At 39.2% G+C, this 144,179-nt stretch overlaps 2 protein-coding genes and 1 non-coding gene across 6 annotated transcripts; 2 read left to right on the top strand and 1 right to left on the bottom strand.

Moving 5' to 3' along the window:
* Positions 1–65,134: 65,134 nt before the first annotated feature.
* Positions 65,135–116,417, bottom strand: OSTF1 (osteoclast stimulating factor 1). The gene is made up of 10 exons (XM_072959602.1): positions 115,963–116,417; positions 94,913–94,959; positions 85,578–85,628; positions 82,970–83,033; positions 81,288–81,341; positions 79,609–79,716; positions 78,595–78,644; positions 74,645–74,723; positions 71,136–71,234; positions 65,135–65,714 (listed from the first exon to the last, which is right to left on the bottom strand). Exons 1-10 carry the CDS (start codon positions 115,997–115,999, stop codon positions 65,656–65,658), a joined length of 648 nt encoding a protein of 215 aa, XP_072815703.1. The 5' UTR covers positions 116,000–116,417; the 3' UTR covers positions 65,135–65,655.
* A 61-nt stretch (positions 116,418–116,478) lies between these two features.
* On the top strand, positions 116,479–143,898 carry NMRK1 (nicotinamide riboside kinase 1). Of its 4 annotated transcripts, none has more exons than XM_072959603.1 (9): positions 116,479–116,702; positions 118,238–118,366; positions 125,904–125,994; positions 126,291–126,339; positions 131,088–131,235; positions 131,313–131,384; positions 132,136–132,242; positions 134,419–134,502; positions 138,432–143,898. In XM_072959603.1, the coding sequence occupies exons 2-9, from the start codon at positions 118,311–118,313 to the stop codon at positions 138,449–138,451; spliced, it is 627 nt and encodes a 208-aa protein (XP_072815704.1). In that variant the 5' UTR covers positions 116,479–116,702; positions 118,238–118,310; the 3' UTR covers positions 138,452–143,898. The 4 variants fall into 4 exon arrangements, with proteins under 4 accessions (XP_072815704.1, XP_072815706.1, XP_072815705.1 ...); XM_072959605.1 differs by lacking the exon at positions 118,238–118,366 and adding an exon at positions 121,637–121,690 and having other exon boundaries at positions 116,486–116,702; XM_072959604.1 differs by lacking the exon at positions 116,479–116,702 and adding an exon at positions 116,731–117,350.
* Positions 117,583–117,689, top strand: LOC116280402 (U6 spliceosomal RNA). The gene has a single exon (XR_004189791.2). It is a non-coding gene; the product is annotated as a U6 spliceosomal RNA (small nuclear RNA).
* Positions 143,899–144,179: the final 281 nt, after the last annotated feature.

Below are 144,179 nucleotides of genomic sequence, written 5' to 3'. Positions count from 1 at the left end.
GTGCTTTGCAGAATCTCAGCCCCAGCCTCATAAAGCAGGGTGTAGAAGGCTGAGAGACAATAACTTAATAACCAACACAACATGTAAATGTTTTATATATTCAAAAATAATTAAATTAAATTAAAAGGAGAAAAGCAAACCATAAAATTGAACACCTACAGAAACAAATGAACCTAGCAATATAAAAGCAATAACCACACAGATAAAGAATTATTTAAGTACAGTAAACTGTTTGTTCTTGCTGTGATACATTCCAAGGACACAAAGAATTGCAAAGATATGTAAAACTTCACTCAGTATGTTTATTACTGGTAGTAATACTGTACTTTAGAAATTATTTTATGCATATTATAGGATAAAGCAGATGAGCATGTGAATGGTATTAACAAGGCTTCTCAGTGTTACAGAAAGAGTGCACCAATTATAAAATAAGCTTCTAAAAAACCCTGAAGTGTTACATTTGAACTGAAACAGTATGAATTTTTTAAAAGATTTTTCCTAGTTCTATTTACAGGTATGACCTAGAACCAATGATACCTAGTAGCAATAAATGAATCTAGCATCCAGATCTTGGTTTCTAAACATCATACTCCATTAAAAGGAACCAGGGAATCCTTGGAGAAATGGTTGATTCTACTTCTGAGGTATAGAAAGTCCTAGGCAATGTGGGACATGTGATGACAAAAGTTAGAAAGTGCCCAAAGACCAACTGAGTCATGAGAAAAGGACACAGGAAGCTAGCTTGATTCAGCTCCCAGTGGTCAAATTCAGGACAATATGGCCATTGAAAAGAATAGTAATTACAATTGATTATAACATTTTAAATAAAAGGTCCTTGAGTCCACAGTGAGACTCAAAATGAGAAAGGAGATAAAAACAAAGCTCTTCTCTGTAAAAGAATGTCTATTAATAAATACATAGATTTTCACACCAGGAATTCTGGTCAGAAGTGCTGGGTGTGAGCCATCTGCACACAGTATCCTTGAGCAAGTGAAACTCGACTAAGCACAAAGGAAACAGCCTCAGACGATTATGAGAAAGGTGGTTTATAAGCCAAGCAAAGGTTGTATACACAAATAAAATAGTTGTATATGACCTGCTTTAAAAAAAAAAGCACAATTAAGAAAATAAAAAAAATCCACAGATTGTTTTCTATGAAGATATAAAAATATGAAAGAAGATATAAAAATGTCTTCAAATCATATATCATGAAAAATTTGCATCTAGGATACATTAAAAACTCTTACAACTTAATTATAAGAAAATAAAAGACTCGATTTTAAAATGGGCAAAAGGTTTGAATAGATATTTCACCAAAGAAGGTATACAAATAGCTAGTAAGATGAAAAGATACTCAACACCACTAATCATTAGGAATATGCAAATTACAACCATAATGCAACATCACTGCATGCCCAACTAGAATTGCTTTAATCCAAAAGAATTACAATAACAAGTATTGTTAAAGATATGGAGAAACTGCATCTCTCATGCATGACTAGTGGGAATGTAAAATGGTACTGCCACTTTGGAAAACAGGTTGTTTCTTTCAAAAGTTAAATATACACTGTTTGGGGAAAGCATCATAGGCACCTGTTTGGAAAACCTGGGGAATTTTTGAAGAAAGCTCTTAACCATTCTGTCTCTAGACTGCTGTTCTAATCTGCAGATCCTAGACTTCAGCTGCAACATTTCCTGCCCCCAGCCAGCACTCCCGAATGGTCCACACAATCCATGAAAGCAAGAGCCAATTCCTTAATACACTGTTGCTACTTTTTTTGAATTCAGTAGTTTTTATGTTTTGTTTTGTTTTTTGTATACTGACTCCTTGGTTTGTCTGAAGTCAAGGGGAGATTCTGTCAGCAACCAAGGACCTCTCTGTCTTCAATGGGCTTTTCTTCAGACTGCAGGGCTTGTCCCTATACTTACTTACTAAATGTATAAAGGTATATGTAGTTATACCACTTCCTAGGTTTTTCCCAATTGTTGATTATATGTGCACTGTTGAACACACTGGACCTTTAAAGCTGTGCATTTATCTCCATTTCAAAAATCTGAACCCAGGTCCAGCATATACTGAGCTCAGTGTTTGGAATTTAAATGTGAATGGTATGCCCGTGTGTGTGTATTTGTGTATTTTTTCCAGTAATTTACCTATTCCAATGAATCAGTTTATGCAAGTAGGGGGTTCGGGTGAGGGTGGTGGGGAAGCAGGCAGGGTTCTGTGCCTCCCGAACATTTGCTTTTCTTGCTCACCCTTAAGCAGGACAGGAAGAGCTTGTTTCTCTTAGAATATTGAGGTCCTTTACTAGGATTGGCTAAATGCTTAGGTTTGGGCTTAGGGAAATAAGGTCTACCTTTATAAGGACACTGCCATATTCTCCATGTACCTAACTCACTGCCTTTGCAGTTTCTTTTTCCAGGTTCTGGTTATTAGCACTTAGGGCATAAGTCCTTTCCTGTACCAGGAGGACTGTCCCTACGACTGCATTTGGAGATGCTGCTTGTGGGCATGAGTGACCACTATTAAAAAGCCATTTTGCATCAATATTGGTCTTTTTTTCTTCCAGCTAATTGATCCCTTTTAATAAATTCACTTTAATGTCTAAAAAAAAAGTTAAATATATGCTTACCATATGACCCAGTCATTCTACTGTAATTTTATACCCAAAAGAAATGAAAACATGTCCACGCAAAGCCTTGTCTGCAGGTGTTACAGCCGTGTTACTCATGACAGCCAAAACCTGGAAATGGTTCAAATGCCCCTTAACTGGTGGTGAATGGATAAACAAAATATGGTGTATCTACACAATGGAATACAGTACTACTCAGCAATAAAAATGTTAGAACTATAACATGGGTAAACCTCAAAATTATACTGAATGAAAGAAGTTAGACACAAAGAGAACATTGTATGTGATTTCATTTATATGAAAAGAAAAGGCAAATTTATAGAGACAGAAAGTAAATTAATGCTTGCCTAGAGCTGGGGATGGGAAGAGGAACTGACTACAGAGAAACACAGAGAAATACTCAAAATCTAGATATGGTGATGGTCTCACAACTCTGTAAATTTGTTAAAATATCATGAAATGTACACTTATAATAGATGAGTTTTATGGTATATATGTTATATCTGAATAAGGCTATGTTAAAAAAAAAAACTCCAGGAAAAACAAAATTCCATATGAGGAGGTCACGGACCAAATGTAAAGTAACTAAAATGATGCATGATTTTGATTCATTGATGGAGTGTTTGAAAGGAGATTCTTTACCTTAAGTGGAACAGGATTTATAATATTGAAATATCGAAAAGAACTATAATCAGACCTTTTGTTCAGCAGTTGACAAATTTTACATATCATAAAAATGCGAACATTTTTGTATATTAGTTTTCAGCTTTTAGAATCAACTTGTAGACACAGCATGGAAGACTTGAATCAGTTATAAAAAAATATATTAAAAGTATCTCCTTTATGATGTTAAACTATATAATAGCTGACCACAATTGGTCTCTTCAAACAGAGAAGGATGTTGAAATTTTAGAGATACACTTGAAAGCTGTAACTAATAGAGAAACTAAAAATAGTGACTTCACCATCAAAAACTAGGAGAAAAGGGTATGCTGGGATGATGTGAGTAAACTCTACTCTCCTATGTTATTATGAAACCCCAGAGAGTGACCAATCCCTGGAGTTGCCTCAATTCCTGCCCTTTATGAGCTAAAACAGTTGAGGTTTTCCTGGATTTCTGTGGACTCTTCTAAGTCTTTGCTATAACCATCCTCTCTGTCGTTGTCTAGCTATACTAGCTTTTAAATTTTGTATTCCATTCAATCAAAGGGAAACTCAGTAAAATACTATGTGAAGATGGACATGTTATATTAAAGGATCTAATTATTTATATTCATTCGATATAATAAGTCGTCTCAGAATTAGGAAGTCCTCCTGACTGCAGCCATAAAACACCCTCCAATCTTAAGATTTCATCAGTAATTAATGTGATATTTTGACCTCTGTTTGCATTAAACTTTTGTTGCTAATTCTCAATCAATTCAAATATGATGGGGGATCAGGGTGCTATTTATTTAGGGCCAATAAAGATCATATACCACCTACACTATGTTCCCACTTTTGAAAAATATGTGTGTGAGAGCACACACAGACAAAAAAGACTGGAAACAGACATGCTAACATACAACAGTAATTATTGCTGAGTGGTAGTACAATGGGCAAGATTTATTTTCTTTCTTTATTCTCATAGGCTTAAATTACTTCCCCCCACCAAAATATCTGCATTAATTAAAAATGAGAAAAAAATTACTTCCACTTTGGAAATTTGAAAAGCTTGGGTCTCATATCAGGAAAAGGCATAATGGGGGAAAGGGGGTGGGAAGAGTTAAATTTAAGAGTTTGAGATTTGCAAATTTTTTTTGCTAATATATATACAAAAATAGATTTTTAAAAAATTTCTTCTGTATAGCACTGGAAACTGTATTCAATATCTTTCATGAAAAAGAATATGAAAATGATATATGTATATATATGCACGATTGGGACATTGTGCTGTACACCAGAAATTGACACATTGTAATTGACTACAGTTCAATTAAAAAAAACTTTTTTCATTAAAAAAAATTTTTTTAAACAGGAAAAGCATGATGGTCAAAGGAAGGACAGAGATGAGGTGCATCTGCTCATCAGTAACCAACTTAATCACAAGTCTAAAACATTCTTGTATTGGTAAACCTTGCCTTGGGGTTAGCCAAAACCATCTTTTATGTTCAAAATACTTATACCCAGGAACCCCTTTGCCTAGATTAGTTTCACACACTTCTCTGGCCACAGTTAGAAACTTTCTGATAACATTTTAGTAGTAAAATCATGAAAAACTTTAGAGAGGATCATCACACTTCAATTTATTATCTGGAGATCAATAAACAGAGCTAGGAATAGCACATAATATAATTCTAGGTTAGTCTACCCTGCTGCCAAGCAGAGTTGCTTTCTCTTTTTCACTGGCCAACAGCATGGTTTGCACCCAACCAGTCACTGCTTGGGGCCAGCATTAGAAAATATTCTCCTTCTAATTTACGTTCCATTGACTTTTTATGATGGCAGGTATTGATCTTGCTTTGTGCCATCAGATCAGATGCTGCAACCCAATTCAGGGCTAGGATTGTGACTGTAGGTGATTAGACTTTAATGTGCAGGAGAAATGGAGGTGGAAAGATGATTCATTTTGCTTTTGTAGGGTCTTTTATTACAGACACAGATGTTGGGGGCTTTCCCAGCTAGAATCAGCCATAGAGTAGGGCAGGTGAGCTGCCCTGCTTTCCCAGAGTGCCACAACCATAAAACAAACTGAACGTTCCAAGAATGACTCATTTGATCAGAGAAGCCAAAAACAGCACTGAGAGCAAAAAAAGAAAAGAACAAGGATAATTTTTCAATAGAGTTACTGAAGGACTCTAGGCATGGACAAGAAAGAATGGAGGAATGATTGTCTGCTTATTATATAAAATTAGATACACTCAAACATTCTTGATATCTTTGTTCCAGAGCTGATAGCAAGAGTGGCTTGACTTGGCTTGGCTTAGGCAATGTTCTTCTGTTATATATACTCCTTTATTGTTTTCTCTGAGTATTTTCTAAAGAGACTGACTTCATTGTTAGAGCACAGCCATGTAAGTCAAATCCCACACAGTGTGTTCCAAGACACTGACATTATTCTGTTGGACTGGAATGCTATTGCATCAGATATGCTGGCTATAGGAATTATGTGGACCACCTGAGCCCTGGAGAGCTTAGAGTTATAGATAACTTCTTGAGGTAGTGGGATTTTTAGAGCAAACTCCCGTTGTCTTGTTATAAAAATGTGGGAGCTAAAAGAGAGAATGTGACATTTTAGAAACTGTGCATCCCTGAAGAACAGGAGTAAACAAGGGGAAATTTAGGCTTCTTTGATTTCCATCTGAAACAGGAAAAAAGAGAAATATGGAGGACACAATAATGTTGAGTTAGCAATATGTGTCTCTTTGTCTGTCTTAAAAGCTGTAAATGACTCCCCAGGTGATTACAGTGTGCAGCCAAAGCCGGTAACCATGGCTCTAGGTCCATCCCCTCCCAAGTGTTCTAAATTGAGCAGAGCAGCTGCTTCAAAGACAATGGTCATTGACATGTCAAACACTTAAATAGGAATATTTTGTTTCTCTACAGAGAAAGGAAGTTCTTAGAGAGCAGGGACTGTTTTGTCTTCCCTTTGACTAATTTACCAGCACGTGGCTAAGCAAATAATAGGTCCTCCAGAAATATATGTTGAAGTAAATCAGTATTCTTTGCCTGAGAATGGGATCACTCTGTGACTTAAAATGTAACCAAGATTTTCTCAAATCACCAGTCCCCATCCTGTGGAAGGTCCAATGCCTTTACTAATACTGGTGCAAATGTCCAGGAGATTCACACCCCCAAAGTTCTTTCTGGTGTTTATTTCATGCCCCTGCTGAATTTTTATTTCCCCAGTCCTAAAGCATCAACAACCATAAGACTTTCTGCAGGAAGGAATTTCATTCTAAATCACACAAGAAGCATTAAATCCCACTTTAGACTTCCCTGTTTTTCAAGCCCTTTCTGTCATCCTGACACCAGAGACTTCTCACTTGTTTTGCCACCACAGGTAACCTGTCTTATCATTTTGATGGCTGACGGCTCCTCCCCTTCCCACCTCTCCCAACTCCCATCCTCAACCTCCACCTACTTTCAACTACTGGGTCTTTCCACCCATACGACAGATCTCCTCTCCCAGCCATACTGTTAAATCACTTCAGGCCCAATTTTGCACCTCCCATTTAAGCATGCCACTTAATGTGGTGGGTATCTGAATCCTTGTCAGCAACAAAACCAAGTGGGAGAGACCCTGCAATTAGTTTTCATCAGTAGTTCTTAACTGGGGGCAATGCTGTCCTCTTGCAGGAGGAGGCAGAAGGCTGGAGATGGGTAATGGAACTGTGATTTCCCCAATATTACTCCTTCAGATTTCAAATATATTTAAAATACATAAGACCCAAAACTTGGTTGGAAAATTAAATACTATTCCACCTTTAATTCAGGACTTTACATGGATTGCTAAGGCGCTTCTAAAGGTTGAGGGCAGTGCCCATTAGATAAAAAAGAAACATTGGTCCTGTGCTAATGCCGGCTGTGTGGTAATTTACTTTAAAATAGACTGTGTCTAGAGGCATCTGTTTAGTATTTGAAATATGCTTATCAGGAATACCAACCTCCAGAGGACTTCAGTGAGAACTTCAAATATGGTTATCAAAATCAACACCAGGCGGTTTGTTTATCAGCATAATGATTGCTAGAAATCATTTTTCTCTGGCAAAATCAATGGAATTAGGGATATGTCATGGGCTTGAAAGACTGTTAGGGACTCACCAACCCTTCTTGAACCAGAAGAATAAAATCTGCAACCCCAGTATCCTAATCTTTGGGACAATGTAGAGCTCTATTTGGTCCTATGTTCTTCCACATCACAGAGGACTGTCATCTGACCCAGAGAAAGTTAGCATCTGGTCATCACAGTGGTACTGAATCAGCATCATGGAGAATCTCTTGTTCAAGATGCTTACAGAAATGCCACAAAAAATTCAGAGAAATAAGGGCCTTTCTATGTTTACAACAGGTAGTATGACTATTCTGGTGTTTCCTTACTGATGAAAGTGGGAAGGCTTGGCAGAATTTGGTCCAAGGCTGTTTTCAATATAAAATACCATCTAGTAGAAATAGTGTGAGGGAGATGGACATCTAAGGATATTGCGGCATTTTAACAAATGGACCCAAATATTGCTGAATAAACTGAGCTGTTCCGGTTCTAAACAGAAAAACTTTGGCAGCGTTCTTCAGGACAGCACTGGCTCCCAGGTTGAAGAATCATTGGCTCTTTGGGCCAAGCCCACAACCTCAGCGGGTTCAGACACTCGCCCAGGCTCATGCAGCTAGTTAGGGGTTGAACTGGGCTGAAAGCTTATGACCTTCTGAGCCTCCACTTCACAGAATTTCTGAGCTCTTGAGCACTTCTTTCTCACCACTCCACAGGAGTCATTCTGCTTTGTTTTGTTTTGGAGAAAGAGCACAGTGTCCCACATTATTATAGCAGCTTCTTTAAGCTCTGACCCTTAGCTTTCAGTAGCATAAGAATCAGTCCAATGCACACACAATTTCCAATTTTTTCTGCCTATATTTCACAATACTTGAGGTGGAGCCCAGAAATCTGCATTTTTCACTTGCGTGTTCAGGGGACTAAGACGTGAATGACCTAGAACTATGGTTGAATAAATATATTTAGAATTTCACTTGGGCTTCATTAGCGGTAAGGAGTGACATTCCAGTGGAGAAGTCTAATGAGAATGCTTCTGAGCACCCACTCGTGAAAGTTTAGGTATCAATTTTCAGAGACTGAAGTGACCATTCAATGCATAAAGCCCTTAGAAGCATTTATTAAGTCTGGAGTATATTATTTATCGATTATGATACTTATCTGGTTTCCTCCCAGTAGCTTATCTATTTATTCTTGTATCATTGTACTGCTTAGGGTGTTGTTTTTCTAAATCCAAACACTAAAATCTATACATTCTTTCCTTACAGGTATTTGGTTAGGAGATTTCACAAAAGTTTAAATCTAATTCTGATGTTCCTTTCAAGAAATGGTTCTCAAATATTAGCATACAAAAAAATCACCTAGGAAAAAGAGGGATGCTTCCAGAGGTGATGCTTCTGGAAGCCTCTACGAAGGCTATAAAAATAACTTGCCTGAGAGAACCATGAATGCAATCCATGCCCCAGGACAGAGGGAGGAAACTGAATCATATGGGGATTATACAGTGCCAGGCCCTGGCCACACAGCACTACATCCTACCCAAGGAGCCGTTAAGTGACACCCTACAGCAAAAGTACTCCCTTGCCTCAGAATCGCCTGGGATTGCTGATAGAAATACAGATTTCTGGGACACACCTCAGAGCTACTGAATCAGAAACCCTGGGAAATAGGCCCCAAATATGTATTTTAACAAACATCTTTTGTGATTTTTATTGAGACTAAAATTTGAATACAACACCTGGAGAAGACTTCAGCAATTAGATTCGTGCCATTTACAAAAATCTCTCAACTGAGTGCCTGGCAACTATACCTATGCGCCTTTTTAAAAGAGTTTCGGTACAGAAAAGTGACACTTGAACCGAAAGAAATGAAACAATAGTACATAGATGTGATACTGGTGAGAAATGCAGATATTACAGGAGGTTCTGAGTCAGGAAGATTTGAAGATAAACAAGTGATCTGTATTTAAGATAAGGTACTGTTGATAAAAGCACTACATTCTAACTGTATTTAAGATAAGGTACTGTTGATAAAAGCACTACATCTAAACAGATAATTATGGTGTTAAAAAGTGACAAATGCAGTTTATCTTATCATAATGTGAATTTTTGACAATACAAATGATGCCATAAAAATATATGTTTGTGACAAGCAAAAAGAGTCAATAAGCTGTCTGATGTGCAGAAACTAACCATGTAACAGGAACACGACTGCTAATCACCAAGTATGAAAACAGAAGGATAAACGCTCTGCCCTGCGGAGGGCCGTGAACCAGAGCCAGAAACCTTCTTTTGAAAGATTTCCCATGAGGGAGGAGTTTGTGAAGCACAATTTAGGCTGGTATGACTAGAAGGAGTCCAGTGATCAGCACTGGAAGTGCAGGAGCACGAATCACAGGCTGGACTCTCCAGCTGAGCTCACCCACATGTATCACATGCATTAGCACAGTCAACAACAGCATAGATCGCAGACAACGGAAAAATGCTCCAGTCTGAAAAGGAGCTTAGATCATTGAGTTGAACCTTGTTGTAGTATAGATAAGAAATGCAGGCCAATAATTTAGCTTCTCTGGGCTCTGCTGCCATACCAACTCATTTGTGCCAAGGCAAGACCGCAGCCCAGATGATGAGACTTATTCAGTGCCCTTCCCTCTGCTGAGTTTCCCAAAATGTGGCTGTTCCACTAAGTCATGACAAAAAATAAGATCTTATATAACACCTGCCTCAAAATCTTAAAGTCAGAATATTATATAAATCTTTCTTAATTTAAGTCTCAATTATTTATTGAATAACTCCTATGTGTGAAGTACTTGTTAGATGTTAGAATTATTCCTTTCCTCTAAAACACCTCGCAAAGGTGTTTCATGAGACCGTGGTTATTATGGCATGTCTTCTGTTTTGTGCATATGGATTCTTACTGCATATTAGGATGATAACAGGCTCTCATACCACTACATTCACACTTTGCACCTGCTGTCTACTGAGATTTTCACAAGACCCGGAAACACAGTCTTGAGGCTCTCCCCTAGCAACAGCACTAAAGACGAAAGAAGTAAAATGTTTTCAATTTGGGCTGATCTGTCAGCTACTACCATTGCTATTGAATAGAATGAAGAGGATTCAGGGACAGAGGAAGTGACTGAAAGCTTACCCAGGTGTCTTTTCAGGGAGGAAATGGGAGTCCATTTTCACTCCAGAGAATTCTTCTATAAACTCTATTCAATGGGGCAATAGTTTTCAAAATGTGTAGAGCCCAAGAGTTCCAGAAAGGTGCTTCTGAATGGATAGTGTCTGGGGACAGAGGCCTACAAAGTCAGGGTGGGGGAAGAGCAAACTCTGGATCAACTGAAATAGTTCTTCTTTTAAGTATCTCCTATGTTGGAATCTCCTGAAAGCTTTCATTCCTCCTCTCAAAAAAAAAATGTTTCTGCTGCTGCTAAAAAATATTTGAAAACATCACACTAAGTCACCATATATATCAAAAATTCTAATTTCATAAAATGGCATATATAACATTTTGCAATAACCAAAAGCCTTGGTTTACAACTATATTTATTTCATAGATATTTGTCTTCCTTCTCCATATATGAGTATATCTTAGATCAGGAGGATTTATAGAAATCTTTCAAAAAGGCCAAGACAAAAAGAACACTCAATTTAAACAATCAGCTTTTGTGAGGTATATATGTAAACATGAAAGTCCCAGACACCTGTCAGTCATCTTTTATTTTTCATGTTAAAAGACTCAATAATTTCCTGGAGGCTGGCCCCTTAAAACCTATCTCACTGGTAAGTTTTCTACACAATGGTAATCACAGACATATATAATACTTGTCTAGTGAAAATGTCAAAGGAAACTCCGTGTGAGCTCTATTAGCACCACATAATTAAAGGTCCTGATATATTCTGGGAGGGTCTCTGTGGGGATTTTAACAAGAGGCTCATTGGGCACGCAGCTAGCTGGATAGACTGGCCCCTGCTAAAACTGAATACAACTCCGTCACTGCTGAACGGATTCATGGAACAATAATCAGCAATGAAATGCTGTGGGGATCTGAGAAGTTAAATACATGGTAATAGACATCCCAATAAAACTGTTCTGGCAATGACTAATGAATCACCTCAACTTAACAGTGTCTCTGTCATGCTAGGAAAGCAACATGGTTGGGGCCAAGCCGCACATTAGAAGCTACTTGAAGTCCTTGTGAATCGGTGCCTTTTGCGTTATCTTTGATAAGTTCACCCAACAAATATCTACTGTATGTCTGCCAAGTGCCAGACACCGAGGGAGGTGAGGCCCTCTCTAGGGCTCTGCTCATGAAATGAAGGGTTTTATTTCTTTGCTTTGGTTCGATCAGTTCCCCTACCTCAGAGCCCATATTTTAGATCTTTCAAGGGTTACTGAGGTCAGGAAAGGGATAGAGCTTGGCTCAACAGTCCTCCCCTCAACTCCCCAGCTGTGCTGACCACTGGCCTTAAGAAACTTCAAAGAAAGATGAGCTCAAGTCTCTTCCACCACCTCACCCATTGTCTACAGAGATCTCATTTAAACTTTACATCTAAGAACGCAGGGAGGAGGTGCTTTCAACATCCAAATCAAGAAGATAGGAAAGAGAGCAGAAGGGCCTTTTCAGTCATTTAACTATTAAAAAAAAACAAATTCTGTGAGCATCAGCTATACAGAGGTGCTGTGTTAGGTACAAAACCAAAGCAGTGAGTGAGCAGGACTCTTGCCTGAAAGAACTTAACAGTCTAAGACGGGAGAAGAAGTGCTATAAATAAGACATTGCCTAAAAGATGCAACAGAGCACTCGGGAAGGAGAAAAAGAAGACAAAGCTTAACTCAGCTGACAAGAAGGGCAGGGATTCACGACAGAGGGGCAGCCTGCACAGAGGAGACATGAGGTGCTGAAGGCATGGCTGGGCCAAGGCTTGCCAGCCCCCAGTCTCCACTGGCATTTTGCACACTAGGCAGACAGAAAGTCAGAGGAAGTGTCTGTGGGAATTTTTTCCCCTTTCTGTTTGGCCCCATGTTTTCCCACAGTACCTTCCAAATGGGAATCTTAAGCATCATATTTCCATTTTTTCATATCCAGGAAAATTGGGACTGACTGAATCCTGGCGCACTGTCTGTGACCTTCATGAAAGGCAGAAAAGCCACTCTGAGAAGTCTAAGCTCTGGAGGCTGGGAGGATCGTGTCAGAATCCCACCAGAGAGTCAAAATCAAAGCACAGAACGTCTTACCTCCTAAGATCCTTCCTGACCTACCGCCTCTTCTTCTCTACAGCCTCTCTCTACTAAGAGGGTTTGGTTTCTTACTTGACTGCAACATGATCATTTTTATTGAAACCCAAAATGTGCAATGGTCCGCAGCCCAGGAGGCCAGTGTGGATAGGCCTTGAACTCTTACAGCCATTCTCACAACCCCGGAAGAACTACCCAAAGGGCTTCTCAGCAGGGGCCTTGCTGTCGTCCCTGACTCTAAATTCCTGGGATGGGGGGCAGGGAGCACAGAGACCCATTATTTCCAAACAGAACTGAAGGAGCCTAAGAGCAATGAGCAGAATGACAGCACAGCCACCTGCTGATGGAACACTGAATAACTTCCCTCTGACCACAGGTGGACAGTAAAGGCACCTTTCCATGCTGGGCCAGAGGACCAGCACATGATCACTCCACCAAGCGTGTGCAGGTGAGGTGCCCAGCACCCCGGAGTCCTCAATGCTTCTCCAACTCCTGGCTCACCTGGGAACTTTTTAAGACTGCCAAAGCCCAAGCCCCACACCTGATTAATTAAATAAGAATATCTGAGAGATGGTCCTGAGCTGTCAATGTTGTTTGAAAGCTTCCCAGGTTATTCAGACTGACCCACCACGAGCAGTGATCCAATGGGAACAGACACATAGCATCTGAGAGGGTCTGAGACTTAAGATGCTCCATCCTCCTTTCTCATTAGTTTCTAACACCCCACCCAAGAAATAACATCACTGAAATGAAAGCCAGGAAGAGATCATTTGCAGCTGAAATCAAGAAGTCTCCTCCTTGTTAAGGGCTCACAACACCTAACTGTGGCAGTGGTTGTGCAGCCGAGCAGGCATAACTTTGGAAGTCAAGACGCACTCATCAAGAGAGAATGAAAGAGGAGGGATCCCATCCAAAGATACTCCCTCCTCTATTCTCTTTTAATTTTCTTTCCAGAGATTCCAATTTGATTGTGTTGGGGTGGGGCTTCAGGTGAACATACTTTTTCAAAACCCCTCTGGTGATTTTTAATGTGTGCCAGGGTTGATATTCCAACCTTAATGCACAATTCTCTATGCATGTTAAAAGGCCAGTTTTCTCCATCCGGTGTTGCCTCCCACAGCTATGTCTATATCTACAGCTCTCTCGGCTGTTGAAAAGAGGTGGTCAGCTGCCTCAAGGATTAACAATCCTGAGCACTGTCTCCAAAGCAGGAGGGTCTGAGGCTTCCCAGTTCTTCCCTTCCTCTCAGTCAGACTGAAGATGTAATACAACCATGGTCCTGTGCAGAGTAATCAGTCTGACCAACAGTCACAGTCTAGAATGTGACCTGGGTTTGGCTGCCACACAGGTAGAAAGAGCTGCACTTGATTAATTTGTAGTTTTACTTCTTCTCCTGGAGCCCAGAGCATCAGGCACACACTCCCTGTTAATCTAGACATACATCACTAGCTGGGAGTCACCGTGAGCAACACACATCCACACCAGGGTCCTCAGGACTTGAAACACTCTGCCCACATTGCTCATTTATTTCTAATACAAGCCCTCAGACAACATCACTAAAATGAAAGCTGGGGAGAAGATTATTACCAATCAAAGAATCTAGCTCTCTCCTGATGACCTCCATGGGCAGCGTCATGGTGCAGGCGTTACTGAGGTTGTCAGAAGACCAGGGCTCAAGCCCAGCTCTCCCATATGCTGACTGTGACTCTCTGCTAATGAGGCCCTCAGTCTCCTCGTCTCTAAAAGAGTCCAAAGGGCAAGACTGGATGTAGCAACGTAAGGGAGAACATTTTGCAAAACATTATTTCTCTACCTTTTTTTCCCTTGGACTCCTTTCTTTCACAACACATAAAAATTCATTTTTACAGATATAAATTATTTCCTGTTGTGATATAATTCCCCTACAGATGTGTCCCGTTTGATATCCCAGACATCAAGTTGCTGTAATCTAACACATATGAAGGAAGCGGGCTACATGGAGAGGCTACCAATTAACACAGGATTTAGGGAAAGGCAATAATGCAATTAATAAGGAAACAATCATCACTCTCATTTCCAGTTCGGCATGAGTGTTAGATTTTATCACAAGGGAAAGTGAAATCATGCAACCAGGCAGAATCTAAACATAAGACAGAAAAGAGAAAGGACCTGGGGTGTTGAAAAAAGTGAGACTGTTCCGTGAAGCAAAGGCAACAACAGGATGATAGAACAGTGTTGTCCAGTGGGAAATGAAAAGGACTTAACGTAACAGGAGAGGCATGGTTCTTAGCTTCTTTGTTACAGCCCTTCCAAGACCAGGAAGGGCAAATACATTCAGCTGTTGAATGAATTCAGCTGCTAGTCTATAAACCATCAGATTACAGGGAAAGAATCTTCATATTACAAAAGAGACCTATTTCTTCATGTTAAGTTCAGACTACTGAAAAATGATACAGAGGATAAAAATGATGAAAATAGTGGCGGGGGGGAAGATTTCTCCAAAATTACAGATGAAGAAACCAAGATGGAGAAGTTAGCCCTTCACTAAGCCAGGACTTCTATCCCAGACTCAGCTCTCCTCATCACACCACAAAGATGCTATGGAAGATGTATTTTCAAACAAGTAAAACTATTGGCACCATTTATCTGAAAGTCAGACTACTATCAGCCTCAATACAGTCCAAATATAGAAGTAAAACAGTAATAGTTAATCATGTGCTGAGTGCATTCTATACCCTAGGCTCTCCTTAAAATAACAGTCACATATTGACTCATTTAACTCCCAACAACTCTCTGGGTAGCACCATTATTCTACCATTTTACAGATGAGAAAAAAGAAGCACAGAGATGGTAAGTATCTGCCTGAGATCACAAAGCTAAGAACTGTCAGAACCAAGATTCAGCCCCAGGCCACTGGCTCCAGATCCCACACATACACCCGTTATTTGATTGTATACCACTATTTGATAACAAAAGTGAACCAAAGACTGAGCATTAATAATAACTACCTCAAAACTCTGATCAACATCTATGCCATGATTTCTCTTTTTTATTGTTAGTTGATTTACAATACTGTATCAGTTTCAGGTATACAGCATAGTGATTCAGTATTTTCATAGAATATACTCCATTAAAAATTATTACAAAATAATAGCCGTATGTTATCTTTTCATGTGCCTATTCTGTATGTCTTCTTTGGAAAAATGTCTATTCAGATATTCTGCCCATTTTTTGATTGGGTTGTCTGGGTTTTGTTTTTTTCTTTTTTGATACTGCATTGTATGAGATTTTATATATTTTGGATATTAACTCCTTGTGGATCATATCATTCACAAATATTTTCCCCCATTTACAGTAAGTTGTCTTTCTGTTTTGTTGATGGTTTCCTTTGCTGTGCAAAAGTTTTTAAGTTTAATTAGGTCCCATTTGTTCATTTTTGCTTTTATTTCTTTTCCCTTAGGAAACAGATTGCTATGATTTACGTCAAAGAGTGTTCTGCCTGTGTTCTCTTCCAGGAGTTCTATGTTTTCAGGTCTTACATTTAGGTCTTTAATCCATTTTTGAGTTTATTTTTATATACGGCGTATGCCATGATTTCTTAAGCCTCACTTGAAACCTCACTGGCTTTTATTTAACATCTAAAAATCCTTAACAAGGTCCTGGGTTCAATTCCCAGTACCTCCATTAACAAAAATAAAATTAAAAAATAACGAGACATGTAAACCAATCAGGAAGGCCAGTTGGCTCAATAGTAGAGCGCATGCTTAGCATGTGCAAGGTCCTGGGTTCAATTCCCAGAACCTCCATTAACAAAAACAAAATTTTTAAAGTAATGAGACCTGTAAAATCCTTAACAAGCTTACAAAGCAGTCTCAGGTGCAAGGCCAGCAAAATCTGGCCCCTGCCTACAGCTCTACCTTCATCTTCTGCCATTCTCACTACACTCCAGCCTCCCCAGCCTATTTTAGTGCTCTCCTTTGCACCTGCCATTCCCTTTGCCTAGAATGCTCTTCCCACAACCCTAGGCCCGATGACCTCCTACTCACCCTTCAGACCTCAGTTTAAATGTTACTTTCTCAAGGGGGCTTACCACCATTCTACTTCTCCACAGTGCTCTTCTATCAGAACACTCAACCACAACTATAGATTGATGTATGTGATTACTGGCTTTACAAAGGCAAGAGTAGAGATAACTCTGCTCGCCCCTGTACTGGCTGTGCCTAATATGCTCCAGAACACAACAGATGAGGAATAAATATTTGTTGGATACATTAATTAATGAAATTCTTTCACATAATTGCATAGTAACTCTAGGAGGTGAGGAGTCAAAGATATACTAAACTCATTTTACAGCTAAGGGTATTTAAAACCAAAGAGGCTCAGGGTGATTTCTATAATCATTCAATGCTGTCTTTCATACAGTCCATGAGAGGAGTTGATCTTGGAGCTGTCCTCCATCTTCAACAGCAAATAAGCTGCATACTCAGAGAATCAGGCAAGGATGCTGTCAAAACCAGCCCTATACCCATTTGCCCAGCACTGGAAAACATTAATGTTCTGTTGTTGTTTCATAGTCATGAGAAGTCCACAGTGTCCTAGGCACTGTATAGAACAAGCCATTGGTTCCAAACATAACCTAACAAAATTAAAAAGTCAGATTAAAGCTATTTTGAGTTTCCCTTAGAATTTAGTCCAAAAGACTGGATGAGACTGATTCAGCGTTTGTTCGGAGTCAACAGAAATAGTAACCGAATGCATGGAAAAGATTGTTCATGTGGTCTTCATCAGGTCATTGACCTTGTAGGCCTCTGGATTCCTCATGTGAAAAGTGAAAATTCTAGACCTGGTGTCCTCTACAATTTCTTCTCTGAATGCATGGTCTTCTATACACATTTGTTGATTCAACTGCTTACAGTTTGACAGAATAACTTTCTGAGATACTAATAATGATTTTCTTATGTTTTCCTCCTTCCCATTCAAGAAAGCAGAAGTCAATGGATCCATTCTTTAGAGGAAATGTGGGGCAAACTAGAAACCAGAAGTTGTCTATGTGCGATTCCTCTCCTCGCTTTTATTTCCAAAAGAACCAAGACCACATAGGAGAAAAGAATTTGAGAGATGAAGGCTGAAGAGAAAGATGTCTACAAATGTAGAGAGCAGATGGCTTGTAGACTGCTCCCTGGCAAAACTCAGGAGGTAACAAGACTGCCAGGAAAGAACCCAGTGGGACATGATAAAGGATAATCTTCTAGGCTAGAGCTCCCAGACTCACCAAAGTTCACCACACACCAAGCACAACCCAAAGCACCAGGTCAGCCAGATCTGAAGAGATCATGTGGTCTGGGACAATGGTGTTCTCATAGGAGACCACTTGTACAGAAGACAAATGACCCCCAAAGGCTTGCAGATACCCTGACACTTGCCTAAGATTGCAGAATGGCGGGTGGGAGGGCCAAGCAGTAATTGAGTTGATTTCCAGGGAAAAAACAATTAATGTAGTATTTCCTGGACTTCTGAATTAGCTGCAATTCCTGCTACTTTCATATGATTACCTGTACCAAGACCAAAGGATCTGGTTGCAATGGAAGCCTTGCAGAGGAGAAAATGTCACAGACAAAGCAACCTGCATCCTCAGAACTGGATGAGAACAGCAGAAAAGGAAGGTCCCCCCAATTTTGTGGGGGAGGGTATGAAAGGCTTTTATCATTAACAACTTCCAACTTTTTCTTCTAACAGAATATACAATTCAGTCACTTTTTTCTGTTTTCTCAAAGCCTAGCACTTATTAATCATATTTTAAATGATTCATTCATTCACTCTAATTTATAGTTACTGGTATAATTGCTCATTTAACTTATATTACTATATTAAGAACTATCTCAGGAATAAATTTTCTATGCTCATATAACCATAGTTACTTTGGCCAGACTGTTTTTTGGCATCCTGTATTTCTCATTGTCAACTGAAAAAACGCATTTCATAATTAAAGAAAAGCTCCAACTAACATCCCCAGTAAAGATAAATAACTAGAAAATGCATGAATAAAATTTCTCTATATTTTCATTATAAAAAATGACTTGAGAGGTGAATACTTTATATATATTAAGAACGGTAAATATTTCCATTCTATGCTTTAAAATTAACCCCCAAAACATCAACATGACAAGAAACAGAAGCACAGTCTCCACTTTATAAAACCAGAAGACTTATATAACCCAGAGCCACAATATATTAAGATAGAAAAATCATGGAAGAATGGTTACAACCATTCAACCAAGAAAGCTAACATAATACAAAAACAAAAAACAAAACAAAACAAAACCTCAAGAATTAGAGATATCTGATAAAGCAGAAAACACAGGTGAGGCAACAGGCTGAAAAGAAAAAGATTATTTGGAATTGTGTCTGAGAGGCACTGGGGCCCCAGCCTAACAGATGAACACCCTCCCAGTCCCTGCAGGGGATGAGCAGTACATGCTGGGGAAAATGAACAAGAGAGACTGCAGAAGTGAGGACACCAGACACAAAAAAGGTACTGAACCAAAATCAGGAGCTGTGTAATTGGAAAGTCTGTACACTGAACAGAGAGACCACCCCCAAACCCTCTTTTTTTGGCCAGTTCCAGAATCCCAGCAGTCCAGTCTTTACTCTCCAAATAATAGATTGGAGAATATTTTCCTGATGAAGTTGAACCACCGCAGAATAAAGACCTACCGAGACTGACATGTGAGGGTTTCCAACCAAAATGCTGGATAATCATCTGTCCTAGGAGGCCCATCAGTCAACAATACCAATGCACAGTAGCTTTCAATTAGCTCCAAGCCACCATGAAGAAAAGTGAATGATGAGCTACGGATCATTTGAGGCAAATAAACAATGCCTCCAATAGGAAAGGTAGAGAGAAAATAAAGAAATAAAAGACAGAATTTGGAGAAAAGCAGCAATGCAAGAAACGGGGTGGGGGGGTTAAAACTTAAAAATAAAAATAGTTATATTATCAGAGGGAAAAATAGAAGATATTGCATTCATTAAAAAAACAAGATTTTTAAGTAAATAATCAAAGAAAGGAAATAAATTTCAATTTTTAAAAATATGACAACCAAAATAGAAATTTCTAAGAAATTATAAGTGAGAAGGTAAAGGAACTCTTCTAGAAAGTAAAAACAAAAAGGGATGGAAAAAAGAACAAAAGAAAATTAGAACATCAGTGCAGGAGATCCTTCATATCTATATAGAGTAAGTTGCAAAAAAGGACAATGCAAGAAAATTTCCAAGTGAAACTTGATGAAAAGGGTCCACCAAGTGTCCAGATCAATACATGGAAAAAATTACTGCCAAGGCATGTATTCTGAAATTTGAGAATACCAGGAATAAGGAAAATTCTAAAAATTTCTGGGGGCTGAGGAGGGGGGAGTTCAAAAAAGTTCAGGAATCTACACTGCACTGCATGTCCCACCAACACCTTTGGAAGCTATAAAACTATAGAGCAATTCTGAAGAGAAAATTAGTTTCCACCAAAAACTATACCCAGGTAAACTATCAATTAAGTATGAGAGAAGAATTTTTTAAAATTATCAGGTATACTAAGTTTCAAAACTGTGTCTTCCTTTTAAACTTTTCCCTTTTCTAAAAAATCTACAGAAGGATACGCTCCAGGTAAACCAAGGAATTAGCAAGAAAAAAGGAAAGCAAATGACTCGGAGAAATAGGGAATCCAATACAGAATAAAGCAAAGAGAGCTTCCAGGAAGATGGTAAAAGGAAATGCAAAGATAACAGTTGTGAATTAGGTCAAGCAAGCAACAGCCCAGAAGGACAAGATGGAGCAGAAGGTGACGAGACTTGAGAAAAGATATCTACAAGCTAAGGCAAAACTGAAATTTTATCTGACATGTTTGTGTAGAAATTGAAGTAAGAGGCATTTATAATAGTATTGGAGGGTGAGGGAAACTAACCTATGGTTTTAAATATATATAAGCAAATGAACAAAGAGGAAGAGAGAGAGAGAATCATTATCTCCAGGAAAAACAAAAGGTTGAGGTAGAAAGAAAATGTAATCTGTTGACTCAATAGAATATAGACTTACCCAAACTATATGAAACAGTGGGTAAATAAAAAGAGTAAGTTGATAATGAGCTGAAAACTTTATCTTCCCTAATACAAAGTCAATAAATGTCCAAGATTGGAGACAAAAGAGATAGAGGTAAACTACATTATTTGGAAATATGGATATAAATACAGAGGATATAGCTTCAAAAGTTAAAGATGGATGCCTCTGGGAAGTAGATTAGCAATGGTCAGTAGGAATGGAAATAAAGTAAAGACATAAAAATAAAAATAATAGATAAAATAGAAGTCCTTGTTGGATTTTATAAGCTTTTACCATTATTTGATATTTTAATTATATGTGTCCATTATTTTCATAAGAATACAAAATTTTTAAAGACAGCTAATTCTAGGACTTCAGGCTAGGTCAATCATAAGAAACATATTAATATGGATAAACTCCAAACTCAGAGTACTTGGAAAACTTAAATACATGTCCCTTTAATTATGAGACTACTTACTTTCTTTGACTTGAAAGACAGTTAGTAATTCCTCTTGAATGAGGGCGGTCATGAAATTGCAGTCTCTTCAATGCTGTAATAAACATCAGCCAGCCTAATGATCAACAAAGTACTTTCTTAAAGTTCTTTGTTATTTTAAATAGAGAACCATCTTTCAGGGAGCTTCCAAACGTTTTGGAAGACCTTTGGAGCTATGCTATGTTTGGGAAAACTACTAGGATATATTCTTTAGTTACATCAGTGTAAGGTAATTATCCAATCATTGCTTTTGGAGGAAAAATGGCCCCCTTTTGGGAGGCCACCTTACATCTGAAGGCAGAAAGTACTGATTGAGATGTTAATTGAATTTAATCATGTAAACTAACAGTCTGTTTAACTGGACTGTGCCCTTGAGGAGGGAAAAGAAAAAGATGTCCTAGAGGAGAGATTACTGTTCTTCTTCTTCTTTTTTTTTTTTTATTTATAGTCAGTTTACAATGTTGTGTCAATTTCCAGTGTAGAGTACAATTTTGCAGTCATACATGAACATACATATATTCACTGTCACATTCTTTTTCACCGTGAGCTACCACAAGATCTTGTATATATTTCCCTGTGCTATACAGTATAAACTTGTTTATCTATTCTATATATACCTGTTGGTATCTACAAATTTCGAACTTCCAGTCTGTCCCTTCCCACTCCTCTCCCTCCTAGCAACCACAAGTTTGTATTCTATGTCTATAAGTCTGTTTCTGTTTTGTATTTAAGTTCATTTGTCTTCTTCTCTCTCTTTTTTTTTTAGATTCCACATATCAGCAATATCATATGGTATTTTTCTCTCTTTCTGGCTTACTTCACTTAGAATGACATTCTCCAGGGACATCTATGTTGCTGTAAATGCAATGATGTTGTTGTTTTTTATGGCTGAATAGTATTCCATTGTGTGAATATACCACATCTTCTTTATCCAGTCATCTGTCAATAGATATTTAGGCTATTTCTATGTCTTGGCTATTGTAAATAATGCTCCTATGAACATTGGGGTGCAGGTGGATTTTTGAAGTAGGGTTCCTTCTGGATATATGCCCAGGAGTGGGATTATTGGGCCATATGGTAAGTCTATTCCTAGTCTTTTGAGGAATCTCTATACTGTTTTCCACAGTGGCTGCACCAAACTGCATTCCCACCAGCAGTGTAGGAGGGTTCCCCTTTCTCCACAGCCTCTCCAGCATTTGTCATTTGTGGACTTTTGAATGATGGCCATTCTGACTGGTGTGAGGTGATACCTCATTGTAGTTTTGATTTGCATGTCTCTGGTAATTAGTGATATTGAGCATTGTTTCATGTGCCTATTGATCATTCGTATGTCTTCATTGGAGAATTGCTTGTTTAGGTCTTCTGCGCATTTTTGGATTGGGTTGTTTGTTTTTTTCTTATTAAGTCATATAAGCTGCTTATAGAGATTACTGTTCTTATATGTAAGGCTGTCCACGCTCCCCTCCCCGCCCCATGAGACATGCATACAAACACATCGGGTTATTTATGCTGGATGACCCACACTTTGAAAACTGCGCTGTATTGTGATGCTCAGGCTGGACTAGAAAGTCTACACTGGACCATGATTTGAGGCAGCTAAAGAAGATAGCTGTGTCTGAATTTGGAGCAAATTGGAAGAAAAAGGGTAAGCCTGGACACAAAAACGGTTCTTAATCTAGCACCCTGAGGAATGACAGCAGGGCCAAAGTCATGGCAAGTGAGGCCTCAACCACCATGGTGATTCCTGCCAAGAACACAGTCTTGCACAGTACCCTGGATCACCTAATCTTGGTGGTTACCCTGTGTCCCAGCAGAAGGAGAAATTGCAGCAAAGGAGCTGAACTCTTCAGCAGCCTGAACATTATATTGATGGTATCCTTAACTGACCCCTTTGGACTTGGTAAGTAAACCTGAGGGTCCCAGGTAATATCAGGGAGGAGAACTTCTGTAGAAAAATGGCCTTTTCATATGTTGGGATGGGGATACAAAGCCATATTCATTTGAATATATCAAATATGCTGTGGCCTAATTATATCCTTAGCTGATGAGATGAACGTATATAGCAGTTTGTTTTGTATTGATCCTGTTATAGATTGAGGGACAAGAGAGTATTTTTTTAAGAACACCTTTAATCCAGCAGTGCAGAATCAAGCACCATTAGTATTTTGGGATATATATTTTTGGAAATGTTTCTCATGTAAATGTACAAACTCAGACAGAGGCAGAGTTAATCCCCCTAAATGAGATAATACTATACAAGATGTTTAAAATTGTTTTTCACTTGAAAAAATAACGTGATAACTTCCCATATCAAATACAGATCTTCATCATTTATAATAATTGAATTATTCTCCATTAAATGAATGTATGATAGCTTTTTAATCAGTTCCATGTTAATGAGTAACTGAACACCTTCAATAGCATTATAGAGAATATCCATTATGTCCACTCTATGTGCCACTACCCTCATTAGCTCCTTCAGAACTGTTGCAATGGATTCTTACATAGTATCATTTTATCTGGTCTTGGCTCTTTCAAAATGATTCTCTACTAAACAACAGACTCTTCTAAACCAGTTTCAGTATGAAATAATCTCCAAATTACAAACAAGACATAGAACTCTTCATGAGCTAGACTCTGCTGACATTGTTTATAATTTGATTTGGAGTGCAGTGTTCTTTTTATAACCTGAAATGAAGATCAGTCTCTGTTTGGAGAGGACTACCCTCTCCATCATCTGAGAAACTATAATCTACAGTTATAGAAAGCATCCACTAGTTCATACAAGCCCACAGCACTGTTCATTAGGGCCACACTCTAGGGCATGCAGTGCCCTGGGAAATATTTGATTTTAAAATGCATTGCAAAATTCAGGGCTCCATGTGTAGCATAGGGAATAATGGATAGAGAAAGTACTTAGAATTAACATTGTCTAATCGGTGCATGTGAAGATTCTTTAGAGCATCCAGACACAAGTTCTTCCTGTTCAGGTCCATACTCTCTTCTTTAATTGTCAAATATGTCATGACTAGAAAATGTCCTATCTCCCACCATGAAAAAAAGTAGCCACACAGTGATTCACAATGCTCTAGCTCTTCAGAAACTCTTTGCACTGAAACAGTATAAATCATCTTGCCTTTGCAGTTTCCGAATACCATTTATTTAGTGCTGATTATCTCATTACTCTTAACACTGCATCATCCATCGCACTGTCCATGAAGCTGGATTCTAGGGATTCTCTTGAAAGTTGTTACTGCAGTCATTGATGAAGATCATAAACACAAGATTTAGCCAAAGTAAAAGGGGAGGATGTGGACAAAAATTTGTTTTCTGGCCACATTAAATTTACCATTCAACACATCTTCTAACCATATCTTCCTTGAAATCATTGCCTTCTTAGAATGTGAACTCTTTCCACATCAGCCACATACCTGCCTTCCACACACTGCCACCTATAAGGAGGAGAGGCGGGGGTCCTTGTGTGCTGTGAGAGGATCTGACATACACACAAGGAATGTTCATCCCTAATGATCCGCCTGAGAGAGCACAGTGTCACCATACCGATTAGAGGCAAGAAAGAGAACATGGACTGGCAGGATCCACTGGTGTTACAGAACAAAGGTCTTGAAAGCCACTGGGGAATACAGGCACATCATGCCTGGAGACTATCTGACAAGTGGCACAGAGCCTGCAAAAAGGTGGAGTGACCACCGGCGGGTGCTAATGGAGGAGGGCACCTAAGGTAAAGGACAGCTGGCCCCACCCCTGCCATGATTACGTGCTGTAAACTGGAGGTAACACTATGATCAAGACACATGGATGAGCAACATCAGACACACAAGCCCATACATATGGCTCAAGTCCGAGGTGGACCACTGGAAGCCCAGACCAGAACTCTTCCTGAGTCTCCTGTGATTAAAGTCACCCAAAATCAGCATGTCAGCATCGTTCTGGTGGCACAATCTCATGTGATCTTGCCAAAAAAAATACTGCAACAGGACCAATCTGCTGCCCTCCTGGAACCAGACAGGCACGGGGCACCAGGACAACCCCATAGGCATGAGTTCACTGGGGCATCTAGTCAACCTCTGGCAGGCCCCAGGCCCAGGAGGGTCTTACAAATTCTTGATGAAGAAGTTCCAAAGATGGGGACCTCTGAGGCCTGGGATTTAGATAGACACACTATTTACCCCAGTCTAAGATGAGTGTTATTGTTCACATTTTATTACATATCTCATTCATTTCAGTCTTCAGCTGAGCACCTTTTTTGAGCTTGCCTAGTAAGTCAACAGGTGAATCGAGCACATCTAGTTATCTAACAAGCATTACTGATGTAAATATCTGCCCCAAATTTGAAACAAAAAATTCTGATACTCAAAAACGAAACAGAGAATTACCATATAACCCAGCAATTCCACTTTAAGTTATATACCCAAAAGAATTAAAAAGAACTACTCAAATAAGCACATATACATCCTCCTCGTTTCAGCACTATTCACATTCACAACAGCCAAAAGGTGGAGACAGCCCACACGTACATCAGTGGATGAAAGGATAAGCAAATTGTGGTATATATATATGCAGTGGAATGTTACTCAGTCTTAAAAAGGAATGAAGTACTGATTCATGCTACAATGTGAATGAACCTCAAAAACATCATGCTAAGTGAGTGAATAAACAAAATATGAAAGGACAAATACTATGACTCCACTTATATGAAATACCCAGGATAGGTAAATCCACAGACACAGAACGCAGACTGGTGGTTGCCAGGGGCAAAAGGGAGAAGGAAATTGAATATAACTGCTTAATAGGTAGGGGTTTCCTTTTGGGGTGATGAAAATATTTTGGAACTAGATAGAGGTGGTGGGTGTTGCATAACATTGTGAATGTATTAAATGCCACAATGAATTACTTGCTTTAAAACGGCTAATTTTATGTTATATGAATTTCACCTCAACTTTAAAAAAAAACTCAATCGTAAAAGATATTTATTCACAACACAGTTGATATTAAGTTGTTATATTTAAACATAGAGTAAAATCAATCGTGACAATTTGTGGTCATATTTATGATTATTATTTCTCATAGAACGAAATATCACTGAGAATATAACCCAAAGTGCATCCAGTTAGGCTGGTTTTCAGAGAAAGGAAATAATGATCAGGGGAAACGTTGCTGAAAAGAAGAAAATCTATAGAAAAAAAAATCCTGAAAAAAAGAAGAATTGCATTTGTGTACTTAAGAAAGTGCTCTTTTTATTGAGAATTTTTTATATATCACAGAAAAGAAACACACTCCATCAGCTGGCCTTGGAAATTATAGAATAATCAGAAATCCATTTTATAACCAAAACCTTAAAAATATTACTTTAGCATGATGGTCGTCGATAAAGATAATTGCTATCTGTTCAACAACAAATATATTACAACCAAAGATTTAAAGCAAGCACAACCTACAAATTTTCTGTGTTCTTTTGTACACTGTTCAAGAGATTTTCACTGGAAAGATGAAGCAGCAACATGATTAATTCGTATACGAGTTTAATCTTATTACAGCCATTACCTTCTAAGTGGAGATATAATTCAAACAATGCTGTCTTTCTTTTCAGACTGCTCTTATCAATTCCAGATATTACAATAATTATTTTAAGCTGTTGTAGCCCACAGGCAAAATGAAATAGCATATAGAACTATAAAGCTTTGTAAAACAAAACATATAAGTAGTCAAACTGGGCTTATCACACCCTTGCCAGATAAAGAGGCTAATCATCAGTCAAGAAATAAGCACATTAATCCTGAAGGAAGAAGCATTTGCATCTCTATAATGCAAAATTACTTCCGCACTAAAAGATCATGTTGTGGAAGAAAATATATTTCTCCCCAAAACAATTTTTTTTTAAGTATTTCAATTCTTGGGTTCTTTTGCACAAAAATGAAACAAAAATCATCTACTTTCAGAGTATAATAAATTTTTAGGAGTAATTGTTCTTCAACAGAGATAAAAAGCTCCACTATTAAATGTGCATGATTTTCTAGATAATATTAAAAGCAATGAAATTACAGTTATGGTAATTGATATGGTTCCTACCTGATAATGATCAGGGTCAAGAGTTTAAAACTCTTATAGCAGAACACGCTTTGCACTTTTTAAGGTCAACTAAATGATTTGAAGGTTGGCTTTGCGATTGCAGACCCTGGACTCTCGCTGCCCTAACAGAGGTAGGAATGGGAGCAAGCGTTGCTAAGAAACTCCATGCCCCTGCTTCTTTCATTAAATGCTCTTATCTCCCCCAAACCAGAACTGTTCTTTCCTTAGGAAACGAGTGTAATTCTCAGTTATCTGGGCAAATAAGAGGCATGCATAACAAGGATAAATTAATTTCACAGTTAATCTCAAACCCCAGTTTCAGCCCCATTTTATTAGCATCCTATATGCTTAACAGATTGACTAAATGGAATCCATAAATTAAGATTAAATAAACAAATAATCTTCTAATTCATTCGGAGTGATGGCAACTCATACAATTGTGGAGCCCTCTCCCGGTCCCACGATGCAGCTATGAGCCTCCCACTTTTTGTCCCTGCTGCTAATGGACCCCCGACCTGCAGCCTGTGCTGTGCTTTCTGCCAGGGGAAGCTGAATGCAGCACAATTTAATTAGACCATTTGGGTGTTCATTTGTTTGTGTATGTATGAACCAAATTCCGTGGAGCCAGAGGATTTACTGAGGTGTTAGAAATAAGAAGAAAGATCGTTACCTTTAATGTGACAGATAACAGGAAACTCTTAGGAAAAAAAAAAAGCTCAAAGGGAAGTCAATTTTTCGATAACCTGGCGATCACAGTTGACTGTGTTTATGATAGTACCCCAGAATGATTCTGAGCCTTTAATGACATGATGTGATTCTTTCTAAGAACCAGAAAAAAAAATCTATAGCATTACCATATTAAAACACTGGCATATTTAAAAATCAGTGCATATACAGGAAAATGTTAACAGTACTGTTAATCACAGTTATCTTGGCTGCTGAGATTATGGTACTTTCTTTACTTATCTGTATTTTTAATTTTCCCCAAATAAAACATATTGCCTTCACAATTTTTAAAAAATCAATGATAATTTGTGTTTTAATTTTAAAAATCAGAAATTCTAGCTCAGCAGGAGTATATGCTACTATTCAGCTCCCAACCTGTCTTTGCCAGGAAAAGAAGCAGAGTATGCAGATACTGAGGTTCCTTGTCCAAACTTCAATTGTATTTTGTTCAACTAAGTTTCACTTAAGAATTTTTTTTAATGGTTCCACCAATTTTTTAAAAAATTGATTGGCAGCCAGTAATCTGTTTGTTTCTTGGAATTTACCGTAGACAAAGGTCTATGTTGAGAAAACAGTCACACAGAGGTTGTGATTTTTCTGTTGCTCTCCTACTCATCCTCACGCCCCTCTATGCATCCACTTTTCCTTTAATCCTTATTCTTTTTCCTCCCATGTGTATACTTCAGCCCTAGCCTGGTTTTTCCAGTTCATACTCACCTTGACTCAGCATCACAAAGCCAAGAAGTTAAGCAAGCAAACAAAGAACTGTCCTTAAGAGAATGGGAGAGGAGGAAACACTATATATATATATTTACACACTAATCAACTATTTGTCTCCATTGTGTCCTTGGGTATTTGGGGTGGGGGGTGGAGAATAGCTGAAGTCAATGGAAAGGTTTTTGGTGACTGAAAGATGAGGGGGAGAAAGGATTTTAAGAAGAATGACTGTGGGTTATAAGAAAGGTTTATTTTTTGATGTATTTTGAGAAACTCTTAAGATTTGCTGGTAATCAATTACACTCTGGTCAGACTGCTATTTCTTTGAATATGTATTTAATAAAGACATGGTGCTGCTGTTATACACAGGCTCCAGCCCATATAGGTGGTGGGAGGCAAGAATAAAAGCAAATCTAGATGGATCTGGACATCAAACTATCTTGGTCCTCAGCATGAATCTTAATGGCAATGACAACTGGTGAGGTTTCCAACTAAGGAGACTCAGTGTGCCTCTGAATCTATGATGGTAGCATCAATATATATCAATATCAACTTCCCATGTTCCTTTTAAGACACTGACTCTCTTTCTCATACAGATACACACACATGGACACACACACAAACTTTTTCTCCAGGGGACCAGGCAATGTTTATCTCTGTGTGTAGCTAGTTTCAAGGGGACAAACAATTGAGCTAATCACTCATGAGACAAGGCATGGAAAAGTTGGACAGTCTGTGTTTGGCACTGTCAGCAGCTTCAGGCCAAAGGAGGAGCTTCAGTGTCTGGCCTCGTCACAGGTGAACAAAGGAGTCATCTGTGAGTCTTACAGGAGTCATGAGAAAGAATGAAGAGTGGACAGTGACATCTAAGTCATATGGGGAAATGTGGCTCTTCGCAGCAGCCTGCTCCTAGAAGACAAAAAGGTGAGGGGATAACTTAACTGCAGTGTTTTCAGGGCTCAGGTGAAGTTCAACATTGTGAACTTCTGATAGGGAAAAAAACTGAGTACCTGAGACTCTCCCATGAAAAACACAATTTCATTACATCACTGGTTACAGAGGCCAGTGTGAATAGCGAATCTCTAGAAGTAAACCTCATCTGAGTAACACTTGAGCATTTTACCACTTGCAGAAGTTGAAAAAATTTTAGATGAATTCCTTTCCACTGCTCCACAACAGAATGAATGTGATGAAACTGGAGGGTATCTAACAGGCAAAAAGGTATGTTGGTGACCAAACTGCACTATAAATGTCATGCAGTTAAAAAGGAATGTTTTTAGTGATGCAGCATGGCACAGAGGAAAGAACGCAGATGGACTTGGTGGTCACATCCAAGGTCCATCATTTATTAGCAGTGCAACCTTAGGTGACTTAACCTCTCTAAGTCTGATATGGAAATGAGGAATAATAAGACTTGCAAGAGTCTCATGAGTAGAGATCATGTCTGTGAAAGTGTGCCTAGAATGTGGTAGGTACGCAGTGCTGGAATCTCACTCCGGCCAAGGCTGAGGCATCTCACACTCAGTCTATGAATGCCTGCACGGTTATGTGTATGTGAGTGTTTCATAACTGCTTAAGTCTATGCACGTTAAGTCAAACTCTCTCCAGTGAATGAAATCAGGGATGTAAATCTTGGGAACTATCAATGATCGTATCTCCTGCCATATGGAGAAAGTCTGCGCTAATACCCAGAGGAAAGGCAAAGGGAGGGAGTAAGAGAACCTTGACGTTGTTCAAGCCCCTGGTTCTAATTATCCTTCTGTCCAGCTCCACCCTTCCTATAGCGTGGCTGTGCTGAAGGTCAGGCTTCTGTCACTTATATTCCCCAGAGTTCTAATTAATACAGGCAGCAATTGTTCTTCTAATAATAAGCAAGGTGTCATGAGTAAAAGAGAGACAGCTGAGAATAAACATTCTCTTCACAACTTTATCTCCTCCTGAATAATTTATCCCATCACTAATTCTCTGCTTTAGACTGTCTAACAGAAATCAAAGAATATTAAATACAGTCTACACTTTTTCAGAAGACGCTTTTTTCCCACATATTTGACTTTATCTTGTTGGAATTCTTCTTCAAAGAATGAATCTCATCCAGACTCTCATTCTCATCTTCCCAATGGAGTTTTTAAAGTAAGCTGATGGTTTTGATGTACATCCTACTCAAGCTGCATAATATACTATTACCTAGCCTGTTCCATCTGGGAAACACTTAGAGATAAAGGAAATAATCTGATTATTTGCCACATACAAATTGCTCCTCTGAAAATTAGGTTTTTAATGTAGAAAATTAGATCATATTTAATGCTTTCTTATCTGGCTTAGGCTTTTTAGATATTCAAGGGACTCCAACTGAATACTGACATGCAGCAAAACATTGCAGTACATGTAATAGAGAAACTTCAGACTATGCAAATAAGAATACATTTATGCTGCTATCCTGCATCTAGAGTTATTCTTAAGAGTCTTTTTTAGGGACTTTAGAACCAAATAATCAGAGGTAAGAGTAAGATACCTTAGTACTCACTAGGAAATACTAAATTCACTCTGATTGCACATACTCTGGGTAGCACTAAGCAGGCAAGGCCAAACACACCTTTAACAGTAATGTGATTTGTGGACAGTATGTACTGTGAACTAAACCACTGTAAAAGAAAATGTAGCCTACATATAGGATCCCCCCCCAACAAAAAAAACAACAAAAACACAGATTTATACTACTGCACACCCTGTCGTGCTAATAAGATGCTTCTGAAATGAGAACCCTGTTATCAACAATGGTACCTGTTTTTAAGAGTTTAAAGTTGTCTGGGTTTGTAATTTTGGTTACCTTTAGAAAATATCTATGCAAAATATTCCACAATTTTCAGAAAACTTATTAGAATGCCAGTCTGTTTCTTAATTAAAATTAAATGTGCAAAGCCAATAAAACTTTGCCTTCTTTATCAAAAAGTAGTTTCTGTTTATAAAACCATAACTCAAAAAAATGCACTCCAATGTTCATAGCAACACTATTTACAATAGCTGAGACATGGAAGCAATCTAAATGTCCATCAACAGATGACTGGATAAAGAAGAAGTGGTATATTTATACAATGGAATACTATTCAGCCATAAAAACTGACAGCATAATGCCATTTGCAGCAACATGGATGCTCCTGGAGAATGTCATTCAAAGTGAAGTAAGCCAGAAAGAGAAAGAAAAATATCATATGAGAATGCTCATATGTGGAATCTAAAACAAAAAACAAACAAACAAAGCATAAATACAAAACAGAAATAGACTCACAGACATAGAATACAAACTTTGGTTGCCAAGGGGGGTTGGAAGAGATAGACTGGGGTTTCAAAATTGTAGAATAGATAAACAAGATTATACTGTATAGCGCAGGGAAATATATACAAGATCTTATTGTAGCTCACAGAGAAAACAATGTGACAATGAGTGTGTATATGTTCATGTATAACTGAAAAATTGTGCTCTGCACTGGAATTTGACACAACATTGTAAAATGATTATAAATCAATTAAAAAAAAGAAGTTATGGTATATACACACAATGGAATATTACTCAGCCATAAAAAAGAATGAAATAATGCCATTTGCAGCAACATGGATGGAACTAGAGATTACCATATTAAGTGAAGTAAGTCAGGCAGAGAAAGACAAATATCATATGATATCACTTATATGTGGAATCTAGAGAAATGACACAAGTGAACTTATTTACAAACCAGAAACAGACTCACAGACATAGAAAACAAATTATGGTTACCAAAGGGGAAAGGGGTTGGAGGGAGGGATAAATTAGGAGTTTGAGATGAACACATACATACTACTATATATGAAATACATAAATAACAAGGACCTAGTGTATAGCACAGGGAACTATATTCAATATCTTGTAATAACCTATAATGGCAAAGCATCTGAAGAAGAATATATGTGTGTGTATATATATATATATATATATATAAAACTGAATCACTGTTGTACATCTGAAACTAACACAACATTGCAAATCAACTATATTTCAATTTTTTTAAATTTTTAAAAGAAGTAACTTTAAAAAAAGCAGTTTTTGCTTTTATCCCTAACCAGAAGACATCAAGCATATGCATACACACATGATCTCAAAGCCCTGTCCATATCCCCTCCACCTATCCAGAGGTCACTTGCAGAGAGTTCCCTTTTACCACCACGGCTTCCTGCAGCATCTCCTTACTTGAGGGCATCCTCTGACCACACAAGGGAGGTCAGGCACAGACTGGAAGTTCAGGAAGTGAGTACTCCAGAAGTGACTCATAACTAATGAGGGTAGAGATTGGTGTTCAAAGAGGAATCTCAGATTCCTCACCACTCAGGGTGACCTGCAGAAGCTCGTTCCACCCCATCCTGAAGGGTAGGACTGATCTTTCCTCCCTTCCCTGTCTCATTTCCCCGCTCCCTCACAGTGCCTCCTGGGGCCACTTCCCATAGAAACTACCTGCACCCAAGTCCTAGTCTCAACATGTGCTCTGGGGAGAACCTAAACAAAGACCATCTCCAAGCAGCTGCCTTCACTCTGCATTGCTCCCTCCCTTCTTACTACCACCTCCCTCCTTTAAACCCCCAATGTGTATAAAGTTTACCTCCATAGATCATTTTTTAAAGATTGTTGATCTATATTATACTGAGAAAAGAAACCCAGGAAAAATGGACTCTCCCCTTTGCTATCCAAGAACTTCGCTCTTAGCAATGCACCCACACAAACCTGGGAGTCACATTATAAGACAGCAAGTAGATTCTTTTCATAAATATATGAAGACCACCCAGTTGCATCTGTAAATTAATGATAAAAACATTCCTAGACAGAGACACTCAATCAATACTTATTCAAGGATGAACAGATAAGAGAATGAATGAATGACTACCTTCCAGTTGTAGAACTGAGCACATGGGCCATGAAAGCAAGATAAAAATTGGAAAGGAACCTAAAGATGAACATAAGGGTCCAAGTAGAAAAGCCTAGCTCCAGCTCCGTCACTGACAACGTAACACACACAACATGACATCACATACGAGCTTCAGCCTGAGCCAAGAGTGTAAGACAAGCCAGCATTAACAGCTTTGGCCCCCGATTCAGGACAGCAGGGCCGGAGATCAAGCTCACTAGTAACTGACACCTGACATCTGGCAAATCACAATCTCTACTAGAATAAGTGCTGGAGTGATACTTGTACCTTACAGGTTATCATTAGAATTAAATGAAAACTTGGCCTTGAAAATGTAGCTAATTAGGTTCTATACTGAATGTAATTATCTGAGGGTCTTTGTTTTCTGAACTCTATTTGTTTTCCTTAAAGAAAGAGGATAATGCAAATTCATGGTCAGGGAACTTTTGGGGGTTTTTTTTACCAGTAGAAAGTTTTTTTCAAAAGTGAACTCTTAGGTAGAAACCCAATTTATATATGTTCATTTATTTAATCAACAAATATTTCCTGTGCACTGGGTACTGTTCAAAGTACAGGGGACACAGCAGTGAACACAACAGACAAAAAAACCCAGACTTTGTGGAATTTATAACTCAGAAGAAGCACTCTGGTTGAAGGGTATATATGAGCCGGGAGAGGTGAAGGGAGCAGCCCCGGGGGCTCTTAAGTACACATAAGAACCAACGGGAGAACTTGTGTAATGTGGGGTCCCCCACCTTCCCTCCATTCCTGCAGCATCTGATTCTCGAGGTCTCAAGAAAGGAAATCAGAACATTCAACTAGCACACCAAAGTATTTGATGTGGGTGATGCAGACCACACTGTGAGAAACTTGGCCCTAGAGTTTCCTATAGCCCAGTTTACAAACTATGTGCCTAGATGATCTCTCCAGGAGCCAGCCTTTCTGTCCTGATTCTCAGATGGTTGTCAATAAACATATTTGATGGATGCTCCCAGTAAACTAGAACCTGGGAAATTCATGAAGTTTAACTAGAGGTATGCTTTGTGCCAGAGTCACAGTTAAATAAAAACAAAATACTAAACCTCATATCTTAGGCCCTAAAGGTATTCATAACACTAAACCGGACAAATGAATCCTTGTTAGTTGCTCCTCAACCGGGTTCCCCCAGAGCTTGGCACACACGTCTACACACTTGCCCTAAGTACCATCCTATCTATTTCTGTCAGTGTGTCCTACTCTTGAGTGGTGGGTTGTTCATCAAATAGGAGAACTGTGATTTACGTTCATCTTTGTGTCCATGGTGCTACCACAGAACTCGTCACATGGTAGACACTAAATGCTTGTGAAATCCATAAATAAATGAATGAACAAATTAATTAACAAGGAAATAAACCAGCCTATCTTGCATCAGTTTTCTCATCTGGCAAATGATCTCTTTCTACATGATGTCCAATTTCCCTTCCAAATCTCTGATCCTAATATTGAAAGAAGAAAAGGCAGGAATAAAGAGAAAAGCAGCCAGATATTAACTGTTACTTCCAAAAATTTGCCCCTCAAAATTACAGAATGCTCTTTACCATGTGGCTTGTACATCCTGGATTTGATTTCAAATCAAACCTGCAAAATGTGCCTATCAAAAAGAAAGCTTGATGTTAACAATGCAGTTTATAGGAGTTGGTTGGTCCTCCAAAATAAGTTAAATAAAGTTTCCATAGCATATCCTCTTTCCACTGCAAAAACTTTTAACCTATAAAGTAATTTCAAGAATTTGATAATGATGACGACAGTGATGAAATTTTTTAAAAGCTTCCAACTGTTTTCTTAGGTATCACTGCCCTCTAATGGACAAAATTAGAAATTTCCATATGAACGTACATAATTTTCCAGACTCCGGCTAGGAAGGGACTTCTAAAGTTCCAAACTAGTCAAATTCAGGGCTGAGACTAAGGATTTGATTTTCCCTTTTGTCTAAGGCTCCATTCAGCTTGGCATAGCGTTGTGACTGATCCTGTCTTTATTCAAAATTGTGATACTTTGTTCACTATGGATTATTCTGCATTAATTTCAGTTTTTTTAAATACTGCATTAAAATATTGTTTTTCTTGAGTATTGAGTCCATTTTGTGTCCCCTTAAATTTTGCACAGATGAGTGCCTCACTGGCTTCGCCCCAGTTCCAGCCTGATTAAACCACCCCCTAAAGTGCTTCCTCCAGGTGGCTGGCCAGACTGGCCACTTCAGGAACACCTTCCCTCACTAGGTCAAGGTTCCCTAAGCCAGGCTCCCACACGGTCACTCACCTCTTCTTGCATAACTGCTGAACAAACAAACATCCACGTCCCGCTCTAGACTCAGGGCTCTCTGAAGGCAGGAACCATAGACGGTATTTGTTCTAAGTATGGGATTTCCAGCCCCTGGCACAGACCTGGCACATCATAAATCTCGTAAGTATAAGCTGAATGAAAGGGTAAATACCACCAGGGAAAGAAGGAAGAACTGGGTAGCTGACTTTTCCATCTTTAGAAGACCTTACTATGGAGCAAGGTAGTAGTAACAACAACAACAATTGATTGCTTGCTACTCAACAGACATTGTGCTAAGTAATATACAATCTCACTTAATCCACACAACCTTTATGACACATGCAACTTTACCATTCACATTACAACAGAGGAGGTATCTAAGGCTTAGAGAAATACAGAAGCCAGAAACACTTCTTCCTGCAGCTTTCACATTGGTTCTAGAACATTTCCTCGATAACATTTTTATATTATCACATAAAAATAATTCCAACTCCCATCAAAGAAGTGTTATATATCTGTTGTGTGAAAGGTACTATATACTAAGATCTTGAAGGAATAAAAAGAAAAGGCAGAACATATTTCTCTCTGGGATCTTCAGTGTAGGAAAATCAAGAGGATTTTTTTTAAGTATGTAAATGATAATTTAAAAATACATGGCTCAGTAGGGCCAAGGTCATAAGAGAAGGCTAGAATGGTTACAGTCTGTCTGGGTGGATCAAAAGCCCCTTCATGGGAGGTGGCAGCATGTCAAGTATGCCTGGAAGGAGGGATAAAATATTAACAGGTAGAATGAAGGGAGAGAGAGGAGGAGAGCAACCCAGGGCACATGTAGAAAACAAAAGGACACAGGGCGGTGAGGCTGACTGGCAGCCCTACCAAGGACGCCTCTGCTAGGCTGAGGGACCTGTGTTTAAGTATTTCCCAACAGAAAGAAAGGAGAGTCTTGGGCAGCACTTTCCTTCCCCGCGGAAAGCTCAAGCCCTCCTCTGGCAACGGAAGCCAGCGATTCGGGCTGCTGGTACAGTTCCTTGGGCCAACAAGGGTGCCTCACCCACCCAAGCCGCTACTGCTTCCGGGCTGTGCTGCCTGCTGGGACCACGGAGGCAGGTGGAAGGGCCTGGAAGCACTGGTAGGGCCGGTGAGGGCGGCCCCTCCGTGGCTGCTCAGCCGACCAAGGCAACGGTGGTGGCGGCAGCACCTCCCCTCCCGGCGTTGCTCCACTTGGGCCTGGGATGGAACAACAGAGTAAGTGGTGGGCAGGCCCCCGGGCGGTGGCACTGGGGGTGGGGCCGGGACACGGGCCCTCTAGATTGCACCACATGGGAGGTGCTAACATCTAGATACACGCCCCACCCATGAACCTCTGGCTACAACAAAGCTGATGAGAAAGTCCTTGGAAGACTTCGATGCAGTTCCCGGTGTAGAACCATGGCTCAGAAAGGAACATGATTTAGTCAGTGACAACCACAAGAATATTGTTTTCTAAAATCAAAAAGTAATTTAGAAGTGATTAGAACTCAATGAATGATTTACTTGAGAATTTATAGCACTTGCTTTATGACATAAAATTTAGTTTAGTTAGAGAATACGAAGTACAATTCTCATTTTCTAATTCACTTATTTATGTGTGTAAGCAGAGCAGCTGTTGACTGTTTCAAATATCACTCAGGTTTACAGGCATTCATTTACAAGGAGACAGGGAGCTGTCAGGGAGTGCCTGTGCAGCAAAGACCAACCTCCCTCCCACACAGTGGCTGACCTGACCTTTGTGTATGTATGACCCTTACCTCCTACCCCACTGAGCTCTGTGCTATGATATCTCCAGTCATGTCCCCTAAGGCACATGTTGATATAACGTGGACCTAGTTTGCTTTTTCCTTCAGAGGTAGACCATAACCAGAACACAACAGCTTTACTGACTCATTAGCTTACCTAAAGTTTAGGTGAGGTATAGTCATTGATTGTAAAACACGTAATTATTAAAGGCTTACTATTTGCCAGACACTGTGCTAGACTCTGGGGACACAGTGATGAGCGACGGGTAAGTAAAGGAATCTAGGGAGGAAGGACTCCAACCCAGCCGCAGAAGGTAGGAAAAGCTTCCCAGAGAAAGTGCTGTCAACACTGAGACCTGAGAGATGAGCAAACATTAGCGGGACTCTGGAACTGCTGGGGAGGAGAAGGGAAGAAGAAAGGAGAGGAGGGAGGCAGCAGAGGAGAGCACAGCTGCTGCTCCTGCAGAAAGAAGAGCAGTGCAAAGGCCTGGAGGAGAGAGGGGGGAGGGAGAGAGAGAGGAGTGTGGTCTTTTGGGGGAACTGTGGTTGTTTTTAAGAGTGGAGCACTGAGCACAAGGCAGGGAGTGGTGAGAGGTAAGACTAGGGTGACAAGCAAAGGCCAGTTCACAAAGGGCCTTGTGACCCAATTAAGGGGTCTGGGCTTCAACAAGATAGTAGTGGAGGGGCACAGAAAAGACAGAAGAGCGATGTAACCAGGTTTGCGTTTGAGAAAGGGCCCCTAAGCTGCCGCACAGCGACTGCATGGGGCAGGGGTAGACTAGAAGCAGGGAGGCAAGTGATGATGCTTGTCGTGGTCAACAGGGTGAAAGGGATGGTGCCCAGAACTAAATTCATTACCACAGGACTTGACAAGAGGGTGTTTTAAACACTATTTACTGGGAAGAATTGAAGACCCTCAGTGATTGATGGATGGTGTTACTGACCAAATGTTTGTGTGTCCCACAAAAATTCGTATGTTGAAGCTTTAATTCCCAATGTGGCTAGATTTGGAGATAAAGCCTCTAAGGAAGTAATTAAGGTTAAATGAGGTCATAAGGATGACCTGATCTGATAAGATTAGTCTTTGTAAGAGGAGACATGAGAGCTCACTCTCTCTCTCTCTCTTCCCCACATGAGCACAATGAGAAGGCAGCCACCACCAAGCCAGGAAGAGCACTCTCACCAGAAACCAAATTTGCCAGCACTTTGATCTTACACTTCCCAGCCTAAAACAAGTGAGAAAATAAATTTCTGTTGTTTAAGCCTCCCAGAACCTAATAGAATACTGTGGTATTTTGTTACAGCAGCCTGAACAGACCAACAAAGATGGGGATTCAGGGAAGGGAAGGAGTCCAGTGGAACATCTAGGGCTCTGGCTTGGTCACTGGATGGTGGGGAGCACCAGCCACTGAGAGAGAAGCACAGGACAAACAGGCTTGTGGGGAAGGATGATGAGTTCAGATCTGAGCAGACAGTTTGAGAGACTGTAGCATATGCTTGTGGAGATGTCCATTGAGCAGTCAGATACAGAAGCCTGGAGCTGAGGGGGAAAGCTATATCAGAGATGTAGATTTGAGAATAATCAGCATATAAGTAATGATCAAAGCCTTGAAAATAAATGAGATTTCTCAGGAAGAGTATGAGGATGAATGAAAAGAAAAAAAAAACTGAGGATATAAGCCAAAAGACTGCCACTACTTAAGGAGTAAGAAAAGGAAAAAGAAGAGCCCTTAAGAAAGACTCAAAGACAAAGGAAAAAAATCCAAGAAAGTATGTTGGACAAAGTAAAGCAGGGGTGGATATCAAGAAGGTGGACACTGCATGAGCAATAGTGTCAGATGTTGATGGGAGATTAAGTTGGACAAGGACAGAGAGGAGATCCAGGGGTCAAGCAGCAAGGAGGATGTTGATGACCTAGAAGAGAGAACTTCCAGTGGAGTGGTGGGGGCAACGGCCAGGGTGCAGAGCGTTAAGGGCTAAATTTGCAGAATGAATTCTAAGAGAAATGGAGGCAAAAACAACATGAGAAATAAGGTCAATGTGTATTTCCAATTTTTTTTAATCCTTGATTTGTAATTTTTTAAATAGATGTAAACAGAAGGGCAGAATTCATTACTAGAGGCATAAAGAGATACTTCATTTGTGCAATGTGCAATGCTATTTTTAAAATTAGGCTACTTGGCAGGTTAGAAATGAAGTCACATTTCTAACCTCCTGTGGAACTAGATTGGTATATTTTGTTCAGATTAGGTTTTAATGGAAACGAAGCCTTGTGAAACTTTGAACTTTCAAAACTGTTACTTTGGTTTATTTGTAAAGTGGCTTGAGAGCAACTATAAATGCATTCTGAAGTCAGGCAAATTCCAGGAAATTTATCTGTGTCTTATAATGTTGGTTGGCTTTACTGTTATTTGGAGATAATGATACTCTGTACATTATTATAATCAAATGATCTTATTGACCCAGAACCTAACTATTGTTGAGACAGAAATCTCTGAGTCTAGGAAGAAACTAATCCGGTCCCTCTCCCGCATCTTCTTCCTCCTTTCATCTCTCATCCAGATGTGAAGAGCCCTAAATCAGCCGCCGGCAAGACCACAGCTACTGTCACTTTGAGTTGACTCTGTTTGCCTGTGTGTTTAAAATTCCTCTGAAAGAAGTCCTTTCCTGCTGTCAAACCCCCAAACAGACTGGAGGATACTGTCCCTCCCTCCTCCCTCCAAATTCTAGAGCTGGGTCCATCTCAGACCCACTGCCTTCATGCCTGCCCTCTAATTCTCCTCTGCCCTGTCCAAGTCCAGGCAGACCTTTTCCAGTCTCTATGCAGGAGAATACTATTTGTCTTTGCTGGGTCTTGACTTCAAAATACAAGTTAAAATTGACTCTGTGTCAGCCTGTCCAAATGGCATGAAGGTGGATTTTATAACACATCAAACTGACACAGAGGTACAAAATCCACGGGGGGTGGGGGGGCAGTGTGGTGGAGGGGTGACACTTTATATCTCAAAATATTATCTTGCCTCTTAAGCAAATAAAAGAAGAAAGAAGGAAAGAATGGGGAAAAATCATTTGGATATAATAAGAAAAATTAAAGCATCCATCATAATCATTAGGGACAATTCTGGTATATATCTTTTCAATTCATTATACACTTGTGTGTGTGTGTGTGTATTTATTTATTTAAATATATATGTATTTCTACTATGCTTATCTTTTGCTGCCTGTAGTTTGCAACCTGCTTTATTAATCATTCATCTCTCTCTTGCATAACAACATTATTTAACTTTGGAAATCCTTGCTAAGTGAAAAAACAGTAATTTTTAAATTTCCATTAATTTTAATGGGAAAAATTATGAGACATTTTATCCCAACCTATAATACCCAAACAATTTTCACACTGCTAACTGAAAAGTGAAAACTAGTTATACAAGCAGTAGGCAACAATATTCGAAAGGATATGAATGTGATTTGTACATTAGCTGAAATATAATAAAGATTTATTGTTCTCACAAAATGAGAAAGAAGAGTCTTAGTAGGTGTTGGTTGGGAGTCATTCTTTCAGAAGATGAATTCTCCATGTGTCGTTTTCTTTACCAATTTTTCAAACTTTGGGGTAATCATGGCTGTTATTTTGCACCGAAATTGGACTTAAACATAACACTGAAAAATACTTTTCAGGCAAAATAAAGGCTAAATCTGCCAGTCTTTAGTAACATATGGAAAGAGCACACAGAGATGGTATATCTTTATCCCACCTAATCAGTGAAAGTACAAAAAGCAATCATTTTGTAATCACCAAATATGGTGCCCAATTCACTGTTTCATATTGTGTTATTTAATTAGAAACTATTATGCTGAGAAAATTGGTGAGTGCTCATTAGCCTAAAACTATGTTTCTTATAGCATATTTATTTAGTATTTTTTGAATGAAAAACAATTACTTTTTTTAAAAAGAGTTGTCTGGATTAAATTGGCAAAAAAAAAATTAAATGAACAATCATTATATGAAGTAAATCTATCTATGAAAACACCATTTCATGCCAGTAAACATTAGCCTATAGCAACATTTTAAAAGGCTGAAAAAATTCTATTATGTAAATTTACCATAATTTATTTAAATAATTCCTAATTATTGGAAATTTAGTGGTTTTTTTTTCAGATTTCATTGTTATAAACAATACAATGGATGAACATTCTTGTGATTAAGTCTCCTATGAGGTTCTGTGTGTGCAAGAATTATCTTTGACCTGGAGCTAGATCCCAATTCTTCTGATTACCAAGTTAATATTTTTTTCTTTACGCCACATTGGGGAGATTTAGACCACACTAGATTTACCATACACAGATTCTGCACAAACACAGAAACAAATATGCCAAGTCCCATGAACACACATAGTTTATATTGACTGCCCAATTCAAGTGAATGCAATTCTCACTCCAGACTAATTGACTGACAGTTTATTAAATAATACACTTTTTGAGGAAGACAGTCTCAAAGAAAAAAATGTAGTTCTGTCTAACTTACATTGTTCTAATGGCTTGGACTGGAAATCCCTTCTCAATGACTCAATGACTCAATATCTGTGGGCCAGAGCCTCTTTAAGAGTTTTCCAACTTTCCTTACTTAACCAAATAGGGGGAAAACTGTTGTGCTCACATACACACACACACACACATAAATGCCTGGCTCTAGTTCTTCTCCTTTTATCTTTGTCTCTTTATTGATTCATAAAGGTAATTAACAGGGAAAAACTGGTGAACCAAATGGCAACAGGGCTCAGCACTAACCATGTCACACAACAATACACACACACGTTACCTGGGTAACTGCACACAGAAGCAGAAATGAACCTGGTGACAAATGTAACTGAAGCACAACTCCATGGGCTTTGAGGGATATAATCTAGTATGAACAGAAAACAAAATACTGAGTGGGTTTTCATATACAGAGAAATAAATGGCCTCAAATCCAAATTTCCAATTCAGATGTAACATTTTCCTGATGAAGCCTAGGCCCTGGGCAGGCACAATGCTGTGTCATAAACAAGTTTTCTATAGATGTTACCAATCTGTTTCAAATCCAACACATTCCCTTAGCTTTGCTCTCCAGTAGTTCAAATATACAGCATATTAATCTTGTTCAAGAAGGATAGAGCAAAGTTTACATAAATTCTGTCAAGAGAGTACAGAATTGGTGCAGTGCATTGATTTCCCATTTACTGTGTCTGGAGTTGATTTCCTTGAAAAAGAGATGTGTTTGGATTTAACCTTCATAAATAGCAAATCAATGATCATTTCATTTCCCTTATTCTCTTTATAAGGAGGCAGCCTAGGGCACCAAAGTGCTCCCCAAACATAAGAGAAGTGGAAATGCCAAAGAGGCACTACTGATCCTGAATGGACTGCTGGAGCATGAAGTCTCCACAGTCCCACAGCCCCTATACCAATCACCAGCAACTTCCAGTAACTATCTGCTGCTGTGGAAGCCAGAAGCAGAAAGTGTATCTTTTCCTCTCACTCCTAAACTCTCACAAATGCCTCTTAATGACAAAACCTAAGAGGAAGGCAGTTGGCAAAGGAGCCTGGGAAATGCAGTTTGTATGCACCCAGACACAGAAATATAGAACTAAGCATGAAAGAGCAAGTGTTCAGCTTAAAGGCAAAAGACAAATAACTGGCATATTTCTAAAATTAAAAAAAAAATAGAAGCAGAAAAACAAAATAAAATTAGGGAATTCAGAGGAAACACAATAGAGGCAACAATAACCAAAACAACTTTTAAAGTAATAATTAACAACTTCAAAAAAATAAGAGAAGGTATAACATTCAAACAACAGAAAAAGACACTCGTAAGAGAATTTTCAAAAAGAAAAGGGTAGAGCTCTTCAAAATAAAAATTATCATAACAAAAATCAAAAACGAAAGTTCATAAGAAGGCTGGGAAGATTGAATTCCCATTAAGTTTTTTTTTTTAATACTGATAGAAAGTAGAGAAAAGACAGGAAAATTAGAGTACCTTTTGAGGAGTTTCTCATCTGACTAATAGAAATTCCAGAAAAAAGAGAACAACAACAAAAAATAGCGGAGGGGAAACTATAAAAGATATAATAGAGTAAAACTTCTCAGAACTGAAGAAAATAAATCTATAGTTTGAAAAGGCCCAAGAAGTATCCAAAAATGCCAAAGCACTTCATCACAAAATGTTAGCACCCCAGGAATAGAAAGCAGATCATAAAAGCTTAATAGAAAAAAAGAAGGACATATCAAAGATTCAGGAATAAGAATGCCATCAGATGTCTAACAAGTGAAAATAAGAGGTGGGGGGCATAGAAAATGTCATCAAAATTCTGAGGAAGAAATCCTTTCAAACTTAGAATTCTTTCCCATCTATATTATCAAACAAAAGATAAGAGTTTTAGTATATACAGTAATCCTCAGATAATACATCTCTTTAAGAATTGTTTCCCAGAAAGCTATAATAAGATCAATTCCATCAAAAGGAAGCAAACCAAGAAACCACAAGATCCAAAAAACAAAAGAGTTAAACAAGGAGTGAGGTGAGGGGAATTTGGAAGAGAGTGGTTCCTGGATGGCAGCTCTGCAACAGGGTGGAGATCAACCAACCCAGATTAGAGCAGTAGAGTGAAAGGCTCCAAGAGAGCTGTTTCCATGGTGGGGGGACAAAGCTAATAGATTATCTAATGGGTGTAACTACACAGAAAAGGCATTCACCATTCTGGCAAAATATTTGGGGAAAAAGTAATGATAGGCATGTAGGAAATAAAGTATATGAAAAAAACACAGCAATTATAAACTTCGGGTGGAAAAAAACACAAAAAGTTAGAAAGGAACTGTAATCCTATTACATTTTATCATAATGCTGTGAACAATACTTGCATGATCAAAATAATGTAAACAGTGAATACTGATTTCACCAAAAATGTATAATATGACTAGATTAGAAAGATGAGAGCAGAAGCTTAGATGGGGTTGGTGGGAGCATTGTCTTGAGGGAGTACAGGAGAGATAAAACTTAAACTTCTCTAGTAGAAAACCAATAGAATATATTTAAAACCAAAAAACTAAGGACTATCATTTAAGCATGAGGATCCATTTTACAGATAATAAAATGAATGTTTTAAAATTGTAACTTGCCACAGGTTATATTCATAGTACTGATGGGGACAGATTCCAGTCTGAGCCTGTTATGCGAAATCTGTGTTTTTAATCCCTCTATGTGCTGATTCCACCTCTTTGGCAATGTCATCTTTTATATCTCTGGGGTTTAAGTTCTAAATCCTACTCTACACGATGTCAATTTCTAACACCACAAAGTCCCACATAGCATTGTGCTAGGCATATTACTCAGAAATTAATTGCAGAGAAGAATTGTACCAAACCATATGTCAGTATAATATGCTAACAACAAAAAGTAGCACATCCTTTGACCTGCATTCTCTGGGAATTAACTGTAATACCAAGATCTTACAACTTTAGGAAATCATTTTAAAATAGATTCTCATTCTTGACTTCTTAAAAATTAAGTAATAATCATCATTAACTTGTTATTAATGATTCAATGCCACTGCTTTCGTAGTCTCACAAAAAAATGCCCCTTTTCATATCACAGGCAAATACTTTGAGGAATTGCAAAGTAAACGGCAGGTCTAAAGTAGTTCTTTGCCTGCTATAATTAGAATCATGTGGAGAGTTTTTAAAACTCCTGTTCCATAAGTCCCACTACAGACTGATTAAAAATCAGAATCTCTGACTGTTTTAAAAGCATCTCAAGTAAGTAAGGTAAAGCCAGTGTTGAAAGTCATAGGTCTAGAACATCCAGCTGGAAGAGGCAAGAGAAGGAGGGAGTGCAGTCCTGCTGACACCTCCAGACTGTGAGAAAATATATTTCTGTTGTTTTAAGCCACCAGTTTCTGGTAATTTGCTCTGCCAGCTTTAGGAAACTAATACACGTGCACCAGGCTCACCTGGAGGGACTGCCCCCACTCCCAGAGTGTCCGATTCAGTAGGTCTGGGGAAGAATTCCAATTTCTAACAAGTTCCTGGGGATGCTGGTGCTGCTGATCTGGGAACAACACTTTGAGAATCATTGTTCTAGGCCAATGACTGACTTTAGCAGAAAATTCAGTGTAGCCACCAAATAAAGATGCCTTTATAAAAAAAAATCAGAAATAATGTTGCACATAAAGTGTGATCAAAACTGATTTTAGAACTAGTAACTACAGATAACAAATTCTGTATATAATTTTGTAGGAATTCTAATTTATTATCATTGCAAAACAAAATTTATAAAATCATATCAACTAGTGCCATCTAGTGGCCAGTGTAGGAACTGATAATAAAAACTAAGCTAATCCTTTTTCTTGCTCACTGATTTCACATATATTGAGCATTACACATATACTGAGTATGTCAGACACTGTGACGTCTATGTGAGATATCCAGACAAACTGCATGGCCTGTCCCTCAGTTGTTCAACTTTTCCCCATATTATTTCAGAAATGACAGAATAATATTTGACTGAAATACTTATTTCACTAGAAAACTATGAAAACTGTTTCAAGTTCTTCAGGATAAGTATGCAGACTTTCTAGAGAACAACATTTTTACTGTTCGAAAGGAAAAATCCAGAAACTTCATTATGTATGAAAATGAATGAAATTTACAAATGTATTTTTTTAAATGATCAAAGAAGACAATTTAGGTGATACACAAAAGCTTTATTTAACCCTTCGTGAAGTGGTCAGTCTCTGTTCTCCAGGTCCCAGAGAACTGCAAAATGAGGCAGACAGCAGGAGGCTTTTATAGGATGAAGAATAAAGAACAAAGTCAAGAGAAACAGAAAACATCTGATTTGCCAGGGTCGCACTGTCAACCTGTTTAGGGTGAGAAGAAATGAGGAAATAAGCATAAAGCCTAGGATTGGCTTGGCATCTGGCGGGGTGGGGGTGGCTGACTGGACAGACTACGTTCCTGGTGCAGTAGAGCCCTGACATGAACACAGACATGGTCTAAGTCTGCTGCAGTAGCACCGCAGGCCACTGCAACTGTATCTAGGGCCTAGAAGTTTATTTCAACAACTGTAGCACAAGCCAGAAATCCTGAGTGTGGTTTAATGAGTCATGCACGCTGATACGGAAATTTTAACTCTGAAATTCTTTTACCTATAATGTAATCATTATATATCTTTCTTTCCTTTCAAAACGAGCCATGGTGCTGAACATATACACGTCCTTCCTCCCTGATCACACTGAAACAATTAAAGAAATATAAGCATGAGATTAAATCTGTAGAGAGTTGAATATGGGAAAGGTGGCAACATCAGACCAAAAGAAAGAGCAATTTTGACAAAATGTGCATGGTAAGCAGGTAGAGGATCCACGTAAGGCAAGCAATCTTGTGGTTACTGCGGTTACTGCAGGGTTTTCCAAGGACTGTGGTGGTGTCCACAAGAAGAAGCGATGCATAGGGAAGATGAGGTCAGAACAGAAAGAACACTAAAAGGATACAGAAAAGCAGGAAATTACAGCAGTTATGACCTGAAGAAATATACATTTCTGGGGCTCTCTGGAGCTACTGAGGAGAACGCTGATTTCCAACAGTATGCATGACTAATGCTGGAACAATTCTACTAGGATCGGGCAATCTCCTAAGACTGGAGGATGTGAGGACACCCAGACAACACATGGAAGGGTTTCAAACAGCTGAAGTTTGCAAATTACTCTTTTTTTTTAAAATAAATTTGAATGGGCTTGCTCTATACAATGAATCTCTTCATTCACTAGCACTTAATATACTTAATTGATTAAGAAAGGGGTAGTCAGAGCTAGCTTGAGGGTACTAAGAGCTGACCACAGGTGTGTAGTGCCAGGAGTATTATCCATCCTATGTGTCACAGTGGGGAAAAAATCTAAGATGATCCATTTTATGGAATTCACTTAGACACCAGGGATGCACAGGGGAAAAGACACAGCAAGAAGACAGCCATCTACAAGCCAAAGAGAGAGGCCTCAGGAGGGACCAAACCTGCCAAGACCTGGATCTCAAACAACCATCCTCCAGAACTGTGAAGAAATAAATCTCTGTTATTTAAGCCACCCAGTCTGTGACATTTTGTTACAGCAGCCCTAGCAAACTAATACAGTTCTCAAGGTATGAGATCTGATTTTTAAATTTCTGCCTCACTAGTCTCTTTTTCTCTGCTATTAATGTCCACTCACCAAAAATCACCAAAACACAGTTGTGGTTAAAAGAAGGTTAGGTTAAAAAAAATCCCTTTTAAAATCACATCAAAAATAAAATAAAATACTTAGGAATAAACCTGACCAAAGAGGTGAAAGACATATGCTGAGAACTATAAAATTTAATAAAGGAAATTGAAGATAATTCAAAGGATGGGAAAGATATCTCACACTCTTGGATTGGAAGTATTGTTAAAATGGCCATACTACCCAACAATCTACAGATTCAATGTGATCCCTATCAAATTACCCAGGACATTTTTCACAGAACTAAAACAAATAATCCTAAAATCTATATGGAATCACAAAAGACTCAGAATTGCCAAAGCAATACTGAAGAAAAGGAACAAAATTGGAAGCATAACCCCTGCCCAGACTTCAGACAATACTACAAAGCTACAGTTATCAAAATATTGTGTGGTATTGGCATAAAAACAGACATATGGATCAATGAAACAGAATAGAGAGCCAAGAAGTAAACCAACACACCTACAGTCAATTAATCTTTGACAAAGGAGGCAAGAATATAGAATGGAGAAAAGATAGTCTCTTCAGCAAGTGATGTTGGGAAAGCTGGACAGCAGCATGTAAATCAATGAAGTTGAAACACTTCCTCACACCATGCACAAAAATAAACTCAAAATAGCTTAAAGACTTAAGTATAACACATGACACCATAAAACTCCTAGAAGACAACATAGGCAAAACATTCTCTGACATAAATCATGGCAATGTTTTCTTAGATCAGTTTTCCCAAGGCAATAGAAATAAAAGCAAAAATAAACAAATGGTAACTAATCAAAATTATGAGCTTTTGCACAGCAAAAGAACCATGAACAAAGCAAAAAGACAACCTACGGAATGGGAGAAAATATTTGTAAATGAGCCAACTGACAAGGGCTTAATTTCCAAAATACACAAATAACTCATACAACTCAATATCAAAAAAAACCAAAAAACAAAAAAACAAACATGGGCAGAAGACCTAAACAGACATTTCTGCAAAGACATACAAATGGCCAACAGGCACATGAAAAGATGCTTAACATCACTAATTATTAGAGAAATGCAAATCAAAACTACAATGAGGTACCACCTCACACTGGTCAGAATGGCCATCATTAAAAAGTCTACAAATAACAAATGCTGGGAACAGTGCAGAGAAAAATGAACCCTCTTACTCTGTTGCTGGGAATGTAAATTGGTGCAGCCATTATGGAAAACAGTATGGAGGTTCCTTAAAAAACTAAAAATAGAGTTGCCATATGATCTGGTAGTCCCACTCCTGAGCATATATCCAGAGAACACTCTAATTCAAAAAGCTACATGCACCCCAATGTTCATAGCAGCACTATTTACAACAGTCAAGACATGGAAGCAACAAAAATGTCCATCAACAAACGAATGGATAAAGAAGATGTGGTATATATACACAATGGAATATTACTCAGCCATGTAAAAGAATAAAATAATGCCATTTGTAGCAACATGGATGGAAATAGAGATTATCATACCTAAGTGAAGTAAGTCAGAGAAAGATAAATATCATATAATATCTAAAAAAAATTATACAAATGAACTTATTTATGAAACAGAAACAGACTCACAGGCATAGAAAACAAACTTAAGGTTACCAAAGGGGGAAGGTAGGGGAGGGATAAATTAGGAGTTTGGGATTAGCAGATACACACTATATAAAATAGATAGACAACAAAGTCCTACCATATAGCACAGGGAATGATATTCAGTATTTTATAATTAACTACAATGGAAAGGAATCTGAAAAAGAATATATATATATTACATATATTACAATATATATATATTACATATACATATATGTATATGTAATATATATATTCATATATGTATATGTATATATATATATTTTTTTTAAAGGTTAGGTTTATTAGCTTTCTGTAGTAAGAGGGAGCACATGTCATGAGAACCATGACAAATCTTAAACCAGGGTAGTTAGAGAAGGGTACTTACAGTATTTGGGGACCTGGGGTTGTCACTAGGTGGTTTTACGACAGAAAATAATGGGCAAGGACTGGGCATGAATCAGAATTTATAAACTAGGTGAGTTACTGGAACAAAAGATACAAGTCTTTATATAGTTACTATCAGATCAAGTTTGTGACATATCTTGAACATACGGGTCTGAATGAACTGGTGTTAAAAGGGGTCAGAGCTTAGGTAGTTGGATCAGAGGTTAGTTTGTCTTGCAGTCATGGTTTGGTCCAAGTTTATCTGTTGCAAGTTATAGCACAGTTGTGCAAGTTGTGGTTTCTGTTTCATTTCTCACTACCCAGAACCTCTTTGTGCTTCCCTCAGTGATCTTAGATACAATTCAGAGAGCTGATAAGGGTAAGTGAGCACTGTATCAGTAAGAATGATTATGCTTACTTTCTGGGTGATTCCAAAATTCCTTATCTGTTTACGAACCACCATAATCCTAAAATTAAAAAGAGGCAATGAAGTTCTGAAAAGCACATTCAATGCAAATTTACTTTTTCATGTTAACTGAGACCCAAACAGTGGGATTACATTAACAATTTAGCTCAAAAGTTAAAAACAAGGCTCTGGGTGTCAGGTAGACCTTGTTCAATTCCCACCTCCCTAGTTTATTAGTTGTAGGATCTTGGACAAATTATTTAACATCTCTTGGTCAATTTCATCACCAGTAAAATGGTATAAAAAACAGTACTTCCTTCAAACCAGAAATAGATTCACGGACATAGAAAACAAACTGTGTTTACCAGCAGGGAAAGGGGAGTGGGGGCGGGAAGGGATAGATGAGGAGTTTGGGATTAACAGATATATATTACTATAAATAAAATAGATGAACAACAATGACCTACTGTATAGCACAGGGAATTATATTAAATTTCTTGTAATGAGCCGTAATGGAAAAGAAATGGAATATATATAACTGAATTGCTTTGCTGTACACCTGAAACTAACATTGTAAATCCACTAACACGTCAATAAAAAATAAGAATTAAAAAAATAATAATAAAGTGTTATATAAAAAAACAGTACTTCCCTGAAAGGGTTGTTGTGAGAATTAAATAAATGAATGCATGCAGTTTAGTTATCTGTCGCTTCATAACAAACAACCCTAAAACTTGATGGCTTAAAACAGCAATTTTATCTTGCTCATGATTTTGTGGGTGAAGAACTTGTTAAGGGTTTGTCTGGGCATTCACCTCTGTTCCCCAAAGCATCAGTGGAGGTGACTCCACTGAAGCTGGAGGATTCACTTCCAAGACAGCTGTCAGGTGGGAGATCACGCAGGGCTGTCAGCTAGAGGCCTCAGTTCCTCTTCAAGGGGCCTTCTCCACAGGACTACTTGGGCTTCCTGACAGTCTGGCAACTGGATTCCAAGAGTTCATGTTCCAAGTGGTCTGAACAGCCTAAAGCTGAAAAGCTTTTTTCACATAGTCTCAAGTCCCAGTGTTGATTCCACTCTATGGAGTATGTATCTCTCTAAATAAATCTACCTTTGTTCAACTGTGGCTCACTCTTGAATTCTTTCCTGTGTGAAGCCAAGGACCCACACTCGGCAGGGCATGTCCCGGGGACTCAACCGAGACCTAGGATGTGGCCATGTTCTTGCCCCACATTCATTTTCCTGTATCATTTCTAAGATGCAATGTTTCTGTTCTTGTAAATCTTCTTTTCTTATTGTTCTTTTCTTTTTTGTATGTCAATAACATTCTTAAGGAATATATCCCCCACCTGCCCAGGATGTCTACTTTTTGACATGTGTGCTAGCCAAATGAGCTCCATAGTGGTCTTCTTAAAAGATAAATCACTTTTTAAAGTCTTCTTTAATTTCCTTCATCAGTGGTTTATAGTTTTCTGTGTATAATTCTTTCACCTCCTTGGTTAGATTTATTCCCAGATATTTTATTACTTTGGGTGCTATTTTAAAGGGGATTGTTTCTTTACCTTCTTTTTCTATTGATTCATCGTTAGTGTAAAGAAATGCAACTGATTTTTGAATGTTAATTTTGTAACCTGCTACCTTGCTGAATTCTTCAATCAGCTCTAGTAGTTTTTGTGTGGACCTTTTAGGGTTTTCTATATATAGTAACATGTCGTCAGCATATACTGACACTTTTACCTCTTCTTTTCCAATTTGAATCCCTTTTATTTCTTTCTCTTGCCTGATTGCTGTGGCTAGGACTTCCAGGACTATGTTGAATCAGAGTGGTGATAGTGGGCAGCCTTGTCTTGTCCCAGATTTTAGTGGGAAGCTTTTGAGTTTTTCACTGTTGAGTACTATGCTGGCTGTAGGTTTGTCATATATAGCTTTTATGATGTTGAGATATGTTCCCTCTATACCCACTTTGGTGAGAGTTTTTCTCATAAATGGGTGTTGAATTTTATCAAATGCTTTTTCTGCATCAATTGAGATGATCATGTGGTTTTTGTCCTTTCTCTTGTTGATGTGATGTATTACATTGATTGATTTGCATATGTTGAACCAGCCTTGTGTCCCTGGGATGAACCCCACTTGGTCATGATGTATCAAATTACCCAGGACATATTTCACAGAACTAGAACAAATCATAATAAAATTTATATGGAACCATCAAAGACCTAGAATTGCCAAAGCATTACTGAAGAGAAAGAAAGAGGCTGGAGGAATAACTCTCCCAGACTTCAGACAATACTATTGAGCTACAGTCATCAAGACAGCATGGTATTGGTACCAAAATAGACATATAGACCAATGGAACAGAATAGAGAGCCCAGAAATGAACCCACAAACTTTTGGTCAACTAATCTTCGACAAAGGAGGCAACAATATACAATGGAACAAAGACAGTCTCTTCAGCAAATGTTGTTGGGAAAACTGGACAGCAGCATGTTAAACAATGAAGCTAGAACACTCCCTTACACCATATACAAAAATCAACTCAAAATGGATCAAAGACTTAAACATAAGACAGGATACAATAAACCTCCTAGAGGAAAACATAGGCAAAACATTATCTGGCATACATTTCAAAAATTTTCTCCTAGAAGAAATAAAAGCAAGAATAAACAAATGGGACCTGTTGAAACTTACAAGCTTCTGCACAGCAAAGGAAACCAGAAGTAAAACAAGAAGAAAACCTACGTAATGGGAGAAAATTTTTGCAAATGAAACTGACAAAGGCGTGATCTCCAGAATATATAAGCAGCTCATACAACTCAATTAGAAAAAAATAAACAACCCAATCCAAAAATGGGCAGAAGACCTAAACAAGCAACTCTCCAAGGAAGACATACAAATGATCAAAAGGCACATGAAAAAATGCTCAATATCACTAATTATCAGAGAAATGGAAATCAAAACTACAATGAGGTATCACCTCACACCAGTCAGAATTCAAAAATCCATAGATGACAAATGCTGGAGAGGCTGTGGAGAAAGGGGAACCCTCCTACACTGCTGGTGAGAATGCAGTTTGGTGCAGCCACTATGGAAAACAGTGTGGAGATTCCTCAAAAGACTAGGAATAGACTTACCGTACGACCCAGGAATCCCACTCCTGGGCTTGTATCCAGAAGGAACCCTACTTCAGGATGACACCAGCACCCCAATCTTCATAGCAGCACTATTTACAATAGACAAAACATGGAAACAGCCTAAATGTCCATCAACAGGTGACTGGATAAAGAAGAGGTGGTATATTTATACAATGGAATACTACTCAGCCATAAAAACTGACAACATAATGCCATTTGCAGCAACATGGATGCTCCTAGAGAATGTCATTCTAAGTGAAGTAAGCCAGAAAGAGAAAGAAAAATACCATATGAGATTGCTCATATGTGGAATCTAAAAAACAAAAACAAACACAAACAAACAAACAAACAAAAACAAAGCATAAATACAGGACAGAAATAGACTCATAGACAGAGAATACAGACTTGTGGTTTCAGGGGGGTGGAGGGTGGGAAGGGATAGACTGGGATTTCAAAATTGTAGAATAGATAAACAGATTACACTGTATATAGCACAGGGAAATATACACAAAATGTTATGATAACTCACTGAAAAAAAATGTGACAATGAGTGTATATATGTCCATGAATGACTGAAAAATTGTGCTGAACACTGGAATTTGTCACAACATTGTAAAATGATTACAAATCAATAAAAAATGTTAAAAAAAAAGATAAATCAATTCAGGTAACTCTTCTGCTTAAAACTTTTCAATGACTTCCCTTTGCACTTTAAAGAAAATCTAATGTTTTACTGAGGCCTATAAGATAATAGCACTTCTCAAATTATCTATGGCAAAAGACCAGTTTCTTTTTTTTTTAAACTTCTAATCCCTCTCTGATGGATACTTTTATAAGATATAATAAAAATAAATTACTAGAAAAAAAATGAAACCAGAAAAAAAGGACATCAAAATACAAGTCCTTTTTTTTTTATCAGATTGAATAGGTATAAAACCACTCTGTCAAATCATTTTAAAGATTCTAAGTGCCTTCTTTCATTGTATTTATCCTATCAAGGGCCAGTTCAAGGACTGGCACTGATGTAGATAATCTGGCTCCTGCCTAACTCTCCAACTTTGTCTTAAGGATTCTTTTTCTCCTTCAATCTGCTCCAACTCTACTTTCTATATCTTAAACAGTACATGTTCTTTCCAGCTTTAAGGTATATTCTTTTCCCTGGAATCTGAAAGCTTCCCCATCCTCCACTTCTCTACCTGAAGAGTTCCTTCTCATTCCATCTCATTTTAACTCCATCTTGTCAAATGACTATCTCACGTGAAGTAGCCCATTATTCCCTAACACAGCACCTAATCCATTTCTGTATATCACCACCAATATCTGCCATTTACTAGGCACCTCATAACTATGTGTTACTTGATTGAATGAATGAATACATGAATGAGCTCTTCTGACACAGTCCACTAATAGCCATGCTATCTATCCTTAAATATTCAGCATTTCGACAAAAGCAACCCAGTCAAAACAAACAACAAAAGTATACCATTATTCTATGGTTTTGTTCAACTGTTTATTTAAATTCAAAATACCTTGAAGGACAGTACTAAACCCAAAAGTATTATATTAATGACACAACTGCCTGCCATCAACTGACCTCAACAGTGTTTCTGTGCGAAAGAAAAGTCATTCTGAGTTTCTTCCATCCTTTTGAGCAACTTCAAAAATACTTTTTTACTGACTTAGCATAAGCATGTGACAGTTACATGCAATTCAAATAACAGCATTAACCCACGGGGTCAACAATTTAGAGTCAAGATTTGAAATAGCACAACTAAGGAAGGAGAGGAGACCAACACTATAATTTTTTGTTTGTTTCATACAGTTTTATGATCTTTTAATTTTGTCTTTTATTTGTAGGCTGTTGTATTATAACCTAAATACGATAATAAGTCAATCAAAACCAAAAATCTTCTCCAAGCATATAAAGATTCTTGAAATCTTTGTCAAGAGAAAGACTTGATAAGCAGGTGGTACCATAGCTGACTAATCTGAAAAAAATGAAATGTAACTTAATTTCTCCACTGTTATCCTAGAGAAATTCAATTATGCATGCAGAAAATATTTTTCAAGATACAACCATTCACATTTGAAACATTAAATAAGGGATTAGGAGATCCTCAATTTAGAGGGTGGGGGTTAGAGGGAAAGTGCGGGAGATAAATTGCAGAAGCCTCAAAGCCAAAGAAAGCTAAACAGTAAACATGAGCCAAGAATTAGATTTCAGAATCTCTGACCAAATAACAAAGGAGTTGGAGAACTCAGGAAAGGTCCCACTTCAGCACTCCCAGGAATGTCTAATTTTCCTTTTCCAAGGTCAAAGGGTCTAAGCAGGAATGAGGGAGAGGAAAGGGGTTGCCTCTAGATCCCTCCCCAGAGCCTACTCTCAGACTTCCATTATTTAAGAGGCTACCACCAAAAGAAACTTTCTAAAATAAACATTAACCAAGTTCTGTTTAAGGATTTATCTTTCATCTTTCCTCTGTTAGATTGTAAACTCTTTTAGGAAAGAGAGCTTGTCTCTCAGATTCTCTTCTTATAACTCAGCTAGAGTGTTGCCTCATATACAAGAGAAGCTCAAAATATCGCTGAGAGAATGAATAAATGACTTAGTGCTTGAGTGTTCGTCAAATGATATATACAGCTCTGTTCAAGTCAAAAATACACTGAATCCAGTTTCATACACAGCTTTGCACCAAATGTGGAGAGAAAGGTAACTATAAAGATTAACTACAGCTCCTGCTCTCTAGAAACACACAGTCTAACTAAAGAGTCAAACATGCTCAAGAGCCGATATCAACAAAATAGTGGAGAAGGCAGCTCCCAGATCTCATTTCCCATAGAAACAATGCAAAACAGGCAGAAACCATCAGAATCACCTTTGTCAGAACTCTAGCGAACATATACTGAGTCAAGAAAAAGGCACTTCAAAATGTTAGGTACGTTTTCTGATAATTTTACTTGTCCTTGTCTGTCACTCCCTGTCACCGCAGTGGTTTTGGTTTTCAAGCAGTGGATGTCTGTGTTCCCAGTATGGTACTCTCTTCCCTGGTCCAGGAGGGAGCAGAGCAGAGCTTATTCACAAATTGTGTATATCTATTCTAACTCTACAGGATTTAGTCTCGGGGTACTGACATAAGACAGTCTACTGTCTTTTGCCTAACTCAGAAATCGAGCCAGCAAAGCAGGTAGCACTGCTCACAACCACTGCAAGCTAAACTAACAACTCACAGATACCTGGGGCAAAAGGTTACAGTCTAAACATACAACAGACTGCTTAAGGCAAAAGTTAGGGAAAGTGTTTTGCGATATTAGGACATTCAAAGCAGCCATGTACACTGGCACTTTGGACTTCTTGATATAAATGACATAAACAAGCATTTTAAAAATGGCCAGTTCCATATAACTCACAAAATAAGCAAATCTTTATATAAGTTCTTATATTTCCTTGATTTGTACTGTCAAGTGTCTGCGTGAGAAGCAGGTATTTGATTTCAGAATCCAAATAATATTGATCATACCTCAGCAACACCCACAACTAGCCAGAAGTAATCCTCTTTTCTGGAAATCTGAAAGATCGTTGGATGTCTATTTCAGAACTACTCATTATATATACGTATGTAATATAACGTATATATAATTTTTGTGTATGTTTAACATATACATTAATTACATGTGGAGAGAGAGAATACGTAATAACAAATATACATTTGGGTAAGAAGTATATATTTGGTCTCTCTCCTCCTTTCCTGGCACACAGTTCCTAAAACCCACATAACCTCTGAAGTGATGTGTCTTTTTTGTATGTTAATGACACGACTAACAGTTAGGGGTGCAAAAGGGCACCAGGGTTTGAGCTAATCAATCATGCTTTTGTAATGAAGCCTCCACCAAAAACCCTAAGGGAAGGGATCTGGAACTTTTGGATTGGTAAACACACGGCCCTGGGAGGCTGCACACTCAAAGGCAGGGAACCTCCTTGTCCCATCCCCTACACCAGCCCCAGGCAGCTCTTCCATCTGGCTGTTAAGCTAATAAGAAAACGGTTTTCCTAAGTTCTGTGAGCCATTCCAGCAGACTATCAAGCTTGAGCAGGAGTCATGGGTGTATCTGATTCATAACCAGCTGGTCAAAAGCACAGGTGACAACCTGGACTTGTGATTGGCATTTGACGGGTGGCCAGGAGCAGTCTCGTAGGACTGAGCCCTTAACCTGTGGAACAGTGTCAGAATTTAATTGAATTACAGGACACCCCGTTAGCCTCCAGACAGTTGGAGAATTGCTTGGTGTGGAAACTCCACACACTGGTGCTAGAGTGCACAGTAAAGGAAGTCGAGTTTTCCCTTTAGGCCTCCGTTGAGCTCTATCCCAAGTTTTGCAAACAAGTGACAGTCTCGCAAGACCAAGCGGTTGAAACCAGGCTGACCAGTACTCGTCTGTTCGCTAAAAAGGCACTTACTAGGTGGCTGACGCGCCGCCCACGCTTGGTGTGGAGGCCGCGCTCCATTCCCCGAGGGCGGGGAACTTGAGGGAGAAGAAGCCGGCAGCGCGGGACTCCCCCGCGAACATGTGGCAGCAGCAGGGGTGCTCGCTGCCAGGCGAGAGGGCGCGGCGGAGCACACGACGTAAGTCTCAGGGAGGCCTTGCGTTCCAGGTGCTGACGCGCCAGGTGCGCAGCGACGCGACGCCCCGGCAGCGCCGCACGTGGTGGATCGCGACCTCCTCCACCAGATCTCGCGAGGTCACTCGGCTCTGGCGGGAGAGCGCGGAGCAGCGCGGAGAGGGCTGGACGCCCGGTCCTGCACAGGCCCGCCCGGCGCTCCAGCCTCCCTCATTGTGCTTCAGCCCTCGGGTCCCCCTCTCCCCTTGGAGGGTAGGTGACAGTGGCCCGCGTGGACCCCAACCTAGACCTGCCAGGCTGCTGAATTCTTGCGGAAAATCACATTTTTACACATATAGCTCCGTTATCAACCCAGCTGGGGCAGAGATCCGAGCACCTGGGCCTTGGTTGTGTTGCCACAGAAATAAAGGTTTCCAAAGTAAATGGGAAAATATTTGAAGGACAGGCAGGGCATGGGCTCAGAAAGGCCCAAGTGGACATGGGAAGTTACAGTTCAAGCACCTGTTCCACTCCTGCTGCTTCACCCACCCCCTGGTGAACACGGAAATAAAGGGAAATCTGATTTGCTTTCAATTAAAAAAACAAACACAAAAAATACTTACTAAAAGTGTATGTAAATTTACATAAATGTACATAAAAGCTTTTTCATAATTGCCAACAATTGGAAAACAACCCAAATGTTCAGCCACCAACTATGTTACATTCATAAAATGGAATATTACCCAGCAATTTAAAGAAAGGGGCTGTTGATATGTGGAACAAATTTGGGTATCTCAAAGGCATTATGCTGAGTGAAAGAAGTTTGTCTCTATAGATTACATACTCTATGAGTCCATTTATATCACATTCTGGAAAAGACATACTTGGATGAAGAACAGATCAGTAATTACCAGTAGGTGGAGGAATTGATAGTAAATGGAGTAATAGATGGGATGGAGTAGGGGGAGAGCATGACTATAAAGGCACAGCACAGAATGTTATTCGGGGTGACAGAACTGTTCTGTATCCTGATTATGGTGGTGGTTACACAAATATATACATGTGTTAAAATTTATAGAATTTTACAATGAAAAGGGAAGGGTAAGTCAATTTTATAGTATAACATTTTTTTACGCACTTACTTCAGGTACTATGTTACATGAGGTCAAAGCAATGAGCTCAATGAGATACAGAGTGAATGTAAACACAAAGTAACTATGGCACAAAAATATTTGATATATGATAATTGAAAAGTAAAAACAGCAAATGTTACAGGAAATTAAGGGAGAAAACCTTTCCAGCTTAACTAAACAGAAAATGCTTCAGAGCAGAGGTTGCCTTGGATTTCCATTTGAAAAGCAAGAAAAGGCAGATGATCATTCCCTGTGGAAAAAGGTCATTTAGATAATCATGTCAATAGTGTGCAGGGAGGAATGCAACATAAAGTGCCTGAGGGCAGAACTCTGCTTAGTTAGATGATAAGGAATTTGGGGAGAGCTTGGACTGAGGTGCTGGCCATCCAGCACAGCAAGCCTTCCCAGTAAAGGTGCCCTGGAGACCATGTAGGTTAGCCTGGTCCACATCTTCATTTTATTCCCACCAACTGAGTTTCTTGCCTCACTTATAAACATGGGACACATTTTCATCTTCTTTGCTGCAACTTTGGCTCTTCCTAATTATGCTGTCTTTTACCTGCAGTTTGCCCTCAGATCTCCAAGAACATGCCTTCCCAGCTTACTTAACTTACCAGCAACCTCTACTCAGATGGTACCTCCAAAACAGGGATACGAACTCCCCCTAGAGAATCCGGGCAGTAGTTGTGGAAATGGAAAGGAACGCACAGATTTGAGAGACATCACTATGGAGTTAGGATTGACAGGACTGGGTTGTAAACTGGATGCAAGGGATAAAGGAACAGGGAAGAGAAAACAAATACAGGTTTCTTTAGAACCTGCAAAGTTCTAAAAGGACGAAATGTACATAGTGATAACTGTATTATTATCCAACAATTACATTTAAATAATAGTTTGCTTTAATCAATATTTATAAATGAAACCAATTTCTCTTTCTTAAAAAAATATATACAGGGCAGTAAAACAATATTTGAGAACAGGCCATCCCAACTTTAAGTAAAAACTTAAAAGTATGTTAAGCAACAGCATGAGCAATCTAAGTTTTTTAAAAGATCAAAGAATAGACAATCCCTCCAATCACAGTTAAAAACTTTCTATTTGTGTGGAGATGAGGAAAGCATTTCATGGATTTTACAACATAAGGAACAAGAAAGTAACATATAATTGAAGTATTCTTTAAAAATGAATATTGGTGGCTTTTCTCACAATAAAGAAATTATGTTGAAACAGAAATAAAAATGACATGTAGAGAATAAAGTGTGTTATACAACTTGCAGTAAAAAGGACAATTTAATAGTACTGGATGTATATTGTTACGGTTTTAGTACGAAACCACAATTGAATGCAACATGAGGTTTTTTTCCTATTTGTATGAATTTACAGGAAATCATTACTAACACAGCAATAAAAATTTATGCAAGCCATTAAAATAAGCAAGGCACATCAATAAAAACTGAAAAAGTGAAACTGGCCTTTTATTCTTACTCACTTGAAGTCATTAAAAAGTTTACTGGGCCCTTGGCTCAAAGGAAAACGTTAACAGGCACAAACATTTAACTATTTACCATGGTTTCATTCTTAGGATTCCTCAGTAGGTTTAAGTAACAGTGCTGTTGGACAAGTATTAAGTAAAACCATTCAACATATTTAGCTATTATTCTTCAACTTTAAAAGGAAGCATGATAAACACAAGGATGTTCATCAATATTTGCTGAATATCCAGCAGTATTCATTGCTGACAGATCAAACAGAAAGCATGGTCAACACTGATATTTTGCGACGGGACAGACTCTATGGAATTGAGTCATCTTGTTATTGCAGTAACTCAGACACCATAAAAATTAGGACACAAGAGTTTCAACTCCTTTTCAACTAGGATAGGTAACAGGGGCCAGCCCCAAAACACAGGTAACAAACTCAACTGTTTCAAATTTCACTTTGGCTAGCATCTCTCAACTTCTTCCCATATTAACCTTTCATCAGGAGATAGAAGTAAAAAAGAAAATTACTTGATTGGATCAGATCCTTCCCTTTCCCCCTGTGTGTGGCTAAAATGTAGCTGGAGAAAAAGAAAAGAGGGTGGAGAGGCAGAGCTGAAAATAAGGAACTTGGAAAATCCACTAAAGAAAAAAATGCTCACAGTAGGAAAACAATCTCTCACACAGCAATATGATCTAGAAGGAAACACCCACAGCAGATATTTCAAATCTTCTGCATCTGGTTCCTCATTGGTGATTAGCTTTTTAATATGCTGTTTCTACTAAGAAGTCATTTCTGGTCCCCAAGCTCTGTCTATTAAAAGTGGAGAGGGGCTGGGCTTTGGACTAAATAAACAACATCTGAGGACTGATCAAGGACACAATCTAAGAACAATTCTCTATAAAAGCAAATTTCCTAGAGGGGAATAAATGCTAAATGATTAGACGTGGCAGCAGCACTAGTAATAGTGATAGTAGTAGCAGTAAAAGAATTCACGTAACAGTACAGAAGAAACCATTGCTAACTAATAATGAAAAAATAGAGACAGAGAGAGAAAAGGCACAATTTCTAACTTTAAGAGGGAGAAGAAAGGCATTCACAACGTTGATACAGTATCTGGTAACCAAACAGTTAAAAATGTGAAAATCGCATGACTCATAGAAAAGCCATCCCCTCCAGCACTGACGAATGCAGATCTAAAGATATGGTAAAAAGCTCCCACTACACCACACCACACTCATACTCAGCTGGGTCAAAGTAGAAGACCTCCAAGTGCCCTTTCATCCTGAGATCCAGTTCTGAGATTAAGCACAGGGGTTCTTCATGTGTCCTGCTGCAGATAAGGGGTATTACATGCTGGAAAACTGACACAGCAACCACGAGTCATGCTGTAAGGTGAGGTTCTCAAAAATTAGATCTGTGATCGAGGTCCTCTGAAAAATTGATGCAGCAATGACACCTGCCTTCACACAAGGAGCCAATGTAACCTGATCCTCATTACAGGTGCATCAGGGGGCCCAAGGGGCCTGGCCAATATCACAGGGCTCAGAAATGACAAACTGAGGGCTACGGGCAGAACTGCGAATAGCGTCACCTGCCAGCTGCAGCAGGCAGCAGGTGCATGGGCTCAGGAGTCAGCCAGACCTGCATTTCTACCTTCAAGCAGTGTGATCTTGAGACAGTTACTTAACTGCTTAAAACCTCAGCTTCTCAGTGAAAAGACAGGGGCATTAATGTTCGCTGCCCAGGGTTACTGTAAAGTTCAAATGACATCACATCTATGAAACTGCCTAGCACAGGAATTGGCAGAGCAGGCATTTAATAAATGGTTGTTTTATTTAATTTTATGTCATTTTAAGGGAGGAGGAATGTAAAGGTTTGTTATTAAGAAATAAGGAGACAGAAACCATAAATTTGTGGTCTGCAATTTTTCCTTCACTTAAGAAAACTGTTTACCAAAGCTATATTTTCAGTTAAAATATGGAGAGCAGAATCTTTTGCAATACTTCTCCCACCAAGACCTCAACTTTTAGTAATCAGACACTTTGATGTTCAGATGCATGATGTATGGCTGTCTGGATATTACTGCTACATACATATTTACAACATAAAATTCAGGAGAACAAACACAAAGTCAGGGTCAACAGGGAAATGCTGATGATCAGATGTAAATGTTAGGCTCATTGAAGCCTCTCAGAAATTATCGTTTACAAAGATAAGATGAGAAATACATGGTTCACAGAAGAAGAAATACCAGTAAATCAGAAATTCTACACAATAAAGAACATTTATGAAGACAGTCTATATGAAAACATTTTACTTTCCTCTGCCTAAAATTATCTCAGATTTCATTTTCTGCATTATTTCCAGTTTGCTTTTTAGATTGAAAAAATAGGGTCACCATTGCTCTGCTCTCCATTTCCCTTTGGGTCCAACATGGCCAATTCCATTTTTAAAAAGCAGCCAATGAGGGGGCTCACTGAAGAAACACAGAAAACTGGCAACTGTGATGCATGACAGTCCAACAACAAATAATTTGCAACAGACCAGTCCTAGAAAGAAACTAAAATGGGAAACTATGATAAAAACTGTCCTTTGCATAAGGTTACTGGGCTTATTATTGGACACGTTATCTCGCTGCCCAAGGGGCTGGAAGACATTTTCTATGTAAAGGATGCAATGGCTGGGAAAGAGTTCAGACCACAGTGACTGTCGGAAAGCTCAGGTTACAGCAAAGCCTCCAAAGTCATTTCTAGAATATAATCAGAGCCCTCCTCTGCGCAGAGTCAGAGTGGTGGCAAGTCCCTAGAACTGAATTTTGTTGCTGAGTTCAGCATTAAACCATCTCTGAGAAAGCTCAGATAAGCTAGACTGAATAAACAAGAAGCAAAGTAAATTTTCCCATGGAGTTTCAACCACAGCTAAATGTGTTGTGCTGTTTCAACCAAAATAAATCAGGCATATACCTAAGTCTGCCCTCCACTGCCCCTCCCCCTGCAAAAACCCCCATATATAGTTGGCCAACTTTCTAGAATTCTCATAGGTTTGATAATGTTAAAAGCAATGACAGCAAAGCCCCCATTATTCTTTCTCTCAAATACATTGTAACTCTACATCAAGCACATAGTATTTTCATAAAAATTATCTATATTCTTACAAACTGTATTATCTCTACTAATGTTAAAAAAAAAGTTAAAGAATGCTTAGTTGGCATCTATCCTGATTACCCCAGGCCCAAAGTACACAAAAGCAAAAAGTTAAGAGATTTCCAAAAGCTTTTTATTAGGGCACAAACCCCATTTGGAAAAAACAAATCCTTAAAAGGTTCTGTGGGAATAGAATTTCAACAAGAATTTCATATCTTCAAGTTTATGCTTACAAAGAAATATAAATTCATCCAAATTTAATGACATATTTGTTTTGAAAATAAAATACACCCTTTTTTACTTATTTCAGATTTTGTGCTCATCTTTTGCTGTCACGACTTGTATAGAAGTCTTTCTACAAAAATTGATTGGGCTATTGGATAGACCCCAAACAGGTTTCTCAGGGTGTCCTTTCTCAAAGCACCCACGGAGAGAAAAACCAAAGTCACAGACAGAAGAAACTCCTCTAGAGGCAGTTATTCATTTCCTGAGCTAACCCACTTCCTTTTCAGAAATTTCCTTCTCTTCACCAATGTGTTTTTTGAAATTAGCATCAAAGTCTTCTTGCAAAATATACTTGTGGGCCTGGGGCCCACAAGTCATTTTTTTTTTAACAATTTTATTAAAAATGTAGATTCTTACCTCATTTCATGCACCATACAATTTTCAGGTGGATCAAAGTTTTAGCTATTAAAAATTGAAATAATACACAATAAAATTACTGGAATAAAATAAACGAATAGTTACATAATCTTAGAAAGCCAAGTCATGTTTAATATCATCACTGTAGTAATAAAAAATTAGAATCTCAAATGAAGTGTCACTTCAGTGGTACAGAAGGCTCCCTGCAATGTTTCACGGATGTTTTAGAAGAGGAATCCAGATCATGAGTGAGAGCCATGCTTAGAGAAAATATATGTTACCAAATTGAAAAACTGAACGTGGAAAAAAGTTTATGGCTCCTGGCTACTCCGTTACAGAAAACTATGGCATCTCCCGCAATAAGGAAATCAGCTGTTTAAATCTTTCACACCTTAAGTAAACTAATGAGTTGCTGGGTTTCTTCACATTAAGTACAACACTGGAGATAAAACTGAAAGTCTCATAATTATTAAAGTTAATATATTTTATTGGGAATGTATCTTCTTAGTGATTGTTGTCTTGACGTTAACTGAAGTAGAGATAGAAAGCTGAACAGAAATTTGGCTACTATGCTTCTTCCGTGCTAATAATACAAAATATAATTTTTAAAAAATCATATTAGTCTTTGCCTAAATATAAATATAAAAAAGCTTTATTTATTCACCAGCAAAGAGTGATAGCACAAAACAGACAAAAGAAATAGCCTCTTAAAATTTTATTTTTGTCAGCAGAGCTGACGATTTTCTGTGAAGTCTTTTGGTTTATTATTATAATAAGCATTCCCCACTTGAAAAGTCCACCCAAAATATCTCAATCCTTGAGGTAAAGAACTTTAACTATAAAAGAAATCCTGATATTTTTAAAGAAAAAAATTCTTAAAATTCCTTTAAGCTTGATAAATAGAAATAATATCTTCTTGTTCTATTCTGATGAACAGAAATGTACTTTATACAGCAGAATATCCAGTCACTTATTGGCAAACTGAAGGTGAGAACTATTCATTTACACACTCTGCTCAAACACCGTGCAATACTGCCGTGTTCATATAGACTTTTTTTTTTAAACAGTTACCAACACTCTTCTGGCAAAGACAAGGTTTCGAAATGGCAAAAGCAACAGAAGTTTTAGATCTCAAAGCTCCAGGGGGAATTAATCTGAGTCTTCATCATCAAGATAGTCCTCGGCATTGCTTAACGTTCGAACTGCATCTAAAAGGAACAGGGAAAAAGCAAAACAGAGGAATTACAGATAGCTTGGGTTTTGTTTTCACTTTCAAAGCTCCTGACAATTCAACAAACTGGAATTTTCCCTCAGACCTGGGGCCTGTAGTTTCCCTGAGCACCTTTTTCTACTTTTGCTTTCCAGCCTAACTGATCAGTTTCTGCTGCCAGAGGCTGACAAGTAAGTTTGTCTGCGTGCGACTCAGATGTGTAGGGAAGTAAAGCACATGGTGCTGATGAGTCCCTCTCACGCCAGATACGACCAGCCACGCGCACCACGACCCTCGTGGAACACAGCAGAAGCCTGTCCACTCTGACAACTGTGCTTCCAGCCTCCTCTCCCAATGACAAGTGCACAGATGGCTTCAGTCAGTCGACCTGAAGGCAAGGTCCCTGGGTAGAAAGATGACTAGTGAGGGGGGAGAAAGGAAAAGGAAGAATGAAAACACACAAGCTACAGTTTCATTTTCAAAAACACTGATAAACGAAGCCTACTCAGAAGCCAAAGAAATTGAAATAAAAAATAAATAAAAGTCTTAAAATAGAAAAAGCTAGATCTCAGCAAATGTTAAGTCAACCCTGCCCAAGGCTCAAAAGGAAGATGTCTGCTCTTTAACTGTTCACCTGTCCAGTCAACTTCAAACTGCCTAGTCAAATTCCTGTAGCCACAGGTTACACGAGGTGTAACTTGTCAAGGGGAAAACTGAAATGCAAGTAGAAGCACATTGTTAGAGCTCAATTCATGTGTTATAACACCCATATCACTGTCTCTAAATCCATGCTCTTTGGAGACAGGACTGATTCCAAGTCTTGTGCAGAAACTATAAAAGACGTACCTGAAACCTCTTATACTGTAAAACAAGGATCCTATCAAAGATAGCATCATTTCAGAAGGGCTCAGGATCCAACCAGAAGAGGCCTCCACTAGCCAAAGATAGGCTATCAGCACAGAAATTAACTACATTGGATTAAACACAGAAAATATTTCAACACACACCAAAGAGAATTCGTTGGTCCCCTTTGGAAAATAATAGGAACCAGTATGTTATTTTGAAAACTCTTAAATAAAGGGCAAAAATCAAGTCTTTATTCTGCCCCTGCTATACAGACTATTCCTCTGAGTAACCATCTGACAAGGCGAGGGGGAAATTTTTCATTATAGAATGTTCCAAATACTAACTGAGAAAGGAGTGACAAAATCAGACTATCACTATTTTGCAGCCATGAATGAAATAATGAATCTAGACAATGATCATCAATGGATGCTAACATTACAGGGCGAGTGACAGATATTACATGCCTCTGATGGAAGAACACAACTTTCTTTACGAAGTATTCTTCCCTCTATCCCTAAGATAGGTAGATAAGTAAAATCTAAATCCAGTCAAGCCTCTAGAGTAACACTGATTGACAAACATATCAAGAACAGAGGAACATAACATCACCATGGGAATGTACACATGCCATGTCTAGACTGGGAAATTCAGGTAAATTGGCTCAGTTTCTTTTGCAAGTAAATTGCAAGGTTAAACAATGAAGAAGAGGAGAAGGAACGGAAATATTAATTGGAAAAAAAAACAAGAGATATATCTATCAATTTGGATCCTACTTAAACAAACCGTAAATAAATTGATAGATAAACAAGTAAGCAATGAATAAGCAAACAAACATGGAAGAGAAAATGGCAAATTTGCACCATCACAAGACTCTTGATGATATAAAGGGCTTATTATTAATTTGAGGTAGGTTAATGATATTGTAGTTTTTTTTAAGAATCTTTATGGGTTTAGGGAAATTATTATTGAGAAAAAAGAAGGGACAAGGGAGAGTCAATACATGGGAGGAAGAAACCGATTCATCTTATACGAGAGAGAAGGAAAAGCAGAACACGTAGATGTGAGCAGAACAGAGGCACGCGTCAGTGATTTCACACCAGCTTCCAAACTGCTAGACGTCTCCAGGCTGACTATGCTCTTCTCCATTCTCCTTAAGAGGAGTTCTGGAGACCTGGAAGGGAGGTATTTTGTTTTATCCCACACATACTCATGAACTTCAGGACTGGCCATGAACTTGGTAAAAGTTTTTTAAAAAGCAAAAGACAAAAAGACAAACAGCAAAGCTCCTCCCCTTTCTACTCTGCTAGACAATCCTGTGTTTTGCGACACTGGAGGTATTCTTTGTCCTTCAACGGTAACTGCAGCTCTTCGCTTTAATCTCATTTCTCCTGTTAGCAAGGGAAAAATGACTTCCCATGGTGCAAACTCTGACCGAATGGAAAGCAAGAGATAGCCAGGAAAATAAACTCCTTCTCCTTCCTTCCTTTCATGGACTGCTCTGAGGCACAGCTTCTCTGGAAACTTCTCATATGGCCCAGAGCTGAGTGATGAGCTGAACCTTCATAGCATGTCTTGAGGGCATGACTATCGTGGTAATGTATCTCCTAGCACTGCCTCCCAGCCTCCCCCAACTCACTTCCATTGTTGTCTCAATCTCACTGCCCTGGATTTACAAGTCCCAAATCAAGCACCAGAACTTAAGACAGATGGACAGACAAATAAATGGTGGAAGGACAAACACAGTAACATGGATGAATCTCACAGACAAGTTACATGAAAGAAGCTAGACACCCAAAAGCACAGACTGTTTGATTTCATTTATGTCAAGTTTGAAAACAGGCAAAATTAACCTACGGTGAGAGAAGCAGAGGATACTGAGGGAGGCTTCTGGGGTGTGGGAAGTGTCCTCTGTCTTGACCTGGGTTGTGGTTAATTGTGTAAGCACAGTTTAAAAAAAATTTATCAAGCTGTAGACTTAGGATTTATGTCCTTTACTTAATATAAATTATACTCCAGTTTTTAAAAACTGGAAAACACATTTAAAGGCTCAATCCCCAAGTATGACCTGACTCCATCCCTATATCCTAAAGTTACCCAGCAAGGTAACTGTAACATGTAAATTACTTTGTCCCTACAAGAAACTCAAGATGTGCTTTCAAAAGTGGACAACAATATCAGAATATACCCTTTCTAGTTTAGCATTCATGCTGGCAATTAGCTCTGGCCCAATATTCACATTCCAACTAGGATCAAAATACAAATTAAAAGAAATGTTTTACTGGATGATTGGGGGAATGAAGTAAGGAAAAAAAAGAGAAAAAGGTAACATGAAAATTGAAATATGAAAATGCATTTCTTGGCTCTTTGTGCCAGACCCCAAGATTACCTCATTAATGAATTCAGTACAGTACACATTTAGGAAGGTAGACTACAGACATTTGGAGGGAACAGAGAAAAAGACCACCTACTTGTCAGCCGTTTTCTACAAAGACTGTGGAAAAGTAAGGAGAAAAAGAGAAAAGTTTGCCACCTGCCTCTTCCAGCTCCAATTATTCATGGGGAGGCTTCTGGGTGTCGCTCCCTGGAGTGTGAGCAGGTGTGATATTTTCCTTGCCTATCACAAGCCAACTCACAGTGTACATGAGGCTCTGATAATGTTTAGCTCACAGGAAACCTCACTCCTCCTCACTCAGGACATTTTGGAGACACCCACGTAGCAACAGGAAGTCAGCGGCAGAGAAAGGAAGTGAGGCCACAGTCCTACTCCTCACCCAACCAAGGTCCACCTCAAGTAAGAGGATCCTCCCACATGGTTATGAATACGGCTTCTCAGTCCAAGTGTAGCTGAGAGCACCACTGAGCTGGCAAACACTTTCCCACTCACTCTATATTCATCTATGCATTAGTAATTACTTTAAAGAAAGAGTGGCTCTGTCAGCGAACATTCATGGCTTAAATAGTTAAGAAATCCTAGACTGCTTAATAGTTTTCATTACACCAGAACAGAAGTTAAGTAAGAATCTGGAACAAACACTTATCTGAAATAAAGGACAAAAGGGACACTGGGTTTGCGAGGAGGACTATGATGGGAATTTGATGATAGGTAAGGAGGATGATTCTGTGAAGCTCCCTGGACAGAGCTTCCCTGAAGACAGGGGGACTGTTTGCTGTTTTTGATTGACAGAAGAAGGACACTAGGGGACTGACTGTGTTTTGTGGCTTCTGATATACGGAATGTGGGACAGCATAATATTGCCTCTTCTCATAAATCAAAGGATACCTGAGGGAGAAATAAGTTTTCCAAGGGTTTAAAAATGAATGAGAATTCAATTGAAATGATAAAAACAGAAATTAGTATCTCATTACCCAAGTTTGACAACTCTGAATACCCTAAGGATAAAATGAAAACACATGCACTTAGCCTCTATAATGGAAGTTGCTAAAAAGCTATTTCAGTGATTCTCCACCAACATGGATCAGTCTAAACCTGAGACTTCAAGGCAATACTGAAAAAGCCCGGAATGATGAGTAGCAATGCAAAGACCTGCAAAAAGGTGAGTCCTCCTCATACCAGTTCCTTTGTAGAAAATGGTAGTAAGCATGTATCCATTACAGGCTTATCCTTCAAAGTGGTATTAAAGTGCCAAACATGAGATGATAAAGTAGAGTAAGGCTGGAGAAATGAGAAAAAAGAGATTGAATGTTCCCTCCAACCAAATCACCTTCTACCTTTCTTTTTTCCTACCCCTCTGGGTTTCTCACGGGATGGGAGGCTGATGATGAATGAAAAGGGGACAAAGGAGAGGTGGATGGAAAGAGGAGTTCAAAGCACATTTTCCCCGTCCCAGCACTCCTTTCAGGAATCACCATATTAGAATGAATCTGGGGGAACACATTCAACAAGCTAAGTACTGAGAAGTCAAATTAACAGCCAGTCTCTGAATAGTAATCATGAATGATGCAAATGCATTTAGCACCTTTTCTTTCCCTTAACACCTTTTCAAAACCACCAAATTTCACTTGTACAGAATCACATGTGAACTTTTCAAACCTATTTTCCCATGTCAATAGATATTATATCTAAAAACGTACACTTTATCTTTAAAAACCACCCTAGAAGGTAAATAGATATCGGTATGTTTACAAAGTCTAGAATAACTTTGATTACAGTTTATTGATACCCTCATTAAAAACAGAAACAAAGTATAATCAGAAAGCTGTTGAGGGCTTAATTTTAAGAATATTTAGAGACAACCACTCACAAAAACATATTTGAAGTGAGGATATGGAAACAATGGCTCTCTGGTAAGGACAGTAATGGAAAATAAGGTAATTAGAACTTGATTGCAAGGAACAAAAGAAACACACTAATCATAGCAAAAAATCGATGCCTCTTCAAATTCATTTGCATAAAGATATTCTTCCATGTTGGAAGTTCTGATTCAGACCAAAGATATAAAATCTAAGTTCAGAATCACCCAAAGAGTTTACCAAGAAAAAGTATTCTCCAATATTAAATGAATGTATCTTAGTCATGATGGCACCAGGAGGAAAAAGGATTAAAACTAAGTACCTGTTCCCTGTTTCTTTTTCAGGAGAGATGCACAGGCAGCATTCGTAGCCATGTCCAGGGCCAGTTTCTTCTCGTTGTTTCTTAAGTCTGTTCTAGCACCTTCCCCAACACAAGAAAAGTTAATTTGGCGTTTTGAAGACTCTATAGTAGCAGTCAATGCTCTTTTTGGTTTACTTTCACTTTCTTTTCTTCCCATTTTATTGAGATATAATTGGCAAACAGCACTGTATAAATTTAAGGTATACGGCATAATGATCTGACTTAAAAACATCATAAAATGATTATGACAATGTTTAGTGAACATTCATCATTCCATATAGATACAAAATTAAAAGAACAGAAAAAATGTTTTCCTTGTGATGCAAACTCTTAGGACTTACTCTCTAAACAGCTTTCTTATACCACAAACAGCAGTGTTAATTACACAGCTGCCAATTCTCTTTCCATCAAAACTAATCGCTTTTGGCAAAACCAGAGAACCATTCTGGCCTTTAAGTAATAAGCTCTTTCCAAACAGTAAAGCTTTCTCAGCAATTGCATATTTGGCATCTTTCACCAGGGAGCTCGTTGCTGCACCTGTGATAATCAAACACAATTAAAACATAGCCTTTCAAGTCCCTGTAGAATTGCACACACACTTTCCAATGAGGAGTGTACTGACCCTGCAGTAAGACCCTCAATCAGTTAGACTCAGTGTGCCTTGGCATGAGTTTTTTGGAGATTAAATTCAATTTACCCTTTGCCTCTTCTGTTCAAGAAGGTCTCTAGAAAAGATCATGTGAGTTGAGCTTGAGGGAATTAATACTTTGTGTCTTATGTATGTTCCCATGCATATTAACAGAACAGTAACACTAAAATCTAGAAGCAATCCATTGTTCCCGTAGCCCACCTTCTACTCGCTTTTTCCCTCTTTACTGTGATATAAATTACATCAGGATTCATGAATACGTTCTGTCAAAGATTCAAAACTACAAAAGTATGCTGAACAAAAGCTTACATCTCATTTCAGCCCTCAGCTAACCCTTTCTGTCCCCATCTTCCACCTTCCCCAGAGGCGACGACTCCCAACAAGCGGGCATCAGCTCCCATCTCCCTCACGTGCACGAATGCATTCAGACACACGTGGACATGTACACGAAGTCATACTATAAGCAGTGGTCTGTAATTTGATTTTTTTTGCCAATGATATTTTTCTTTTTCTTTTTTTTTTTAATTGAGGTACAGGTGATGTACAATATTACATAAGTTTGAGGTGTACAACACAGTGGTTCGTAATTTTTAAATTTTACAATCCACTAATAGTTATTTTAAAATATTGGCTATATTGCCTGGGTTGTACCATATATCCTTGTAGTATTTATTTTATTTTATTTATTTATTTGTTTGTTTGTTTGTTTGTTTGTTTATTATTTTATTCTATTTTTTTTTAATGGAGGGACTGGGGATTGAACCCAGGACCTTACTGAGCTATACCCACCCTCACTGTATAAAATTTTTTTTAATGGAGGTACTGGGGATAGAACCCAGGACCTCATGCATGCTAAGCATGCACCTTACGACTGAGCTATTACCCTCCCTCAATTTTATAAATCATAGTTTGCCTCTCTTAATCCTCTACCCCTATCTTGCCCCTCCCCTTTCCCTTCTCCCCATTGGTAACCACTAGTTTTGATTTTTTTTTAACTTAACAATATATAATGGTATTCATTCTTGAGCAGTACATATACTTAGAAGTCAATCTATTTAAACATTTTTAAGTATTCCACTCTGTGGACATTCCACATTTTACTTAATCCCTCCTCTATTGAGGGGCACTTAGTCAGTTCCTAATTTCATTATCACAAACAATAGTGCCATGAACATCCTTGAACAACATCTTTGTTTATATGTATTTCTGAAGGGTGGTTTCCTAGAAGTGGTACCAAAATGTAAGGCTATGTATATTTTCACTTTACTAGCTACTGTCAGATTGCCTTCCAAGAAGGCTTACGAATTTACTTTCTGCCACAGTGTAATAGAGTGCCATTTTCTCTGCAACCACATCCTCTTCAACAAAAAATAGATGTCCTAAGACTCAAAGGCACAAAAATCTTGAGTCAAAAATAGTATGTTTAATTGGGAATACAGTGATCGTGTGTGAAAATCTCCCGTGAACAGATGTAGATCTATCTACAGCTGGGGTTATATGGAAAACCTCATTCTCTCATTGTGCTACAGGTCAAAGATCCTGAGGGTTCATAGCTCTGTGACTAATCATACCTTACTTTAAATTACACTTGAGAACTCATATATATGCTTTCTGTCAGAACGGGAAATGTTCAAAGACAGGGCACTAGAGAAGGAATGCAACCATTTCCTAAACCCAAATTCCTAATGTATCCCTCCCCCAGTTTTCCACTTTGGTGACCATAAGTTTGTTTTCTATGTCTGTGAGTCTGTTTCCATTTTGTAAATAAGTTCCTTTGTATTATATTTTTTTTAGGTTCCACATATAAGTGATAGCATGTGTTAGTTGTCTTTCTCTGACTCACTACACTTAGTATGATAATCTCTAGGTCCATCCATGTCGCCGCATTTGCTTCTTGTTTTTTTCACTAAGTCTTCAAGATCTGGCGATTGTTTTACACTTGGAGCACACCTCAGTTCAGACCGGCGTTATTTCAGAGCCTCAGCAGCACACGGGGTCAGTGGCTGCCGTATAAACAGCACAGCTCGTGGCACACCTTTGGAGGCACCATAGTAATCCTCAGGGTGTCTGATCTTTTATCTCTGGAGTTTACATATCAACATACTTTAAACCAAAAACATTTCTTCTCATACGTTCCACACATTGGTCCGAGGATCCCTAACCGCAGCGCATCCATATGACACGCCGCTTGGTGCCTCAAGCATCTGATATAAAGCCTTCTGGTCCAGGGTGCAGTATAGGGTGATATCCCCCGGCCCTCTGTAAGGGTTAACTAGTATTTGTGGGACAAGTAGATGGATAGATAGGGAATCCATAATTTCACTGTTTCTTCTGACGTGTAAAAACAGGGAATCAAGGTATCTTCCCACTCTCTGTACATCTAACATCTGCTCTGCTCAAAGCAGGAGATTGCAGCCACCGCATTTGTTCTTACCTATCAAGACTTTCCTGTGAGAACAGTGGCCTCAGCAACTTTACCCATATGGCTTTCTTAGATCTCCTCTCTATATGTGTGTGCACAAATACAGACACACACACCCCTTTCTTCTAAGGCCCTTTAATCCTGCAGCAATATACCATAAATTCTTCCTAAAAGTAATACATGTAATTTTAAAGCTTATCAAGTTTTTAATTTAAAAATTTATACAAATCACCTCAATTATTTCATCATATCTCAACAACTCTGTGATTCAGAGTAGAGACCTAAGTCCCAGTTTTAAAAATAGAAACCTATTATTTTCCCTACTATTTCAAATGGCATAACTGGATGTAGCCTATTTTTCAGAGCAAGCACAGGCCAGATAAACTAGGCATACTTTACCTTTTGCCAGAAGCAACTGGACAATATCTGCATAACCCTTCCAGGCAGCAGCGTGCAAAGCTGTGTCTCCCAACTTGTTCTATGGTGATAACAAGAGAAGGCAGCATTTTAAAAACAGACTGAATTGAAAATATGCATGAATTTAACTTTACTCTAACCTAAGTAAACCTACAATGAGAACACGGCTATAAAATCATACAAAATTCCAAAGAGGGGAAAGGAGACTCAAGAGATGAGAGATGAGTCATTTGAGGAGAGGGAATCGGATGAGCAAACAAAAGACTTGGCGGAGCACAAGCGGAAATGAAGATGCCTGCAGAGGGAGTCTCCTGGGGGAAGCAAGCAGGTCTGTCCCTGCAGAAACCTAGCATGAGTTAGGAACTGGAGATCCCCGGAGACACAAGCAGGAATGAGAATGGGGGTGAAATCAACAGTACTGGGTGACAGTGCTTCTAATGAGTAATTAGAACCCCAGATCACCTTCCACTCTCCCTGCTGCCATGTGACCCAGTATAGATGGTAGAATTACCCAGGTGAAAATTAACCAGATAGTTTCCAAGCTCATGGAACTCACAGGTACAAGAGGTGGAATAAGGTCAGGAACTAAAAGCAGAGGTCAAGCTGAAAAACCTACAAATGGAGCAGTAAGACGCCTCTCCCGGTTACCTTCACCTACCCCACCGCCCCAGAGTGTTCAATCTAGCATCTACTCCCAGGGAGGATGCTGGAGAATATTTCTCTGGTAGAGGTGAACAGTCCCAATGCAGGGGAGGAAAGGAATATTTATATTGGCAATGGAGTATAACCTAGCAAAACAGCCAAGACTTTAGCACTTCACCCTACAGAGAAGCCACCAAGCACACAGTTTCCAATCACACTCAAATATGAATGGACAAAGACACTAGATATTTAAGGACAGCCTCTAGTACCTGAAGAAAGACCAAAACAAACAAAACCAATGGATCTCAGAGAAAAAAGATACAGTATAGTGAATAGCAAAAAAATGTTTAAAAAGTATATAACTATACCACAACTTCTTTACCTAGTTATCTGCTGATGGACATTTAGTTTAGTTTTATGCCTTGGCTATTGTATATAGTGCTGCTATGAACATTGGGGTGCATGTATCTTTTTGCATTAGAGTTCCCTCCAGATACATCCCCAGGAGTGGGATTGCTGGACTATGTGGTAAGTCCATTTTTAGTTTTTTGAGGGATTTCCATACTGTTTTCCATAATGTGGTATATTTATACAATGGAATACTACCCTGCCATAAAAAGAATAAAATAATGCCATTTGTAGCAACATGGATGGACCTAGAGATTGTCATTCTAAGTGAAGTAAGCCAGAAAGAGAAAGAAAATACCATATGATATCACTCATACGTGGAATTAAAAAAAAAAAAAGGACACTATGAACTCATCTACAAAACAGAAACAGACTCGCAGACTTAATAAACAATCTTATGGTTACCGGAGAAGGAGGATGGGAGGAAATAAATCTGGGAGTTTGAGATTTACAAATGTTAGCCACTATACATAAAAATAGATTTTTAAAAAAAGTTTCTTTTGGATAGCACAGGAAACTATGTTCAATATCTTGTAATAACCTTTAATGGAAAAAATATGAAAACAAATACATGTATGTATATGCATGACTGGGACATTGTGCTGTACACTGGAGATTGACACAATATAATTGACTGTACTTCAATTAAAAATATATATATATGTAATTAATACATCAAGATATAAGAAGATATTATGTAATGAAACAGGAAAAAGATGGCATATAAAAGTAACAATCAGAGTAAAAGAAGACCTTACGGTAGATAGAATTCTAAGATGGCCCCCAAGCTCCGTGCCCCTTGGAATACACCCCCTGCATAATTTCCTCCCCTCGATTATAGATGAGACCAGTGAATATAACAGGATACTACTCTTATCATGAGGTTTCTAATCAGTTGATCTTAAGCTCATCGAAAGAGAAATTATCCTAGGTGGACCTGATCTAATCAGGTGGGCCCTTTATTTTAAAAGGCATAGCGTCAGGGACATGATCTCCTGCTGGCCTTGAGGAAGAAAGCAAACAGCCATGTTGTGAAACGTCTCTGAAAGTTGAGGGTTTCTGTACCACAGGTGCAAGAAATGCAACTCTCCCAGCAATGCGAATGAACTTGGAACAGGACCTGAGCTCCAGATGGGAGCCTCACTCCAGCCAATACCTTGATTCCAACCTGTAAGACCCTGAGCAGAAAACTCAGTGAGGCCACCCAGAATTCCGGCCTATAGAAAATATAAGGAAAACGGGTGAAGTTTTAAGCTGCTAAAGTTGTGGTAATTTGTTACATAGCAACAAAAATCTAATACAGAGTTCTGGGGAATTAAAAAGCTCACTAAAGTAAAACATAAAGACAAAGGTGAGAGGGGGACGGCATAGCTCAGTGGTAGAGTGTGCGCTTAGCATGCATGAGGTCATGGGTTCAATCCCTAGTGTAGCCATTAAAATAAATAAATAAATAAACCTAATTACCACCCCCCCCAAAAGACATAAGTGAGAAAAACTAAGAAAATTAGATGCTCAATCTGAGGGTTCCATCCAACACAGCTACTAACAGGCATTCCAGAACCAGAGAACAAAGGAAACAGCCAGAGAAAACTATAAAAGAAATAATGCAAGGTATTTTTCCAGGCTGAAAGAGTTTACCAGGAAAACTATCAGGAAAAGACCCATCCTAAAGCACAACACTGTGAAAGTTTAGAACACAAAGGCTAGAGTAAAACTCTAATCAAGAGAAAAAGCAGATCACACACAAAACAATGGGACTCAGAAGCAACTCTGGAAACTAGCATATCCTGGAGCCATGCCTGCAAAATTCTGAGTGAAATCAATTTCCGCCCAGAATTCTGTCAGCCATATAATCAATACCAAGCTCCCCTTTTTCAGGAATCTAGTTGAAGATCTTCTTCAACATACAGAACACACAGGATCCAGAAAAGTGAAGACAACAGGAGGAAGGTGAAAGGTTTCCCAGGAAGACAGCAAAGGGCAATAGAGACCAAGTTGCTCTGATTAGAAAATGAAGCTGGAGAGCTTTCAGCATGATTCCAGGAAGGAAAAAAAGAAAGCAGCTGACTATCTCATACACTTTAGAAAGGTAAATCAAGAGAGTATACAACCGTGTAGAAGTCTTTGTGAGATTTAAAAAAAAAAGCTAGATAAGTAAGATTATCCTGTACAGCACAGGGAAATATATACAAGATCTTGTGGTAGCTCACAGCGAAAAAAAAATGTGACAATGAGTATATGTACGTTCATGTATAAGTGAAAAATTGTGCTCTACACTGGAATTTGACACAACATTGTAAAATGACTATAACTCAATAAAAAAATGTTAAAAAAATTTTTTAAAGCTAAATAAAGGTCAATAAATACAGAAACAGAACAGTTATACAAGCAGTGAATGATACTTCACTAACCATTATACTATAAGCACTATATAGTAACAAAGCCAAGAACTATGATATGATACATTAGGAGAACTAAAGGAGTTCAAGAGATTGGGTGCTGGGTGCTGGAAGCTGACAGTTTGGCAAGCCTATACCTTCACCTACCAGACAGGATGCCAAAATACTCATGAAGATGATGAATTATGAGACAATTCCATAAGCATATTCCTCAGTAACATGAAGATAAGAGGAAAGAGCTAAAGGCTAAAAGTGATATATGAGGAGTGTGGTAGGCATTTGGGGCTGTATATACAATTTGGACTTTGGTGCAATAATAATTTTTTAACTGTGTGCTTGTAGTACTTTGATTAAAAATGTTATGAAAGATAATAAATGGGAAAAGGTGAGTTCAAAACATCGAGATATGATTTTACACCCCCATAAGCCGCACCAGGAGAGCAAAACAGGGGTGTTAAATGACTTCCGTGTAAGCAAGCTCACCTGTTGGTTCAATTCAATATTTGGCTGAGTAAACAGCATTTCCACTATATCTGAAATTGAAAGAGAAAAGATATTTTTTTAAGAATGGAAGCAAAAGCCTGACAAGACCAGGCACAATAATTATAAAAGAGAGAATATGTTTTAGAAGAATCTTCAAGAAAATCCTTATAACAATTTTTTTTTAACATTTATGTAAACAGAAGACTGAAGAATCTAAAAGGCAGAATTACTTAGGGAAAATTTTTTTCAAGTAATTTTGCTTTCACATTTTCACATGACATCTACTATTGGAATATTTTTACATTTGCTAGGTAATATTCATATCACTATTTTGTGTTTATTAGCCAAAAATAAACTTTGGGGAGACAGCCATAAATTTTCTTCTTTGGGGAGACAGCCATAAATTTTCCTTTGGCCATGCTATTTAATTGGTTGGGTTCCTCGTTTCTCACTGTTGTTGTGATTACTTTCTGTGTGTTGTGGACAGAGGTAGAAAGGGAGTGAGTGTGATAGATTCTTAGCCAGGCTGAAATACATGTAGAAATTCCACTTGCCATGTACTGATTATAAGACAAAGAAAGTTATCAACTGAATCACTAACTCAAGCAAAAGCTATCTTTCTCCTGAATTTAACAGTCTGTCTTAAACCAGAATGTAAACCATAAAAGCATACTGGGAAAAACTAAGCTAAAGGAGTCCATTCTGCCCCTTTCTTCTGTGAGATTAGACAGTGGGGTTTGTTTTTGTATTACTGTTGTTTTCCTGTAACTTTTCCAAGCCTGAGCGAGTAAAGGAAGCTTCCACTCTTTCAAGTTCAAGAGCTCCAGTGAGGCTGACCAGTCACATTCTACCTACAGTTTTACAGAGCTTCCAGGTTCAGGGCTTTTGGCTGATATTCTAAAGGATTTGAAAAGAATAACCAATTCTTTTTTTCATTTCTGTAACTCTGGCTTCCCTAGATGAAGCACATTTTCAGTAACATAGATATGTGTGATAACAAAAAAAATGCAATACCTTTGTGACCTCCGTGACAAGCCCAGTATAAGGCAGTGCTTCCAGCTTTGTCTAAGCCATTAACACCGACTCGGTTGTCCAAACACTCTCTCAACCAGCTCAAGTTGCCTGAAAAAAATTTTACATTTATAAAAACACATGAAAAAGGTTTGGCGGTTTTCGGTTTTGCTTTTAAATCAATTTCATCCTACATAAATTCACATTTGCAAAGGATTAATCAGAAGTCTGAAATTAAAACCTGCTCTGTAATGCATTCACTATGGTACATTCTGACTTCCAGTTTATTAATGGAAAGCATTAACATAAATTTTTAATGGTAGGTTAATGGGAAGAGGTGCCTAAATGGGTCCACTTAAAGTATTTTTACCCTGAAAAATTTTTTTTTTCTTCCTTTGTGAAATCCTGGAACTTTGGGAAAAATAGTCAAACCTAAGAACATGCAGATGCTGCTCATATTCATATTTAAAACACATTTTCTGATCTTATAAGAAAAGGAAAACTAATCTACTCAAAGCTGCTGCTCTTATATGTTAAAATATTAATTTAAAATTCTTTGGCTAATGGCCCAAATATCCAGTTTACAAGAATTTTTAAATGTCAGTTTAGTACTTTTACTTATGCACAATCCTAAACCAGTCATTTTCTTTTGAACATTCAGCAAGATCTAATATTAAATGAAACCTTTCTGAGGCCTTACAAAAATTCCCCATTATCTACAGCAGGGTTTCTCAACAGCAGCCCTATTTTTTTTTTTTTAATTTTTGGTGGCAGGGTAATTAGGTTTATTTATTTATTTATATATTATTTATTAATTTATTTTATGGAGGTATTAGGGATTGAACCCACGACTTCATGCATGCTAGGCATGTACTCTACCACTGAGCTACACCCTCCCCACTAACAATGGCCCTATTGACATTTGGGGTTGGAGGATTTTTTGCTATGAGGGCTGTACTGTGCACTATAGGATGTTTAGCAACATCCCCAGCCTATACCCAGAACGTGCCAGCATCTTCCCAATAATGACAACCAAAATGTCTCCAGATATTGCCCAAAATCCCGTGTTTGGCAGGAGGAATTACCCTCAGTAGAGAACCACTGATCTACAGGATAAAGCCCCAAGTGTCAGGCCCGTCCTTGGTGTTCCCTTCTTTCCCGACTCCATCCTCACCATACACACCTGCACTACACCAACACTCTCCTAGTTGCTGGACCCCCAAGCAGCCCGCACCCTCTGCCCTCTAGTTACTCACTCTGTCCTCTATAGCCTGTGAGTACTGAAACACACTTCAGTTGCTGGATTTATTACACCATCTTATAATGATCTGCTACACACATCTCTCCTCCACCAGACTCTGAGCTCTGGGAGTCACAGACCATGCCTTTCCACTTGCCACTAAGCACAGGGCAGGTAAAATACTCAAAAGTATTTGTCAACTGACTTTTAAAAATTAAAATCACACTTATCTCTCTAGAGTGAAAGGAGGCAGAACAGAGATTGCCTCTAGGGGAGGCAAGGATTTAACTGGGAAGGGAACTTTCTGGGATAATGAAAATGTTCCAGATCTTGATCTGGGTGTTGGTTACATGAGTGTATACATCTGTTAAAAGTCATCAAATTATATAATATCTGTGTGTTTTACTGTACTGCTATCTCCATCAAAGAAAATCACACCTACCTCTTTTTGCAGCTTCATGCAATGGATTGTCAATGGATTCTGCCTGCTCAGCCACTAGATTGAAAAGAAAAAGTGCAAGCCAATGTTGAGAGGGCCACCCAAAGAATTCCCTAAAGACAATTCAGTCCCCAGCTTCAGAAGTGCCAGGACCTTCCACCATACAGCTTTCCTTACTTAATGTGGATTTTAAAGATGGCAGAAAATCAAAGTGACTTTTTTGTGCTTTGAAAGAAACTGAATTATGTGTCAAATGAAATCAAGCTAAGACAGTAACATACCAATTTAACTGGGAATGTAAACAAAAACAGACACAGCAACGACCTGGAAGAATAAACAAAAACAGACAGACCCAAAGCCTGCACACCAGTTTACTAAAGCATTAACAAACAGTTCAGTCCAGAAACTGCAAAAGAAAGTATCTGATGTTCATTTTTACATTCCGTAGAAACACTTTCAAGATGGCGGAAAATGACTATTTCCCTTGTGTGTGTGCATATGATATGAGGGGTGGGGAGAGGAGGAAATACTGCGCTTCCTGTATGCAGAAAGGGCAATCAGCATACCTACCTGCCTCCAAGGAAGGCGTGTTCACTGTTGTTCTACAATCAGTAGGCATGACTGCATGGAAACTTGTTCAAGTGAGACTTCAGACCCACGCCTCCTACCACAAAGGGCTGACACTGGATACCCCTGGCTACCAGGGATCCAAAACAACAGAGGAACAGTTTATACCCTCCGTGTCTATGACCAGCTGGGATTGGAGTGCACAGTAGAAATTTATTTGGAATTTTAAAATTAGAGGAGTGTAGAAATGTTTAAAGTCTCTTAAAATCCAGAATGGTATTGCCCTTAGACCAAGTAAGTGGGGCTCTGGTGTTAAGCCCCAAGCCTCAGCCTCATTCATTCCCCTCACCTTCTCTCCCTCCTCCCCTCTACCTCCTTCCCTCCCTTACTATCCCGTTAGAAGCTCTGAAGTGCCTTCCTTGAAATTTTCTAAGTCTCCTTCTAGTGTTTGGAACTGGTACCTGATTTCAGCTCTATTGGGCTAAGGGTGTCTCTAATGCTGTAGTCCAAAGAAAACTTAGAAGTGATTCAAATCAAACGTTCTCATTATACAGATGTAGAAACAGACCCAGGGGGCAGCAGTTAAGTGCCTTTACTAAGGTCCCTTGTTATTAGGAAGTGGAAGAAGGATTAAAACCCAGGACCCCAGTTTATCAATCTCATGTGCTTTTTCCTTTACTCTGCTAATTTCTACAGAAATCTGTTTTGCCCCCCTTCCAACTACAAGCAGGTTCATGGCAGGGCCTGCATCTCACTTCTCAAGCTCCCCAAACTGCCCTAATATTCATTTAATGAACATCACTGCCTGAAACATTAATTAACATAACAAGGCAAGGTTACTTCATCACAAAAGAAAAGGCTAGTCCAAGAAAAAGAAAAAGAAAAAAAAAAAAAAGAAAAAGAAACATGTTCTAAGAGTTGAATTAAGTAAAACCATAAGCATTGCCCTGGAACCCTTGGGTTCTTTCAAGAATGTTACAATGCATTTTTTTTAAGCCAAGGAGCCAAGTTCAAGTACTTCCACCATCCATGACCATTTTATTAAGAGGAGGCTCCCAGAGTAGAAAATGTTCCAGACTGTCAATGACTCCGAGTAAAGCCACCGTGGCCACACTTACCGTAGTTGCTCGGGATTAGTCCAGTCCTGCCTTTGGAGGTGCCTTTCCACCAATTGGTATCACTCTGGTGAAAGAAGAGTTAAATTAAGTGGCACCAAATCCAGTTTGCACTCAATCACTTTAAAAACCACGCAGCTCATGGAGTGTACCTGCTCTACAAAATGCCCACCCGCCCTGGTCACACTGACCAAGCTTCCTCAGTCCCGTTACCCACGTCCATTCCCCTTATTGTTACATTATAAATACATACACATCTGCCTGCAACCAATCGGAGAGACTTCATCACAGAGCCTCAAACAAATCAAATGCAGATAATACGAAAGAGAAGGAAAACATTATGTGTAGTTTAAACTATTTATAGGATTTTTTTTTTATCCAGAGTCTAATTTCTCTTAGCCTCAATATGGCTTTCTAAAGATCTCTTCATTTTACCTTTGTTTTTTGGGTAACTGCTTATTATAGAAAAATTCAAACCTATACCAAAGTAGAAAGAATAGTATAATGAACCTACACATACCCATTTCCCAACTGCATGAATTATTTACTCACGGCCAATACTGTTTCACATATATCCTCACCCACAACTTCGCTCCCCTTAATCCCCTAAAGATTACTTTGAAGTAAATTCTAGACATCATATTATCTCAACTGCAAATACTTCAGTATGGGTCCCTGAAAGATAAGGACTTTTTCAAAGACATAATAATAATACCATTATCATGACTTAGATTTTTTTTTTCAATAGTAAATCCTTAATATCATCAAATATCTACAATCCTCGAATTTTCCAGTATGCCTCATAAGGGCCATACAACATGATGACTGATTTGCCTCTTAAGTCTCTTTTAGTCTATGGGTTCCTCCATTTTTTTTTTTCATTCCTTCACAATACACTTGTCAAAGAAACTGTTGGTTCTAAAGAGTTTCGAACAGTCTAGTTTTGCCTGTTGTATCACTTGTTATCAAAAATGTGTTCCTCCATTCCCTGTATTGCCTATAAATTGGTTATTAGTCCTAGAGGCTTAATTAGACTTAGATTCCATTTGATGGACAAGACTATTTCATGGTAGCATTGATTCTTCCGTCAGGAGACAAAAAATGGTGGTCTCTTGTTAAAGTAAGTAACCACTGATGAGCATTATCTGGGTACATTATTCCACAGGGATTACAAAATGGGGACATTGTAATTCTATCTTTTGTTCTTTATTTAAATAACTAGAATATTACTTTAAAGAAAAACGTGCCCTCATCAACTCTCAGGTTACCCAGAGATAAAGTGCACAGAGAAAAGGCAGAATAAATGCTGATTCTTTTCCTTAACAGTCAACAGAATAAAAAGTTAGTTCCCTAAGCATTCTTTCAGGTTGAGCCATGATGTTTGTTTTGTTTGGCTTTGTTTTTAAGCATCATTAGGGACTCACGAATTTATATGGTTCAATCCTTGGGATTGTTGCCCTAATTGATGGCTCAAATTGTCCTATCTTTGACTGGCAACCTCTTCAGCTTAGTTTCTGTGTCTTTCCAGCATGACCCTAGTTCTCTTTGGTAGTTTCCTTGCTTTCCAGTAACAAGATGTTCTGGGATTATTTTGTACCTTTGCTGCCCTCAATCTGGTACCAGACATTTCTCAATGGCATCTTATTCTTTTAATAGGAAATAACAGGAAATATTTTTGCTAATTTTATTTTACATAAAATGAACTGTGCTTCCAATTCAAATGCAGAGCTACTTAACCTCATCACTCTTACATCCTTCTGTATCCTTTCTTGCAAGATGAAAATCACTGACCTAGTGACTCATTTGCTCTAAACCACAACACACATGCAGCAATCTCAGAATAACAATACCAACACTTCTCCAACAAGATCTTGATTAAAAACAGTTTATAATTTGTGGGTGGCAGTTCTTTTTATTCTTCATATTATTCTACTAAAGATGTTCAATCAAACTGCTGGATTTTAAAGTCACTTGGAATAGTTCTCCTCTCTGTGTGGTTATGCCAAATACATGGGGTACAATTAAGTTCACTTGACTCATTCTGCTTTTAACTTTCAGAGATTTCTTTTTACCATTTAATTTAATTTTATAACTATGCAAAAGTTCACACGATTCCAAAGTCAGCTCTTCAAAACAAGGTACAATTTTTAAAAAGTCTATATTTCACTTGTGTTACCTCTCCCCTATTTCCCTTCCATCACACAGAAGAAAGTATTTATTTGATTTTATTGTATGACCCTTCTTTTGACTTTTTATTTTAAATTGAGGAAGACAAGTATGTGTATGTCCTCTTACCCTTTCTTAGATAAGAAAGGGCACACTATCCAAGTTTTTTCATTTTGCTCTTTTCCACTTAAATCACTCCATAATGACATATAGAGATATTCCTCATTCCTTTTTACAGCTGCATAATACTCCATCCAACTATTTTCCTACTGATGGACATAAGGGCTACTTCTAATCTTACAAATTGTGCTAAGATTAACAGACTTGGGCATATGTACTGATACACAGATATACATGTAAATAATGTACAATATTATGGCTATACAAAATAGTCTCATATACCTTTAGTTCACACATGGTATTACAAAATATTAGATGGGCTTACCATGTCAGTAATGTAGATAATATCACCTTCTTCAAAGTACAATTCATCTGGCTAAAAGAAAAAAAGAAATTTAAGTTTGACTCCATTTGATTTTCATGAATGAGATTACAATAATGATGATGAAGATAATTATACAAATTCCTAATTTTAAAATATCCTTATAGACATTGTGGTTTTTATAGACCTAAATCTCCCCATAAACCATATAACAAAACATTACTGACAAACTAACAGAAGAACAGAAAGCTGAATTTTTCCCATGATGAACTTCAAAGAATGACAATGAATGGCCAGTAAGAAACCCTCCCCCACATAATCTTATTTTTTTCCACAATGAAATTGAGACATTTTTATATCAAAATAGAATATGAAGAAAACTTCCTTTCTTGTAGGGAATTTCAAAAGGTGATATATATTTTTTCACAAAGGGATAAATATCAGGAATTAAAATCATGAAAAATAGCTAGAAGCTTGGCTCTCTCCCAAATGATTAGGCTTTAATCCTTAAACACTTTCATATCATCATCTGCTATCTGCTTTTTTTGAGAAAATTTTATCCTATCTCTTCATATTCAGAGAGAATGAATATTTCATGTATGAGAATAGTTAATACATTATTCAACCATTAATAAGGCCAAAGAGCTGAAAGACATGAAGCATTAACTCAGTCCAGACCATAAGTAGCTCAGGGGTTAACTGATTATACAGACAATATGTGCTCTGGTTTGGATCAGCCAAATGTCCTACAAACTCTCTGAATAGAGCCAGGCTCTCAAATTAAACACCTTCTTTTTCCCATCAGTTGATAACACTTATCAGCATGACTTTATAAGTAAACAAGATGATGCCTGTTGAGAGCAAGTTTCAGATATTGGGAAATGCCTACATTGTCATGTTGACTGAAAAATGTAGGCCACAAAATTTCACATAGGATAAGATAACAATTATGCATGAAATATGCATAGAACATTTTCCAAATTTTCCATCACAAGCATGTATTACTTTCATAATTTTGGTAGGAAAAGTACTTTCTTTAAAAAAGGCTTGGATATTTGACTATAGTTACTGTTCTATACAAATAAAAATTATGCTAGTGAAATAAATTATTTCATTCATTCATTTTTCTTTTATCTCCTTTCTCAGTTGCAGACTAAGGCAGTAAATGTAACTCTGCACTAGTAATTTATTTAGTTTTAAAAATGATATACATTATTATTATAACTATTTCTCTCTGAATATAAATGAAGACTGTATCAGCTATAGCATGCTTTAAGTAACTACAGTTCATAAATATTTAGATGCACTATGCATTCAAATATAAAAATTTGCAAATGATGATTCATGAAACCAAAAAATGTCTTGAGTTCCTTTAATAAGCACTTCCTCTGACATACATTTCAAAAATTTTCTCCTAGAAGAAATAAAAGGAAGAATAAACAAATGGGACCTAGTGAAACTTACAAGCTTCTGCAGAGCAAAGGAAACCAGAAATAAAACAAGAAGAAAACCTACGGAATGGGAGAAAATTTTTGCAAGTGAAACCGACAAAGGCTTGATCTCCAAAATATATAAGCAGCTCATACGACTCAATAAGAAAAAAATAAACAACCCAATCCAAAAATGGGCAGAAGACCTAAACAAGCAACTCTCCAAGGAAGACATACAAATGATCAAAAAGCACATGAAAAAATGCTCAATATCACTAATTATCAGAGAAATGCAAATCAAAACTACAATGAGGTATCACCTCACACCAGTCAGAATGGCCGTCATTCAAAAATCCAAAAATGACAAATGCTGGAGAGGCTGTGGAGAAAGGGGAACCCTCCTACACTGCTGGTGGGAATGCAGTTTGGTGCAGCCACTATGGAAAACAGTGTGGAGATTCCTCAAAAGACTAGGAATAGACTTACCATATGACCCAGGAATCCCACTCCTGGGCTTGTACCCAGAAGGAAATCTACTTCAGGATGACACCTGCACCCCAGTGTTCATAGCAGCACTATTTACAACAGCCAAAACATGGAAACAACCTAAATGTCCATCAACAGGTGACTGGATAAAGAAGATGTGGTATATTTATACAATGGAATACTACTCAGCCATAAAAACCGACAACATAATGCCATTTGCAGCAACATGGATGCTCCTAGAGAATGTCATTCTAAGTGAAGTAAGCCAGAAAGAGAAAGAAAAATACCATATGAGATCGCTCATATGTGGAATCTAAAGACTCATGGACAGAGAATACAGACTTGTGGTTACCAGGGGGGTAGAGGGTGGGAAGGGATAGACTGGGATTTCAAAATTGTAGAATAGATAAACAAGATTACACTGTATAGCACAGGGAAATATACACAAAATGTTATGATAAATCACAGAGAAAAAAAAAAGCACTTCCTGAAGCATCTGTTGCATTTACACTTTGATTTTCAGAGACTTACACATAGCACATTTATGCAAAATTAGTTGAACCTAGGTAGATTCAAAGACACACATTTTAAAATTATTGGAAACAGGCATTCAGAAGGAAAAAAGTAAAGCCTTCTAAGATTTTTCTCTCATCTTTCTCTAAAATGTTCTGATAATCCACAATCAATATTACTACCAATACGTGATGGATACAGAAAGTGATTAAAGAAACAAACTATTTCCTTTATTATTTCCTTGCTACAAACTGGGTCATTTCTCAGAGGGGCCAGAAAGGGGACTCGCTTACTACCAAAGCTTCCCAACTAGAAGCTGTGGCCATCCCTGCAACAGTAAGGTTGGCCTTCGCTGGCAATTTGAATACCATCTGACTATCTCTCCTTTAGATGACAGTAAAGAATGGCAGGAGAGAATGAAACAGGATGTAAGGGAAACAGAATGAAACAGGATATAAAGAAAATAGCATATATGTGAAAACTCAGCATTTTTTTGGAGTGACTCTGAGTTTCTTGTAGTTTTGAAAGGGTTCAATGTGGGGGAGAGTATAGTTCAGTGGTAGAGTGCACGCTTAGCATCACAAGGTCCTGGGTTCAATCCCCAGTACCCCATTTAATAAACAAACAAACAAACAAGTAAACCTAATTACCTCCTCAGCTACCCACCCTCAAAAAAAAAGAAAAGAGTTCAATGTCTTGAAGAGATCTTTCTGGTCTTAGAGCCATCCTGGACCATTCTTATGCCATTGCATCTCCAAGTGGGTAAGAGCTAACCTTGCCTACTTATGTCTAACAACGAATCTTCCTCAATTAGCCCTTACATTAAAAGAGTCATCTCTACCTACAGTTTTGGTCTCCTAAAATCACAAAAGCCAAGATTATTCACCCTTGAAACAAAAAGTCATGTTCTGAGAAAGCACCAAATGAATAACCATTAAAAACAAAATAAAACAAAACGCACACAAATCCCTGTAACTAGCCTTCCTCATTAAAAAGAAAGAAAGGAAGGAAGGAAGGAAGGGAGGGAGGAAGAAAACCTGGAAGAATGGGAAGTAAGTGCTTAATGAGTACAGGGTTTTCTGTGGGGTAATGAAAATGTTTTGGAACTAGACAGGGTGATAGCTGCACGACACTGTGAATGTACTAAATGCCACTGAATTGCTCACTTAAAAATGGTTAACTTTATGTTATGTGAACTTCACCTCAATTTTTAAAAAGGCAAGAAAAGCCAAGAGGAGTTAAAACTCTTAAGGTCTTTTAAATAATTCTCGTCCTTCATGGTTTGGTAAAGGGCATGATTTGGAAAATGTCACAAAGTACAGTCATTTCAATACTTCTCGGTGCTGTTTTGGTTTTTTAAGTTAATGGCTGCCGTTCAACAGTGGTGTCTGCCTGAGCCACCTAGCAGACCAGACTTGTTTTTCAGCCAAGGCAGCAACAGTAAGCAGTCAATTTCAGTCAGGTAAAAAGGGTCTCGCCACTTTTTGTCCCGAGAAAAGACAGTGGATGGTTTATTCTCTTTTTAATCAATAGCTCCCAGACACACAATGCTACTCCCTGTAAAAAATCGTCTTCCAAAGAAACTAGAGGCAGTTTTTCCTAACAGAGCTAAGGAGGTGGTCTACCAAATTCTTCCAACTGCTCCTGGCAGTAGACACAACAAGGAATTTCATCATTTAAAAACAGATTTTTACCTCCAATATTCACACTTTCCATAAGAAACCACTTGGAGGGCAATTAATGTAAATTGTTCAATGAGGATCTACTTTTAAATTCCTGACATCATATTCATGGAACAGAAATGGGAAAAAAGTGACACCATCAAGTCAGCACTTCTGTTTCTAGTTTGTTATTCGGTTTTTAACCACATTCCTCCTTTCCTCTCTCCTTGAAGAACCACAAGGTATCAGAAGAAGTAAATTGTTGGCCACTGGGATATTATAGGGATGAGTACAGACTTGGTAATGTACATCCTCGCTCCTGTGCCATATATTCTTAGTAACATATAATTCTCAAGGCATTAATTTTGTTGGTTTATGCAAATACATATTTCATGAAAGATTTTGGAAAGACTATGACATCCTTTTGAAATCTTTCACATTTGTCAGCGTGGAGCCCCAAGAATTAACAAAAAGAAAAAAAAATCAAATTTTCCATAAACATTTTTATTTAGCACTTTATAGTATCATGCCAAGTCTGGACACTTAGAAATATTAACTAATTTAATCCTCACCAACAACACTGTGAGGTGGCTGCAATTCTTATCACCACATTGTGGATGAGAAACTTGTCCAAGACCACAGAGCAGGTACATGGTAGACCCTCAACTTGAACCAGGACAGTCAGATTCTGGAGCCCCAATCTTACCAACTCCTATACTTCCTCTCATACAGGAGGGTCATGCATGGCCATTACTGGTCACCATGGTGTCATGACCAGAATAAAAGGCAGTGGCTGTGGAAAATATCTGTGGTTTCTCCCCACCCCACCCCACACATTATGCAATACAACAAAACCAACAACAACACCTTACACTTGCAAAGCACACTTAACCTCACCGGATCCTCACAACAACCTATCAAGGCAGGGCTGGGTCATGGGTATAATCCCCATTTCACAATCAGGCTCAGAGAGGTTGAAGAACTTGCCACAAATCACACAGTGGTAGGGAAGGGCTACTTTAGCTTTTGGAATCCCATTTTAGGGCTCCCTGTTCTACACACAGTGCTATAAACCTAGAGGAGTCCAGCAAACATTATATGATAGAGGAGGGTCCTACTGGTTTCCCTGTAGAAACCAACATACCTCCAGCACACAGAACATGCTGTGCACTCTCCATCAGCGCAGCTTTACGCTGGTCTATCCAGTCTTGCCAGGTCTTTATATGACACTTTATTGGATTGGAGGTTAAGCAAGAAATAAGAACCAAACAGCACTGGGTGGTGCCAGGACTATCTTGCCTTCAAGCAAGGCAGAGGAAGAACAAGTTGACTGGAAGAACCAGGAGCTCCAAGCTTCTCAGTGTCCTACCTGTTCAGTGGATCACCAAGACTGGAGTTGGGCGTTGCTGCTCGTGCCTCCTGAGGGTAGCCCAGTAGCTAAACACTGGACCCAGGCCTTCCTGGGGTGCTACACATGTCAGCAGTGGTCCCACAGAGTCCAGCTCAGTCCTCCCAACTTGCCTTGTCTCAATGACTTTAAGGAGGCCAGGTGAGTTTAGGATGTACCAAGGTACACCTATCCCATAGAGAGGTCTCGAAGGAGAAAATCCAACAGAAATTCTCATTCAGAAAAAGAATGTAAGACAAATCAAGTCCTGGGATGATATTCAAAATATTGAACAACTGGTACAGTATGGGCACTTAACCCATCAGGAAGGGCCAGGGGACCTAGGGGCTACCTGCCTAGCCAGATGCCTCCCCTCTAACATTCGGACTGAGAGGAGAGGGAAAGGGGCAGAGTGTGGGGGGAGCAGGTCACGCGGTGGTCATTACTGACCATTCGGTACGTACAGGTGAATTAGCAGCACGGCTCTGCAGCCTAGGATCCATGGGACCAGAGACATTAAAAATTACACTTTAAATGTGGAATATTAAAAAAAAACAAATGAATTAAATGTCTATTTTCTCCTGTGCATTCAATAGTAACTATGAGTTTTTAAAAAGAGTAAAGAGACTCCATCCTGGAGCAGAACTAGAGGTGAATTAAGGTAATCAATACGTGAACTAGTCAAAAATATGTGTTAAGAGTCTGTGAACAAGGTGGGGAGGGTGTAGCTCAGTGGTAGAGTGCATGCTTAGCATCCACGAGGTCCTGGGTTTGATCCCCAGTACCTCCATTAAATAAATAAATAAACAAACAAACAAATAAATAAATACAAACAAACCTAATTGCCTTCTCCCCACAAGAAAAATCATTTAAAAAAAAAGGTCTATGAACATAGCAACCACTACTCCTAATAGTAACAAGTCCTTAACAGTAACAGCAGGTTTACACAATCTCACTTAATTCTCACTAAAACCCTGAAATTATTATTATTTTCACTTTACAGATGAGTACACTGAGGCACAAAGTTTAGGTAATTTCTGAATTTACCAGGTCACACAGCTGCTAAAAGCTACTCTCAGCTCTGAAACCCTATGTTCTTCTGCACCCTAGATATTGCGCTGGTGAACAGGACTGCAATGCCAAGTGCAGAAGGTCAGAGAGGAGAGAAGCAGCCCACTCCTCGCTGGGGCACTCAGGGAGCCTCTGCGGAAGAGGAAGTATGTAATCAGAGCTGAGGGGGGTGCAGAGCCATGAGTCCAGAGAGGATTCAGAGATTCAGAGTTCTACTGTGCACCAAATCCAGACTGGAACGGTCCACAAAGGGAAGGAGCAGAGTACGGCAGGGCTGGAAAGGGGGCTGGACCACAGAGGACTCTGTCCTTAGTCGAATGAAGGGTTGAAACAGGTGATAGGATCCAAGCTACCCTGTAGGAAAACCCATCAGGCAGAAGGATGCAGATGGAATGGAGAAGCTGGAGTCTGGGTGTCAGGAGCCAGGAAAGGCACAAGGTCATGGGAACCAGAGGAGGAGGAGGTCAGTGAGAAAGGACTGACAATAAGATGACAATAGGATATAGGCGGGGAGAGAAGATAGAGTTAGGAGTCACCTCAGGTCTCAAGTTGAGTAAACGCAGGTGACTTTCTAGAGTTAGGGAGGCTGCAGAGTATGGTCTGTTCTTTGACCTGCTCAGAAGGGCAGCTGATGACTGCCTTCTATCCAGCTCAGGGGTCTTGCACCCGAGGAAACAAATGACTAGGACAACAAGGGGCATGAAACGACAGACCTCCCTGTGAGCAGAGGACAAAGATAACAATTTCTGGGCCTCATACTAGCTTACATTTTTGTGTCCCCCACCAAATTCATAGTTACAGTCCTAACCCTCAGTACCTCAAAATGTGAGTGTATCTGGAGACAGATTCTTAAAGAGGTAATTAAGTTAAAATGAGGTCATTAAAGTGGACCTTCATCCAATATGACCGATGTCCTTTTAAGAAGAGGTGACTGGGACACAGACAAGTATAGGGGAAACACCAAGTGAGCACGCAGGGAGAAGACAGCCATCCACAAGTCAAGGACAGAGGCCTCAGAAGAAATCAGCCCTGCCAACACCTTGACCTCAGACTTCCAGTTTCCAAAATTCTAAGAAAATTAGTATCTGTTGGTTAAGCTATGCAGTCTGAGGTAGCAAACTAACACGGCTTCTGCTCCACACCCTCACCAACATTGCAAAGATATTATTGGAACCTCGGGGTAAGAAGGATTAAAACCTGAGACTTAGCCCCACCCACCCAACCCCTTTCTTGTTCCAGAGACATTCAGTTCCCAAAGTCTAGAAGGATTCACCTGAACACACCCATATGCGCTGCATTCACTGATGTCATTTAGGGGCACCCTCCATGTGGCGGGCTTTAAATACTGATCTCATTCCACGCTCAAAACAAGGCTCTACCATAGGATGGCTAATATTATCCTCACTTTCAAATGAAGAAACCAATGGCCATAGGTTAAGTAAATTCACACAGTGAGTAGAGGACAGATGTGGGGTTTGAAGGCAGGCTCCAGCCCGATGGCAGTGACTCAGTGCTCAGCGCCGCTTGTTCTGTGCTACCTTCTGAGCTGCTGGCTCTGGGGACAACAGGGTCCAGGGCATACCCAGACAAAGCCAGCAGCAAGCTGAAAGCAGTGAGATTTCCTTTCTTGGTTTCCTTCTCCTCTGCCTCCTAACTGTCTGGACTCCTTGCTTCCACTCTCGCACTCCTGGACGGTTTTCTACACCTCATGTAGAGGGATTCTTCTGAAACTTAGCTCTCCAATCAGTCCTGGACTCAAAACTCTCCAGTTGCTTACCAACTTACCCAGGGCCAAATCCAAATGAGACCCAGAAGGCCATCCATGATCTGCCCTCCCATTCCACCAGGCTACCCTGAACTTGTCTCCGACCTTCCTCTCCCTCCTTCATGACTTTCCCAACCCCACTCCCCTCCCTGCGGTTTCTAGAGCCCACCAAAGACACTCCTTGCACTTGCTGTGCCCTCTGCTCCCTCACTTCCTTCAGGTCTCTTCTCAAACACTCCCTTTGAAAAAGGCCATCCCTGAACACCTGTTGAAAATAATACTCCTCCCAGCATTAATCTCTCGGCCCCTCACCCTCCTTATTTCCTTCACAGCACTTATCCGGCCCTGAAGTCACATGCATTGTCTGCTTACTGTCTGGCTCTCCTCACTAGGATGGAAACCCCATGAGACCGTCCCTTCTGTGCTCACTGTACTATCCCCGAGGCCTGGACCAGTGTCTGGCACATAAGTGCTCCCTAAACCACAGATGGATGGGTGGATTGATGGATGGACACTAGAAACTGTAACAAAAGAAAATACATACAGCAAAGACAGAAAAAGTGGCTCTGGACAAACTGGCAACATGTGCCACTGAGAATTAACAGATCAAGAGGAGAATCAGGGAAGGTTAGCATGAGATTCAGAGGAAGAATGACTAAGACAGGGTCACATATTGTGTATATAGGTCACTTCGTGGTTTTAAAGCAAGTGGTGTCACCACACGGGGAGAAGCAGCAGATGAATGACATGAGCCCAAGACAGGGACGACAAACAGATGAACCGAGGGGCTCAGCTTTCACACCTGTGGACGGCACTGAGAAGTTTTTTGTTCTGGGTTTGGTTGGTTTTTTTTTTCGGCTTTGGCAGAAGGATGTTTATTTGCTAGGTTCAGCAAGCAACACCCATTCCTGTGAACTATTTATGGCTATCAAAGAAAAGGCAGGCCATTTAGGCCAGAGGAAGTATCTAAATGAAATCACCTTTGGTTTTTATGCCAATTTTAAAGTGAAAAACTGAATACTTACAGTTCTGGGTTCAAACGTATAAAGAGCTCTGAACACTTTAACTTGCCCTGAAAGACAAGAAACAAAAAATACATGATCAATTCTTTCATTTCTAAGTTTGCTCTGAATAGTATTGTCCTTTACATTCTTCAGAATTCCCTAACTAAAAGCCCCCATGAGAAATGTATTTTGGAATTAAGTGCTTCTTGTGCATAGGAGGTATTTTTAAAATATTGGTTAAATGAAAGTATGAATAAGCACAAACCCCTGGGGGATGATCTCACCCTCTCAAACAACAGGTGCTACCTAGTTATTTGCACTTAGCTTCTGTCCTATAGAGTCTTTCCAACCTTAAGATCTAAGTTAAAAATAGAAAGGTAGGCATTTGCCATAAAGAGATACTTAGTGTGGTAATCGACAGTGGGTCAATATTCCTAAATCAATGGCTTAAGATTTTACATTTTCTCCAAAAAAAGAAAATACCAGGAAGAAAAATAGCGCCTGCTGGAGAAATCTGTGGTTCCATGAAGTTTCAAAACAGAGTGCAATAACCATCCAACGACGAGGTCCCGTTCATGAGCGCTGTCCTCCATTCTGCTTTTCTGCTGTAAGTCCCTGTGTGGCACTTCCAGAATACCCAGTACCAGGACAACTAATTGGCTGGCCTGCCTCACTGGAGGGCAGGAACCCTGACTTGTTCAATCTCCCGGCACCTACTTGGCATATAGTAGGAACTTAATAAATGCTTGCTAAATAAACATATAAGTAAAAGGACAAAATCAAGTAGTGCAGGAAAAAACCGACAGATGTTAAAATACAAGAACTTCCTATTTAGAATGTGGTAACAGTTCAGTTTCAGCACTGGAAGAACCTTCAGAGATGACTCCCTAGCTCAAGAGCATCGTCCAGGACAGCGGCCCCCAAGCTGGGAAACGGGAAGACTATTTCAGAAGTTATTTACATTTTTATCACATTCTTTTTCATTCCTATTTTAACACGTTTTAAAATATAACAGCACAATAGAATACATATATAACTTATAAAGACATTTATTGGGAGTACTCAAAGCCTTTTGCTGACAGAATGGTAAGCGTTACGAGGGCAGGTGTTGTTTTATGAATCATCCAAATACCTAGCACAGTGCCTGGCACATCGGAGTCACTTAATGATTAGTTATAGAATGAATGAAGAATGGATGAATAAAGGAATGGAAACGTGCACTCAAAAAAAAAAGATCTGAAAACCAGTAGTTTAGACCAGTACTGTCCAATGATAGAAAAGTTCTTTATCTGTGCTGCTTACATATAAATACTGAGCACTTGAGATATGGCTAGTGTGATTGAGGAACTGATTTTTAAACATAATTTAACATGAATTAAGTTAAATTGCCACAGGTGGCTGGTGGCTAGCATATTAAACAACACAAGTTTAGAACATCCGAAAATGGGAAACGACGCAATTAAGAGAGGACTGTGCAAATCAACCCTGATTCATCTGTATGGCAGAATCACTTAAAAAAAAAAAAAGGCTGCAGACAGATCTGCAGACACTGATACAGCAAAAAGCCTGCAAAATATTCAGTGGAAAAAAAGGATGTTATAGAACAGTACACCAAGCACCATCCATTTTACGTTGACAGCATACACACACTCTGAGGGAAAACACCAATTATGGGAACCTTCACATTCTACTTTTCATGTACTGTTGAAATTCCTCACACTGAGCATGTACTCCTTTCATTATCAGTGAAAACAATAAAAATACTTTCACTGGGGGCATGGAGGGGTGGGAATCATTCTTTCTTCTGAACATCCTAATATGGGAGAGCAGCTCAAATCCCATTACTTAGTGCATCTGCAAGAAAACATTACTTTTGTGACCTGAATTCCAGTGCCACTTCTAGAAGCAAAAGTGAAAACTCTTCTTTGTTTGGAGTTTGTTTTTACCCTACCCTCTTAGGCCTAAGAAAAGAAACACTAGACGGAAGGAGGAGCTGCCAGGAGAAATATTTTCTGCTGACCTGACTGTCTGTCTGAGAGGGGAGATCAGCTATTTGATTACTTCAAACTTTCCAAACAGAAGTTACACAAGGAAGCAGTCCCCTCGTGACCAAAATCAATACGGACAGAACTTTCTTGCTCCTTTGAGGGAAGGGCAGTGATGCGATGAGCGATGGCTAATTTTGGAAACAAGATCCAATGTTCACTTAATGAGTTTAGAAAAAATTCAGTATAAATTAAAGAATCTGGAAAAAAAATACTTGGAAGTGTGACTAAACTGCTGATTTTTGTAACTGCGTCTTTTGTGACTGTCTGACTTAAAATGCTCACAAATGAAGCTGGAGAGTATTTGCATTTTGATTTATACTAAACAGGGAACATTCTCTCTGCGTAATGCTGTAGAAGACACTTTCACAAACACGATCCTACATATCCATTAATGTTGGGATCTTGGCCTTCTGTGGGTCCCCTTTAATCCGTATATTCTAAAAGTTCTGGGCTTTAATTTATTCCACTCTCAAGCCTGAGTCAAGTAGAAATGAAAGTACGCAAAGAAACAGCAGAGGATATGCAAGAACAGCATAAGGAGGAAAAACGGATGACTTTCGTGATTACAGTTTACCAACCCTGGATGTAGTCTCTCAGGAGAACAGTAATTAATAACACTTAATCCACTGATCATTTTTATATCATATTTAATGAAACTTCGTGCAATGGTCTACTGGTGTACAGATTAACCCAGAGTACTGAAGGGAAATATCAGGGCATTCTGTTTCTGTAGTATTATCCCTGCTGATGTCTTAAAAAAGTGTAATAAACATCTTAACAAATTACGAAGAACAGATACTGATCCATGCCAAACACATTTAATGAAGACAGACTCACAACGGTAAAATAGTCAGGTTCTTAAATACGCAGAGAGGCTAGATTAGATGCCTTCTCCAGACACCCTTCATCCTGATCATTTTCTCATGGAAGTCTGGTTACATTCAACAAAGGGAGAAAGTGACGGCATGAAACCTGAAATCACCCTGAATTAAGACTGGAAACAGGCCCAATCTTTTGTCTGATGCTTTATATGGCTGGCCTCCTGACATAAGCAAGATAAGCAGATCCCATTATGCCAGCAGTAGCTGGCTCCTCACCTTGCCAGGCATGCCCTTCCCTTTTCTTTGCAACCCCATCCAGCCCCTGCAGTGAAGGGGCTGTCTCCACTAGTCATCAGCCAAACTCGATTTTCCTCGGGAGTTAGGCTGACCCAGGACTTCAATAAGCTAATCCTTGTTCATAACGGTGGAGGCTGGTAGAGTGGATGGAGATCTGGGACAGGGTCACGAACAGGCAAAGGGTAAGAGAATTTGCTGTTTCTGAGGTTTGCAAAGAGAATAGTTATTGGTGCACTGCTAAGGCCCTAAAGTAGCACTTAGAAGGATGTGTGCTTACAAATTGGAACACACAGTTTCTAATCTACTTTATTCTCTGTTGGTGAAGGAGTGGAGGAGAAGCTTCTAGAGTGAGCCCCTATGACAGCATTAAGAGGGGACTGCTCACTGCAATGGACAGATATGCCATAAACAGCAACAGGAATGACTACTCAAAATAACAGAACTTAGTCATCTGTAACAGAGCGACTATTTCATTTACATTCTGCTTTAAAAAGTTGGGAGGCATGAGATATTTTAGACAGATTTCATTTAAAGTGACTATGATAACTACTACATACCCACTATGATAGTAGAAACTAAAAGTACTGACAGCCCTAAGTGCTAAGAAGGATATGGAATAACTGGAATTCTCAGACATTGCCAGTGGGCGTGTAAACTGGTACAGCCACTATAGAAAATGACTTGGCAGTAGCATTAATCCATCTTTTACAAGTCTTAACGTGTGTTTGAGATCTTTAATGCATTTCTGGAGAAGGAACATAACTAGAAAACCTTCCTCGCATCTTTGGTGGGACTAAAATATTGCATACAAAAATGACCCCTCCCAGACAGTGTCACCATCCCCAGAGTACAGTGAATCTCAACATTTTAAAACTGTCGATCATGACATATTAGCAGATGGTAAAACTAATTTAGTGGCTTTTAAAAATATGAAATAAAACAGAAAACACCAGAGTATACTGTATGTAACAGAAATAATTATGGTATTATGAAATTTTTGCTGCATTGGGACTGGACAGATGGATGGGGAAATGGGTGTTTATTTTAGAAATTTACCAAATATATATTTTGGCATAATGCCAAGTGGCCAAATATTAAAATCAACACTTGCCAAAGCCAAATGATGCTTTTACAGAATGAACTACTGGGAAACAAGAATCTATCTGAAATTTCACTCAAAATTTAATTATGATTACAATTTTATTATTAAAAATTCTGGTAGACCCATTTTTGAAGTTTGATATAAACGGGCAGGAACCATAATTCCTCAGCATCGTCACCTGAAGCCTGATGAGACTTTTGCAAAATTAAACAAATATTCTCTCCAAAATGAGGTGCACGTAAAAGGATATTACGGTGCTAGTTCAGCCAGTGTGGCTGTTGTCTGTGGTGATTTTTCCACCAAATTGGTGAGCTTTCCTTCCTCCCTAATAGGAACTGACTGAAGTCAAAACTTACCTTCTCTTCATCTCCTGGGCTTGAAAATTTGTTTAATTCTGGTTATGCAATTTCACTGAGAGCAACCCCAAAAAAGGAGATAATGGTTTCCCCAAAATTATTAGAGATCATATTCTCTCAACATTAATTGTCAATCTACACCTATTTTTTACTATTTTTTTACTATTTTATATATATATATTTACTATTATATAAATATATATATTTTACTATTTATATAAATATATAAAAATAAAATAATAAATTAAATAAAAAATAAAATAAAAAACATATTTATATGTCTTTGTCTTTTGGACAAATAAAATTCACAACCTCACAATCATCATCAACTATTGCAATGTTTTATTCTCCAATAAAAAAATATACATTTATACTTCCAGTTGACTGAGAGAATTTTCATACATAAAGCACAAAGAGGACATTTGGAATAAGTTACATTTAGAGTATGCACCTATCTTTCAAAGTGAATATTAAGAGAACAATAAATCCAAATAGCATGCCTTGTTTGCATCACTGGCATGGCATGAGGGATACCCGTGCAATCTACGACCCTCGCTCAAGTACAAGTCTTACTGTGCTGGAAACGATACTGAAGTAGGCATTCCATTTTTTGGTCTATCATCCAAAGCTGAATGGTAGATTTTGGAAGAAATTTGAGGCGAAGGTAAATTTCTATGCAGTCCTATGTTCGTGTGTGTCCGTGTATTTTTGTATGCATTGGATCATTAAGTTTTTATATATATACATATATATACATATATATATATGTATATATATATAATCTTATTGCAGGTCAAGGTCAAAAAAAAGTTTGAAAGCCACTGCTCTAGACCATCTGATCAAATCAGAGATTTGCTACAAGACTCTAAAGAATGGGTAATAGTTCCTCTATGAATTCAAAATTCAGCTAGTATATAAAAACAATATTCTCCCATCACCTGCAAAAGCAGATATTACAACCACTTTTAGATAATCATAACCAATCAAAAAGATGAGGAAGAGAATTATTTGAACAAGGGAAAATTACAGAAAAATAAGAATTTACTATGTATATTTCTCACATTTTTCTAGAAGAATGCAGGGAATATTAATCTTCTCAATTTGTAAGCTGTGGGTATGAAAACGTGTGTCTCAGTGTAAATTAAAGTATGAATGTTATTTTTACGAGGCATATTTAAATTACGCTATTAAACATGCATGATGAAACAGGATGTTTTCTGCTCAAAAACAAAACAGAAAGAGTCTGTGTGATGGTATTCAAAAGTCAAGGCTATCATTTCCACTGCTGGGGTGAAAGGAAACAGCTGTGCTCCTTTGGGCCAATGCAAGGCTCCTGGGCTTTGTGGATTCCAGTGCCCATAAATGAGATGGTTAGCTCAGAACAGGCTTCTTGGTGAAGATCTCTATTCATGTCAGTCCACAAAAGCCCATGATTCTTGAAAAAAACCAAAAAACAAAAAACACATTTTCTTGCAAAGAAAATCATCATGTGAGTGCAGCAATGTGCAAGAGTTTCAATGTAAAGACTAAGTTTCTTCCCTCTACTTAGATTCTTGAAAGAATTAAATCAAATCCAATGAATTCCATACCTTAAAGGATATAATAAAAAAGACTATGAACATGATATTTTTATCTCTACTTACTCCACACCACCTCTTTCTTTCCTGCTGCCCCTTATGCAATCCAAAAAAGAAAAAAAAAAAAAAACCCTAAAGAATTTGAAACGTGTCTTGATTTCAGCTGCAGGAATGGCAGACTCGTTAAAAACAGTAGCCAGTGTGTGTTCTGACAAGAGGGTTCTGTTTATTAACAGTGTGCCTTTCTTATCCACTTTTTCTTTTGCTTATATTTTTCAGTGCCTTTCAGCAAACTTGGTTCCTTTCACATCCTGAGGGGCCATAACTGCTGGTTATTTTTATTTCTTCTCTGCAGCATAACATAGAAGTCCCTAGGAGTGGGGTTCAAAATTTCAAAGGACAAGCTCATTGCCAACTGTGTCTTGACTGGTTAAAAATGAGAGAAAAGAGGAAAGGTCCCTAAAACTCTTCATCTCGAGACACCTATCTTCCAATGTCAGTTCGAGGAGACCGCAGGGAAGAATGGAAGAAAACTCTTTATTTCAGTCCTTGGAATTTAAAGGAAAAAAAAGCCTACGTTGGCCACGGCACCTTCTGCAAAAGGCAAGATGCCTCTGAGGGCTGACTCGTGAGAACAGTGCCTGTTTTTGTACAACCCATGAGCTAAGAATTAAGAATGGCTTTACGTTTTTACATGGTTGGAGGGAGGGAGGATCGAAAAAATATTTCACGACATATGAAAATTATCTGAAATTCAAATTGCAGTGCCTGTAAATAAAGTTTTCCTGGAACGGAGCCGCGATCTCCATGCTGTCTATGGCTGCTTTACCATGACAATGGCAGAGGTGAGTGGTTCTAACAGAGACCATCTGTGGCTCACAGAGCCTAAAACATTTACTATCTGCACCTTTACAGAAAAGGTCTGCGGACATCTATGCTATGGTCCCCCTTTTCCTGGGAAGGACAAGTCAGACCAAAGAAGCATCATGTTGCAGTGTGAGGAGCTGTGGGTTTGCCTCTCGCTGACCACGCCAGCAGTCTGGGGCTCAGCCTGGACCTATGGGAAATGACTGGTTTGCAAATGAGTCCATATACCCAAGATTGAGATAGAAAATGAGATAGAGAAGTCCCTAATACGAAAACCTCTACTTCAAGACGCAATGACCCGTCTAAGCTCGTATTTACAGGACCCTCACTTGTACCAGACACCATGCAGAGTGCTGACTTGCAGCAATTCTTTCAGTCCTCAAAACAATCCTGGGACAGAGGGGAGGGAATAGCTCAGCGGTAGAGTACATGCTTAGCATGCATGAGGCCCTGGGTTCAATCCCCAGCACCTCCGTTAAATAAACAAATAAATAAACAAAACGATCCTGGGACACAAATACCATCTGAACGCTGAGGAAACTGATGTTAGAGGGGTAACTGGTCCAGGTCAACACAGCTAGGAAGCAGCAGAGATGGGGGTTTAAACCCAAGCCGTCTGGCTCCAGGGCTCACGGTCTGAACACTCTGGATGGGGCTCAGAAAGATCTGAGCTTTTACCACTGGCATGCTGGGATTAAATGAGACTGAACCAGTCAGTGTAGGTAAAGTACTGAGTGCAGTTCTGAGGTGCTGTCCGTTAAGTGTTAGCTATTATAAATTACTATCCATTTTTACCTTATTTGGGGGCTTATTCCTTGTGTTTTCATCTTCCCTGGCAAGACAGCCTTATCAAAACCCTATTCCTAAAAAAAAATTCTTTTAAAATACCCATTCCTGTACTAGAGAATTTATTGTTTAGAATACCCCAGCAGAGAATCGAAATGCTTCTGTGAGGCAAACAAAGCATAACATCTAATATCACATCCCTTAGAGGATATTAAAGAATCCAATGAGATTCTTAAGTTGTCATTTTTGAAACCTGCAGCCATTACCTTCAGTCAGCTCAGGCTGCCTTAACAAAATACTGCAGACTGGGTGCTTACACAACAGACGTTTACTCTCACAGCTCTAGAGACGAGGAAGACCAGGATCAAGGTGCTGGTCGGTTTGGTTTCTGGGGAGAACTCTCGTCCCAGGGGCGTACAGGCGGCTGTCTTCTCACTGTGCTCATGTGGCCTTTCCCAGGCACGTGCTCAGAGAGATCTTTCTCCTTCATCTTACAAAACCACTAACCTCATCATGTGGGCCCCACCCTCATGACGCAATCTAATCCCAGTTACTTCCCCAAGGCCCCATCTCCATCACATGGGGGGTTTGGACTTTAACATATAAATCTAGGGGGGAGCATAAACATCCAGTCCATTACAACAATGAGTATAGAATTATAGGGGAGAAAACAGAAATGCATGAACATGTAAATGCACACATATGTTGGAATACAGGTTACCACAGTAATAATAAAAAAGAATTTATCATGACCTTTTAAAATTAGCTTTTTGGAGATATGCTTACGTTTTATTGTTGTGATGTAAATATAATATTACAATCAGCCATGTAAAACAAAGACATGCATAGAAGAAAAACCAGGAGGAAACAACATCACAATGTTAAGTTATCTCTGAGTGGTAGAACTATGAGTCATGTTTATTTTCCTTTCTATTTTCTTAATCGTCTACAAAGAATACAAATTTCATACATAACCAAGAAAATGTGGTCTCTTTTAATGCCCTACTGAAGGACAACCTAAAAGTTATATGTGCTTTATTTATTAGCAGAGTATTTTTTAATAAGTTTTCTTTTGTCTTCTTTGTCCCTCTGATTTCACTACCAAAAAAAAAAAATTGGTGGAGAGATAAGCAAGTATAATGTCAAGCATGCTCACAAAAGTGAGAATTCAGGGAACATGTAAGTAACATAGACAGTGGGTAGATTCTTGGGCCAGTGCAGACTGTTGGCAGGTGGTGCCTACTTCTTGGAAAGATAACAGGAGTTACGGATGTAAAGAGGGGCAGGTGGCAGGGGAGGTAGGCCCAGAATATAGAGCAGTATTTACACAGAGGGGCTAGAGGCCAGGAAGGGTGGAGGGTGGTCTAGGAATGTCATGTAGATCAATGTGCCTGAAGCCCAGCAGAAGTGGTAAGAGATTAGGCTGCAGACAGGAGCACAGACAGGCTAGAGGGTTCTCAAATTTTCCTGAAACTCTCATTAAGAAATATTTTACATATCAGGAGCCAGGAAAACACACACACACACACACAAATACATACTCTCAAAAAACTAATAAAAGTTTCACCAAAAATACTTTTCTTTACTTTAAGTGTGTATAACCAGTGTTTAGAGACCAAATGGGAAATTTTCAGATTTAGGTATCTGGTACTCCTTGCGATGATAAAATGCTCTCAGAATATATTAAAGATGGCTTTGGAAATTATTTTATTTCAAGAGGTTTTTTTTAATTTGAGCTAATAATAAATGGACAAGCCTAAATTTTAGACTTCAGGAATGCCCAACTCTTCGGAAAATTACAATTGTACATAGGAAATAAAAATTTGAACGACAACAAAAAATGGTCTTAGCCCTCTATAAAGACATGTGCTAATAAAAACAAACAAAAAAAGGAACATGGTAGCAACACAGCATGATGATAAAAAAATATCTACATTATTTAAAGCATAACTCCTTTAAAAACTGATGTCAGGTCAAAGATACACATCATATCTAAAAAAAGGAAAAGAGAATCTCTAGAGACATAGAACAGAGCTTAAGCAAAGTACTCACCTGATGCTTACCCAATGAACACATAGGTGCAAAATCTGTACCTGAGGGCATTTTGCTATTTCTAGTTAATACTAGAACTCCTGTATAATAATACAAACTCTGGATGTATGAAAAATATTATCAAACACAATAGGAAAAAGTAGAGAGCAAAGAATAAGCAATAATCTTGAAACTGAACCCCTCTCAGTTCAGAGAGAAGAATTCAAATTTTCTTCTCCAGCACATATGAAAGACTCCAAAAAAGTTCAAATCCAAAATTATAACAGAACCCAAAACAGGAAAGGGAGCCCAGAGAGGCCATCTATAGGAAACCAACAAGATGTCTAACATATTCATTTCTTCCAAGACCCTCTACTCACTAGACAACAGCCTTTAAACTGGAAATTGTTGCCCTAACTGGATTCTTCTGAAGTCACACAACAGTGCCCCTTTAAAAGGTTTGTCGAGTGTTCCTGACGGTCATGTTCCTGTCATGAAAATGGTAACCCTTGCCTGGTGGTCCTGGAAATGGTGGGAGCTACACCCCTCGGCCTTCCCTGGGCCAGACCTGGCATCTCATTGAAGGCTCAGTCCAGGCAAGGGGATGCCCCAGGTGATGAGTTCCTCCACCCAACTCACCGGGATCTGAAAGTCAAGATTGTTTACGGAAAGGAGGGGCTACAAGAAGCCTAGAGGGTCTGGAAAGACCCAGAGAGTCCAAGTGACTCCTGGAAAAGGTCAGGGGAGAATCTTAACCCAGAGAAACGTTCAGGTATTTTCCCAAAGCAGATCAGATGCTGAGAGGAGGAAGAGGAGGCAAGAACAAGGTCCTTAGGATTTCCCCTAGAGAAGGATAAAGTGAGACAAATGAAAAACTGTGGTTTTCTGGGGTTATAACTACAATAGAGTAGTAAAGGACCATTCTTAGGAAAATCTCCCTTCCACTCAAGGCCTTGAGCAGGAGCAGTGACATCTTCCTTGAGGGTTATACACTTATTTCAGGGACTAACTTCAGCCACTATAAGGCCCAAGGCATCCTTCACTCCTACTCCTGAGGTTGCAAGTTGCTCACGGAGGTTTTCTCAACTCTTTTCATTAACGGATGCCCAGAAGATCATTCATCTTTTTTATAAACATGGGGTCATGGGTGGAGGAGAGGGAGGCAAAGTATTGAGACATTGGAATTTGTTCTTAAACTTCTAGGAATACCCTTGGTCCCCTCCCTTGAGCCAGCAGAACTGTTTGCTGTACAATGTGGATGGGTTGACAGTGAAAATAAGGGCTCTGCCCACAGGGACAGAAGAAGGAAAACTCAGTGCTCTCCAGGGCAGTGGCTTTCCACCAACACGTAGTGGTTATCCAAATTGCAGGCTTTCATAATAATTACTAGGAATTCACCCTCCTTCAGCACCCACTGTCCAGACGCAGAGGTACCCCGCCTTCTTGTCATCTGTCCTAAAAAACTGCAGTTCTTTATCTATGGTCTTAAAGATGTTTAGTGGAAAATTAACACTCAAAAGCATTCTAATAATTTTTAACTATGAACCGAATTTTTTGTGTGAGTTCTAAAGTTATAGCAATAAAACATACTCGCATGAGTACAATTCTATGTTCTTAAAATTGTCCTTATATCAGAATCCCTATAGGTATGTAAATGCTTTTTTCTTTAAAAAATTGGTTTCTTGTGTCATATCTACATAACTGACAAAGTGATGGGTGGACTGAGAGCCACTCTCTTAGAGGAAGACTCATCAATTCTCTTTTAGAGAGAAGTATTGGAAAACCCTCCTTCCCAGAATGAAATGTAAAAATTTCTACACAGCAAGGTCCAAACTTGAATTCATGGCTTAAAACTGTCACCTCCAAAAAAGACAGGAAAAACAAGATGAGTGAAAGGGGGATTCTGAACAATATTTTACACAGGGAATTAATTTCTAAAACCTAGCCAAAGATACATTCTCAGATCTCAAATCTACAGAGCTGATATTATTGAGTTATAATTAACCTTATTTATCTCCCAAACACAAAAGTTCTCAGTGTCTCAGTGGCCATTCATGAATGGACACATTTTGCAAGGGTCTCATTGGAATCCCTGCATGTAGACCCCAGTCTCATTTCTGCAGAGCCACCCCAATGTTCTCTTCCTCTAGGCAACTGCAAAAAAATAAACAGACAAAACCAAAACCCAGCTGCCCTATATAACCAGAGCCTAAGTGAAATCAGATTAGACCTAATTAAGAATACACTAAAAAAAAATTAAAATTAAAAAATTTTAAAAAGAATTAAAGAAAGAATATACTATGTCCCCATCCTAACCCATTTCCTATCCTTTCCTCTCTCTCTCTCTCTCTCTCATAGAAATCTGGATTTATGAACAGCACTTAAAAAGTACTTAATTTCTCTATGTTTGCATTCACGTGGTCCCAAACGTTGAGAGTGGCGGGAAGATGGGTAGGGCTTTACCAAAAATGCCCCAGGGCTCTATTAAAAACACAGGATGAAATCATGAAGAAACGTGGGGAATTATTCGAAAAGTCAGTCTAAGGCAATAAAGATTTAAAGATTTAGAATCAAAAAAAAAAAAAACTGAGGTCTTGAGTGGTCTAGGGACTGACTTATCAAAGTGACCTAGCAAGTTAATTAAAAAAAAAAAAACTGGGGCCAGAACTTCACCCCAAAGCTAATGTTCATTTCCCAGTACTATATTCTGCCTTCCTCCCTTCCAAATCACAGCTCGATCCTAGAGTATCTACCCTAATTAGCCCGTCTTTATACTTAAATTCCTATCAGCAAAGAGCAGTTCATTTGAAAAAGGAATTCCTTTCAGGAATCTTCTTTTCAGCTTATCTTATTTTTTAATGAAAGCACCTTTGGGAGGGGGATTTTGATAAATCAATGACTGGTTTGACACTGCAGGTGAATCTGTTGATCAGATGTGAAGCAGTGGGTTTGTCCTCCAAGGCCTGTGGAACTGAAAGAAGAGGAAACCAAGTTCTAGGTGATGTCAGAGAGGAAAACCAGCAGAGTCCTGAGCGAGATACTATTGTAAGGCTCTCTGGGCGTGTGGTCCTGGTCTCTGAGCTCCAACAACAACTGGCTGTGGCCTTCAGGCCTGCCAAAGGTTAGGTCTGAAGAAGGAAGGGTGCCCAAGAGGAAATACACCCAAAAGTAGACATAGACCCAGGCCAATCTCAGGGCCATGGTGCATGGGAAAGACACAAGCGTGTTAGCTGTGGGGCCACACAACCTGGGGCATGTGTCCAAGTAGGGGGACAGTAGGCTGATGACAAGGGCTCAGGGCAGACCAAGCAGCAGATATCCCAGTGCCAGTCAGCAAGGGAGTGCCTCTTGGATGTCAAGACATCAGAGAGACCCAATACCAATCAAGAGTGAGGAAATGGGGAGAACAGAGCTCCTACCAAGCCAGTGGCAAGTCCTAGGGGCCTTTTAAAGACCCAATATTTAGACACAGAACTGGTCCTCCAGAATAAGAAGTTAGGCACAAACTAGAAGCAGCCCTGTGGATGGGACAGGCTCCCTGGAAGAGGAAGTGGGCGGTCACCATAAGCAGTGACTCCTACTTCCATGGTTCAGCTCGGCAGAGGCCCAGGTTGTGGTTGGCAGCCACTTGGGTGACTCAGATTTAGAACCCGAGTGCAGAGGAATAAAAGAGAATGATTTACCCCCCAACAGAAAAACAAGGTTGAAAACAATCTCAGGTTTGGCACACCAATCAGAAACGAACATTGGAGGGGGTGGTGTCTGTTGAAATGTTTCACAGACAGTTTTCTTGCCTGAAAAAGCCATGAGAATACCTTCAGTTTAGGTCCTCCCAAGGCTACTGTTGACAACCTGCACTGACTCATCAAAACAAAAGGTCCCCAAAGTAGCCAGAAAACCCTGTAAACCTGGATGGGCAACATTTCAGAGACAGTCCTTAGAGTTTGGTTTTCAAGCAAGGAGATATAAGATCCTGTGCAGTACTCCAAATCTGGGGTCTGGGATACCTGCCACTGTGCCGAATCTGGAGGGGCTTCGTTCACCCTAGTCCCCCTCACCCACGCTCAGACAGATGGAATTTGGTGGGGTCCTCCCCTCAAGCATGAGTCGGATCAAGAAGTTCCTAAAAGGTAACACCCCTCCAGAATACTCTCCAGGTGGAAGTCATTTCTTTGTCTCACATAAGTGAGTTGATTCAAGTCTTTCCTCCTGGACAAGAAAATCCTGAAAACCCAAGAGTTTCTCAGAACCTAGCAAAGTCCCTGGAGAGGGAGGATGCCAGAAAGACTCCCTAGGGCTGCCTTCAGATCACTGCACAAGGCTGGAGGCAGACTCTAGCAGGAGCATAAACCTGATCTAGAGATCCTCTAGGGTCTTCCATAATTTGAATTTAAATTGCCCTCAGGCTCCCTAGGAAACCAGAGCACTGGACTAGGGAAAAACCACACTGAGCACACTCTTTGGTCCCAAGAATATAAAACCAATGTATCAAATTCTAAGGAATACTAATCAAAATGCACAAATACAGAAGTCTTTCCTAACTCCTACCCCAAGAGTAAGTTGAGGGAAATCCCTTGTAAGTTTAAAAAAAAAATAAAAAATCTACAGATGCCCAAACACGGAGTGGGAAATGACTAGCCAGAATTAATTAAAAAAAGAGGTGGCCTGAGCAGCCACCAGTGACTTTAAGTGAGTTGAAACTGCGACCCTCTTTAACCCATGGCTGCAAACTAACTGCCCACAGCTCTTGTTAACACTCCTGAGAAACAGACAAGCACAAGAGTAAATGGTTAACAAGCGGACATTCAAATGCTTGCATTCTGTGTGGAGCAACACTGTTTCCCACAATCTGCTGCACTAGGCAAACGGTGGCTTTCTCTTTAATTTGGAACAAACTTCTCTGGTTCACAGCTCCACGTGTGTACAGGAAGTCTCCTTGGCTTCTGTGAGGGAAGTTCAGCCCCAATGCAGTCAAGCAAATGTGGACAGAACACTATGTCAAGTTACTTGACTTCTCTGCCCAAGTCAAATGACTTTTCCCTCTTTTTTGCCTATCAAAGTCTTGCTCAGCACTCAAGACTCTGCTTAAATCTCCTCTATTCTGAGACACCCTCTGAGCTTCCTTCAGCTCTGTGCCTTGTACTTCTAGCCCTCTGATCACACTTTGATGATATTTCCTCTCATGCACTGTAATTTTTCTGTTTAAGGTATGCTCACTCACACATTTCTGGCAGGGACGTAAAGTGGTACAACCTCTCTGGAGAGCATTTTGGAAATGTCTATGGAAATTGCAATGCACATACCTATGTCTGACATAACAATCCCCCTGCCAGGACTCTGTCCTGTGGATTTACTCACACAGGTAAGTGACAAGGCTGCTACACAATTTGTTATAACAAACAAATGGGAACAACCTAAATGCACACGAATATGGGTCTGCTTAAAGAAATTCAATAGAGTACCATGCAATTCTTCAAAAGAATCAGGAAGCTCCCTCTATACTGGCATCTTCTGGTATAGAGAGAGCTGGTATATTTTGTTTCCCCTGGCCATTAAAAAAGTGAGGACAAATTTGGCAATAGTTTTCACTAGACATAAGGTAGGAGGTGAAGGGGATCAGAAAATGTCACACGAAAATATGCCACTTTGGCATAAGGGTTATTTTGAGTTGAAGGCAACGGAGAAAAAGTTGACACAGGAAGAGTTCTTTGCCCTTCCTACATCTGCCTAAAAGCAAGGCATAAATTCCCCCAGTCAAGAAGGAGGAGAGTAGCCCTGATCACAGGGACAGAGATGGCACTGAGTTGAATCTGCATAAGCAAACCTCACTAAAATAACTCTTAGTTTGCATTAGTTTCTCCATATATCTATCTTCCCAAAATTCACTCCCCCTAGAAGCCTAGCCCACCCCTTTCCTTGAATTGAGTCACTTCTTCACAATGTACTGCCCTTTGTTAAAAGGGTATGTAAACTTCCAAGTCTAACCACATCTTTGGGTTTTCACTTCTTTTCTGTAGAGCCCTCACACACATAAAATTAAAAACGTCAACTAAATGTGTATGTCTTTTCCCCCTGTCAATCTGGTTTTTGGTCAGTTTTGATTTCAGCTAATTCACAGTACCTAGATATAAAACCTACGAGGGTAGAGGAAAAGTTTTTTCCTCCCTTACAGAGGCATGTCAGAAAAGCTCACCAGATTAGTCACATCGAAGTCAAGCTGCGGGAATGCTAAAAACACAAGTGGGAGGGGACCCCCTCTTTCCAGAAGTAGTGCTGATGGACCCTGCCTCCAGACTTTGCTATTTAACACGAAGCTACAAGATATGCACTCTCCCCCACCTTCTTTCAAACAAACTACGTTATCAACACCTTTTATGTATCTGTTACGCATACAAAGTTTAGTTCCTGCGCAGTTACAAATAAATAAAAGATTACTCTCAAAAAGTATCTAATAGTCTAATACAGATCCAATTAAAGAGGGGAACTATACAGGGCAAATGTAAACACAAAATTGTGGAAGACGAAGACGGCTGCCCAAGTAAAGCTGGTCCAAGCTAACAGAATCCGCACAGGTTCCTCTGCCCAAAATACACAGACTTCAGTTAAGGCTTTTGTTCCATTCCCAGGTCAAAGCAACCACCTCCTAGCTTTGAGACCTTAAGCAGTTTATCTAACCTCACTAAGTCCTACTTCATCCATAGTGGGGATATTAGGATTCACTTCATACGGAAGTTAGAGCATACGAAGTGCCTGGCACAGGGCCTGACACTTAGGGCCAAATCAATGTTAACTATCACTATTATCATCATCATCATCATCATCATCCTGGAGTTTTCAAGATATTTCTCAGATTTTATTCTGCCTTCAGGTATTACTAGAGCATCAAGTTTATAAAGAAAAACTATTCACATGCACATTTCAAGCCAACTCCGTATCTCACCTTTTAACTAATTCATGTATTCAGAGGGGAAAAAGTTACTCAAAGCTTCAAATCATTTTAGATGAAAACCTTTTCATCTAAGCAGCATATGTAAGACATCTTTGAAGTTTTATGATATTTTTACTTTATATACAAAAGAACCCAAAACACTGACATTTGCTTCTTCAAAGTCCCGTGAATTTATTTTTCCAAGACTAGTGAAATATTTATGCCACTTTACTTCCACCACCAAAATCAATAAGCCATTTAAAAGAATTGGCCAAGGTCAGGCATCAGGCTTCCAACTGCAGAGAAGGGTTATCAAGCTTAAAATGAGAGAATTCTCATCCAAATCTCATTCAACATCCTTTGGCCCATCTTGACATAAGTCTCAGAATAAAGCCTCTTTTTAAAAAGTCTTTGTGAAAACAGGAGTTGTGGTCTATACTCTGACAAGCCTAGGGTCCACCCTAATGGAACTGTGAGGCTTTGGAGGATGGCTGGAAAAAACAAAAGCGCCGTATGTGTACAAATGAGAGGCTGGCTGGTTCAGTAAAAGGTAAGGAGGGTCCCATAAGGAATGAGCTGAAGACACTTTTTAGCAGAGTACCATGGTGGCATGTCTAACACTCAGAGGGGAGAGTTTCAATGACAGACCTGGAGTGGCCAAAAGTGGCCTTATAGAAAAAAAAAACCAGGAAGGAGAGGTCAAAAGGTGACAGAAATGATTTTTTTAGGCAGAGTGTAGGCGACACTATATAGATTGCAGTAAACATATGCCAACCAGCAGCAAGACATTCAGAACCAAAGCTGAGACACAGTTCTGAGGATAATTATTTGTATTTCCTTTTTTGAATAAAATGGATTTGAAGGGAAAAAAAAAACTTGAGAGGAAACAGCAGTTATCACTAGATGACAGGCAGGGATGATTTTTACATCTTTAGTTTATTTATTATTTTGTCTTTTAGTACCTTAGTTTCTAGATTTTTCTATAGCAAAAATATTACTTCCATTTTTAATTACAAGATTTTTTAAAGGAAACGGATAAGGTCAGTCATCCAATTATAGACATGAGACAATGTACAATATTATCTGTAGATACAAAAAGCTCCCTCGTTAAACTCAAGATCTTCAAGGATGAGATCTTATTTCATCGTTCCTGTTGTTCCTGGGAACCCCAATGTCTAACACTGGGCCTAAAACATAAGCTGCATGTATTAAGAAGTGTTTAGGAAAAGAATTTTGGATCTGGTCACTAACCCAAACCCTGGTATAACCTCAGGAAGGTGAAAAAGGAAATGAAGTGGCAGGGCTCTCCTGCCAGCATCTGACCAGGACTTTGAAAGAATTCTCCTTTCAAAATGGTCCCCCTATTGAGTACACACCAATCATTCCAATAGATACATTAGCCTACATTATAGCTTAATGTCCAGTTACTAAAATCTTCTGGTAAGTCTTCTGTCCTCCCTCCCCTCGGCCCCCTCCTTTCGGCACTGCCTATGGAACCGAGCCCCGCTGTTCTGCCTGGATCTTATGCTGCAGGAAGCCATAGGGACCACATTATGATGTCCCACTTGTGTTTCTTGTAGAGCTGTCCAGTCCACTGCAACAGTTTAAGAGAACCCATGGGAGAAGTTCATCTCAGAGCTCAGTACCATTAAAATAACTTCTCAAAGCAAGTAGTACATTTTAATTTTATGAACACTGAGAATCTTGTAATTGATCTTTTCTCCCTCTGCTTGAAGCAGAGAGCCAAATCTACAGGCCTCCTTTAGAAACTTTGCAGGACCTTATGATATGCATGTCTGTAAGCTAAGTTTCCCTCTGGTTTCCTCTTACTATTCTTCTCTCCCTCTCTATATGCTCCTGCTTCCTTCATCTTTTTTAAACTTGCACTTGGGATGAGGCAGGATATAAAAAAAAAAAAAAAACAAGAAGCCAAAAATTAAATACACCTCATCCCACAATTCCCAGCTGGCTTCAGACACTTCCACCCATATCGCCTGCCTGCACGACAAGAAAGTTAAGCTCAGTACCACTCTCCTGGCTGCTGCCAACCAGGAGATGATCTTTATGGGTATTCGTGACAAGAAAGTCTGACTGAGAACCAGGGGTGCTTTCCTTTCCACTTACTGTTAATCAGCTCTAAAATACACATGACAACGTGTGTGAATGGTATTCTGTGATGTAAGGCACAATAACCTTATGGTTAAGAGTCCAGACTCTGGAGCCACACTACCTGGGTTTTAATCCTGCCCACTCCTCCCCACTCAGCGGCTGACCTTGGGCAAGAAATTTAGCTTTTCCATGCCTTGCCTTCATTTCCCCATCTGTGCAATGGGAACAATAAAGGTACTGAACTCACAGGCTTGTTGTGAGAGGTAAATGAGTTAATATACATAGAATGATTAGATCAGTGCCTGGCACACAGTAAATGTGGGCCAGTATTATAATAGGACAGTTCTGTTTTCAATTAAGCCAGCCACACAAAGGTTCAAGTCAGATTGAACGTAATATTTCTCATTGTAAATTAGTAAACTAACAGACCAATTTCTAGGGTGACTTTGAGTTTGCGTCTGATTTATAAATCAGTGTGGAGTCTGATCAGCAGTCATTTTCAACCATTTGCTTTCTTATTCCTGAAGAGAAGGAGAAAGTAGTAGTGTCAGACAACAACAATGGTTCCTAAGAGTGTATTTCCAAGTGGTACCAGTATGGTCCCTAAACTGCCCTGATGTAAACACACACATAGACATCACATCAAAGTTCCTCGAGCTGCAGCACAAATATCACAAAGCCTAGAGATGAAAAACCTCATGAACCGCTTCTGGGGGCCTTCTTTAAAATAAAGTACTCTGTTTAACTATCAGAGAACAACTCTGCTTTGTTGGGTACTTGAGGTCCTGATTTACATCTGCGTTTAGAACACTGCCACCTCCTACATATGCACTTAAAATGCAAATTCCTCATCAGATTCCACATCTAAAGAAGCAAAGAGCCCAATTCTAGCCATGCCTCATCTTCGCTCACGGTAGAGGCAAAGTCCCAACAACTTCCTTCACACCCAGCCCACCAAAATTGAAGTCCTCAGTGAATGACTATGCCATATATGTGAATATGTACATAATTTTCAAATAAAACGACTTGAAACTGCCACTGCATGATGGCAAAGAAAGAAAACTAATTATTAAAGTTGTAGTGCTTGATTAAAGTTTAGAAAAATCAAGAAAAAAATTAATCACTGAAACTCTACTCCTTCCTAATCAATGTTACTTTGAAATATGATGTAAACGTATAAATTTCAGCCTGTGTTATACTGAAGTTACACGAGATTGGAAGAAAAAAAGAGTGTATCAGAGCTATTCATCTTCTTTTTCCTACGTTTTCTGTAATTATCTACCAAATGAATGCACGAAAGAGTTTGTTACAGTATTTAATTGGAATATGTCAGTCCCTTTAAAATTCTCCTTTCTCCATATTTTCTCCAGAAAATATTCTAATATAAGAAAAAATGAACAAGGACTATCGACCAAGAAAGCTGCTTTGAGGAACTTAATCTCACTCTCTCCATTTTAACTTGCCGAATTCACTGGGGAGAACGGAGTCAGAGGACTGGTATTGCATGATAAAGTGACACTTCCGAGTAGTAATAGCTGGGATTACTCTGTCTCAGCCTAGATTCTTCTTGTCACGAGCTCGAGTACAGTTTTCTAAATGCTTTTCCCAGGCTCTCGAGGTTTATTTCTAACGCTGCTCCTCTCAAAAGTCCCAAAGGAGACTCGCTCACCCACCCCACCCTACCAGCAGCGCACTTCCCGTTCACTTTGGCCGGTCAAGAACTTAAACTTGACAGTGACACACAGTGAGAAAAAAAAAAAAAGAGGAAGTGGCTAAAAAAATTTTCAAGACATTTATTTAATTTTTTAAAGGAAGATCAATGGCCCTGTCTTCCAGGAAATCTTCAATAGGACATAGCCATCCCACTGACTGGAAAGTTGCAGCGAATGACAATGCTGCAAAACCGAGGGTGACTCCCTTTTAAAGATAAAATTTTTTAAAATCCTCGAAAATCTTCTTGCTGTCCAAAAAAAAAAAAAAAAATCTTTCCCCTGTAGCGAACGCAACAAAGCTAACAACTCTCACCCTGGAGGGTCGCATCTCGAAAGCCAGGCTCGGGGCCGGGTACGTGCCCGGTCTGCCCTGCCAAGTGGCAGAGGAAGCACAGGGCACCGCGGTGGCCAGGGGACCCGGCAAGCACCTCCCTTACCTGGTTTGACCGGTTTGGGTGGCGGCGGCTTCGACATCTCTTCCTGGAACGGCTGAGCCTAAAGACCACGCACGAAAAGCCAACCGAACGCCCCTCCAGCCGGCACTCCGGACGCCCCCAAGTTTCTTTTTGTCTGCTTTGCAGTGGTGCGCCTTCAAGGACCTGCGTCCACCCTTGGCAGCGAGACAAGCTGAGGCAGGCAGAGCCGCTCCGCGCAGAGCCCCGCCCCGTCCCGCGGCCGACAGAGCCGCCCCGAGCGCGCGGCCCGGCCGACGAGGAAGTGGCCGCCGCCTCGCCGAGCCTAATTGGCTCCCCGGCTGCCAGCCTCGCCGCGGCAGGCGCGCGGGCGGAGCGCACGGCGGCGCGCGCGGCGGCAGAACCAGCCGGAGCCGAACGAGGGCGCCACAGGCTCGCGCCGAGGCCGGCCCCGCCGCGGGCGCCCCTGACGAGAAAGGGCCGGGCCCTGCAAGAGCGCGCAGGCGCGCGCCCCGGGCCACGCTCGCTGGAGTCCCGCCCCGCGCAACGCCGGCTGGAGCCGGGCGCCGCGTCCGCTCCGGATAGGACGGAACCCTGGGCTGGCCACTTCTGCTCTGGGCCGCCCCTGACTGGGAAGGGGCGCGGGGTTAGGGGCTCTGGGCCTCTCGGTTAACGAGCTGCGGAGGTTGCGGCGGGCTAGTGACAGGCACGCGCCTGGGAATCGCCGGTGCCGCTTTGCTTGGGAGCACTCGAACTGGCGCCCGGTGAGTACCTGCCTGACCCCGCCGCGCCGCGCTCATCGCGGGGTCCTGGAGGTGTTTCCAGAGTGTTCCTGCGCTGGAGCCCGAGCCTCGTTGTGTCTTGCAAACCTTGTTGGGACTCTTACCACCCTAAACGGGCTGATACGTGGCCTGCCAAGGGGGACGTGTACTCGTGCTGGTGCCGTACTCTCACGCCCCCTGATAATCCTTAAAATGGGAGTCTGCTTTCAAAAGACGTTGGAGAAGTCCCTGGGGACTGGGTCAGGCGGTGATCCCTACGGGAGAAGACAGTCTTTTGTTCCTCCAGCACTGGGATGGTAACTGCGGCCCTCCTGCGCCTGTTACTGTACAGGCTAAGAGTGGTTTTTACATTTTTTAATGGCTTGAAAGAAATCAAAAGAGGCAGGTTTTGTGGCACGTGAAAATTATATGAAATTCAATTTTCAGTGTCCATAAAGTTTTATTAGAACACAGGCGCGCGCATGTATTGTCTGCGGGAGCGCTTACTTCCTAACAGTTGAGCAGTTGCCCACGAAGCCAAAAACATTTACAGTCAAGCACTTGGCAGAGCAAGTTTGCCCACCCCACACCTAGCAGATTGAATCTCCAATGGGAGCCAGAGGCTGGAGCATACAAGAAACGCAGCATGCGGTAAGTTAGAAATAGTACAGGCAGTATTATAAATCAGTCGTTATGTTTGGGGGAAGAAAGATGGAAAAGGAAAAAACTACATGAGCATCTATGTAAAATGAAGCTTCGAAGTTTCCACTAGGGGTTAGTGAGTGATTCCAAGAGAAAGGGGCATGGGTTGCAAATTCGGAAACTCTAGCCTAGAGATTTCTGTTTACCAAAAGGGAGCAAAGTTTAAAGGTTAGTAGGAAATGTGCTGGCTTCGGCAGCACATATACTAAAATTGGAACGATGCAGAGAAGATTCGCATGGCCCCTGCGCACGGATGACACGCAAATTCGTGAAGCGTTCCATATGAAAAAAAAAAAAAGACTAGTAGGAAAAGACTTCCCTGTCACATTGAAGGTAATCAACATGTTGAGTAAAATGAGTGAGAAGTCCTGAAATATTTCACTCTTAGAAATACCAGGCTGCTCTTTTTAGACACATCGAAAAGCATTTCCTTGGCTTGTCATCCATTTGGACTAAGGGCTTGATATTTTCTTTACAATCTGCTGATTCTGCACATGCCACCTCTGACCATTTTACAGTTTAGAATCCAAAATGTACCATATTTAGTAGTGAAATAATTTAAATATGGTAAGCACATACCAGTTATGGGAAAAAAGGACTCAACAACATATTTTACTTCGGGTTAAAAAAAGTATAAAAAAATTAAAATTACTCATTTTGGATTTACTCTTTGCTGTCTTAATCTGCTCTCCTTCCCCTGGACAAATTCTGTCTGCTAACGAGGAAAGCCTTGCACTTATTGGGAGAATAAAGTACAGTTGACCCTTAAACAACACAGATTTGAACTGCGTGGGTTTATTTATACTCATAATTCTTTCACTAAATTTTTACTGCAGTTAGACACGATCCAAGGCTGGTTGAATGTGACCATTCAGAACCGTGGATACAGAGGGCCAAGTGTAAAGTTATATGTGGATTTTGGACTGTGAAGAGGTCGACACCCCTAACCCCCAAGTTGTTCAAAGGTCAGCTGTACATATGTATCTCATGATACTGGAAGTGGTGTGTATACCTAGTAATCAGATACCCCTGGACTGATGAGGCTGGAAAGTCCAAATGGTTGTCTCTCTGAAGACATCCAGTGATTTGCAGTTTGTAGGTGATGGAGCTTGTGTTTGCTTCACTGGAGTCTGCTGCTGTGTATATTTGGGACCTGACAACTCGATTGTAAGCTGTTTTGTTGTTGTTGTTATTTAAGATCTTTTTAACAGTTTGTTATTTAGAATAATTTTTCTCCTTATTTTTTAATATCTTTATTGTGGTAGATTGCAAGTTTTTTTAAATGTGATTTTAAAATAGTTCTTAAAGAAGAAAACAGGTAGTGAGATAATAGAACATGGTGTAGAAATGGGCAATGCCAGGCCTGAACCTGGAGTTCATCTGAAACTGCCCTGTGCATGCAACGGTTTTTGAAATAAATAAATCGCTTCTGGGATTGCTACACCACCGCCAACTCCAGCCACTCAGCCCAGCCATAGGTATTGCCTCATCTTTTCTCTTTCTTTCCCTGTTCTGTCCACCACAGTGTCACTTGTTCATTGCTAATGGACTGTGCCCAAAATTTACTCACACACTGTCATGGACAGGCTAAGACTGCTAACTGATATAGAAGTGAGGGTTCCTATATTGGTAAAATCTGGCACTTGACTGTGGGAGTTCCCTCTTGAGCCCAGGGGATTTTATAAGTAGGTTCTTGACTCCTCCTTACTGTTGGTTTCTGAATTATTAGAATTTCCACCCAGATAATCCCCTCAAGCCTATTTCCAGCACCACAACAACACTTCCTTATTATTTACTTGTTATATAATTGATGCATCCTCCTATGTATGCACAGATGTGGCAAGAATCACAGGGGACAAGTAGTCCTTGCCACTCAGTGGAGACAGCAAACATACACCCCATCAATAATACATCAATAAAAATGACATAATTATATATGAGAGCCTCACATTGAAGCCCACCCACGTGCACCATCCTTTCTTTGCTCTTGGTAATAAAGTGCTTTTTAGCAGCTTAGAAAGATGGAAAGAAGTTAACTCACTTGGTTTAGTCTTGTTTCTAGCTTTTCCTTTTATCATTAGTGTGATCTTGGGAAAGTGAGTCCATTGTCTGGGCCAGTCTCAACTTCTACAAAATGAAGGGGTGGACAAAATGATCTCTAAGGCTGTATTCCTGCAGGTTTGAGTATTTATGTTCTGACAGATTATCCAAAAGTAGGCAGGGTGGGAACAAGGAGTAACAAAGTTTTATGAATGTTTTTTCTTATTTTGCCAAATGAGAACATCAATCTATGACTACCTACTGCCAACATAATTTCATAGGAGAAAGGACATTTATCACCAAAAAATGTAAGAAAGCTGCCATCTCAGGGTAAAAGGCAGCCTTTTCCTTCCTAAAAAAGAGTAATTGGCAGCCTTGCATTGACATATTAAAAATAATAATAGGGTAATATGTAATTCAAAAGTAGAAAAATTATAACATAAAAATTTATTTTTCAGTACGCATTGTATCAGTTGTTCCCTTGATACACTCTGGCAATTTGAATGGAGATATATGTGCAACCAGTACAACTCCTGGTGAAACTCAGATGTCCAACTTGATCTGCTATTTTATTTTTTATCACAGTCATTGTTGAATTCATGTCGCATAGAGGCTAGTAAATGAAAGTGTAACCAAACCTTAAAAAATTGCATTCAATTTGAAATATAATCATTCCTCGGTATGGGGGTGTCCAGGACCAGTTCCAAGACAACACCCCACCTCCACCCCAGGGATACCAAAATCCACAGATGCTCAAGTCCCTTATATAAAATGGCAAAGTATTTGCATGTAACCTAAACACATTCTCCTGTGTACTTTAAATCATCTCTAGATTACTTATAATCCCTGATACAATGTAAATACTATGTAAATGGTTGTAAATACAGTGTAAATGGTGTATATAAATTGTTGCCGTACAGCAAATTCAAGTTTTGCTTTTTTGGAACTTTCTGGAAGTTTTTTTCCCGAATATTATCAAACAACTGTTGGTTGACTCCGCAGATGCACAACCCTTGGACAGGGAGGGCCAACTATGTTTTGGGGAAACTGAGAAGAAGCCTCCCCACAAGGGGAGCCTGGACACAAGTCTGGGATAGAAATTGGGAGGGCCGCTGTGAGCTTTCCACCGAGCCACCACTCACCTGAATGGCACAGCTTAGGTCCCTAATCACCCCACCAGAGCAGTCAGCAATAAAGAGCAGCATCAGTCAAGGGCAACCTTGTGGAACCACGATAAGTTTCCCTGCAGCTGAACTTCACCTTAAAGAGAGGACAGTGGTCCTTGGAATATCTGCAAGACTGCTTTGGGGAACCCTAGGGGGCCGTGTGTGAAACTGCCCTCCACCCTCCAGACCGGGGGTCAGCAGGCAGTGGCCTGCAGCTAAAACCTGGCCCTGTATCCTGACACTCACAGTTCTTTGTGGCAGGGAACACTCATTGTGAAATCCAGGAAGGGAAATGGTATCCCAATAAAATAGGAATTCCATTCTTCTCATTCATAGATATGCATTATGAAAAAAAAAATTGTGCTCAAGATCATGTTTTGACTTTCATCAAAAAGTTTGTAGAAATTTATTTTCTCTTATTATATAAGTACCTACATGATAACCTCAATTTTTGCCTCTTGGCCCGCAAAGCGTCAAATATTTACTGGCTGGCCCATTTCTGAAAAAGTTGGTATACCTTAGCCCTAGGGTGAGGAAATAGTACCCTTAAAGGGAATTAAGTACCTCTTGCCTCTGACTCGCAGTGACTTTCTCCCCATTTCAGAAGGGGAGAGGGAGAGGCCAGCTCTGCCGGTTCCCTGTCTTGGGAATAACGGATCATCCCTGGGAGACGGAATATTGCAGATAACAGACCACCTGGTCGAGGGGAGCGGGAAGTTTTGTAGTGTGCCCTGTGGCTCAGCAACTCTTCTGCCCTTGAAAACAGACATTCAAGGTCAAGGGTGTATGCTTGACCCTGGGAACCCTTTCAGTTCCCTTGACTTCAGCTCACAAGCCCTGAGCACAGCCCAGTGTTGGTACCTAGAAGGAGAGTGAAGCTCTCCCACGGAATGTGTGTAATCCAGTGATGGGGTGTCCCAGAGATCGCTGTCACCTTTCCCCATCAGCTGGCCCTCCTAAGTTAGGGCTTTCTTTTGCCGCTTTAGACATCTAAGTGATATGCATTCGATTTTTTTTTTTAAATTTTAGGAAGACGTGATTTTCAAAGCTAACTATGAAAACATTTGTCATTGGAATCAGTGGGTGAGTAATTTTGCTACAAACAGCTGGCTGAGATACTCAGAATGTCCAAAGGGTGTTGCCACGTGGTCATGGTGAGGGAAGGAGAGCAGTGAGGACTCCTGAGTCCCAGAGCCGCCACTGTCAAATTTAAAACAGTGGCGCGTTGGCTACACAAGTGCCAACAGGAGGTGGGAGAATTTCCTATAAACTGAGAAATAGAGTCAGTAAACAGAGTTTACCTGCTTTACCATTTGTTTTCTGAAGCTGACACCAAAGGCAGGGCCTGATCAGATGCTACTTTGGTTCGGGGTACTTTCTCATTCTCCGTGTGGCTCCTCCAGTATGACACAGAAGAAAATCTATCATTTCTTTCCTGCTATGCCCAACTTTGGACCTGTGGAATAAGGAATCACTCCATCTCTACTCCTTTTTCCCCACACTTAGGGTGACCTTTTATCTTGAGCTATTGCCCTGGCATACTTATTAATGATTTGCCCCTTTCCCTCTGAAAAGTATTCTAAATTATATGGTCACCCTACTTGTGGTACCAGAGGTGGACGGACATTCAAATGAGACAGCAACGACTCCGAAGGACATGCTTTGTTTTGCTAGTGTATTGTGTTCACCTTTCCTCTGAGTACTTTCACATGTGTAGTCTAGTTCGTAAAATATTTGAGACTGTTGAAATTAAAGGTTTGTAATTTGGCGGAGATCATTGTAATAATGCATCACATTACTATAGTATGTAATCAGTTAGAAATAAAATTGAATGAATGAAATGTCAGAACTCTGCCTCAACTTGCTCCCATCTAATCAGAACCACAGTTCAGTTTTTCCCTACATTATTTCTTTTGTCCATCCCTTCCTCCTCACTCACTGCCACCATCCTAATTCAAGCCCTCATTCCTTAATTCCAGTCTCTCCCTCATAATCTTGCCTACATACTTCTGCCAGTTTCATCTTCATACAGATTTTAAGTTATCCTCTCACCTGATGAACAATATTTAGTGGTTCCTAATTATTTAAAATAGAATCTAAATTTCCTGATACATGAGGATCATCTAAAAATAATAAAAGAAATGTATTAGCTTTGGAGGCGGCAGGCTGCAGGAAAGATTTGGTAAAGGATCTTAGTGGTGTCACCAAAGATTGAGTTTCTCTCTGCCTCTTCTCTGTGTCTTCGTCCATTTGAATTCATCCTAAAGTTGGCTCCACTTTTTGGTCACAAGGCCCTACCAGCAGCTCCTGGGACCTCGTGCTTCTTCTTAGCCTGTCAATAGGGGAGAGAAGTGCTTCTCTTCCTTTAGGTCATTGGTCTCTCTTTGACTGGACCAGCTGTGTGGCATACCCACAGTCACTGGGGCAAAAGCAACAGGATTCCCTTAGTTGCTTTAGGTCAGTTGGACTCTGCTCTGGAGTTGAGAGTGGGGTCAGTTCCAACCAGACCTTGGAAACAGTAGTAGGACCTGGGTACTCAACTACAAAGTCCACTACAGGGTCCAGTGCAGCTTTCATTCTGCACATGTGTGAATGCGTTCCCCTTGTCTCAGTATTCCGGTGCAGTGCCTTCTGTCTCAAAACCGGCCTCATGCTTTTTTGCCACATGCATTTGGTTCTACTCATAACTTCCTGAGAAAGTCTCTTTACCATCTCTTCCTCAGCAAGTGCCAGGATTTCATTTTAGTGCTGCTGCTGCTGCTTCTGTGAAGCCCCTGCCAGACTCAGCAGCAGTTCCTGGCTTCCTTCCTCCAAACTCACTGTGCTGTGTCTCTCCCCTGTGCCTGTCACTTGCTGCCCTGTGAATGAATCATTCAGTTGAGACTGCAGGGAATAGTAAGTGTTCTAAAGGATTCAGGGGGCATCTGTGAGCCTTCTGAAAACTTAGTGCACGTGTGAAGATGTTCATTTTTCTGGGGAAGCCTTCATCAGATTCTCACAAATTTCCATAATGTTAAAAAACGTAAGCTCCATGGGCACTGGAGTGAGACTTTGCATCTTACCTCTACTACTTGCTAGTTGTTACCTTGGGCAAGTTTTATGAGCACTCAGCTTTTCAGTCTTTAGTTTCCTTGACTGGACAGTGGGAACATTGTTGTCTAACTTTTGTGGAATAAATTCTCCACTTGTTGGAATAATCACAGACTGCCTTTTTAACTTCTTCCTAGCCAAATACCACATTCCAAATACAATACCCACTCTTGTCACCTGTTATGTTAAAGAAACAAATGGATTAGGAGCGGTGCATTTATTTGGGCGTTGTCAACAAAGAAGGAAGTGAGCCCGTGGAGTCGCCCATCTCCTTCCCCAGATCCTAGGAAAGAAAGTGCTTCTGTCTCCCCCAGGGTTGGGGAGCACGTGCAGGAGGTTGCAAGCCTGCCAGTGCCTGGTGGCTGTGAGCATGCTGAAGGAGAAATCTTGAGTCTTAAGGTATCACCTGACCAGGAGGGTTGCATTCTAATTATAGGTCTTAGATGTGTTAAATACTTTTCCCCCTCCCTCAGCCCTCTGACCTGGACTGCCTTCTAGCTGGTTCATGTCCTCCAAGTCTACAGAAATGGGGTGCTTATTTCTCACTGGCTGCATGCAGCTCAGTCAGTGAGAAGGGATCTAATTACTATTGGTTTAAATGCATGATCTTGACTAAAGAGGTGACACATTTTCTAGCCAGATTGTTCATACTGTAATAAAGTTACCCCTGTTTACTATGTATTTTAAACCAAAACTCAGTAAATGAACTATGGGCATTGAGTATAGATTACAGACATTTTTGTTAGAAGAGGGAAAATTCTCATAACAGTATCTTTTCAATGAATAGTAACACCTGCCCACTTTTCCATTTTCAAGGAGATTGCCCATATCCTACCCAACTGTGTAGTCTAAGGTTAAATGAAAAACAAAAACAAAAGCTTGTGAATCAAGTTCCTTCTACTTTGTAGGTATAAGGTATTGGGTAATAATTGAATGATATTCATTAAAGAATGTTGATGAATAAATATTAGTTCTCTTCCCCCTTTTTAAATTATAAACATATTGGAATTCATCTTACCAGGGATTAAGCACAGGCCCTTGTAAATAAACGTGCAGTCAGGAGTCTTTTTATGCTATAGACATTTGGTGATGCGGTTAAGTCTTCTCAGAGCAGTGGTTTTAAATTCACAAAATAAAATACAGAAATACAAAGGAAGCCAGTTACAATAATGATATAGTTATAAAAATATTTTTAATGGAAATCTGTAGCATTGTGATATACATGCTTCTTCGTTAACTCACTAAATAACAATGTCCAGTGGTGGGTCTAAAAACTGCTGTAAATTTGAAATAATAATGAGTGTTAATGACACTTCAAGATGTCTGCCCCAAATGCAACATGATATGAAAATACCTGCGTGATTTCCATTGCTAACTGAGTCACAGGTACTATTAATGTGACATATTATAATTAAAGAAAATGCCCAAGTTCTATTAGAATTTAGTGAAAATAAAGACGTACTTTCTTTCAAGTTCATAAAGACCCTGATTCTGTCCACAGACTCTTTGGAAGTGCATCAGCCTCAGGTTAAAAAAACTCTTCGACTGACTGGAGAAGTGCCTCCCACCCAGCGTGCACAGTGCTGGATGTCAGAAAGCTAGATATGTACACAGAGGAGTTGCTCAGGGTCCCCTTTCTCCTTGATGTCTCAGTCTAGCCAGATGGGACAGGAAACTGACTGAATGTGATAAGCTACATTGGACCTTCCAACCAGCCCCAAAGTAGAGAAACATTAAGGGAAAAGGAGACATCACAAAGGAGATGAAAATTTGTGATAGGTAGGCTTGTAATAACCCACTCCTTCATTTTTCTCCACTGTGTATTGAAACAAAATCACCACGTGCAATTGTACATACTGTACAATTGTACATAATTGTTCAATTAATTGAACTCTGTGTGTGTGTATGAATCCTGTGACTATTTCAGCGGAGACCAAAAGTTATTTGGCTTATAACATAATAGCTGTATTTTAAGTCTCAGTGTTACCCAGTTCACTTGCCCAGTAGTGAGTTACCTTTCAGCTCTATTCTTTCCAGTTTATTTCTTATCATTTATTGTGTCAGACATACTTGGGCCTGTGAAAGAAATAGTTTTTCTTATATATTACATAATTTAAATATACTTTTTCTAAGATAAATTAAAAATGCTTTATGTTCTTTTAACGCATCTTCCTTCCTTTTTTGTTTGTTTGTTTTTGTGGTTCAGTGTGACCAATGGTGGGAAGACAACACTGGCCAAGAATTTGCAGAAACGCCTCCCAAACTGCAGTGTCATATCTCAGGATGATTTCTTTAAGGTATTAATAAAGCGTCTAGATAATTTATTTAACACAAAAAAGTTATAGTAGCAAAGCTAATTGGTTTACATCCAAAAGCCTTGGCTGATTGACTGGGCTTTTGTAATGGAGAAGGTAGTCTCCATGCAGTAGTGTTACTTGTCCACTAGATGGCACATTTATGGAAGCTTCTTTGATTCCATTTATCCTCATCAGCCAAAGCATTTGTTAAAATAAAGGTTTATCACCTCTTCATTCTTTAATTGTATTATTTCTGCACTGCACAGTTCTGATTAGTACTTTATTGTTTTTTCCAGCCAGAGTCTGAGATACGGACAGACGAAAATGGATTTCTGCAGTATGATGGTAAGCAGATAAGCTTACAAAACATTATGCTCTAATGTTCATTTTCTTTTTCAAACCCAAGTAACTTCACTAAGTAACCAGTCTCAAAATATATTTAAACAGATTGCTATACTTTAAACCTGCTTTCATAAGAGTTTCTGATTTATGTTCAGCTATTTAAATAAATGAAACCTTTTCCCCAGTTTTATAGTTAAAACTGGAAATATTGGGACAATGGATTTTTCTTTTTAAGGTGGGGCAAGGTGGGTCTCTGTTATTCTCCACATCCCTGCATACAGCCCAACCCTCTCCCCTCTTGCCTGGAGCAAACTCTAAGCCTGCCCATCCTCTGAGCTTACCTTCCCAGGGACCAAGTTACTGGGCAGCTGTTTTTTTCTATTCATTGCTCAAAAAGATTAGTGAATATTTTTCAGATGGATTCACTTCACTCCCTTGCCCAATCTAACACTTTTTGAAGTTAAAGGAGTAAAGTACATCAGAAAAACATCTACTTACCTATAAAGAATATAACTAGTAATCTGTATTTAATGATGTTATCATGTTTTATAATTAACAAGATGATTATTGAGTCCTTACGCAAACTAGCCACAGAGAGAGCTCTCTTAAAGAACCATAAAATTAGTTCTTTATTTTGAACTTTGATAACCTTGGAGGAAAAATGACGTGTTAGTTCTTACAGACACATGATAATTCTGAGAGGCAAAATCCTTACAGACACATGATAATTCTGAGAGGCAAAATCCTTGACTGGCTGTCTCTTCTTGTGTCTTGAGCTATAGCCAGAATAATTTTTTCTTTCTCTTTCCCTTTTCTAAAGGTTAGCAAGGAAGATTATTACAAAGTAAGATTTAAACAAGGAAAAACTGTTTTCAATAGTTGACAAAGAACGATTCCTAACTTAAATGAGTTTTTACAAACTGATAAGAAACACAGACACAAAAGGTTATTTGATTAGTAAATGTACAATGGAAAGTCAACTTCAAAAGTAGTCAAAGAATTATAACATATTTTCCAACTTACCTGGTAAACAGGTTTTTAAAGCAATGATAATGGCATAGGCCCAATAAAGCAAAAACTTATAAATTGGAGTATAGATTGGTACAGTCTTTTCTGGAAAGGAGATTGAGCGTATGTCCCAAAGACCTTAAAATGTTCATGCCATGTGTTCAGGTGTCCCACTTCTAGAAATCTATCTTAAGAAGAAATCTGAACGTTTCAGATAAATGCACAAATTTAAGGTAAGTCAAGGTAATGTTGAAATCTTTATAACTACCAAAAGAATAGTATATAGTTACCACATTTATAAATATATGGAATCACTCAAATATTGACAAATACAAAAGTGAAAAACAGAGAACTAAAATATCAAAAGATGGTAGAAAAGCAGAAGATGGTAGTAAGATGATAGTTTTAAATCAAATATATCAGTAGCTACATGAGGTTAAATGAACTAAAATAAAATACTCCAGAGATAGACTGGCTTTAAAAGCCAACTGTAAGCTTCTTATAAGAGGTATATTTGAACATTAGAATACAGAAAAGTAGACAGTAAAAGGCTAGAAAAAGATATACCATGCAGACACCTACTGAAAGAAAATTGGTGTAGCTCTACTAATATTAGACAAGGTAAAGTTTAAGGCTAAGAGTGTTACTAGAGAAAAGAGAGATAAATGAATCAATTCAACTGGAAGATAAAACAGTCTAAAGTTTGTAATAATGTGACCTCAAAATACATTAAGCAAAAACTGACAAAAATAAGAGGAGAAATAGACAAATCTATAATTATTGTGGGAGATTTTATATAATTTCTCTAGTAATTAATGGAACAAACTGACATTATGAGAGTCTTACAGATTTGAACAACACAATTAACGAAACTTGACCAAACTAACATATAAAACATACCAACAATAGCCGAATACACATTTTGTCCTCGAGAACACATGGAACGGTAGCCAAAATGGAAGGCATACACAAGGAGATGCAGGCAAGTCCTAATACACTTCAGTGGACTGAAGTAATACAGAGATATCTTCTAATCATGGAGAACTGAATTAAAAATCAATAGCAAAAGAGTAAGTAGAGAATTCCCGAGTGTTTGAAAATTAATCAGTGTCTTTTTTCTAATGTTTAAGAACCTTTTCTTGTGGAAAATTTTGACTGAACTCTCATGAATTCACTATTATACTTTAAAAATGAACTCTTGGCCAATTATATTTCATCTGTACCCTCACCCACTTTCTCCTATATTATTCTGAGGCAAATCCTGGACATCATCACATTTTTCTGAAACAAAACACTTCTGTATATCCTGTGAGTCAAAGATTAAATCTCAATGAAAATTAGAAAATATTTTTAACTGAATGATAATGAAAATATATTAAAAGTAATGGTACTTATGGTTCCAGCCAAGATGGCTTGGCCCCATTCCTTGCTCTTCCTCCTCCTTAAAACTAAAAACCCTGAATGGAACACAACAAACAAGGAAAGACTCTGAAAGATGAAAAGAAGAGAGAGCAGACTGACTAGGGACTTTGGAACTTGAAGGAGGACATGGCTGTGAGTTCCCTGGGCCTTTATTTATTTATTTATTTTCTGCCATGTATCTGGAAAGGGATGATGGAGAAGTGTGCAACATGGAACCATCAGTAGGTGCACACAAAAACTCCCAAGAAACTTGTCCCTTATAGTCAAAGGACTAGAAAAAGGGTGGCCTAGCAGTATAGAAAATTATTTTGATAATACCCACCTTACTCTAGTCAAACACAGAAGGGAAAATGAGCCTCCCTCACGGTGTTAGCAGGGCCAAGTGGAGGGCTGGACTTCTGGACCCATCAGCACCCATAAGACAGGATGTGCTGGCTTTCCATATCATCCGTAAGGATCATATAAGTGGTGCCATACAAGGAACTGAACTTCCACACTGTCCTGGCAGCAAAGAGATAGAATAAGGCAGTGTGAGGTGCTGCTAGTAGGGCAGGACCCAATGGAGAGCTGAACTTCTGTCTTCACTGAGCTGTATTGAAACCACACCAGCACTCTGCTTTCTTCTTTCTCCCCCCACAGCCACCGCCCCCGACCTCAGTATCGGTGAGGCCCAGCAGGCAGCTGAACATCCACCCTTCCTGGACCTGCACACTACACCTAAACAGGGTGACTGCCTGCAAAAAAAGAAAAAAGGATTAACTAGGATCCAGAACCTCATAAGATAATACCCCAAATTTCAGGATTAGACTGAAAATCATTTGTCATATTAAGAACCAGACAGCTTTCAACTTGAATGAGAAAAGACAGTCAGACACCATCACCACGATGACACAGATGTTGGAATTCTCTGAAGGATTTTAAAGCAGCATCCATAAAAAGGCTTCAACAAGCAATTGTGAACATTCTTGAATCAAGCGAAAAATTAGGAGGCCTTAATAAAGAAAGAGAAGATGTTAAAAAGAATCAAATGGAAATTTTAGAACTGAAAATATTCAATAACTGGCAGTTTAAAACTCACTGGATGGGCTTAACAGCAAAATAGATATGACAAGAGGAAAAAAAGTCAATGAACTTGATTGAAGACAGAACAGTAGAAATTACACAATCAGAACAACAGAGAGAAAATAGACTGAAAAGGAACAGAAATGTGGGACAATAACAAAAGATCTAACATTCATATCATTGGAGACTTAGCAGGAGAGGAGGGAGTGGTACTGGAAAAATATTTGAATAAGTAATGGGGTAAAACATCTCAAATTTGGCATAAGACTTGAACTGATAGATTGAAGAATCTAAGTGATCCTCAAATCGGTTAAATGAGACTGATGAAGAAAAAAGAGAAGGCACAAATAAAAATATAAAAAAAAACAGCATCACTAGAGATCCTATAAAGATTCTATAAAAAGGTGAGGATATTGTGAACAATTTCATGCAAATAAATGTGAAAACTTAAATGAAACTGATAATTTCCTAGAAAAATGCAACTTTTCAAAACAAACACTAGAACAAAGAGGAAATCTTAATAGCTCTTTATCTATTAAATGAATTGATTCATAATTTTAAAACTTTCCACTATAAAACCTCTAAGCCCAGATGGCTCAACTCAGTAGTTCTGGAGTGGGACTGAGAATTTGCATTTCAGAAAAGTTCTAAGATCTCAGGTGATGCTGATGCTGTTGGTGACACTTTGAGAATCATTGTTTAGGATACTTTTCTAGAATTAAGCACTAGAAGTATGCACATTTTTGAGTTTGAGAATGACATATTTGTGTCCTTTATAAATTCCTGTAGTGATTTTCCTCTTACTTATCTGTGAGAGCTCTTTATATATTAAAAAGCATTCTTTGACAAATATGTTGCTGGTATTTTCCCTAGTGTGTTGTTATCTTTCACACTAATTTATAAATACTTCATCATCCAAAAATATTAAACTTTTATATGATTGGAGGGAATAGAAGTTATAAATAAAGCAGTGAGTTAGTCAAAGTTGGTAATGGGGACATGGGAGTTCATTGTACTCTATGCTCCACTTTTATGTATGTTTAAAATTTTCCAGAATGAAAAATGTATCACATATACCAACTTACCAATATTAGCGTTTAGATTTGTTATCTAAAATATTTGTTAATTAGGTATTTTGAAAGGTAAATAAAATAGTGTTATTTCATATACTTATAGACCACTGGATATACTCATCATAAAAAGCCACAGCACGAAACTTTTGCTGTACTGATTTCATATTTCTGTATGTTTTTTCGAAGTGCTTGAAGCACTTAACATGGAAAAAATGATGTCCGCCATTTCCTACTGGATGGAAAGCCCAGCGTACTCTCTGACGTCAACAAATGAGAGAAGCCTCGAGGAAATCCGCGTCTTAATTATCGAAGGTTTCCTTCTCTTTAATTACAAGTAAGTATTCCCCACTCTAATACTGACTCTGAATGAATGGGGGAAAACCTGGTGAACTGAATATGCTGTTATTTTAGGCCCCTTGACACTATATGGAATAGAAGCTACTTTCTGACCATTCCGTACGAAGAATGTAAGAGAAGGAGGAGGTAAGTTTTGAACTTGCCTTTGTGGATTGTGATTCAAAAAACAAGCTTTAGGAAAAATAAGGCAGGGACATTACTGATCAATGAATATATGTCCTTTTTCAAAGAAGGGAAGCCTTAACTCTTTTACACAAAGAGCAAAACCTTTTTCCGTAAATGGACGGTCACTTGAAGTAACGCGAATTACTTTTCTAGGAAAAGGCCCTTGTACAAACTGTTGGGCTCATCTTTCCTAAGTCTTCATATGAAGCAATCCTGTGTGGATTATGATTTTAAATTAATGGGCCTGTATTCTGCTACAGCCACAGAGAACACCAATTAATTTAAAGCTTAATCCAACTTCACAGTATTTCTGTCATTATTTACATTGATATTTGTCTCTCTATTCTTTTATGAACCACTGGGGGTGGGGGGGCAGAGATAATTAAGAATGGTAGTCAGTCAATTACAGAGTTCCTTTTTAGATCAGAGAACTAAATCCATTGTGTTGTCTTTGTAACTGGCATTGAATCTAAAATGTGTAGTCTTAATCCTGTTTAGACTCAATTTCTGAGTGATTTCCCTGTTACCCTGATCATTATTTTACTTTATCAATTGTATGTTTGTCAACCAACATAAAGTTTCCTATGTATTTTGGGGGAGGGTATAGCTCAGTGGTAGAGCGCAGGCTTAGCATGCACGAGGTCCTGGGTTCAATCCCCAGCACCTCCATCCAAATAAATAAATAAATGGAGTTTCCTGTGTATTTTGATAGTACAAGGGTCTACGAGCCTCCAGATGCCCCAGGATACTTTGATGGCCACGTGTGGCCGATGTATCTAAAGCACAGACAAGAAATGGAGAACATCTCGTGGGAAATTAGTAAGTGCATTTTCTCCCTCTGTGGAAGGTCTTTTACTTTTCGTTGCCTCAAAGTACACAAAAGAAAGAAACATTTTTCTCATGTATTAGATTATAAAGAGACATTTTAAGCCAGAACACTCTGGACTCCTTCTTTTCCACTCTGGCTCTCCTGGCTTCTGCTTCTCTCTCTATGGCTCTTATCAGAGTTTGTCAACTTCTCGATGGTCTGTCATTCAGTCAGCAAATATTGATTGAATGCCTTCTGTATACAAGGCACTGCCCTGGCAACATCAAGGGAAATAAGGCAGGCCTAGTCTCTTCTCTTATAAACCAACATTCTATCAGGGAAACAGACGCTAAACACACAACTAGCTGCTCAAGATTGTCCTTTCCAGCTGTACAGAGCATACTCCAGGGGGCATGACCAAGTCCCAGCAATCAGGGAAGACTTCCTTGAGGAAGCCACATTTAAACCACACTTTGATGCATTTAGCTGGACAGAGGGAGGCAGGTTGAGAGAATAGAAAATCACCCCAGACAGTGGGAATAGCACATGAAAAGGCCAGGGGACAGGAAGGAATGAGCACCTGAAGGAATAGAGAAAATCAAGGCAAGAGGTGATGCTGGTGATACAGGAAGTGTCCACACCCTACAAGGCCATAGGCCAGTTAAAGACTTGGGTCATTATCCTAAGAGAATTGGGAAGCCCTCTCAGAGAGGTTTTATACAAGAACATGGTAGGTACAGAATTCTTGTTTTAGTAAGATCTCTCTGGCCATGTGAAGGGTAGATGTAGAGGGTGCAATATTGGACCTATGTACTCAAAAGACCTGGGTAATAGAATAGATATAAAGGGCCTAGGCAATTGAGGTGTCAAGGACACCAGCACAGGAATTGGCAGGTGTCATTTCAGAAAACAGAAAAAAGTAAGTCAGATTTACAAGGGAGAATGCGAGTCTGTTTGGCACATAATGAGGTTGAGATGCCATTTGGAGATAAACTTATAAATCTGCAGGCCTGGGCTAAGAACAGATCCTTGGGATACAGAGTGCAACAGAGAAGACACAGGAGGCTGGAGAGAAAAGGCTTTTGGATGGGGCAGAGGAATCAGAACTGATGTATCTTTTCAGTTAGTAAAGGGAGTTTCCCATATTCTGAGAAGCCTCTGGCTCCCATGCCAGACCGTGCAGAAAGCACACAGGGCCTCCCCAAGTTCTGGCAGCTCTTATGACCCCTTTTTCAGTCCAGTTCACCCACTCCTCCCCTTCCCCAGAGCCACTGCGGACGGACGTTCTGGCCTCACTACTTCCAGATCAGACCATTGGTTGCAGGAATAACTTTACTGACCCTCCTTCCCTCTCGCTTTAAAATGCAAATCTGACCATGCTTCTGCCTTGCTTAAATGCCTTCAGAGAGCCTCCAGCTCTTCAGAATTAACTACAAGCTACCAGACAGCAAGGCTTTTAAGGACTAAGGCACAGCCTTGCTCTAAAACCTCATCTCTACACTGTTTCTACCTCCCCACACGCTAGCCTTTCCCAACTGCGCATCTTTTTTCTTAACGGGCCAAGTTCTCCTACCTCCGTGCCTCTGCAGTTTTCTGACTGGAAGGCCCTTTCCTTCCTTTTACCTACATGACTTCTTTTTCTCCCAAACTGACTATGCCAGTTTTGCTTAAAATAAGTATCTCCTGAGCCTGACGAATTGGGATTCAGTACACATACGAGAGAACTCAGACCCTCCTCTCCCCTCTCCCCGCCCCTCCTTGCCCGCGTGGTTTAAGAGGCTTCACAGGTGATCCTGATGTGTCAGTAAGTTTGAGGACTGCTCCCTTAGGTGATTGTTTGGGAAAGGCACCTCTTTGTGCTCCCAGAGTGCTATATGCACCATGCCACTGAACTCTGGTTCTTTCTTGTTTTCTTTCTTTCCTTTTCTTTCCTTTTTCTTTTTCTTTTTTTAAAATAATTTTCATATCAGCTAGTTTGAATTTCTCTGATAAACTGGAATTTCTTACTTATTACACCTGGCTATGATATATTTCTCTCTTTAATGGCTGTTACTTTCTTTTTAAGTTAAGTCCCTGGGTTCTTTGGTTAAACCTATTGGTGTTCTCAAGAGATTTCAGGTGCCAGAGTAAGTGTCCTGTATACATAAGCCTGTTAGCATTTGAACTGCTCTCTGTTTCCCTTCTCAGTTTACCTGGATGGAACAAAATCTGAGAAGGACCTCTTTTCACAAGTGTATGAAGATCTTATACAAGAGCTAGCAAAGCAAAAGCGTAAGTATTGTCCAGGCAGAGTGGACTGTGAAAGAGCAGCCAGGAAAATTGTTCATTCCGTACACAAGAACTGCATACCAGAATGCTAATGTAGGGGTCATTGTATCCATCATTCATTGCTTTGAAGATAACTCAGAATCAGAGACTCTGTGTGGGTCTGGGGACTAGATTAGTTTGTGAGTTTTTTTTAACGGTGAAAATATTTACCCTTTTTTACATCTCTTAATGATATTTATTTTACTCAGTTTAAATTTTTTTAGTAGGTGGCTGTTATTTCAGTGGGACTGATACTATCATTGGAGTTGAATGAAGTTAAAATACTAGTGATCTTGTTGTCATATGTGTAGAGCTCTCTTTTCTCCTTTATTTTTCTTAAAGATTTTTCATAAATTTCTATTTCTCATATGCCTCAAAATAAACACAAAATTTAAAAAATTATTTATTAAGTGTTTAAGTTCTTCAGATCAGACAGTACATTTTGCAAGTGATAGAAACCCTCCTAAATCTGGCTTAAGCAAAAAGGAACTACAGGGTGGCAGTGGCTTCAGGCTCATCTGGATTAAGAAGCACAAATAGGGTCCTCCTGGTTCTGCCTCAGTTTCACTTTCTATTTGGGTTTATTTTGAAGTCAGTCTTTTTCCCCTGACAGACATGATGTCTTTTGGTAACACCATCCTCCTAGGTCCAAGAGACCCAGGGGGAAAAGACAGTTTATCTTTTTTTAAGATTGTCTATGGGTTGATAAATTTTAAAGCCAAGTGTTGGGTATAGGAGATCTATATATTATTCTCACTACTTTTGCAGATTTTTAAATTTTTTAAACTTTTTTTTTTTCAAGTAGTTTTCCATTTTAACCCAGCTAAAAAGTCTCAGGAAAGACTTTGGTTCTGTTTGGGTTGCATGGCTTTTGTTAAACCAATCACCATGGCCAGGGAGATGGCTTACTCTGATTGGCTAGGACTGGATCATGTACTCATCTTGTAATTGAGTGCCTCTTCTAAGGCATTCTGATTTAAGGGGAGAAATTCCCCAAAGGGAAAGCAGGGCAGGAAGTAGAAATCAGAAGAAGAAGGATGACAAAGCATGCTGGGAGAACAAAGCTATAGGCCTAGCTGCTGTTACATTGGAACTACTTGAACTAAAACGGTTTTCATGGCTAACACGTGCAGAATTCAGTCATCAGCTGGCTCAGGAGAAGGCAGTATGAGTCACTTTGGCAACAAAGAATATTGCATGCTCTTTTGGTGAGAAGCAACTACCCTCGTCCAAATGTCATCATCTCTCAGTAAGAATTAGATTTCCTATGTCCTCAGTAAATTCCTATCTGACTGGAGGTCTGAGCCCAGCCAGGAAAGCCCCTTAATCCTGCACACTCCTAATTTCAGGATCAGCCCTTTATGAAGTCATGAACCCATTTAAAGAAATTTCAGGACCATTTAAAAATTTCTTCCTTTGAGTGAAACCTGAAGTGCTTGCCAAATATGCCTGCTCACCCCTGCCATCTGTTACTCTGATGAAAGGCAGGCCTCCCATAATGAAGCTCAGGCACCAGCATAAGTGGGTGGAGAGAGTGTAAGGTGCAGAGAGGGGCTCAGCCATCATAAATGATAACACATGAGCCAGAGCCACTTCTGTGAGCATTATTGGCTCCCTTGCTGACCCTAATAAGATACTTACAGGGCTGTTACAATGGCTGGACACCTGTACCTTTCTATCTCTTGATAATGGCTAGTGCTTGGATCCAGTTCTCCTTTAGTGGCTAAGTCATACGCTGGAATTTGACCTTACGATCCACCTGCTGATAAAAATGAAGGAGCCTTGATCATGTAGCTCAGGCAAATTGCACCTAATTCCATACCAAACGCCAGTATTTGCCATCTGGTCCAAGGCTCAGGAATAGCTGGCATGTCTTGACAGGTGCTGAAAGCCCGCAAGAAAGTACATTTCTGCATGTGTGACACCCTCGTCTTGCCTTGCCTATAACCTGGAGGTTTTTAAGGAAGTATTTCTTTGTAAGGCTATCTTGCTTGTGTTCTAGATGTAAGATAAAGTTTAAAAAGAAAAAAGTTATAACAGGAATGTTAGAGGGGAGATAAAATCCAAAGATCAGCCTTTCCTACCTCCAAGATCTATGTTCATTTTTTCCAGTTGCATAAGTAAGTTACTGTGTTATTTATAGTAACCCATCACCTTTCCCAGTTCTAACCACAGTGCCCTGGCAAAGCCAGCCTGGAGGGATCCTCAGTGTTGCCTCGTTTAACCCTCAGTATGGGACTGAGCTAGCTAAGAAGCCTTTCAAAGGTTTCAAAAGTTGACTATATCTCAGGCTTCTTAAAGCGTCATGAACCTGTTTAAATTTCAGCTCTAAACAGTATAGAATTATAATTGTGATAAAGTAATAATAATGAAAGAAAAACAACAAAGATTGAATTTAGTTATTAATAAAACAAATGATCCAAGAGAGTAAGCTGATAAAGTTATGTATTTAATTTAAATACAGACTTTGAGGTAAAGTTTAATCATTACCTATTCTCCCTATGACAAGACAGTCTAATCACCAGCAACGTTCAGACTCCCTTTAAAAATGTTTATTTCCATTTCATTATAAAAGCATATTAATTATAAAAAATGTTTTAATATAAAAGCAAAAGGGAGAAAATAATCACCTGTATTCCCACGAATCATCATTGTTAACATTTTAATGAGTACATATTCAGTGTTTTTGCTATTCACATCAATCTCTCTTCTATATGGTTACATGCTTATTTCTGTTTTTACTTTATTTTTTATTTTAATATTTTTTGGGAGGGATCATTAGGTCTATTTACTTATTTATTTATTCTTTTTTTTTTAATGGAGGTACTGAGGATTGAACCCAGGACCTCGTGCATGCTAAGCATGTGCTCTACTATTTGAGCTATGTCCTTGCTCCTGCCACTTATTTCTGTTTTTAAATTAGTAATTAATATTTAAGAAGCTTTCTAGAGTCCATTATATAATAAAACTGAATAAAACTAAATAGCTCTCCTAGTTAAAGAATTCAAGGCTAAGTTCTGTTTTGCTCATTAAGAGTGAATTGTAAGACTCAATACTGACATCTTACTGCAGAAGAAGGATGTCAAATCAAAGGAACAAAAATTGCAAAATAAAAATTTAATAATCACGTGTTTTTATTTTGGGGAATATTTTTCTCTGTTGAGTTATTATAAAGTAATAGTATAATTATCTAATATAGTAGCCCAAATTAACATGGTGGAACCATTTTCTAATTGTTGGCTATTTAATGTTAGAAAGTTTTTCACATTGGTAGATAATAAGCTATGAAAATATCTGCACATAATGCTAGTTTTCTTCTTGAATTATATTAAAAATTTTCAGAAGTAGCACTTGTTTGTTCAAAGAGTGCAGCCATTTTTACATTTACAATCTTCAAAGATTAAATACTATACTAAAAAATGTGTGCTTCTCCAGCCTGAGCTGTGTAATAAGAATGTGGTAACTTTATCATAGAGTTTTTAAGCCAAGATCATCAAGTTTTCAGCTAGGCTTCCTTGGTTTAAGAAAAAAGATTAAAGGTAAGAATACTTCAAATGGAGAATAACAGTCCAAAACAAGAATTCTACTGTACCATGATATTCTTTCGCGGTATTCTTCTAGCTCTCAAATTATTCCACCCCTTGAAGTCAAAACTTATTATACTAGTTGCAAATGATATTAGACATCTAATATCTGAAGATAGGCTTAAATTTAACACAAGGATAAAAAGAATAAGAGAAACTTGGACTCTGTTTAGTTCTTTACAGAAAACCAGCATTTCTGGCTCCAGAATCCCTGTAATCTCAACACCCTTAGATGTCAGTGTGAAGATTTAATAAAATGAGAATTGGAATTCTCCATTAATTTCTTTTCAATTTATATTTATTCCCAAGGTCTGCAAGTAACAGCATAAATTTGGAATGCCCTGAATCCTTCCTGGAGTGAGTTAGGAAATTCAAAGAAATCTATTCAAGAACCTTAACCAAGATACAGTATGTACTTTGGTACAGTGACAGCTCTTGTTTTGTTTGTTGATCTGTTTATTTGTTCTATCACACATGGTTTCCCTAACCTGTGGAACAGTGAATAGCTATCCATGACAATGGACAGGAATTTGCCTTAATGAGTTATTCTCACTCCAAAAAGTGCAAAGATATGGCATAGCTCAGAAACAGGCATTAATTTTGCTAGACCAATGATTGTCAGACTCTTCTGACTGGGACCCAGAATAAGAAATAAGATGTAGATCACAACCCAGTATATATGTCATCTATCGATGTATGTGTTTGTGTGTATGTGTCTATATGTGTGTATATGTATGTGTCTGTATGTGTTGCATGTATCATATCAAGTATCATAAAACATTTACCTCACATGCACTCTTGATATTTTTTATTTCTAATTTTTTTAAAATATTGGTTACCATCCCATACCAGTGCCCACCTCCTGCAAATAATGGCATTACCAAGAATAGCAGTTACAGTGAATAAATCAAACCAATCACCCAGTGTCTTTTTATATGTGTTTTGCCCTTGTTACTGCTGTTAATTTTTGTGTGTATGTATCTGAAACCGCTGAATCACTTGTGTCACTATGTTGAGACTTTGTTACAAATAAGGGTTTTTTATGTGTGCGTGTTTTATTTTGTTTTTGTCAAACCCATGGTCTAAAATCACAGAAATAAGTTGCAGTTACTTCAGTGATATGCAATACAGGGGACCTTTCATTGAAAAACACAAATAGGAGATCTGTATAATCATATAATTTTTTGAGACTTCATTCAATGCTGGAATTTTAATTATCTACTGTGCTGATCAACTTGTTACTTAATAATATGATTAAACAGATTGTTCACAACCCTTCTGGTCCTTACAAATATAAACTAATGTTTCGTTAACTTTAAACATTCTCTGTAGGCTCCTCTGATCAGCTCTCATTACTTCCATATTTCTAACTAGCTTGCACTCAGTGATGATTAGGGGGTTTTTTGGTCACACACACTACAAAAACAAACAAAAAATGTGGACTCAACTAATAGTTCACCTTTTTAATAGCTATATGACTTGATCAAACGATTTTAAAGTATTTCTTCTTTATAAGGTGGGGATATCAAGAGTACTTAGTGTGGGTTTATTGGAGAGTAAGGATAAAGTTCTAAATCCATAACATGGCCCCCAAGGAATCCCCTGATTTAGCTTCTGAGTGCCTCTCTACCCTCACTTCCCACTGCTGTTCAGCCACTGGAACCCTCTCCTCAGACCTACAGGACACTTCCTGCTCATGGCAGGCACATGTGCTGCTTCTGATGCTTAGGGTAAACTTCTGCAACCCTTCCCTGCAACCAGTCTGCTAATTCCTACTCCTCCTTCAGATCACCCCTAAACTGCCTCTTCTCAGAGTATTTCCCTCCTTGTCCCCCCATAGGTACTCACCAAGCTCCCCTATTTTTTCTTCAAAGCACTAATCACAATTGTAATTATACTGCCACTTACAGAATCACTCATTTAGTGGCTGTCTGTCCAGCTAGACTGTAAGATCCTTGAAGGCAGACCCTACTTCTGTGACTTAGTTACAAACACACCCCTACTAATTAATTAGCACAGTGTCTGGCACATAATGAGCACAATAAATGTAAATGTTGGGTACTTTTTATAAATTATTACTACATCAGGGATGAGTTCACATGCAAGAAATGTGTCACTTGACTAATTGTAGCTTAAACTCATTGGGGTTTTGTTTTGTTTTGTTTTGTTTTGTTTTTTCATGACAAAGTCCAAGGCATGTAGGCCAGGGTTTTTGCATAGAGTTGTTGGATTTAGGGGGAAAAAAACAAAAACAAAATTCTAGGGTACACAGCTAAATCAGCACTTTAGATAAACTATAAATAACTTTTTAGTATAAGTCAGTCCCAAATATTAGATCTTTAAGACTGCTGGTTTTCTGAAATTCAGCAATTCAGAAGTGTCATGAGAAAGCCAGGGACTTTCATCCTTGACTATCACCTGAGGTATCACCAGGAGGTCACAGAGAGGCAGCAGAAGCATCCCAGCATAGTGTCGACTACCAAGGCAGACAGATCAGTGTAGGGAGGCACAGACAGCCACACGCCTTCCAAAAGCACCCATCAGTGGCCCCAACAGACTTCCCCAGATGTCTCCAGGGCCAGAACTGACTCTCATGGCCACTTCTCACTGCAGAGGAGGCTGGGAAAAGGATGTTTTGATAGATTTGAACCAGTTACCATTCATTTCCTGGGAGATGTTGCCATGGGGGGGGGGGGAAGCTTTTAAGGAAGGAGGAGGAAATAGGTAACCAACTCCAAGTGTCTGCCACAACCTTTTTATGCATATCTCCCTGGCTATGATTTTTTTCAAGCTTATATTGATGTAATTCGTGTTATCAGAAAATTAGGATTTTTTTTAGAATAAATCTAGATATGATTTTTCATAGTTTATTTCCAAGAATTTCTGAAATACCCCCTTTTCCCCTTCTCCCCTACATGGAGAGAATTGAGTGTGATTGAGAAACATCACGCTTGACTTTTCTCCCGGTTTCAGCATGTGAAAATAGGGCAGAGAGATACTCTTTATCTTAAACGAACAAATAAAAAACAAACAAACAAACAAAAGACTTTAACAGACATTAAAAGTGGAAACATTCAAACTGTTTTGGAAAGAAGTAAATATTTTTGCTCACTACTACCAGTGAGAAATAAATCAGGAATTTGAAATAAAATACCAGTGCTTCATAGCTGTGTGTGTGGTTGCACATTTAGTTAGTCTTACCAAAGCAGTTAGAGATAGTATATCTGTTTAGCAAAGCACATGCTCTTTTTCTATTGACAAGAAGCAAATCTGAAGTCTTCACTTTCTCTGCATGAGTAACCTCAATCCCTTTAGGATAAATTTGCTTTAGGAAAGTTTCATTGTGCTTGTGGTTAAACACAGAGGGAGTTTAGAAAAGGACCTCATGCACAGACTGTTACACTAAAGGGGGAGACACAAACCTAACAAATTGCCTTTTAAGGATATGCTTGTAGTACATAGAGTCATACAATGTTGGAGCAGTATTAGCTGGTTCGACACTCTATTTCAGTGTAGAAATTAAAACCAGAGCTGGTGACCTACCCAACCCCATGTGGCTAGTTACTGGTGGGACCAGGGCCAGGCCACAATTCCTATACCACACAAATATGCACACACACATTTTAAATTTTAAAGCAAAACAATGGCAGTAAAATCACTTGCTCGAGTCCATCATCTCTCCCTCTTTCCTTTGAAGGGAGAAAACTGAGGAGCCTGGAAAGGCAAGGGCTATGTCAGGGGAAAGTGAAGCTTTCTGTCCTGGGCTACTGGAGCCTAGTCAAGGAGACAAGCCAGCTCATGAGGTTATCTGAGAGGCAAGGAGCAGTGGTGAGCTACTGTGAGCTCCACGCCATTGTCTGCTGTGCTCATCTCAGGTTTGTGGCGCTAACTGTTCTTTCAATAACTCCATGCATGGTGGAGAGTTAGGAAAGAGACGGATATGGAAAAAGTAGAATGGGCATTACTGTCCACTTCTGTGCACACAAAGAAACAACAGAAACAGACGAAAATTGCAGTAGCAGCTTTGCAGCCCTAATCAAGGTAGCATGACCTGCAGATAAGAGAACTTCATAAGCAGAATTTATCAAAGTGAGCATGTTAAGTGCATTCATACCTTTGAGTCAAGAAACACATGATCAGCATATTATTGTATGCTCCCTGCTAATTTCCAGATCTCAGAGAAGTTAGATTGTTTTCTTAAAAATTGAGACTAAAGCTCATACAAATAAATCCTTATTGACTCTTCCCTTCAAGCCTTCGCAGCAAGTTCTTAGAACTTACTGTTAGAACAGTGGTTCTCAAACCTTGGCATACATCAGAATCCTTTGGAGGGCTTATTGTAACACAGATGCTGGTCCCCAACCCCAGAGGTCTGATGCAGTCGGTTTAGGGTAGGGCCCTAGAATCTGCATTTCTGACAGGTTCCCAGGTGATATTGATATTGCTGACCCAGGGACTATTCATAATTACTCCTCTGTAGTGGACAAGCAGCAGCTTACAGACGCAGGAGGGCCCACACTGGCTGTTGTTTAGATGCTAGTGGCCTGAAATTACTAGTATTACCAGCCCCTAAAAATATTACAGGATCACTCTTATGCCAGTTACTGATTTTATTCACTCTTAGCTCCAAATTCTCCCTTTTTGCTTTATCTGTGAAAATGAATCTGGGCCCTTTAGATGTTTTTCCTTTGGCCAAGAAGAATGGTGTTAAGTTTTGTCAATAGAGGGTGCTGGAGGGATGTTGCAGGAGAGAGGATTTTGCTTTTAGGTTCCTGTGGGTTGGCATCTGTAGAGAGTGCATCCAGTGAGACATCTGGGGAGTGGCTTTTCCATGGCATCCTAGAGGGTAGAGTTCCCCAAAATTCCAAAGGGTAGATTTCTAGCGGATTTGTTGGCATTGCACCACAGCTACTTCTCTGACAGTGAGCCATGGCGGTGCCTTCTCCAGTAAGGTCTGGCTCTCACTTATAAAGAGGGAGGCTGGGGGAGCCGAACCTCTTTCTTTGGTATTCCTTCTCAGTCCTAGGGCATGTGGCTGTTCCTTACACCTGTCTTCTTTCAAGTTCTCTTTACTTTTTAGCAGCCAATACCTTGTTTGTATTTTATTCAGAAAATAAATAATTTTAATGAATTAATTATTATTTGTTTGTATGTATTTGTTATATATTTATATTATACACTTTTACTTTACATATTTTATATATATAAATATATGTAAGTAAATTATGTATTTGTTTAGAGATATTTAATATATTCTATTTATTTATTAAATTTCTATGCATATAATTATTTATTACATTTTTAAAAAAATATTTTATGTAAAGAATTTATAAAATTCTTTATATCAAACTTTTCTTGTTCATATTAGCCTGGTTCCTCCCTCCTGATTAGACCCAGACTGATACAGCCATTGGGTATACTGTACAACTGATTTATAGAAGACAGATTTGGGCAATTGTGTGGTTGCTTTTTTTCTTTTCCTTTTTTTTTTCTTAACCTTTGCCATCTCTTACACCTGGGACACCATACCCAAGAATAAGAGCATATTGCAGGGATGTAAGGTACAGCATAGGCAGTATAGTCAATAACATTTAATACCTTTTTGTGGTGACAGAAGGTAACTAGGCTTATTGTGGTGATCATTTTGTAATCTGTGTAATTATTGAATCCTTGTGTTGTACACCTGAATCTTATGTAGTATTGTATGTCAATTATACTTCAGTTTTAAAACTGTTGAAAAAAATTTTTGGTCAATAAAAAGGGCTACAGCCTGCAATCCTGTGATCTTTACCTCACCATCCTCCTCCACAGAAGACTGTGAATGGATTTGCTAAGGATGTGTTGGATATTCTCAATTTGACAATAACATTTTTCATGTAGGAGGAGAGGCTCAGTTTTCTGAATGAGGCTTTCAGGAAAATTTTTAAACATGACTTGTTTTGCTTAACAGATCTATCATCCGTAAGTCTGAAGGTTATATTGGAGGACTTTCTTAAAATGTCAAAGTGACTGTGATGAAATAATCTAACAGGAAAATAATTTCCAACAGTGATGATG

The sequence above is a fragment of the Vicugna pacos genome, chromosome 4 (assembly GCF_048564905.1).
Source record: "Vicugna pacos chromosome 4, VicPac4, whole genome shotgun sequence".
NCBI lineage: Eukaryota > Metazoa > Chordata > Mammalia > Artiodactyla > Camelidae > Vicugna > Vicugna pacos.
The sequence above is the reverse complement of the archived record's forward strand: the minus strand, read 5'-3'. Positions and strand labels throughout refer to the sequence as shown.

What these genes read in the sequence shown, in the direction of transcription:
- OSTF1 (XM_072959602.1), bottom strand. Translation starts at nt 115,999, where the DNA reads ATGTCGAAGCCGCCGCCACCCAAACCGGTCAAACCAG. An exon ending in ATACGTTTGAACCCAGAACT is followed by an intron (nt 85,629 to 94,912) that starts GTAAGTATTCAG and finishes TTTTTCTTTTAG; the next exon opens with CCAGATGAATTGTACTTTGA. An exon ending in ATATTGAATTGAACCAACAG is followed by an intron (nt 74,724 to 78,594) that starts GTGAGCTTGCTT and finishes TTATCACCATAG; the next exon opens with AACAAGTTGGGAGACACAGC.
- NMRK1 (XM_072959603.1), top strand. Translation starts at nt 118,311, where the DNA reads ATGTGGATTTTGGACTGTGAAGAGGTCGACACCCCTAACCCCCAAGTT. An exon ending in GAACATCTCGTGGGAAATTA is followed by an intron (nt 132,243 to 134,418) that starts GTAAGTGCATTT and finishes TTCCCTTCTCAG; the next exon opens with TTTACCTGGATGGAACAAAA. An exon ending in AGAGCTAGCAAAGCAAAAGC is followed by an intron (nt 134,503 to 138,431) that starts GTAAGTATTGTC and finishes TTTATTCCCAAG; the next exon opens with GTCTGCAAGTAACAGCATAA.